The sequence below is a fragment of the Syngnathoides biaculeatus genome, chromosome 3 (assembly GCF_019802595.1).
Source record: "Syngnathoides biaculeatus isolate LvHL_M chromosome 3, ASM1980259v1, whole genome shotgun sequence".
In the NCBI taxonomy this organism is placed as follows: domain Eukaryota; kingdom Metazoa; phylum Chordata; class Actinopteri; order Syngnathiformes; family Syngnathidae; genus Syngnathoides; species Syngnathoides biaculeatus.
In genome coordinates, this window is record NC_084642.1 from 10,481,638 (window position 1) to 10,603,533 (window position 121,896).

At 41.1% G+C, this 121,896-nt stretch overlaps 2 protein-coding genes across 6 annotated transcripts; both read right to left on the minus strand.

The window, feature by feature from the left end:
* Positions 1-60,686: 60,686 nt before the first annotated feature.
* ppfibp2a (PPFIA binding protein 2a) lies at positions 60,687-88,402 on the minus strand. 5 transcript variants are annotated; one of them, XM_061814218.1, is made up of 22 exons: positions 84,930-86,144; positions 84,611-84,854; positions 82,286-82,372; positions 80,856-80,969; positions 79,201-79,332; positions 74,872-74,964; positions 73,165-73,276; positions 71,215-71,276; positions 70,507-70,585; positions 70,245-70,369; positions 70,086-70,150; positions 69,945-70,005; positions 68,126-68,237; positions 67,528-67,642; positions 67,023-67,151; positions 66,694-66,844; positions 66,359-66,470; positions 65,022-65,110; positions 64,821-64,943; positions 64,034-64,159; positions 63,750-63,938; positions 60,687-61,505 (listed from the first exon to the last, which is right to left on the minus strand). In XM_061814218.1, the coding sequence occupies exons 2-22, from the start codon at positions 84,656-84,658 to the stop codon at positions 61,281-61,283; spliced, it is 2,349 nt and encodes a 782-aa protein (XP_061670202.1). In that variant the 5' UTR covers positions 84,659-84,854; positions 84,930-86,144; the 3' UTR covers positions 60,687-61,280. The 5 variants fall into 5 exon arrangements, with proteins under 5 accessions (XP_061670202.1, XP_061670204.1, XP_061670201.1 ...); XM_061814220.1 differs by lacking the exons at positions 84,611-84,854; positions 84,930-86,144 and adding an exon at positions 88,206-88,402; XM_061814217.1 differs by having other exon boundaries at positions 84,611-86,144.
* A 9,630-nt stretch (positions 88,403-98,032) lies between these two features.
* On the minus strand, positions 98,033-120,658 carry syt9a (synaptotagmin IXa). Its single transcript, XM_061814222.1, has 7 exons — positions 120,209-120,658; positions 111,379-111,877; positions 110,618-111,173; positions 105,597-105,717; positions 105,325-105,496; positions 105,050-105,179; positions 98,033-100,538 (listed from the first exon to the last, which is right to left on the minus strand). Exons 1-7 carry the CDS (start codon positions 120,354-120,356, stop codon positions 100,470-100,472), a joined length of 1,695 nt encoding a protein of 564 aa, XP_061670206.1. The 5' UTR covers positions 120,357-120,658; the 3' UTR covers positions 98,033-100,469.
* Between the last annotated feature and the right edge of the window lie 1,238 nt (positions 120,659-121,896).

Below are 121,896 nucleotides of genomic sequence, written 5' to 3' on the forward strand. Positions count from 1 at the left end.
TAGCTGCACTTTTTGTGGTGATGGGCCATGACGCTAATTGCTTTCTAACTCTGTTACCAGTGCCATCAAATTACACTTGTCAATTAGAGTGAAGAGAAGTGTATGGAGGGTCTGAGAGCTTATCCACCGCTGTGCGTTTTACTTTTGTCTTTATTGCACACTGGGCACGGAGTCAGACAAGTTTAAAACCAAACTCCCTTTGAGGTTACCAATATATATCTTAATACCTCTTACCTAATTCAGCAACATTAAATTAAGGCATGCAATCATGAACCAATGAAGAACAGTTCTGGTCTGTGCATATTTCTATCACATAAATGCTAATACAGGTCATATTGAGTTAATGAAATAAGGTGAGTTGCAAGTAGATGGCAAAACAACAACTTTGTCAGTCGAAATAAACCTTTGTAATGTTTATGTACGGGGTAAAAGAAGTACACCAAAACTTCATCCAAAAATCAGTGACCCTGAATAGGGAGAAAAAATTTATTTACATCTTTTGAGTGCGTGCGTGTGTGTGTGTCTTTATGAGTGAGATGTTTGTGACATGTATGTATGGAATCGGCGGCATGGTGGCTCAGATGGTAAAGCGTTGGCCTCACAGTTCTGAGGTCCCGGGTACAATCCCTGACCTGCCTGTGTGGAGTTTGCATGTTCTCCCCATGCCTGCGTGGGTTTTCTCCAGACACTCCGGTTTCTTCCCACATCCCAAAAACATGCAACATTAATTGAACACTCTAAATTGCCCCTAGGTGTGATTGTGAGCGCATCTGCTTGTCTCGATGTGCCTTGCGATTGGCTGGCGACCAGTTCAGGGTGCACCCCACCTCATGCCCGTTGACAGCTGGGATAGGCTCCAGCACTCCCCGCGACCTTCGCGAGAATAAGTGGCAAAGAAAATGGATGTATGGAAGTACTCATACTTGTCACAAATTAGCCAACCATCCATCCATTTTCTTAGCTGCTTATCCTCACAAGGGGCACGGGAGTACTGGAGCCTATCCCAGCTGTCAATGTGTGGGAAAGTCTTGAAGTCATTTTTTTTTTTTTTTTTTTTTTTAATTGTTGTGCATTGTATAACTAACTTAATTGGGAGGCGCATCACGACCTGTGTAGATTGATGGCACCTTAACACACCTTCATGTTTCTTTACTGTAAGCGTGGGGCGTACCTTTCCAAGAAGAGCTGCCACATAATGGGGGGATGAGGAAAGAATAAAACTGGCAGACCAAACAGCTGTAGAAGAAGATGAGCGAGGCAAGTGGTGCTGTCAGGGTAGTAATTCCACCTGTAAAATGCTGCCTGCAGGTAGTAGCAGGGGGAGGCGATGTGTTAGACATTCTGTATGTCTAGAGGGAGGGATCACTGGCAATTTATCCAACTTTTGTATTGTTATCAATGGCATGGACAGGGAGGTGCCGCTCTCATTTTTTTGCATCAAGGGAATGCACTTTTGTTCTGTTGTGTAGCACGCTTCTGGCATTGTAGACTTCGCATAAACAAAAGGTCCCCTTCATATCATTGAGCAGCCACCTCTCAAATAGGCTACAAATCTGGCCCTTGTTATTCTGTGCTTTCAACAAACGTCCACTGCCTTTGGTTTATTATTTTGTCATATTTTCAGATCATATCTCAAGTATTACATTTTAAAACGGGCTACTTACAGGTAATACAATCTTAATCATGTATTAGGGTTACAAGAAAATGTACTATATGTATTGTGATTACAGGTCACTTAAATATACAGTGTAATGAAATGGGATGAGTAGAACAGCGGTGAGAGTGTGTGTCAGACGAATTTAAGGTGGAGGTGGGACTGGATCAAGGATCCGCACTGAGGCCCTTCCTGTTTACGGTAGTAATGGATAAACTGACAGATGAGGTTAAACCGGAGTCCCCTTGTACCCATGATGTTCGCAGATGATATTGTGATCTGGAATGAAAGCAGGGAGCAGCCGGAGGAACAATTAGTAAGATGGAGGCACGCACTGGAAAGGACAGGAATATGAAGATTAGCCGAAGTAAAACAGAATATATGTTCATGAATGTGAGGGGCGTAGGAGGAAGAGTGAAGTTCCAGGGAGAAGAGATAGCGAGGGTGGACGAATTCAAATACTTGGGGTCAACAATACAGAGCAATGGAGAGTGTGGTAAGGAAGTGAAGAAATGGGTACAAGGATGTGTTTGGTGTTCTATGTGACAGAAGAGTCTCTGCTAGGATGAAGGGAACAGTTTATAAAACAGTGGTGAGGCCCGCCGTGATGTACGGATTAGAGACGGTGGCACTGAAGAAAGAACAGGAAGCAGAACTGGAGGCGGCAGAAATGAAGATGTTGAGGTTCTTGCTCGGAGTGAGCAGGTTGGATAGGATTAGAAATGAGCTCATTTGAGGGACAACCAAAGTTGGATGTTTTGGAGACAAGGTTAGCAGACTTCGATAGTTTGGACATGTTCAGAGGCGAGAGAGTGAGTATATTGCTAGAAGGACTGCTGAGGATGGAGCTGCCAGGCAAAATAGCGAGAGGAAGACCAAAGAAAAGGTTGGATGTTGCGAGGGAGGACATGAGGACAGTGGGTGTTAGAGAGGAGGATGCACGAGATAGGCTCAGATCGAAAAAGATGACACGCTGTGGTGACCCCTAATGGGACAAGCCGAAAGAAAAATAAGTTTCCATCCATAAAAGTAGAGATGCACAATATATCACATCTATGATTAAAATGAAATCAGACATTTTCTTTTAGCTAAATAAAAAAAAAATCTATGGTTGTATTAACATGATGGATGGATTTGTACCTAATTCCTGTCTCATTACGACAGCCTTTTGGCTCTTTTGACTTGACAGCTCCAGCAACTACAAAAGTAGAGGCAACAAAACCAGTGAGGATTGATAGTGATGTTTTGCTTATGAGCCACTGTCATGTACAGGTATGGATATGTACTCACTCTCTTCACCTCTACTTGTTTCGGCATGTCCTCATCTGTGAATGCTACAAAGGCAGGACGTTGTTGCTTTAACCCTTTCTGTGATAGAGTGGAGAATACAGTACAGTTAATAACTTTTATATTGCACATGGTCAGCAGGAAAGAACAAAGGAAGCATTAAAGGATTGCTTCGTTTTGAGCATTAAAAAGACAAATGACTTTTATAAAGCTAAAATACAGAAATCCATAGTGTCTGACATTTGTAATTGTTTCAAACGCCGATGATGATTGTTAAACATGAGTCATGATAGTTCCAGCAATCCATTTCCTATACTCCTTATCCTCACTAGGTTTCTTCAAAATTATTCATCCTCCACTAATTGTCCTCCAAAATCGATATGGAATGTATTACCCCATGCCTGATCACAGTGCAATATCACTAAAGAGCTTACATTTCTTCTGAATCTACGCATTGACAGAATGAGAATATTTAGTGGGGTGGCTGAAATTTCAGTGAGTCACCTCGAGCACCAATCGCAAACCTAGGAGTGTATGCTGATGACACCTTTTTTACTCCCCCCCAACCCCCTTGAAAATCACTCTTCAATGGACCTTTCCGACTAGGGATCTTAAGCTCCGCCCCCATTAGCTACATTTGCCATGTCCCACAAGCTTCCTAAATGGGGACCGAACACAACAGGTTTGAAGGCGATTCTCTAACACGTATTCCAGATAATATAGCTGTATGTTTTTTGCCAAATGCGTCAAGACTTGTCCAAGAGAGTTCTACAGAGAGGTCTCAACTATTTAACGCAAAGATATATACACGGAATTAAGATTTTGGACGGAGCAGGACGCAATGTCAGGTTTACAGCGAAACGTTGGCGATCGATGCAAACAAGTTTGATACCTCACAAACTTCTTATTGAAATCCAGCAGGATGAAACAGTGGAATCGTACTGCACATTTCAAGCAGGGTGAGTACTTTTTACTTGGAAAGTTCATGAGTAGTATCATTGTAGTGTTTATAAGTGAGTTAGGTTTGATTTTCTACAAGTGCATTTAAACAATGGTGATTAATAACTGGGTGTTTTCATTTGACTTAACTCTTACTCGAGCCCAGTGTTCTGTCTTAAAAGTCTGATGTGATAGAAATAGGCAAATAGACATTTCTCTTTCATGACATCAGGCATTTATGTATCACTAACCCGACTCATCGGAATAAAACATTACACACTTCATTCAGCAGGTCAGTGATACGCTAACAAAGTGAAAGTTGTTCTCCTGCAATGTAAAAATTACTGACAATAATCAATCACTCTGAGAGACGATAATTGTCCCTCACTTACCTTGGAACATACAGCTTTGTGTTTGTTGATATTGTCTACATTTAGTTGTACGTGCGCTCTTCTGCAAGCCTTATTCCATCGTAGACACTTCGACAACTGTATTTTAGGCTTTGGAATATGAATACAACCGGGCCCCTTGTAACCTATCAGGATATCTTTCATCAGAATTGCACGTTTCCCAAGCGCATCTGAGGACCATTTTCTTAGTAACATTAACTTTTCCAAGCGCACGCTACTTGACAACCAGCATTGCTTGTGGGACAATATGGCAAGAGGGGCGTGTCAAGCCGAAGGTTAAGACAATGCGGCTATCTGATTGGCTATTATTGTACGAGTGATTGACAGGTCGGAAAGGTCCAGGGGGATTAGAGTTTGACGTGTGGATAAAACTTTTTCAGTTCTCCCTTGGTGTCTTGTGGCTCTTGAGAAAGAAAATGAAAATTTGTGGCAAAACACAGACAAGGGTTGTGGCCATCAGTATGGCCAACTGAGTTTCACCCTAAACTGGTCACCAGTTAGGGTACATATACATACAGAAAGAAACTCACACCCAATTTCACACTGTTACTGAGTGGAAACTGTACCCACGCTGCCTGTGCCAAAGTCAAGCAGATGCCATTTCTGAACCACATGCTAGCTCATTCTTGAGAAACCTACCGGTATCCCTGTTCCAAGCTGAAATAAAAACCCAATACTGAACTGTGAAATATGAAGGTCACTGCAGCAGTTTCCTTCACATATCATAGCCCCGTCGTTGTCTTTTTACTTAACAGAGCCCTTGGGTATAGGAAAATGGAAAAAAAATGCATACTTGAATGAGGGTCCAGTTACACATAAATACATGTTGAAAACTGTTATAAAATATAAATGTTATATTTATAAGTTGAATGCAACTGAACTGTGGTTAACAAATGTACTTTGGGCTACTCTAATATAGAACACACTTTGAATAAATTTTAATCAGGCGATTTTCTTTATCATTTTTCTTTTTGTCTCCAGCATTCCACTTGAGGGAGGCTGCTAGTGGTACTTGTACCACACTTGGAACGGCTGCCATAATTTATGTTCAACAACTCAATGTCAAAACTACCATACTTTAGACAATGGCGTGTCAATTCACATTTGCAGGAGAAACACGTAATTGTTACCCAGATACGAGTTAGCACCTTGTAGGCCTCCTGCTCACTGGAGCATCATGTTTAACCCTCCCAGAGAGAAGTGTGTCTAATTGAAGAAGACACAATGTTTGTCTTCACAATTTTGGGCCCAAGCCAAATGCTTAGCATAGGGGGCAGGGTCGCTCCAGGCCATGGGAGGCTGTAAGATTACCTCTGTGTGCTAGCCCGCATCTTCGCTCACTTTTCAGCTTCCCCCCTACCTCGCATCGTTTCTCTTTCACCGCATGAGGCCAATTTGTTGTGGCAGGCATGCGTCTCAAGGTCTAGATCTTGTTACACAAATTTGGCTTTGCTACAGGATTTTGAACCAAGTCCAGACCTGATAGACAAGGCTGTTGGCGTCTCTGAGGAGTGCCAGACTGGGATGACATGATCTGAGCTGTTATGTTTGATGGGAATTAATAAGGCACAGTGTACATACAGCCTAACTTGCGGCCTTTGAATGTAACAAATTACACAGTAGATATGTAAAGAATGCTGGATCCCTCTTTATGAAATAAAAATAAATAAAAAGCTGGGAATTGCACACACAACTTAGCTTGCGATCCAAATTACTAGTGATCCCAGCTGTCAGTATATCTTCCATTAATGTTAGCTCTTTGTATGACAGTCTCATAGTGGTCTTAGCCACAGAGTCAGGCTAATCCCACCAAGACCACAGAAGTAGGATTAGCTAAGCGAATACTCATCCTTTCCTGGATGAAATCCTGCTGCCATCTCTGCGACGGGAAGTGGTGGACATTGGTTTTTGTGCTTAGGAGGAAGAGGGGCTGCTGCCGGTTGACACAGTCCTGTTTTTATCTCCCCTTCTGTTGTTTTAGGGATTGTTCGGCTGATGAGACTATGAGCTATAGGGTCAGAGTGATGAGCAGAGATGTCCGGTTGTGATAACCGTATCAAGTCTGAGGCCATTGCATCATTCATTAGCCGTTGATGTTAACATCACTTTGATTTGATCTGATCTTTGTAACAATGGTGTGTAATACATGTTTGTTTTTAACATTATAAGAGGTCGATATACATGACACAGCTCATTGAAGATCACAGAAAATGTAATTAATAGATACCCATAAGTTTGTTTTATTGTTGTTATTTAGATGGGCCGGTACAAGTATTAAATATGGGAGTGTAGAGTTCTGAGTCCTTTAATGAGCTTGCAGTTGAACACAAGAGCATTTAAAACCGAGTTCTGGTATTTCTATTTTTATCTTGGAATACCTTTGGATGAATCCCATTACAGTTATTCAAGTTGAGTTGGAGGGGGTCGATGGGTCACTCACTAAATGTTTACTTGATACACTTGAGCCTGTGCACCCCCCCCCCCCCCCCCATACACACACACTCTGACACTAGATAATGTCCTAAAATGTGCACTAAATCCCTCGGGGAGTTTTACATGATCATTAAGTTTTTAATATTTGACATGGACTTTTGCTTTTAACAGCAGTTATTTTCAAGAAATTGGCATTATAACATTGATACACATTGAGTAGAAGACTACTACTACTGTTCTGTGTTCATTAAGCCAAATATCAGTGTCAGATTAGTGGCGTCATATTTTTTTTGTTTTAATAACATTAGTCCATCCATTCATCTAATATATACTGCTTTTCCGGGTCGGGTTGCGGGGTAAGTAGCTTCAGCAGGCATAGCCAGAGTTCCCTTTCCCCAGCCACTTCTTCCAGCTCTTCGGGAGGGATCCTGAGGCGTTCTCAAGCCAGCTGAGAGACATGGTCTCTCCAGTGTGTCCTGAGTCGTCCTCTGGGTCTCTTTCCGGTGGGACATGCCCGGAACACCTCACCAGGGAGGTGCCTAGGAGGCATCCGAATCAGATGCCCCAGCCACCTCATTTGGCTCCTCTCAATGTGGAGGAGTAGCGGCTCGACACTGAGCCCCTCTCGGATGACCGAGCTTCTCAGCCTATCTCTAAGGAAGACCCCGGACACCCTGCGGAGGAAGCTAATTTCGGCCGCTTGTATCCGGGATCTTGTTCTTTTGGTCATGACCTACAGCTCGTGCTCATAGATGAGGGTAGGAACGTAGATTGACTGGTATATTGAGAGCTTCGGCTTTCGACTTAGCTCCCTCTTTATCACAACGGACCAATACATAGTTCGCATCTCTGCAGATGCTGCACTGATCCGTCTGTCGATGTCCCGCTCCATTCTTCCCTCACTCGTGAACAAGACCCCAAGATACTTGAATTCCTCCACTTGGGGAAGGATCACATCCCTGACCTGGAGAGGGCACGCCACCCTTTTCCGACTGAGGACCATAGTCTCGGACTTGGAGGTGCTGATTCTAATCCCAGCCGCTTCACACTCTGCTGCGAATCTCTCCAATGAGAGCTGTAGAGGAGGGAATAACATTAGTCTTTAAACTTAATACTAGCAGGGCCCTAGAGGAGGGAATAACATTAGTCTTTAAACTTAATACTAGCAGGGCCCTAACACTCATCCGGCAAAGTCAGACATCGAACCTTAAATCGTAACGCAAACTTTTTCACAATAGCATCTCGGTCACTTCATCATGCTACATGCCACTTCCTCAAAATACACCGTCAATGTGGACATTCACATATTTGTGAACCTATTACAAGTCTCAATTCCTCTCCTACAGAGCAGTGGGTAGTGAGACTGAGAACAGAGGGCAGAAAAAAAAATCTTTGTGGAAAGTAAACAGTCAAAGAATTGAAGAAACAAGGAAGAGGGAGGCATCTGAAATATGTGGGAATGATGTGGACGTCACATCAGATGGACAAAGGGTAACTGTGATGGCTGCAAACTATGAAATGGGTCCCTCCTTGTTTGGGAGCACTTACAAGACTGACCCGAGTCATTTTCTCACAGACTGTAGGTGAAGCATTGTGAGGCCATTTCCATGAAAGTGCTCCTTTTATATCAAAAATAGGGTGTGTACTGCAGTCCAGACATCTGTCTGAATAGTTATAAATCATCAGTCCTAAAGTTTTTTAGTTGATGTTTATCCCATTTTTCACAAAGTAAACCAGATAAATAATCCAACTTTATCCAGAACTCTGTCAAAATAGTGAAAGTCTCGTGAAAATGTTACATACTGTATTGTGTGCAGTATGCTCTTAATTTTATCACCGTGGACTGTAATGCTATTAAAACACTGTCTGCCAAGCCAAGGATTTAAAGAGACCTGTATATATCTGCCAGATTCTTATACATCTCCTTTTCCATTAACATGAGACTGAGAGCAGCATGCGTCACAGACGGACATAAATCTCCTTTTTCTTTTCCAGCCTCCCTGGCCCCCACACAGTAGCCTCTCAGGGAACAGAATGTATTGCAACAGAAGCCTTGACTTAACACCACAGTATATGAAGACTTTACCCACAGTCGACATGTTTGCATTTCGCCACATTCAATTTAGTACACAAAAATCATACATTGACAAATCTGTGGCGAAAGAGAAAGTCCTCTTTCACCTCAGGGCGAGACAGAGCAAAACAGTCATTAGCCTCTCATCCCCCTGCAGAAGCGTTTCAAAAAAAGCAATGATGGATGACTTGGTCGTTTCTCCTGTGGCCTTCTGTCGTTCCATGGATCCTACCGCCTGTTGTCTCATACATTCCGCAGATGACAGAGGGAAAATCCTATTCGGAGGACTATCTTGTACTTTTCAATAAGCAACCAAGACTGACAAATGGTCATCCAGGGCATGTGTAATGGTTTTCTTGCCTTATGCTCCCTTGGGGGCACAAAGAGCAAGGAAACGGGATTCTGAAAGCTCTACTTAAGGAGTGCGCAAACACTGAATTTATGTTTCCATTTTAAACTGATCTTAACTGATTTTCTGAGAGTGAGATAAAGATTGTAAGCTGATACAGACATCGGCGAGTGATACCCCACCCGCGACCTTTTGGGAGTCACATATCACTCAATTGTTTCTCAGGGCAACTGCATGATATAAAATGTTGCAGAACAATGCTGTTCAATGGAGAATATTACATTGTTATGCCAAAATAAAAACAATCTCTCTCTCTCTCTCTTGCTCGCTCTCTTTAAATATATATATATATATAGCAAAGCAAATTTATTTGTATAGCACATTTCATACATGAGGTAACTCAATCTGCTTAACATGATTAAAGGCATTAGAAAACAAAAAGATAAAATTTAAAACAGAATAAAAACAATAAAAATGACAAAATATATTTAAAAAAAAAGTGTTAAAACAGTGCAAGTTTTATGATCAAAAAAGTTGATATATTCTAAAAAGCATGAGAAAAAAGAAGCGCGTTCAACCTTGATATATATAAATATATATATATATATATATATATATATATATATATATATACACACATTTACTGGCAACATAAACTCAGTTTCCACTTTATGGTAACCGGATTTCTCCAGTTTCTCTAGATCTGTAGAGGGCAAAAGTCCAGTGTCCAATGCTGTATGACAAAACATGGTCATGGATTCGATAGTTGTATTCTGTGTGTAAATGATGTGATTTTTTAAGCTTTTATATGTTTTATTCATTTTTTAACAATTTGGTAATTGCCATTCCATACATATGCATTGACCTAAATACACATGACTTGAACATTCAGCGTATTGTCGTTATTGCTTGATAGGTCTTGATTAGGGATGAGTTCACACAATCTATTTGATGGTTAGCTAGGGGGGCTCGTGGCGAACGGAAGCGGGAGAGCACCAGCCGGTCAATTATACTGAACCTTTTAGAATGGGTTCTGCTGAGGGGGTCACATTTGGACACTTTTGCCTCCCATTGCAGATTTGTTCCCTCCCACAGGCACAGACCCTTCACTCACTAACACCTACACTTCAACAATAATCTGTACTGTGGCAGAAAACAGTCAGTGTATGAGGTCAGAGAAGTCAGGAGTCATTAGAAACTACCCTGTAGATTTTTAGCTATACTTACATTACCCTGCAATGGAAGTTATTGTATTTTAACAGTCCTTTTTTTTTTTTTTTTCACCAAGCGGAACACTGCAGTTTGGATCAGTCCATGGTGTACAGTTCAAATGATAAATGTTAACCAGATATGTATTTGTACTACCGAAAGTGTCGGCCCGCAGGCTCTGTGAGCTACGACAAATGTTTGAAATATTAGCATCAGCAGCACAGTCTGTAACTTGCCAGTGAATTTAACAAAGCAGCAAAACATAATGTCCTTGCAGTACGGTACAGTACAGTACTTGGAAATAAGAAACACAAGTGTTGTAATTCAACTTCCGCTGTTTTATTGTATCAAAGGCTAGAACTCGCTCCATCACATTTATCTCATTTCTATTTTGAGATAATCAAATTTTAGTTCATATTCCGTTTATAAAATTCCTCTGTAGCATAGAAGCGACTTCTACTGTATATCAAGCGTTCAACAGAAAGTGGCATGTCTGCCTCCACCCTTCACAACTGTAACATTGGGGCCTGCACCGCAATGAAGTGATACTGAAAAGCCAGATGTTTTATGTTAATAATTTAAAACTACTAAATGATAACAACATAACAATGGAGCACTGCTTCATTCAGTCTAGTAATAGTTCTTGACTGCAGCCTTTCCCAGCCATCCACCTCCCTTGGAGAATTTTGTTATGAAAAGACCATCAAATAATAACACCAAAATGCTTTTTTGTTGCTATTGGCTTCCTTAACCGGGGATGCTTCAGTTCTCAGTCCTGCTGAAGTCTTCTTTTGCAAGATACTGAAACCGCAGTTGATCATCAGCGATTCATTGTGAATGGATGACATTTTTATCTGACACTTTGCTAGTATGCTGCTCCTTTCAAACCACATATTTCGTAGTATTTGTACACTTTGGAAGCTAAAGTTTCAAGATTATAATTTGGTACATTTCCTACCTGGCCGCATCAAATTATAACAAATTTTCAATGGACTGCATGTTATAAAACAACTTTTTACAACTTGTAGGTGGTTAAAAAAAAAAGAACCACATTGTAGGAAATACAATAAAATCAATTATGCATCGAACTCAGGTCCAAACTTATATGAGGTGTGAACGGAAACAAGACAGCCTCATAGTTGTGTTGTGAAAAAAGAGGTTTGGAAAATGTGCAGCTGACTCCAGTTTATCCCGACATGACACCAGACTTACACACAGTATTCTCCTCGCTCTGGACTGTACAGTAAATGAGTCTTGGGGCACAGCCAGTACGCATCGTCAAACACTTTAAACACTGGTCTGATTTAAGAACCACCGCACATTTGGCAGTAACTATACTTGTGGTTGTGCGTTTCTGCTGACTATCATGTAAAACCACTGACTTAAAATCAATGAAAGCGTTAAAATGTTGCAGAAAAGGGATCCGCGTTCAGGTGAGCGGGAGCACCAACGCAAATGATGTAGGAACAGGATGACGGTTGAGATGTATTCTCACTAAAATATCAAAATTCCATGATTGGCAAGACAAGCATCAGGTCGTCGTCAATGTCAAGCGGTAACATGATGAATAATGGACCGTGGAGATGAAGAGACGGAGAGAACATCAGTGCTAAGCTTAGGTCAAGAAACCTCTAAACCGCTATGTCCCTTGAGAAATTTGTCTTCACTATCCTCAGAAAGGCCATTAACCGTCTATTCCCATTTCGGCCACACACTGTGACATCCTTGGACAGTGTGGTAAGGGTGGCAGGAGCTCACGCCCGCCTGTATTTCTAAGATTATCAAATTGAGAGTAAGGAACGTCAAAGAACTGGGAGATTAGGCATTGACGTGGATCTAATGAATAACTCTATCCATGATTTTCAGTTTCAAACACAAATGTATTTTTCAGATGTCATACTATAGGTTTCCAAAGCTCAGTCATCCTCAAACATTTTTTATACGGTCTTCTTTTTTTTTTTTTTGCTCTAATTTGAAATTTTTGTGGAAGAGAGCATTGAAACTCCAATTCAGGATCTAATAACTAATCAGTGCTGCATATTCTTTAAACAGAAGGTAAATGATCACAAGCTTGGGAAGGATTTAACAAATTAATACATTAAACTGTCATCCGTTTTAAGTTATGGATAATATGAAAAATGAAATTTCCTGAAGTTGTTCCATGTCTCTTTATTTTTTCCAGCCATCTGTTTTCTATACTGCTGATCCTTCCTTCAGGCGCACGGGTGACGAGTGGTTGCCAGTCAATCGCAGACAGACAACTATTCCCACTCTCATTTACACGGTCACTGAATGGGAATTGAACCCACGGCGCATGTTTGAGAGTCAGTCAAATGAAACAGAACACTATCTGTGTCCTCGTATTATGTATTTGATAATATAAGAGACCATGTACATTTCTGTCTGCAAAATAAAGTACTTGTAAATTTACAGCCACTATCAATTCTCCAGATAGATATGATCGAAAAACGCACATGTTCTTCGAGTGGAGGACATGAGTAAGGTCTTGTCACTTTATTAATGGGGAGTACTCAGTACTGGTTCTTATAATAGTCCGCAGAGACGACACCACAAGTGGAAACAGGAAAAACCACAGCAAACGCTCCATTCCCATGCATTCGTTTATGCGTTCACGGTGCCATCACAAAGCCACAAATATGAAGGAAAATATGAAAATGTCGGTATCGTCTATTTATGAGGACAATTTTGAAACAGTTATGTTTCATTCATGGCAAGGAGGATTTTATTTGCCATCACATCTGCCATCATCTCTTTAAGTAGTTTTTTTCTGGTATTTTTATGGTTTTATTTTGTTCCCTCTGGTGTACAATTTACTAATGAGCTTTATCTATTATTGAAACAACCAGTCAAGGTTTTTCAGCATTTTTAATAAAATATGGACATTAAGACAAATGGCCAACCTTAGTTTGGCCCAACTGCCTGTCCAGTAAAATGTATTTTTTATCCAGCCGTCCATTTTACATACTGCTTAATCTCACGAGGGTTGTGGACGTGCTGGACCATTAACACGAGGGTAGACCCAAAACTGGTTGTCATAGGACACATAGAAAACCCACGCAAGGCACGGGGAGAACATGCAAACTTCACACCCATGAAGCCAGAGTTGAACCTGGTTCCCTAGAACTGTGAGGCAGATTTGCTAACCAGTCAGTCACCCTGTTTGACTTTAAAATGATGCTGTATAGTAAAATGAAAGTTTTTTTTAATTTTCATACGACAGTGCCTTTAAAATGCAGTATTGGTGTGGAAATCAATTAATGTGTCATGCTACAGCAGATAGCGGCAAAGTGTGTGTGTGGAACCCAGTGAAAAGGAACATTCTGTTGAAGGAGTGTCCAGCTGCTGGGTAAAGCTTATAAGTCATTCTTCCCCAGGAGGGTGTACAAGAGGACTGCTCCTTCTGTGACTCAAGGCCTAAAAGTCATTTCCGTACACCCAGAGGGTATGAGAGGCTCTGAAAATATGACAAATATGTTAGAAACACAGCACTTGAGTTGATTACTCGATCACAAGATGATTTCAAAATGAATAGCGAATGAAATTGAAATTGTTATTCTCCCAGTATTCGCACTGTCTTGTGATTTTTAGGCAGTCCTGGCACAACCAAAAGTGTCTCGTAGGAGCACCATTCAATTGCTTGGTTTGTGGCTCTGCATCCAATATACTGTACTGTATTACAGTAATCCCCTTTCCATCGCTGGGATCAGATTCCAAACCCACCCACGATAAGTGAAAAGCCACGATATAAAAATACCCTGTTAAATCCACTCTGTTTTTATAGCATTCATGGCTCTTAAAATTTTAAGGTCTTTAAGCACAGTTTTAAAAATACAAACACACATGGGGGAAGCAGTGCACCATCAGCACTGTGTATAGTGGGGATGGGACACTGCTGACTTCGACACAGGACGTTGTGAGTCGGTGGGAAGAATACTTTGAAGACCTCAATTGTACTTACATGCCTTCCCATGAGGAAGTCTGGTGTCTCTGAGGCAGGCTCTCCTATCTCTGGCTTGAGGTAACGGAGATGTTTAAGAAAGGCCCCCAGGAGTGAATAAGACTGGGGGTGCTGTGGTTCGCAGGAGCTGGTTGTGTTTTTTGAGCTTCTCCCAGATTGCATTCTTCTTGATCTTCGTCATAAGGTCATTGACTCAAAAAGGCCGCTGTGGACACCAGCTTGCGACCACAAACTAACATCATTCCCTTGGGCCAGTCGGACAGATTAGACCATAGGTGAATACACAGTTGTCAGTAACTTTGCCTCTGTATGTTTGTTTGTTTTTGTTTTTTTTTTGTTTTTTTGTCAGTAAAGCTTCTTTCCCTATTTGAATCTAAATCGAACAAAAACATTTCCAGTCATTTGACATTTTTCTCCTATTAATCCCTTCTGTGGATTACAGTGTGTGACTGAAGAAACTGGTCCAGGTGGGTTGGAACAGTTGGCGGAAGGTGTCTGGTGTTCTATGTGACAGAAGAGTATCCGCCAGGATGAAGAGCAAAGTTTATCAAACAGTGGTGAGGTCGGCCATTATGTATGGATTAGAGACGGAGGCCCTGAAGAAACAATAGAGACCAGAACTTGAGGTAGCAGAAATTAAGATACTGAGGTTCACGCTTGGTGTGATCAGGATGGATAGGATTAGAAATGACCTCATTAGAGGGACAGCCAAAGTTGGATGTTTTGGAGACAAGGTTCGAGAGAGCAGACTTTGATGGTTTGGACATGTCCAGAGGTGACAGAGTGAGTATATTGGTAGACGGGTGCTGAGGAGGGAGCTGCCAGGCAAAAGAGTGAGAAGAAGACCAAAGAAAAGGTTAATGGATGTTGTGAGGGAGGGCATGAGGACAGTGGGTGTTAGAGAGGAGTATGCATGAGATAGGCTCAGATGGAAAAAGATGACATGCTGTGGCGACCCCTAACGGGACAAGCCGAAAGAAAAAGAAGTGTGAGACTGATATGTGACCTCTTTTTTGACCCAGTCTGATTATATACGATCTCTTTCTGTCATCACTAGTCTAAATAGTATCCTCGGATGTCAAGATTACCTTGGCTAAGGTAAACCACTAGCGTAGGTAGTAATTTTATTGAATGAAAATGTATTTGAATAAAAGTTTATTTTACATATTACACGCTGGCTTTGCTGTGTCTGTGGCTTGAATGATGATAAATTCAGTGCAGGTGACAACCCGGTTCCGGTAGGTGAGGATTGATAGTCTGCAGAGACTGGCAATCCATCACCATCGCATCGGGATTTCACGAATCTGTTCCTGATCGCAGCCCACAGTGGGGGCCACGTGGTAACGACCCCTCTCAGTGTGACACCACAGGAAATCGATAACATGCACTCAAGGTCAATGTACTGTTGGAAAACTACTTAAAGCCTGACGGATGGAGGGTTTGTCTGCAGATGAGACAAGCCACTGACGTCTCATAAAGAGGAAAAAAAAAGAGCTGAAAATCTAACATACACAATGTTTAACTTAAAATGTGAATCAACCCATTTTGCATTGGTTACCATGTATGAAGTACACTTCTCCATCTTGAGTGTGCCTAAGTGGAAGTAACGTATGTTATTGGCCACTATACTTAACCCCTCTAAATTAGCAATTTAGCCAATATATTTTGCAAGGTTTCTTTTTGCTTTGAGTCTTTATTTATCAAATGAATGAAAGCAATTCAATACTAATTACACATGTGTAAAGTTGTATTTTCTGTTCCTATTGAAGGTCGGAATCACAAGTACAGGGGACATTTTTTTTAATGAATAATCTGAAAAGTTTCTGGGTTGACCAGTTGACCAATTGACATTTATTTTTGCGTATTTTCGATCCCTTGTAATAAATGCCCGTGTGTCTCTCTTTTCGTGTGCTTATGTGTGTTACAATGATCTGTTATAGATACCATGAATTAACAGACGAAAATGTGGGTGAATTACTGTGTTTGTCTCAGCATTGGCAGCTGCCAAGAAGCCACAAACCCAGAAGTGGAGTTGCAATCCTTTCTTTTTCCAACCCCCTCTTTAAGTTGCCCTCTTTTGCGTCACATTTGCATTAGATTTCCAGCCACTGGCATAAACACGACTCTATTACTGGGTCTGTATGTACAAAGATTGCCAGTGAGAAACCTGCTCTTCCGATAGTTCAGCCACATTTATCCATCTGGATCTAACATATCTCCATCTGCAAATTTAACATTCTGAATAGTCTTTCTGAAAACTGTGTATCGGAAGGATTACACAACTAAATAACTTATTATTTCTTTATTCCGAAACAGCCTGGTTGCCTTGCTTTACATTTGCACTTCTGATGCCAAATACTTCGATTTAGCCTGAGATGCTATATACTATATGTTGTAATTTCTACTCTATAATATATATATATATATATATATATATATATATATATATATACACTCTACTTTGTAATATTTTGAGGTCCATGTCGGCGCAATGGATGGGCTTCCGGGTCACTGCCCAATCGCACCAGTCCAACATAAAAAAAAATATCTATTTTTTTCCTACATATTTGCTAAATGATTGCTTACTTTCCACCGCAATGTGGTCTCTAGTTGGCTGCCTTTTTGATGTTTCAGTTAGAACTAATTTCTTATTGGATCTCTGCTCTGTGTTGCTACATAAAATAGCAAGTTAATTCATTTAACTCTTGTAGCTGCTATCAGCCTGCTAGCATACTTTATCCAACAAATTAATAGCCAGTGAAAAAGGAATTCCGGATGGACGATACACAATTAACCAATCACTTGATTCTTCTAATGATATGGACTACGAGAAGATTACTTGACTACATTTTTACATGCCGGGTCACAGCTGACATGGCACCCAGTCACAATGTACCCAGTAATACTAATATCCATCCATTTTCTTTGCTGCTTATCCTCGTGAGGGTTGCAGGGAGTGCTGGGGCCTATCCCAGCTGTCAACGGACAGGAGGTGGGGTACACCCTGAATTGGTTGCCAGCCAATCTCAGGGCACATAGAAACAAACACCCACAACTCACAATCACACAAAGGGGCAATTTTAGAGTGTCCAATTAATGTTGCATGTTTTTGGGATATGGGAGGAAACCGGAGTCCCCGGAGAAAACCCACTCATGCACGGAGAGAACATGCAAACTCCACACAGGCGGGTACGGGATTGAAGCCGGGACCTCAGAACTCTAAGGCCAACCCTTTACCAGCTGCTCCACCGTGCCGCCACCTTATACTAATATATTATTTAAAAAATAAAATAAAATCCATTATCACATGGACACAGCAGAATATTTGGGAGGAAAATAATTAATAAAATATGGATAATACTTAATGTTTTGAGCATATGATAGCAGCAAAGCAATGATGCATGTTATACATGGGTAAAGGATTTTTTTCTGATGTTTGGGGTCAATTTGGGGGAGAGTCCATTGTAATGAAGCACATATACATGAACCATGGTAATTGTTGCAAAGCAACTGACAACCATGTACTCTATCTACTATTACCCCTCTAAAGTCAAACGCACTCTGTTCCTGCATGCTGGTAGATCTTCAAATTGTTCAGATTTTGAAAAACCTTTTCACAGTCGAACATACCTGCTTTTCAAGAGTATAGAAATGTGGAATGACACATAACACACTTTTAGAAATATACCATGGAAGTAGCCGTTGAACAATTAAGAGACAGACACCTTCATACAAAAACCCTTGAGTAGCTGATTAAAGATGATTTGCTAAGTGTAACATCGATCAGTGGAAATCAAAGCTTAAGCCGTTACATCATTATTATCATGACGTCAACACCTGGTTTGGTCATCCACAAGGCAGGCCGTGATGGAAACAGGCTGAGATCCAGTTGCTTTTTAGTAATTTACTCATAAATGACTGAATATAGTGATTTAGTCTTCTTTGTATTTGCCTGTCAACTTTGGCGCCACATGTTCCCAAATCTTGTGTCTGCAGTCAGACATTTTGTTGGCATCTAGAAGTAAATTATGTTTCTTATTCACCCTCAGACATCTGTGTTCTTCCACTTCTGTCCCCGCTGCATAATATAAATGTCATCAACACATTAACTCGGCGATATGGAGTCAAATTCAAAAGATTTTCAACATGTAATTATTTGTTTTACTTGACTCTGCCATGTTCACGGTTTGCTATTCAAGGAAGCCATGTTGCAACTTGTTTTGTCACTCAGTCCAACTGAAAGGTCTTTTGTTTTTTTTCCTGCTCGAGTTTAACATCAGTGCACACCTATACCATATATAAGGTTCACACACACTGGTGGCTCAAGACAATTGTATTGCTTTCATCTGCATAACGGATTATGTGGGTTGGCAAATAGGTAGTCTATTTTTCTAACTCTTTCTCATCTGTGTGCCTTATTTTTTTTTTATATATATACCTCCAAATAAATTAGTCCATCTCAACAGGACCAAGACATCTGGGTGATCTATTTGTTCCTGCTAACCTACTTTATCCATTATATTGCAACGACTTTCAGATGCGCTGCTTTCCCAAACCAAATTTTCCCCTTTTCTTTGATTGCACCCACCACTTCAACTGATGCTATTGTATTTTGTCCTCCGACTATTTGGGATGGTGTTATAGAAATTCAGCATATAATGAAGACGTGAGACTGAAGACCAAACAGGAAATGAAAAAGACCTCAATGGACAGAACTACAGTGTGATCTGTGAGTTTGTGGTTGCCTCTGGTCTGAGGAAAATCTCCATAGCTGGTGTTGTTCTAAAGGGGACATGGCATGATCTGGGTAAAAACACTCAAGTAATTTCCCTCCGGGCTTCATATTACCTGGATTAAAGTGAACTGATGATTTTTCAAAGACAGAATCACATACATTTTGGATTTTGGATGACAATTGTTTGCTCATTGTTTTAGTGGTCATGTGTGTGGGGTAAGTTTGTAAATCTGTCAGTCACACACTTCTTGGTATAAACTGTGTTTGCTGTGCCATGTTTTATAAGCCCTTAAGGGCACAGCAAACCATACATTAGCCTCCGTCTGGGCCAAGGACTCAGTCGCCTGTTTGAACATGAAAAATTAGCCAGGCCCTCAGACACCAGTCATTATGTGGTTGCCACTCGGCTTTTCCACCATAGCCAGGCCAAATGGGACATGGGGACAGTCCAGTGAGCCAACCTTGGAAGCTGACTATTCATGGTAGTACCTCCCTCAGGAATGGTAACAGCACATTGAGAACCGTGCAATTAATGGAAGAAGAGGAAGGGTGGTGAAAGCAAGATGACTGAGAGAGGAGTGGAATGGAAAAAAGACATAAATGGAGATAACATCATTCAAGAGAAAAAGAATGTTAGATTTACAAATGTTAAATAGCGGGTGCTAAATTTCCTGTTCATTTTAACAGATTGCTTGTGCTTTTGGCAACAGGTGGAGAAAAGTGGTGGAGACCGCTGGATTTAAAAGAGGGTTTTGCTCTTTAGGTAGTGCTGATGGTTTTCAGCGTGGAACATTTACTAGAGCACAGCAAGCACACAATGAAGTTCAAAGTGATCTGACTCGATGTTTTAGTCGGAGCTCCAATATCGCGTTGGTTAATCGGTGATATGTCATTATAATTTCTTATTTATGACATTTCAAAATGTTTACGCAAGGGTGCTGGTTTGCACCTGTCTTTCAGTTGCGCTATGTAAAAATGCAAAATACAGTTTTTGCAATTTGTCCCAGGTTTGGTACATCACATCCCATGCCTCTATAGATTTAAACCATACCAAAATGTGCACAATGACCTGCACATGATTTTGCATATTTGGCAGACCCAATCCTGTTTGCAGCCAGTTAGTACATCAATTTCCACATTTGTTTGCTTGAGCAGTTATGTACAGCATGTGTTCATTTATATATGTGCAAATCTTTGGTCAGTCTTGCTCTAGGTACACATTGGTCTAATTCAATGAGATTTAAGGCACAATCTTTGACAAATATTCGCGATTGACACCATGAGTGAGATTGAAATATTAACACTACGTACCTGTCTGAAAAGTTTTGAGTCCAATGAGATGGATTCATAGTTATCAATCTGCCACACAGAACCCCCCAGCAAATTAGCACTCCCGTGACCCTTGTAAGGATAAGCGGCTTGGAAAATGAACATGGACAAATTAGTAGCAATACATGAACTCTCAATTTGTAGGATACATTGTGGCTGTTAACATCCTTGCTTTTCTAGTTAATGAGCTAATTTCTAATTTTGTCCAACCTGGTCACTCTGAGAGAAAGAACCTCAACGTCTTTATTTTCCCCACCACCAGCTCTGCTTCCTGTTGTTTTTCGGTGCGTCTGTCCCTAATCCATACACCATCTCTGGCCTCACGGCTGTCTGATAAACTTTGCCCTTTATCCTAGCAGAAACTTTTCTGTCACATACCACACTTGAAACCTGCTTGGATCTGTTTCGGCACTTCCTTACCGTACTCACTATTGCTCTGGACTGTTGACCCCAAGTATTTGAAGTCCTCCACCCTTGCTATCGCTTCCCCGGAGCCTCAGTCTTTCCCATCCATCCCTGAAATTCATGCACATATATTATGTTTTACTTTGGCTAATCTTTATTGCTCTACTTTCTGGTTGTCTCCACCTTTCTGTTCCTCCACCATCTCCTTCCTTTCACTAGAGATCACAATGTCATCTGCATACATCATATTCCTCAGGGTTTCCAGTCTAACCTCATCTGTCAGCCTATCCATCATCACTGCAAACAGGAAAGGGCTTAGGGCTGATCCCTGATGTAATCTCACCTCCACCCTAAACTCTTATGTCACACCAGCACTACACCTCACCACTGTTCTGCTGCCCTCATACATGTCCTGTACTATTCTAACATATTTCTCCGCCTCACTAGACTTACATATGCAGTACCACAGTTTCCTCTCTTGGTACTCTGTCATAGGCTTTCTCCACACAATGTAGCTCCTTCTGACTTTCTCTGTACTTTCCATCAACATTCTCAAGGCAAATAATGCATCTGTGGTAATCTTTCCAGGCATGAAACCATAGTGTTGCTCGCAAATACTTCTGTCCTGACTCTATCCTCCACTACTCTTTCCCATAAATTCATTTTGTGGCTCATCAACTTTATTCCTCTATAGTTCCCACAGCTCTGCATGTCATTTTTTTTTCTTAAAAATGGGCACCAGCACACTTTTCCTCCATACGTCAGGCATCTTATCATCCACTAGAATTCTGTTAAACAAGCTGGTGAAAAACTCCACAGCCACCTCTTTTGGACAATTCCTTACTTACACAGATATGTCATGAAGACCAACTGCCTTTTCATTTTCATCCTCTTTAATGTCTTGCTAACTTCCCCGTTACTAATAACTGCCACTTCCTGGTCCACCACACTTGCCTTTTCAACTAATCATTCTCTTTCATTCTGTTGCACATCGTTCCCCATTTCTAAACTTTTGTCTGGCCAACCTGTACATATCATTCTATTTCTTTAGTGTCCAACCTGGCATACATGTCATCATATGCCTCTTGTTTGACTTTTGCCACCTCTATCTTTGCACACATCGCATCTGAATATATTGCTATCTCCTTCCCTTGGTCCTCTTAATGCCTCACTTCTTCTTAGCTAACCCTTTCTTTGTATGATTTCCTGTACTTTGAGGTTCCACTACCGAGTCTCCACCCCTTTCCTGTGAAAAGATACACCAAGAAATCTCCTTCCTCTTTCCCTGATCAGTTAGGCTGCTTCCTTTTTCAGCTTCCACCACATGGTTTGCTGCTCTGTTTTTGTCTTCATAAGCGTCCTCCTCACCACCAGAGTCATCTTACACACCACCATTCTATGCTGTCTAGACACACTCTCCACTATCAGTACCTTGCAGTCAGTAACCTCGTTCAGATTGCATCGTCTGCACAAAATCTAATCCACCTGCGTGTTTCTACCTCCACTCTTGTAGATCACCCTGTTATTTCCTCTTCTGGAAAAAAAAAAAAGTGTTCACTACATCCACCTCAATTCTTTTTGCAAAGTGTACTATTGAGTTCCTTTTGTGGATGCCATACATACCCATTACTTCTTCATCACCGCTGTTTTCTTGACCAACATGTCCATTACATCTTGCACCTATCACACCTCTCTCTGTGTCTGAAATGCTCAGAACTACTTCATCAAACCCTGTCCACAATTTCTGTCACCTCTCGCTCACATGCTAGTTGTGGGGCATAGCTGCTAATCCCATTAAAGTATATATATAACATCCTCAATTTTAAGTTTTAGCCTCATCACTCTTTTCATCTCCAAGAAATTCTTAGCTCACTTTTCCTTTAAGATAGCCTCTCCTCAATTTCTCTTCCCATCTTACACCATGGTAAAAATATATTCAACTCCGCCCTGAACCTCTATCCTTACTGCCTTTGCACCTGCACTCTTAAACACACAATATATAAATCTTTCTCCTAATCATCGTGTGAAACAACTCCTCAGATTTTCCAGTCATAGTTCCAACATTCAAAGTCCCTATATTAAATTCTAAGCCCTGTGCTTTTCTCTTTTTGCCTACAAAGCCACTTTCCTCCTCGCCTTAGTGATCGAAGCTCAGTAGCTGAATCTCCACTGACTATAGGTTAATGGCCACAGTGGTGGACGTTTTTAACCCTGGCCACGACCAATCCAGCATGGAATTCTTGAGATGAATGCCCATATTTGTTTGCCAAACTTTTTAGCCAGATGATCTTCCTGGCGTAACCCTTTGCATTTATCTGAGCTTCGGACTGGCTTACAGTTTACACTGGTTTGTGCCCCCTATAGGGCTGTATTATTTATGGCACTTTGTATAAGAAAGCAAATGTGCTGTACTCTTTGAGATGTTTGAGATGATACTATTTCCATGTGCATGTAGGCAAGTTTGGTAACATCAGTCCCTTGATACACGACCACATAAAAACATACACGTAAACCCAAGACTAGTAATAACAAATTTAAGCATACTTTTGCTCCAGTCTGATTGAATCAGTGCATGCACTGGGACTATCTAGGGAGAGCTGACCTGCTCTGAAATGCAGAAGTAAAGACGTGTAGTACTCTCTAGAGTTGGTTTTGAAATTATTGCGACAACTGAAACTTATATGAGGTTTCAAATGTAATACTCATCAAAATAGCTAAGAATTGAACGTGTCTCTGGCTTTACGGTTCTAGTTAATATATCATTTATGGGCCACGTGATTGAAGTTGGGTGTGATGAAGTGATATTTGTTAGTCTCCCCTGCCATTGATGCTTCCTTGTTCTCTAACCATTGACATACAGTCCTCTCCAAAGATATTGGAATAGCAAGGCCATTTACTTTGTATTTCTTGGTTACTGGAAAAAAAAAAAAAGGGTTTTAGATCAAAAGATGAGACAGAATGTAATAATTCCTGCTTTTATTTTATGGTATATGAAGCTAGGTGTGTTAAACAACTCAGAACACTGCACCTTTTGTTTGAAGCGTTCACATTTCAAGTGAGCAAAATTATTGGAACAGACATGATTAAATTAACTTAATGTGAATATCATTTAAGATTTGGTGGTATTACCTTTACCTGCAATAGTTTTATCAAGCCTGAGACCCATTGACTTCACCAGACTGTTGCGTCGTTCATTAGAAATGCTTTTCTAGGCCTTTACTGCAGCCTCTTTCAGTTTTTGTCTGTTTCTGGGAGTTTCTCCCGTCTCTTCTTCATTTGGTAAAATGCATGCTCTATTGAATTAATGTCTGTAAATGACTCGGTCAGTCTAAGACCTTCCACTTTTTCCCCCTGATGAAGCCCATTGTTGTGTTTGAAGTGCGTTTAGGGTCATTATCTTGTTGCGTGATGAACCTTCTCCCAATTGTCCACGGAGTCAGTGCCACACCAACTCTTACATTTGAGAACAACAAAATGATACACAAACCCAACTGTTAAAATACTCACACACAGTTGCCGAGTGTCATTAGTATTTGTCTCTCATGTACTAATCGAGACGTGTATTAAAAACATGTTCATCTTAAAAATAGATTTACAAGAATTAACGGGTTTGTATTTTGTAATATTTAATTATGGTAAATGCACATTAAATAATTCTGTCTCCAAGTCTTCTCAAATCCTACCACACACACACACACGACACACACACACACACACGTGCAGACACAGCGAGGTTGTGTGGCTTGAGGCAATGAAGGCTGCTAATAGACCACAACACAGAAGGAACTACCTACCCCACAGCTTCACACACGAGGGCAAATTTTCTATCATTAACTCAAACCCTTTTAAAGTATCCTTTTCAATTCCCCGTGAACCCGCTGCATGAAGCCTCTCCTTTGTGTCTGCATGTAATAACAGCCTCTTAAAAGTTTTTATTGGAGACAGTTAAATATCAATAACTGATATCACCTGGAGGTTGGGCTGAGTTGTTGGCAGATAATAGGAGGCCCCCCACCGCCACCACCCCTCCCGCCCCATGTCTTATGAGCAAGCAGATGTTTGCAGGATCCAAATATTGAGCAGCAAAACGATACAAGTAGACAACATAGATTCGAGAAGTAAATCAGAATAAGGACACACACACACACATCATTCCGCCCACAAATTTGTGTGGTTCCTACAGCAAGACAGTCAATGTCTCTGTAACCATTCCCAAGCTACATCCTCCTTTAAAACATTATTGGTCAACAACAAGTTTTAAATCCTTCTGGTGTGATCCAAGCCTTCATGGACTCAGCCAATCAGTCCCAAGGAAGATATTTGGTCAATACCCAATATGTTACGTAACATAACAGTACAACATATTGCTCGCCAGTGTTAGAAGTCAACTGAAAATAACATGGTGCTTCGCTCAATGCTGACATTGCCTGTAAATAAGAATCACAAACACCTTAAGTCTTGTAAAATTTTGCCTTTTGAAAGAAAGGTCATGTTAAGAAAATGTATTCGTATGTTGTTTTGTTCCCATTTCATTCTTAAAATTCAACTAAAATATTAAAACATCCTTTCTGTTCTTTGTTCAACGGACGGCTGGTTGATTTCGCTCCACTCTGCTGACGTGTACTTGAGCAAACTTGGACTGGCACCCCAACGAAGGAGGTCCCAAGTGGCATTGTGTCCGAACTATTCACATTCAAAATGCCAAATCTTGAGCAGCCTGTGAACGAGTGGTTAGCACATCCTCACAGTTCTAAGGTTGAGGCTTTGAATTTGAGTTTTGGCCTTCATATGTGGTGTTTGCATGTTCTTCATGCGTTTACATTTCAAAACACATGCATGTTAGATGAACAGAAGACTCTAAATTCTCCTTGAGAATGTGAGTGTGAATGTTTGTTTGTCTTTGATTATAGATTTGACACCTGTGATTGACTGGTGTCCAGTCCACACCAGAAGTGAGCTGGGTTAGGCTCAAGCACACACCCCTGACCTTTATGTTTTCAAAATATTGATCTGTATTTTTTCAGCATTTTTATGTATTTTTCAGTGACTGAAACATTATTCAGGAATTGGTAGAGGAAAGTATTAGTGACGCTGAAGCATATCATACTTATTCAAATTTGGATCCTCTGCTCTTGATAAAGAGTTGTCCTGGACCGAATACTATTCGCCATATGGATTTTTCAAACGTACATGTTGTGTTTTTTTTCACTGACAGGTGAGGTAAACAGTCGGTATCAGTAGGTGACTTCTTACGAGGTCACTCACCTTGACTCAGAAACCGTGCTGATTGCTGGAGCCCCGCGGCGGACTCCATCTTCCGTGTTGTACTTCGGCATGACAAGCACACACAGCACTTCAGTCATAGCCCAACGGGCACATAAACGCAGGTCACTTCTCATATAGCATCAAAATCATAAAGCCGTGATTAAATAATTCAAACCGCAACGGTGGCAATAAATACGTTAAAACTGTCGAGTCAATATTTACCTCTAACTTTTGTCAGTGTGAAAGAAAAAAACTTGCTACGGACAATCAGAGCAAAAAAGTTAACAATCCCGACGACTTCAGCAACACGTTGGGATGGGAAAAGGGTTTCTCGTTGAACTATTTGAAAATGACGAGCACATGTACGATGGAAAGATAAAAAGGCTATGTTTACGCTCTTTGTAGATTCCAGGGAGATCTCTGATTTATCTCTCTCCTTAAACAGTGGTTCACCCTGCTGCTAAAAGCCAACCTCAGCAGTTTCTCTCCCTCTCCTTACCCTTTAATATTGATGATTCTCACAGGATAAAATAAGTTACGTGGAGATATGGTAATCCCTACTCTGCTTGCTGAACTCATTTGTTTACTCTGGGGTGACTCCGGTGATGTAGCTACGCCTTTCTAGTCGCATATAATTTCACGTTTAGCAAATGCCCCCCTCTTTAATGTGCCCACTATCAAGGTCATGAATAGCTAAATTTTCTTAGCTTCTAGAATTAATTATTCACAGATAAAAAGAAATGGACACCCCCCCCACCCTCCTCCCTCCAATCCCAGCCCTTATTTCTGGAACAAACCGCACTTATGTCTTTGTCCAGAATATATTTGACCACTTAGAAATGCAAAAGTATGGAATTAAATCTCCTTTAATTATTAATTTGGTTGTTTATTGTGACTATTTTATGACCATTTTTTATAAGCAACACACTAAGCCCAGGAAACTAACAAGGCGTGCAAATCGGAAATCCAATCTCCTTCTTCAGACAGCTGTTGAAGACAAAGTCTGAGTGAAGGCACAAATGGAACATAAAATTAGGAAATGCATTCATTTCATTCAGTTGCGTTCCTACTCAAGGTTACAGCAGAAATAGAGCAGGACATGTCTGTGGATCCTCTCTGACTAAACATTGGAAATGGCCTGTGAATTCTCATTGTGCAGCCTGTTTGATAAAGGATTAAGCTCGTGAAATCTGTTATTTCGTTTGGGACTCTTGTGTTTGAGGCATCATAACTTTTTCAACAGTTGTCAATTCCCACCTTCTCCCGTTCCCTCTATTTTATTATTTTTGGTGGGAGAGCAATTGGGGAACACACAACCACATGCATTGTGTTACATAATAACGTAATATTCAGATTATAGCAATGAAAGTACTTTATAAATCATTATCCTAGCCAGCCTGAAACAACATGTTCATACATACAAGCAGCTATTATAAAGTCCTCTGCCCAGTGTCATGTGTCACAAAATATCTTCACATGCTGTTTAAAATTGTTGAGCCATTAGCTTTTACAATGGTGTCTTCGAGCTACTGGCTACAAGGCTACAGTTCCCAGTTTGAAAACAAACCGGGCAGTCAAGAGATATTTAACTATTTAGGCTAAAGGTTCAATACCTCTTAAATTGCACATACTTGTGCCATGTTAGTTTGCCATTAGGTGAGGCATCAGTCCCATATTAAAACAATATTTTAGGCTACAAACCTTGTGGCAAATCATTTATAGGAAGGCAGCTACAGTTATCTGACAAGACTGATATGGTAAAGAGAGTAGCGCTACATACAATACTTATATGAGCTTTTGTACTTGCTCTGGACAGGACACATCATGTCTTTGCCAATGTTTCACTTCAGATTAGTGTGCACGGATCTTATAAAAGTTTCCTTTGACCAAGATAGTGATTTTTTTTTTTTTTTTTTAAATGCATGTTCCCTTACTATTTACTTGCAGTCAATTTTCATAGTGGCTTCAAAGTAGAGAGTCACCATTATACACTTTTTTTAGAAATCTAAGAAAAGTGCTGGTCAACCAGCACACAAGTTGTGTTCCAATATTGAGGTTCTAGTCTAAATTAAATTTATCACTTAAAGAGACAAAGTAGGATCAGAAATTGCCAGTGCTTCTGGGTACTACAAATTTAACCAGTGTGCACATCAAGTCCCATGAGACAAATATTCATTTGTTCAAGAAAATACACAGACAACTTCGGTCCCACAGATGTTATTCTCACAACTCATTGCTGAATATTGGAAAGATTTATTTCAACCAGCATTCTTAAAGGGGAAATCCAGTGCTTTGCATGAACAGTGTATCAATAGGGCATGTAATATGTACCCTATTTTGACAATGTGATGTTAAATCCTCTCTCATTTAAGAGTGTTTTAAGAAGATTTTTATCGACAATTACGAATTTTCAGGGGCACTGCCATTTTTACGACTCACATGATCTACGTGGGCGTATGTGACGTTTACCGTGCCACTCCAAACACTGGATTACATGGGACACCACTATGCCCAGTGCTGATTTCTTAGATTTATCCTCATCTGATGAAGAAATAACAGTGTCGGTTGATCGGGAAGACGGAGGAATACTTCCATACAGATTTGAACCTGTGGCTGTAGTTAATGTTGAATATTCGGATGGTTCTTCGGGCGGACTGACACTGAGTCTGACTACTCGGAGGCCTACGAACGACATAAGTGCGTAAACAAAGGTCCCCTGGATCTCCGGGTTGGCAGCCGCGGATGGTTCTTCGGACGGGAAATACGAACGAGCTCCGGCAGCGGCCACGAGCCGAGGTTCCAGGCGGCGGAGGCTGTTAGTCCCGGACGCCCAAGCTAGGCTAAAGGGCTCCGCCACCACCGAAGCTCGGGTAAAGGCCTCCGCCACCTGAAAGCTCAGCTTGTGGCTCGCCGCCAGAGCTCGCTCGTCGGACTATGTGTCATTCCCATCTGAAGAACTAACCACGGCTGCCGGCCCGGAGCTCCCGAGGCCCTTTGTTTACGCACTTATCTCACTGATAGGCCTCCGAGTAGTAAAATGCATAGCATAAATAGCATAAATGGTGTCCCATGCAATCGAGCGTTTGGAATGGCACAATACACGTCACATACGCCCACGTAGATCATGTGACCCGGAAAAATGGCAGCACCCGTGAACATTCGGAATTGTCGACAAAAATCTTCTCAAAACACTTAAATGAGAGAAGATTTAGCATCACATTGTCAAAATAGGGTACATATTACGTGACCTATTGGATACACTGTTAATGCAAGCACTAGGTTTCCCCTTTAATGAAGTTACATCTTTACTATGACATTTTCAGATTCACTCTGCGACCTCCTATTAGGATGAATTGCTTCCCGAGTTTAATTACGCAAGTCTTTTCCCCAAGCCAGCTCAGCACTACCCAACCCGCCCACGGTACCTCTTGCGGGCTCCATCATCAAACTAAGGAAGTCGATCCCCATTACCAATGCATGGTAGCTTTAACCAAGACTGATGAAAACGTTCAAGTCAAGCACTATAAATGGTATGGAGCTATCCGGTATTATGGACACACGAAGGAGGGAGCGAGGATGAACCTATGATGGCTTGAAGCGATTGACTTGTGTTGGATTAAACTCTGGATGCTGAGTCAGCCTGAACCTACTGTAGAGTTGGATATTTTCTGTTCTTGTGGTGGCTGCAAAAGGAGTGAGATAAATTCTACATTAATGTGATTGCAAAACTTGTTGTCGAACAAGAAATGTTTGACAGGTCGAGACTTGTGATGTCTCGTTCCCACTGACGCATTCAGTGGAGTTGGTTTTCTCAATTTCTCTGCACTATCGAGTAGGAACAAGGACAGCTGAGCCGGCCTGAAACTGTCCATTACAAAAGTGGCAGAACATGTGGGACATTCTAAGGAACAAAAATGTTGGGCACAAAATAAAAACTGCTGAAAACAGGAGTCTGACATTAACATACTGTAGGTCATTGATGTTTACAGTGAACTCTAGTTTATTGGCTGTTCGCTATTTTTTTCCTTTGTCTTTTCTGGCTCAAATATTCTCGCCTCTTTGCTGGGAAATTTGCCGACGTGTTTTTGTGTTCTTTCTGTTATGCCTTTGGTTGCCACAGGATGGTGCCAACCCTTAACTCGTAGGGAAGTAGTAATAAGTGTCAAGGAAGTATTGAAGTGATCCATATAGACTGAAAGAAAAAGTTTTAAGGGGAATGCATTTTAAGACATTTCGCTATATGTGGATGTGCAATTAGGGTGTTTTTTTTTTTTTAAACTAATCTCCAAGCCATTTGGTCAAAAGCAAAATGTTGCAAGTTTGAGAAAGATATTACAGGGGTTGATGACCAAAATATGTGGTCTTTTTATGGCTTAAAGTAGTAGTATAGGTACTTATCAGCATTTTGGATTGATGTCAAGCATGTTTTTATTTCACTATTAACATCCATCCATCCATCCATCCATCCATCCATCCATTTTCTGTCGATACATTCTACTTTCTCTTCACCGTGATGCGTCCGAATAAATGTTGGAAGCCGTTGGAACACTCAATCCTTTTTACTGACATCAAGCTGTCCCAACGTTCTTGTTGATATGTCACACTACATGGAAAATATCCATCCATCCATTTTCTTGCCGCTTGTCCTTACGAGGGTCACAGGGAGTGCTGGAGCCTATCCCAGCTGTCATTGGGCAGGAGGCAGGGTACACCCTGAACTGGTTGCCAGCCAATCGCAGGGCACATGGAGACAGACAGCCGCACTCACAGTCATACCTCGGGGGAATTTCGAGTGTCCAATTAATGTTGCATGTTTTGGAGATGTGAGAGGAAACCGGAATGCCTGGAGAAAACCCACACAGGCACAGGGAGAACATGCAAACTCCACACAGGTGGGGCCGGGGTCGAACCCAGGTCCTCAGAAGTGTGAGGCCAACGCTCTACTAGCTGAGCCACCGTGCCCACCACTAACATGTTTGCTCTATTTAAAAATATAGTTTAACAATAAGATCTGAAAATGAGTCTTGACTCACATAGCAGTTTTTCACGTGTATGCTCCAATTCCCCACGTAGGTAATGCAATTGGGAACATTTGGAGTGGTAGCATTACATAACAGCAAGCTCATGTTCCTCAAGCGCTCGAATGTTTGGGCCTCATATGCGTCCATCCTATTTGGGAGTGTCTCTCGGAGCTGCGGTCGTAGATTGAAAAGGAACACTTCTGCCCTGTGGCTCAGCGCTCACCGCAATGCCATTGCAGTCGCGCACCAACCAAAAATTGCTGTGCCCATTGGCAACTCTCAGCAATGCTCAGACTGGATTATGGATACAAATCTATACAGCCTACATCGCCCTTACCTAGCTCATTTCTTGTCTCACTGATTTTGTGTGGTGTCCGTGGGGGTAGATCTCGCTTTTAAGCAGTGAGTTCTGGGTCTGGAGGCCAACTCTATGGTGGGTAGCAATAAGTCACATCTGGGTTTAGCGCATTGCCTCGGCTGGCTGAGGTTTGCTGCGGAACCGCAGCCTAATTCGGCCGACACAGTGAGGAGACGGCCCGTCTACAGCCCAGAGCCATGCCCAAGTAGTGGCTTCACTCTGTGGCTACATGCCAAAGATATTATCCCCTTTTCCCTTCTTTTTGTGTCATTCTTTTTTTTTTTCCAGAGCTGGTGCGTGTTTGAATACTCTTCAAACGCATGTTTAGGTTGTTTTATTTTGATATACATAAACACACTTGCTTCATCATACAGTAGACTCATTGTCAATTTGCATTACACTTGCAACTTTGTATTCAATCTCCAGCAAAAATAAACAGTGTCCCGATAGAAAATGTCAAGAGAGATAGAAGAGCGTGGAACATTTTACTCATGTTTTACAAACACTTTGAAATGATAATGCTTGTCCCGCTAAAGAGGACGCGCAAGGTCAGAGAGTTTAGGGTTTAAACAGCATAATAATTTCCGCATACCTTCTCCCCAACATAGGCACAGACCCTCCCCAGCACTTATTAGAGATATGTGGATGTGATAACGGTGAGTAAATAGACCCGGGCAGCATGTTCCGCACACATACACGTGGCCCTTTCAAATCCCTGGTGCCGCCGCAGCTACTTTACAAATAATAGCCCCCATGTGTGTTCCGGGCTCCAAGGCTGTGTGAGGCAGGGCGACTGGGCACCGTGCCCAGTCTGAGACCCTGTCAGAATCACTATAAATTTCTCCTCGTTTTCAGCAGCTTTAATTTAACGGCCAGATGTGCAGGAGACTTGAGGACCTCGTCAGATACAGTATACTGCTTACTACATTTGTTTTCTCTATACTGTTGTTTTGCATGAAAACCCGTTTGCCTCACTTTGGTTTGAGAAAATTATAAAAAATGCCAAGAATACTGCGCATAATATTGAACGTCCGCTTATGTTGTAGTGATTGTGCAAATACATTATATCTTAAAGACTGGATTATTATTATTATTTACATTTTCTAAGCCGCTTATCCTCGCAAGGGTCATGGGAGTGCTGCCGCCTATCCCAGTTAACAACGGGCGAAAAGTGACGACACCCAAAAACTGGTCGCCAGTTATAATTTGTAGTATTATTTAATTAGAATTTTCTGCTTTTATGTAGTTGCATGCTGTGTTTGTGCTGTAATTGAAATTTATTCTGGTTGAAACCCCAGTCGAAAGTTCCTTTATCCATTTTCTTTACCTCTCATCCTCACTGGGGTCACGGGTGAGCGGGAGCCTCTCCCAGCTGACTTCGGGGCAAGATGTGAGGTCCACCATGCACAGACATATACAGTACAGTAAATACTTGAAAACAGCGAATAAATGATTATTCATGACCACAAGACATAAATCAAGTGTTCATGATTTTTATTGTGATGATTTGATTGTAGGCGATTAGTGTTAAGGCAAATGGAGTCCATACCTGGCTGCAAACAGTCAAGTGCACTTGACTGATTCTCACAAGAAGAATAAGACATTAATTAGTGGATTCTTACAGAAAGTAATTCACGTTAATCATTTTTTCATCACAGTTTCTTTGGAGTCTTATGAAACGTTTGCCCTAACTACTGTGAATTCTGGGAACCGAACACAGCAATTTTGGGATAGTTTCGGATAACGCGTCAGTGCCTTCTTGGTCCTGTGAGTCTGCCTGCGCGTTAGCTTGACTGCTGAACAGTTTACCATTTCAGGAAACAACCAATAAAGTATTGGTAACACTGGGAAATACAAGTAATTGTCTCCTTAATTGCATTTTGCTTGTTGCAAAATAACAAAAAAAAATAATAATAAGTGGAAACAAGTATTGCGACGTTGATTTTATGAATGGAAAAATGAGTAAAACATGCAAACAGCTCTTGGTTGCTGTTTTTCTCATACTAGCTATGATGGGGCATTGGAATAATAATACTATTTTGGATTAAATTTAGGGCTAAATGGAGGTTTGCGTCTACTCGGTGTCATTAAAGTGTTGGCCTCACAGTTCTGAGGACCTGGGTTAGATCCTAGCCCCGCCTGTGTGGAGTTTCCATGTTCTCCCCGTGCCTGTGTTGATTTTCTCCGGGCACTCCGGTTTCCTCCCACATCCCAAAAACATGCAACATTAATTGGACAGGACACTCTAAATTGTCCCTAGGTATGATTGTGAGTGTGGCTGTTTGTCTCGATGTGCCCTACGAATGGCTGGCAACCAGTTCAGGGTGTACCCCACCACCTGCCCGTTGACAACTGGGATAAGCTCCAGCTCCCCCCGCGACTATCGTGAGGATAAGCCGCAAACAAAATGGATGGATGGGATGGATTCCAGTTTTCTGTACATTACACATTGGATGTTGTTGTCACTGGTGACGCAACTTTTCGAGATGTAAAACAATCACAGTGGTCAACTAAACGTTATGTCATACAAGAAAAAAATAATATTCTCTCTGAAGTCCACACTAATTGGGAATATAATGGAGGATGAAGGCGTGCTGCTGGACTTCACGGGAGGCCCAATGAATGTGTGCGCACTAGAAATGTAGAGGTGACTCATTTTATTTTGGTACGGACAGGCGGCAATGCACTCAGGTCTTGTGTGAAAGGTCACTTCGTATCAGCTCTGTTTGAACCTTCTGTGTCTCGCAGTTTTACAAGCCATGGTGTGAGTGCATTTAGGGCATGTCAAAATCTCATTCACCTCAATTTCGGTTTAATTAAATTGTGATTAAAACGGAAGAGTCAGCACATTAGAAAGTCAAAAGGCTGTTTGTTGAACAACTTACATACAGTGGAACCTCAAAAGTTAAAACAAAAAAAAATGTGGTCTGATTTGGAAACTACCGAGCCCCTAAAGGACTCATTAAAATGAGAATTAAGTTAGTTTTGTTTTTTTTTAAATGTCCCTTTAGGGGATCCATAGGAAACAATTTGAATCCTCTAGCGGTAATCTGTTCAATGCCCAAACTGTTGCCATTGTAAAAGCTTTATGTTTGAAGTAACTTGTTAACATACTTAAGGGTAATTCCTGTGTAAAAAAAATAAATAAATAAAAAACTAACAATAAAAACTTTCTAACAATAAAACATTTAGGGCTCTATTTTAGATCAAAGTGGCTCCTCTCATTACCTTTAAATTGGGCGCCCTAGACTGCGCTGATAGTCTCTGGAGGGAAAAAAATGATTTGGTCAAGTCCGGGAGGTTGAAGTTGATACGGAACTGCGAGCAGACCTTTGCGGGTTGATATTGGAAAGGAGATCATAAATGGAGTATATGCACTGTGAAGTGGGCACTTGGAGACCACCCATCACCCCCGAATGTTCGCCATAATTTCAGTGAACTGATTTCTACACTTATTTCGAGACTTTAATGCTCCCTGATCATGTATTTATGAATGGATTACAACTTACACCCACCAAATATGTCAGTCGAAATCACATTAGATCAGTGACTATCTCTTGCAGCGATCTTAGACGGAGTACCAGCAGGTGTAAGTTTAGACTAAACTGCCTCCAAATTGTCACACCGGTGGGCACATGTCCGTCAGTGCGCCAAAACTGTGCCAAAACATGCTTTATCCTAAGTAGGCGACTATTGTAATGGTCTTCTGACTGGACTCCCCAAAACGAGCATTAAACAGCTGCACCTCATTCAGAACGCTGCGGCTCAGGTTCTGACCAGAATAAAGAGGTGAGAGCATATAACTCCAACTCTAAAGTCTTTACACTCGCTTCCTGTCAGCTTTAGAATCGATATTAAAGTTTTGCTTCTTGTCTATAAATCACTCAATGGTTTGCGTCCACATAGCCATAATGTGAGGAAAAATGTACCTTATCTCACATGAAAGCTAATGTCCTCCACAGACTAAAGCATTTTTTCTTCCATATGAGTATGCTGTAGATTGCATATTAGCCTTTAATAACTGCGCATGTGTGTGCACATCTTGTGAAAAAGGTCGCCGCGTTGGCCATGGCCACACATAGAGTAGCAGTAGGAGGTGGACACCCCTCCCGTTTTACAGGCCTTTGAGGAAGTGCAATCATTTTGGCCCTCCTCTTCATTTTGCTGCCTTCAGTACAAGCACTAATATTAGATCAGCTACGGTCACCGCTCGATAGAAAGCGTTTCATTCTAGATTGAATAATTGCTCTCGGTTTTCTTCCTCATAAAATCGCCCTTGTAATTGGACGGGAAATGTATCTTTTGAGACACTCGGGCCAAAGTGACGGAGGCAGTTTTAATTAGCCGCATTGAACCTCGGCAGAAGTGAATTGCGGCTCCTGCAAAGAGCTGTAATTGTACTAGTGATGTTCTGATTATTAATTGTGCTCCAGTTAAGGGAGTATGCAAGGGGGTGCGCTACACCCTCTTGAGGGGCGTTTTAAACATTCCGGTGCAACGGAGTTAATTCACTCAATATATGGATAATCATTTTAGTACGGCTTGCGGGTGAGCCACTATGGAAACATACCGTTAGACGCTCGCCTGCTGCGTTGTTTACAAAGGCCATGGAAGTAGTAGCCCTTCGTAAGAATTCCGCACAGGATTCCGCTGTGCCACAGGGCTGCTAGCGAGGGCGTTCACAGGCAGGACCCTACTGGTATAATCCCATAATCCTCCTGCACAGGGGTCTCACAACTCGGGTGGAAAGTAGGCTTGGATAGTGTGCTTTAATTAAGGTCTGAAAAGGGGGTAATAATGTTGTCAAACAAAGGAATGGAACTGGTGTTAGAAGTTATGTTGGACAGAAAATGTACTGTAGCCTTAATGTAGCACCGACAAAGTGAAACTGCGTTGATGAAGGATACTGTTGATCTAATAACCAAAGTCAATTGTAATCTTCGTGAAACAAGTTTTGTTAAGGGCTAACTCTTCTATATCAAGTCTTAATGTGATTTAATTTCTGTTTACTGCCGCTGTTGATTTTAGTGCTTTCATTTATTGGGGCATAAAAACTTGGGCGGCTCCTATCATTTGAATTTAGAGAAACCCACCTGGAAAAGCAAACAAATAAAGAGATGTTTAATCTTGTAATGTTAGTTTGTGAATCAAACGCAGCAGTTCAAAAAATACATTTATTTTCACCGGTACACAACCACACACCGCTATGTTATAAGTGCTGTCAAAAGCAGAACATTCATTTTTCAAAAATATCTTGGCGAAAAGGCATCACAGTGACGCAAATGTCAGTCTTACGTGGTTTCTCCGGTTTCCTCTGACATTCGAAATGCATGCATGTTGAGTTAATTCAAGAGTAAAAGTCGGCCATACATGTAAATGTTTGTGTGGATCGATGTTTTTTTTTCGAGATGTCCTCTGTGATTAACTGGCTCCCAGGCTAGGGTGTAGCCTGGCTCTTGCCCAAAGTCACTTGGGACAAGCTCCAGTTATGCAAGACCTTAATGTAGCCCAGCGGCATCGAAAAATTGCTGAATAGATAAATGACAACTGTTGTAATTGACAAAATACACACTCATTACCTGTGTACCCATTGTTTTGGAGTACATTATACAGCAGAGTTGTGTTCGTCATGGTTTCTCTGACTCTGCTGTCTTATATCAAATGAAGGATTCACCACTTTTTTTTTACATTAAGTACTTAAATTTGAGTATTCATGATAGTGAGTACCAATAATGGATAATTTCATTTTTAATACAATTGTGATCAAAATGGCTTTAATTCAATCAAGTAATCAAGTATTTTTCAAACACACATTTCCTCATCATGGCATATGTTTCCATTAGCTATAACAGTCTTTACTATAACAATGACTGATATTTTAAGAAAATCCAATGGCATGTTTTTCTAAATCTTATCATTCATTTCACTTAAATGGTAGAACGGTGGGTCAGAAACCGTAAACCGTTAGCCTCACAGTTCTGAGGACCCGGGTTTGATCCCAGCCCCTCCTATGTGGTGTTTGCATGTTCTCCCCGTGCCTGCGTGGGTTTTCTCTGGGCACTCCAGTTTCCGCCCACACCCCAAAAAACATGCAACATCAATTGGACACTCTAAATTGCCCCTAGTTGTGATTGTGAGTGTGGCTGTTTGTCTCCATGTGCCCTGCGATTGGCTGGCAACCAGTTCAGGGTGTACCTTGCCTCCTGCCCGTTGACAGCTGGGATAAACTCCAGCACTCCTCGTGAGGATAAGCGGCAAATGAAATGGACGGATGGATGGTTTCCAAGGCATTTAAGTTATGTGGCGTGTCAGTTTTTGTGTTTTTTGCAAACGCTCTGAGAGGCTCGCGCAGCCTAACTGTTTGACGTTCATATCCACTTAACCAACGTCACTATTTTACATGAACGTCACTATTTTAACAAGCCGGGAGCGTGACTGGAGTGAAGCGCACAGAAGTCCAAAGGTCGCATGTTCATTCATACCGAAATGCCTCTCTTATCAGGATATAATGCTGTAATCACATGACATATACAGGTGACCCCGACACAAAGTTTTTGTTTTTTTTTAACCGACAGATAACATCTAATTACATTTCAAAGGTTTATAAAGCAGGACCAACAAAGGGAAACACCCTTGTTCCCATCATGATAGTGCAACACGTGTTTGTGTCTTCCTCTATTGATGGTACAAAGATTACAGAGCCCTCTATTGCGGCGATCGCTTGCATTTATGATAACATTGGTTTAATAATAACTATTTGCTTCTTATATTAATAATGCATATGGGTATGCATAAAAGAGACGAGAGTTTACCTTACAATAGCAGCTTTTATTTAGGATCTTGACGGGTGGTAACATGTCCTCCAGATCCAGAATATTTTGGGGATATGTAGGAATGTAATAAAAAAATCCTCCAGAAGCACATCCCTTTACAACTTAATCTGATTGGTGGATCTATCTAAATTTACTAATCTTCTTCTTTTCCTTTCGGCTTGTCCCGTGAGGGGGTCGCCACTGTGTGTCATCATCTTAGATGAAAACATATTGTTCATCCATTCATAGTTTGCCATAGTTTTACGCCGGATGACCTTCCTGACGCAAACCCGTCCGCATTTAGCCGGGGAGAGAAGCTTACAGCACCTGGTATTCCCAGGTGGTCTCCCATCCAAATACTAACCAGGGCCGAACCCACTCAGCTTCCGAGATCTCAGGGTACCATGGCCGTAAGCCTGTCGAAACATACTAATATACTATGTTAAATACAAGTATGAATTTATGGTTTGAAGCAGGTTAAATGTGTTTTTAAAACGTACGACAACATCTGAGCTTGCATGCAGATGACGACAAATTGAATCATCAAATATTTAGGAAATAAGTGTTAATGGTACTGTTGTGGTCCACAACCAGACTTCAATTCAAACTCCATTGATGACCAATGGAGCAGGTTCCCATAAAGTTGCATGTGATGAGCTCTCCTAAATAAAATGGATGTATAGACAATTAGAAGCCCCTTTTCGTTTTGATAAGATGGCTGAGGTCAAAGGGCAGTTTTTTTTCCAAAAAACATTGAAAAGTCAAAAGAACAAGACTAGTGTTAAGACCTAAAATGGTCAGACCATGTCTGATTTATGACATTGTGTGAACCTAGGGACAAATTCTGTTAGTACATGTTCAATTTTTTTTTTTTTTTTTTGGTGCAGTTTACATTTAATATCGTTTAAAAGCATTTCACTTCAAAACAACAGGGGGCAACCTCGAGCAAAAGCATAGCGTGCCATTTTCCTTTCTCTGCTTTAAAAAAAATGATGTCATTCGCGAGTATTAAAACCCACAGTAAAATGCGAATCCCATGTTAATGTTACAGTTATTATAATAATAATAATATAATGTTATAATGTTATGCGTTTAGCCCTCCTTGGTGGGTTGGAGGTCAAATGAAATGAAAAAATATTTGAACATAACCACACTTTTGCCCAAAGAAAATATAAGAGACTTAATAATAAATAAACTTGTTTGACCTGCGACTTTGTAAAGATCCTTGTGGTGAATCAAAAAAAACAAAAAGAAACACTCATTTGACTTTGCCAGGAACCCTTGTAATGAGGTGTATTGCTACAAAGGCGTATTCTAATCCAAAACTACGAGACGACTTCTTCTAAAGTCTTCGCAAACCCACAACAAAACGGATAATAGCTTGGCCTTAGACTGAAACATAGCTGAGCCACGGAATAAAAGATATTTAGTCCGATTGCTCTGCTGAATACAGAAACTGAGTCGCATCGGTGTAAATGAAGAGACTGCTTAATTACACCGACTGCGAGCGCAAACCCCCGTTAATAAGAGCAATTTGAAGAGTAGATGATTCCTGGATAAGCAGGCTGGATTACCTCTGTAAGCTCTTCTGTCACATTTCGTGATGCCCCAAATCTCCCTTTGCTCTGAGCGTTCAAGCCGTCAAATGAAATGAAAGAGACTTAACGAACAACTCGCTCCCACTCGTGGAGTCGCTTTTTAAGATGGGCCCCGTTCCTTCGTGGTAGTTGTACGCTAAAGCTGGGAGATCAGAGCCCCGCTGAAGTGCAGGCTGCCCTTAATTCCCGTATTCCTTTGGAGGAAAGGAAATTTGAACTCTTTTGGCTGTCGTACATCGCCCGTTTACATAAGTCACATCAACGGCATCATAATCTGGATGTAAAATTGTCATTGGAACAAATTTATTTGGGGTAATGCAATTATATAGCTATGTATTACATTGAAGTCAAGTTTATTAAGAACTATAAAAATATAATAGTAGCGATATGTTAATATTCCTATTCCCACTTGGAGTTGCGGCCCCTCTTCTCTTATGCATTATCATAAATCATAGCAGGCCTATTTAGACATTCAATACCACACTGTCCCCCAGGACCGTAATCTGTTTACAGGAGCACTGCAGCTTTGCATAGTACTCTCAAATCCATACCAAATGCATTTTTAATTGGTAAATAAATGCAAAACGCATGCTAACAGGCAATCGCGACAATGCTCCTGAATACTTAAATGTGGTTCCGAGCATGATGTTGGCATTATGGATTTTGCATCAGCGTGTGTTTCCAAGGTGATTTATAATCAGCCAAGCGTCCAGTCTCTGTTGTGGCATAATGGAAGGTCCCGAACTTAGCTCGTCCTGAACTTAGCTATGACTTCATCACATTTCAACATGAATATTGAAGATTCCACAGGAAGCCTTCACAGAGAGGGTGGGGGGTGGGGGGTGGAGGCTGGGGGTTGGCTCATTCCCATTTCCATCAGCAATCATCATAGGTCAGCACCATTCTTGATCACACCAGATGGCTAGAACAAAAAAACACGAGAAGCCGCTTCGACTGTTAGCTAATAAGGCTGTTTTGTATGCGAAAAACATTACTGTCACAGGAAACTGACATATTTCGGGCATTGCGGCCGAACCTCTGAGGTCAAACATCGAAAAAAAAAATGTTGATGCCTCAATTATGAAAATAAAATCTAATATTTTATTACTTTCCAATACAGTTAATCCTTGAAATTCTCACTCAGCCGAAGTCTCGTGAGAATTGCTGACCTCTCATGAATTTATGCATGACTAAGGTCACATGTTTATAAATCCTATTGTCATAAAAAACTAAATTCCAAATTGTATGACGACAGACGCATTTGAATCATGTGGTGCCTTCAGACACAAGTTTTTTTTTTTTTTTTCCATCAGTACACTCATATCTTAAATCATAATTTCCCATTGAATTTAATTAATTAAATTAATTAATTAATTAATTTTATTTAATAAGTTGTTCATCTGTTCCACCCAAACCCAAAAACAAGAAAACATTTTTTGATTCGGACAAGGATAACCTTTTGTGTCTCTAATGTCACTCCAGTGATCATAATAAATAAATAGACTGTAAAGAATCAAACATCCAAGATGAATAATTTATTGTAGATCTTTCTGTTCTGATTTACCCTTCATGTGAACTCATGCAGTCATGCAGACAAACTCACAAGAGTTTCACTCCACTACCATGAGGAGCATATTTTTTTTTTTTTTTTTTGTAGAATAATGAATGTATGTATGTAAGGATTGTTGTATCGTCTGTCTAAATTTCTTACTGGACCTTTAGTGTATAAATATCCATTGCTTGAGTTGTTCTCCCACCAAATAGATGCTATTTGTTAGCCAATCTATGGCATTTCATATGATGCATCAACATTAATCTAGTGAATGTCAATTCAAAGTTATGAGGTTGTTTTAAACATTACATTTTTGATTCCTTTAGTTTTATTTTTAGTTTGACAGTCACCTTCAACTGGGATTGGGATTAAACACTGAATACTGTAATATATAACTATACACAATATATTTTTCTAAGTCTGCTAAATTGCATCTTAAGTTGAGTTCACTCCACTCAGCGCAAATTTTTACTTTCCAAAGCAAAAGTGTGGAGTTAGTTGTGTTTTTGTTTTGAATATTGGAAAACCCCCTGAATCGACTCAATTGTATCTCAAGGACCCGCTGTATTTGACCTTCAATTTTAGAAAAAAAAAAGAATTTGACCATAAACCATCTACCATAAACCTTGCACATTCAGAGTGTGGAGAAATATGATGTTATAGCTAAATAAATTGTTTGCAATGAGAGTTTTGCAGATTTTCAAAATTACTGTTATATTTAAAGTGATTTTGGTTGATTGTTTTCACAGTTCTGAGGACAGAGGTTCAATTCCTAGCCCCACCTGTGTGGAGTGTTTGCATGTTCTCCCCGTGGCTGCCAGGGTTCCCACCTCCCCAAAACATGCATTAATTTGGGACTCGAAATTGCTCCTAGACGTGATTGTGAGTGCGACTGTTGTCTGTCTTCATGTGCCCTGTAATCGGCTGGCAACCAGTTCAGGGTGTACCCCGCCTCCTGCCCGGAGAAAAATGGGATAGGCTGCAGCGCTCCTGCGACCCTCGTGAGGACAAGTGGCTCAGATAATGGATGGATGCATGTTTTTCGCACGTCCGTGACTGAGTATGCTGTGAAATGTGACTGCTGTTACTGAGTCACTCGGGGATCAAAGGCCAAGGCACAACACCATGTGTAGAAACACATGACTCTGTCGGTTCAGGGCGTCAAGAACATCTGTTTGATTGCACAACACTTGTTATCACAACCACTGCGATGCTCCGAGGTGTTTCGTCGAGAAGAAAAACAAGGCAGACACCACAGCTGTGCAGGAGGTATTAGAATATTTACAGAAATAATATACCATTATCATCATTATCATAACCATTTATCAAGGCCGCTTATCCTCACAAGGAACGTGGGAGTGCTGGCGTCTTTCCCAGCTATCTTCGGGCAGGAGCCGGGGGTCCACCCTGAACCGGTTGCCAGCCAATTACAGTTAAAAAATAAGAATTAAATATACCTAAATCTGAAAAAGATGCAAACTATATAATATTTTTAAAGCTAAATATAAATATAGAGGAACAACCAATTATAATAATTAGCACCACTGCCACAAAAATCTTTACTGAGAAAGGATGCACTTGTGTCAATTGGGTCCAAAGTTAAAGTGTTGTCTTTTATGAGTTTAATTAGGGGGAAATGACGATAGAGATTTGTAGCAATATAAACTCTGAAGATAACAGGAAGAAAAGCATTCTGGAATATCGAATGAATTTCAAACTTGCAGGGATGTAATTCACTTTTATTAGAACGTAAAAGTAGCCTCAAGATGTTTTTTTGTGTTTTGTTCGATTCTCTTTAGTCAGGTAGTACGTTCAACCATGGTTTCACTGGACCATAACACATCTTCCCACATGCTTGGTAAATACATTTTTTACAGTCTGATAAAAACAAGGTTGAACTTTTTGGCCATAATTCTAAAACGTATGTTGGTGCAAACACAACACTGCTCATCACCAAAAGAACACTAACCCTACAGTGAAACAAGATGGTGGCCGCATCTCGGTTTGGGGCTCTTTTTCGTCAGCTGACACTGGGGCCTTATATATGTTGGACAAGGTGGAAAGAATTATGAACAGTTCAAAATTGCAAAAAAAATAAAAAACAGGAAAAAACCTTGAGGTTTCTGCTAAAAAGCATAAAAATGTTTAGGAAAGGGTTACTAGAACATTTCGACTTTATTTGTGATTTATCGTTTTGTGATGGCAGGTGTGTGACGTTGCTTATTTAGTCTGAGTTCAAATTTGGTTAATTCTGACTACAGCCTCATTCCAATTATAAGGGGGTGTCTACACTTTTGCAGTTGCATTATATAAATTTGTTTTTACCTTCTGTACTTAAAAGATTGAAAACAATTAAAAACAGGAACAACAAAATATGTTGTTATAAGTCACATTATTGATGGCAAAATGTTTTTAAATGATTGATTTTGGTTTCATTTTTTTTTCAAATAGAAAATGTGGAATTTGATCTGCTGTTGTTCGTGCACTTTAATATGCAGACAGTAGAGACAAAAATTCACACTCATATTTACACCATCTCTACACTTAATTACATTTGGTTTCAAAAGAAAAAGTGTGTCCAAGGCTTTACATTGTCTAGGTTTTAGGCTATGCAGACAAAAACAAAAGATAATAAAAAAAATCTATATATGAATTTAATCTTTTTTGTAGTCTTTTGTCGACCGGCAAATGTTTTTAACGCTCTGAAAACAGCATTTTTTTTTTTTACCTTCCCTTCTTGAACATCATTCCAATTTTGTGTCCTCATAAATGTTCATGTATTTAATATAATCTGTATTTTATATGATTTTTTTCCTATTCATTTACATTGGATTATGATGTTTTATCTCATGTACTGTATGCCTCAACAATAACAACAACAGATTACCCACAGCATAATGTTCTCACCTAATGTCAACCAATTTAATTTTAAGGTGAGGTTACATACCAGACACGAGTGCTTATTTAAGATGTTTAGCATTTGTACACATGAATATAATAAACCTTATCTTTTGCTATAATGAGGTGCAGCGTCAGAATGAACAACCATTGTTCCCTTCGCAGGCTTCTGGTCAGCTAAATGACACTTGCGTAGTACCAAATGCAATATTTTGTTAAAATACCATTATGACTCACCCGTGGAGGACATATGCAATTTTTTTTTTTTTTTAAACTACCGCCGAATTACTTCAGTTAGCCAAGAATAAAAGGTGGCGGTGGTCGTGGTGATGTTCCCCAATTTTTACTCACAGCAGTAAACCAATACATGCAAAGATTTAAGATAGTGAGTGGCCTTATCATGTTTTATTCCATCCTTATCAAACTCCCCCCAACGGGTGAGCAGACATTCGTACTGCTACTGAAGCAAACACAAGGGCGTCCTGTGTTCGAAAATTCTTTAGCGAAACAAATTATCGCGTCGCTATAATCCATTTGTTCATCAGTTGCCACAGTATTGTTCAAATGTCTTATTATTATCAATGAAATTAGCTGCCTCGAGTTTTTCATTGTAGGTTTCTAAAATGCCAGGGCTAGTCTTGGATCATGGAACATGGGCGTACTTGATGACATTCTTATCTTTGGTTCTTATCTCTCGCAGTGTAAAGTCGGTGTCAAACATCAGGAGCCTGAGGTAAATGATCAACGGCAGGGACGTGACACCACGTTTATATTTTTAAATACCCATACAAACGAGTGTTTTTACTGTATTTATTTAATTTTCGGTGAGAGGAATATGTCTTGGCAAAGGACATGCCAATATTGGAAAAGCGACATTTCATTTTCTGGGCTTCTCTAATGTATTTGCGCCACCCTAAAACCCATTTTATCATAAAAATTAGTTTTTATGACCGTCACACCAATCTAAAAAGAAATCTCATTCACAAGATGAGGACATTATTGCCATTTCACCCTGACCTGGCTGCATAAAACTTGAGTTTATATCACTACCCATGTTTTACATTTGTAGATTTAAAGGTGAGGTGTACTTTACTATTTTCTACAGTATCGTATATAAGTTTTGGAGAGCCCCACCAATATGGCATTTTTTTGCGCCAATATTGATATTGGAGGATTTAAAAAAATCCGGTATATCGGCCAGCCTCCAATATTTTGGCCCATAACAATATATTGGTCAACATATTAAAAAAAAAGAAATCGCACGATATATATACTGTACATAATCACAAATTCTTATAGTTTCCAAGAAATTATGGAAGACAAAAAAATCACAACACTACTAATCAACATGTAACATTTTTGTAATTGGTCATATTTGCTAGCTATTGAAAATTTCCATCTGCACCTGTGAGCATTTGCTAACATCTCAACAGTAAAAATGAAATTACAACTATTGTAACCTTTTCTGAATTATACTAATGAGACAATCTGTGAAATATGAGGCCCATTAAATCATATATGATAATATTAAGTGAAGTGGAATGTTGTATGTCTGACAAAACCTGGTATTGCACTCTCAAAATGGCATTGGAAAAAAAAAAAGTAGTTTTCTTTGACATACCCTAACAGTGCGTTGCCATGAGGATGTTATTGTCATGGGGCCCTAAAGTGTCGTGTTATATTACTTTGCAAAGTTACTCCTTATCATAGAGTTTTAAAAAAAAATCTCTTGCTGTTTTTTTCACTTTTTTGCACTAACCGACACTAAATGAAACTCAGCGTAGCAAAAACAACAACACGTCCTTTACATTTTGACCGATATGGCGTATAAATGGCCCACCAAGAAATTGGTCGGGCTCTAGAGTTTTGAATATAAGCATCACTTAAATTTCATGTTGCTCACTATAGTACAGTTTCTGATTCCGAAAAGTTGCACAGAAGATCATGGCGTCTGTGTGTGTGTGTGTGTGTGTGTGTGGTGTGTGTGTGTGTGTGTGTGTGTGTGTGTGAGAGAGAGAGAGAGAGAGAGAGAGAGAAGGGACGGTGGAACATGTGTAAAGTGTTGGCCTCACAGTTCTGAGGTCCCGGGTTCGATCCCGGCTCCGCCTGTGTGGAGTTTGCATGTTCTCCCTGTGCCTGCGTGGGTTTCCTCCAGGCACTCTGGTTTCTTCCCACATCCCCAAAACATGCAACATGAATTGGACACTCTAAATTGCCCCTGGGTGTGATTGTGAGTCCGGTTGTTTGTCTCAATGTGGCCTGCGATTGGCTGGCAACCACTTCAGGGTGGACCACGCCTCTTGCCCGTTAACAGCTGGGAGATAAACAACTAACAAGGTGTCATTCATTGTGTGCATGCTCACAGTGCGCACAACTCCACCGCCTAGTAAAAAATAAAAGCTAAAAATGGCAACATATGGTGTTAGATTAACACTCCATTAAAAATAAGGTTTTTGAAAATTGGACTCCCCTTTAGGTTTCACTATCATGGCATTTTCACTTTGGTATGGTTTATATATATATATATATTATATATATATATATATATAATTAGAAAATATAAACTGTGTCCCAAAACAGAGGTTTTTTTTTTTCCTCCCCCAGTCCCATTATTTGGAATAAAGTTGCCCGAGCATAATCGCACTGCCATTCAATTTCAGTCAAGTTTTAAAATTCTCTATTTAACTTGAATATGCGATTTTACACTTCCAAACATAGTTAAACATATTCGACAGTGTGTGTTTGCATGTACTTTTTCTTGTGCCCGTGTGTGTGTGCGTGTTCATGTGTGTGCGCGATATGCTGCTAGACCTAACAGCATATCACCACATCTGTCAATCAAACAACAGGGAAGGTGAAGGGTAAGGGGGAGACAGACACGCTGGCTAATCATTTTGTAATCAGGCGTCAAAACAAAACAAAAACTATTTATCTGATCAGAACAGGCGGTTGCCAGGGCTGACATGGATGTTCCTTTCCCCCTGTGTCATTGTGTCAGGGCTAATGGACTGTGGTGAGTAGGGGAGTGAATTTCATTTGACCACATTCCCTACTAATTTCCTATTTATGTGGAGAAGTGATCCAATCAATGTTCCATCTAATTTTTTACCTGTCTGAGCACACATACTAACGCCGTGAGCGATCCTTTTGACCACTGTGAGCAACATCCGACCTATGCACTGTGGTCAATCAGTGTCATACATGGCTCATTAAAAGGTTCAGATCACGTTCCCATCAGAACATTTTTAAGAGCAATTTTGTTTTTGCAAACTTACAGTGAAAATGTCAACAAACAAAAAAATACATTACAATACAAATACGTACCAAACCAACAGTTAACTACAAATTTGAAATGTCGCCTCCAACTTTGTTTCTTTTTTTTTTTTTTTAACCCACAATATCTCTGTCTGTTTTTCTTGGTGTACAACTGAATTATTGCTTGCAGAATATATTTCGCAATCCATGTTGAAAGCTCAATGATGCTCCCAAACAGTTTTAGCATTAATATTATGTTGCCTCCTATATTTAAAATACAAAATTAGCTTTTTAGACAATGTATCGTCTGTGCTTTCATCCTCAGTCAGCCTGTGCCAAAGTCGAATTTTATCATTATACAGTATCTCATCCTGTACCTTCTACTTTGGCTTCAGACCAGACCTTTTTTTACTCAAAAAAGACAAAATATCGTCCAGTTTCACCACTTTTTCTTCCATTATTCATATACCCCAGTGTTTGGAATTATGAGTGTACCCCTTTAAAATGGAGGGAGGCGGTGTCAGGTGGCCGAGCAGCAGCTCTTTGTGAGTAGCAGTGTGCTGCCGTGTTTGTAATTTGTTTTTTAAAAAAAAACACGTCAGGCTGTAGTTCACTGCGCTCGATCTGTTTTCCTCTGTGCTGAGACTGTGCGACAAGTGCGCAAATGCACAGTTGCGCAGTTTAGCGGGAACCTTGGATTAAATACTGTCTTTTGACATTTTCTTGAATGTCATGCAGGGATGTCATAATTATTCATCCTTTATATAGGTATAGGGCTGCAAAATGAAGAAATTGGGGAAGGGGGGCTGGAAAAAAAAAGAATTATGCCTGCCAACCACCACATGCCCACAAACCACATCATCTGTCTGCTTGTGCCCCAGTCAGATTCTCCAAAACCGCATGAGACCAGAGGACTGCCCGCCGCACTGGACTTTGACGTGGTCACAGCACACACGTTTCGACCAACTTTCAGCCATCAAATAGTCACTGCACCGGCTGCACGTCAGAAGACACCCCCTCGGTGTGCCGGCACACCCAGTTTGTCGCAGATGAGTCTGCCAAATTGCTAAACACGTTCTTGCACGAAAATTAAGGTATGCAAGTTTTTGGTCTTATGTACCATCTACAAAAATGAATGATTACTGAAATACATCTGACACTGAACCATTTTACATTTTGTGTACAGTATGTTATCCTGAAAGTAGCAATCAAACTACTTAATACAAGGATTGGAGATGTTATACAGTGGCTTTTCTGGCGGCTGAAATATGTGGAAGGAGCAAAAGCTAAAATGGGACGTTTTAATTTTGCCCATCAATCTGATTGGGATCTGCAGACACGGGTGGAAGAAGGTAATAACTCATTTTAAAAGGGGCTCGGCCGGTCTACAGGAGCCCTAAGGGGTGGAGATGGGTCTTCACCCTGTGATTGAGATCCTAAATGTGAAGCTGTTTTATGGGGCTCTTAATTTCGAGAGGCAGACTCCGCCGTAGAAGACGTGTCAGGGTGTTGACCTCCAAGGGCGACGGCGATTGACCACAAGTTGAATAATGTCAACCTTCTGTGCATGGATGTGAATTAATGGGTGAAAATTTTACACGAGAACATTCAGGATAATGGAAAATGATGTATGAGACGCTTGTAGGCATATTTGTGGTATTATATTGGCTATTGTTTGTGATGTACTTGCTATTGGGTGAGAATATTGTGACATCTAGATGACTTGTCGGCAATGTATAACAGTGTACAACACAGACACGTCCCAAGTGTCTCTGTACAGGATGTAAAATCAATCACTTCAACCAAAGACTGAAAAAGTGCGCTTTTGTTGAAAGAACATTCATTTAACAGTACTACCAAAAAAAAGTGTGTCCACTAGGGGTTGATTATTTCACCGATGCCTCTGAAATCAAAAGATTGATAAGCGTTTAAGCACGAGAACAGTCAGTCAGGAAGACAAATCTTCCGCGTCGCTCTGAGCTCTTGTGCTTATTCTGTTGCGAGACAGCCATTCTCCCCGCACGCCGACGAGCTTCCCAATTTGTCAGGCACACAATAGCGCCCCATTTGCATTACTGTGTGAACAACAGATGTGATTGATCGAATTATTGATTATTGTTTGTTGAAGGAGAGCGATGTCTCCGGAGAGCAGTTGAACAATCAGATTACGCATTCATCTTCTCTGAGAGGTTTTTTTTCTTCTTCCTAAAGATAGTCAGTGGGTGGGAAGCAGAGAATAAATCAAGGGATATAAAGAAGCAATGAGTTCACGCACCAAAAAAATAAGTGAGCTAATTACAGTCAAGTTTCAATCACGTGAACATTTTATCATTTCATTTTTACCCCTCAGTGTTATGATATTGAGAAAGTAAAGTAGATATATTCTGTCAAATAAGTTTGATTATCAACAAATCACACAAAAAAAAAAACCCTCTTGACGACATCCTCAGTTCACGAGGTGTTCGGCAAATATTTGTTCCAGACTATTCTGACTGAACTCAACCATGTGCAGAATCTTTTCCAAGTATTGATATTGAGCATAATCTATTGTTGATGGGCCAAAGAAGCCAAAATGGCACAACTGATTACAATGAGCTGTTATAGTTCTCATTTTATTGACCGCTTAACTCATCCATCCATCCATTCATTTTCTTAGCTGCTTAACCAATGCAGACTAATTGATGCAGACTGAAGAAAACACGACTCATGGTCACATGGTCAATATTTAAAACTATGGCGGATTAATTGAGTAATTGCTGGTTTGCTTGTATCTGGTGGCTGAACTGCTAATGCTATGTAGCATCAATATCCATCCATCCATACATCAGTCCACCCATGCATCCATCCATCCATTTCCCTCGCTGCTTATCCTCGCAAGGGTCACGGGAGTGGTGGAGCCTATCCCTGTTGTCAATGGGCAGGAGGCAGGGTACACCCTGAACTGGTTGTCAGCCAATTGGAGTGCACATAGCCACACTCACAATCTCACCTAGGGGCAATTTAGAGTGTCCAATTAATGTTGCATGTTTTTAGGATGTGAGAGGAAACCTGAGTACCCGGAGAAAACCCACACAGGCACGGGGGAGACCATGCAAACTCCACACAGGCGGGTCTGGGATTGAACCCAGGACCTCAGAACTTTCAAGTCAACCCTTTACCAGCTGCTCCTCCGTTGCACCACTTAACTCATATGATTATTATTATTATTATTATTATTATTATTGGCCAATTGTCATAGAATCTCTGCAGTTGAACATTCACTTCTATGGAGATCATCAAACTCAAATGAGAATTTGAAATGATTTCCCTACCTGAATTAAAAATAAACAGCAGCAATAAAACAGTATTGTGGAACTTCACATCTGGGCAGAAACCTTATGCCCAAATATGGTCAATTTGTCAATTTTGTCACAAAACCATACAAATGATCTGTTCAAACATGGTATGGCATACAAACTCCAGACAGGCTGATCCCCAGTCATCAGAACTCTGAGGCGGACGCTCTAACCAGTCTCCCCACTGTGTTTTTTTTTTTACATTTGATACCATTAAATATAAAGTACAGATGTCTTCACAAAAGTAAAAAAAAAAAAAAAAAAAAAAAACACCTGCGTTTTTATCTTATCATGCAAGCAGTAAACCAACAAGGAAACATTTGCATCATGTAATATTATTACCAGTGTAATGATGGCGAGCTGCACATGGAGACTACTTAACGTTTAATCCACGACAAAACAATTACCACAGCTTCTCCCATCAGTCGGACCTTTTCATTCCGAAGACGAATGGAATGACCTTGATATATGAATCATACAGGTAATTGCAATTACAAGAGTATTTGTGTGTTTTTGATTGGTACTGCGGTGGGGTATCACAGTCATGGGAGATGTGCGTCTAACTGCAACAGTTGCGTATTATTAACGCACAAAACCGGGGCCAATGGATCATTAGTGCATCAATAAGTAGTTTGCATAAAATTATATCCTTTAAATGGTCTGCGTTTGAGGTGACACAGGGTTGGCTCATCAATAATGTAAATGAGCCATTAAGCCCTTTAAGGGGCTGTCTCGGGGAATGACATACCACCCAGTGTCAGTGAGTTAATATCCAATACACCCCATCACCAGCACGCCCCCAGAAACATCGCTGTCATATTAATATGGCCCATTTTCTAACCCATCTAATTTTTTTTTTTTAATTCGCAAATGGGCAGTTTCCCTTTTTTGTTTAGACGATCTCAGCATCTGCCATTCCTCACTCAGGTGCCTGACACTTTGTTTCAAAAGTGATTAGCAGTGCTTCTAAATGCCACCTACTCCTGAGGAGAATTCCCGATGATGCAGTCGCGGCTCGTCTCTGATCTTGCCCTTTGCCTCGATCCATAACCGCTCCTGGCCAACACCTGCAACCTTGAGATCCGCCCCGTCTCGCCCGTGCCTTCCCTCCGCTCCCCGGGCCCGCCGATAGCGAGTAGTCCGATTAACTGGCGTCAAGAGGAAATGTTCAACATGGTCGTCTCATCTTTGCTTTGCGGAGAGCGCTGGTTTATCGGTGTTTCGATTGCTACGGGATAAAAGATGCAAATTGATCCGCTGAAGGTTACTTTCACTGTATAGAAGTCGGGCTTGTGTGCAGCACATTGCTTTTCTAATGATAGATGGTTAAACATCGGGTCGGACTGGTGTTGTGATAGTTCTTGCAATATATTTGGGTATGTTTTGTGTGACTAAAAGTGCTTATTTGTATTACTTGGCCTTATCTTTGCCTGCCACACTTCCCAGATCCCTTTCTCTTCCATCTTCCCTCTGAATGCCAGCGCATAAGAAGGATGGCAGCTCACTAGTGTAAAGGTGACAGGCACATGATAATAGCCCAATTATCCCAAAATGCCAAATTTTACTCCAAAGGAAAAGTAGTGTGTGGTGATTAATGGTGAACACTTAAGGGGAAGAGTTAGACAACGCTGTTGGAGAGGAGAAAATATGTATCAGACTTGCCGCTGCTACAGATGCTTCCTCCCTCCTGACAAGTGCAATTCATTTGAGAAGCTATTAACATGCATAATTATGCTAATCAAGCAGTAATTAAGTGCCTATTCATTAGAGACCTTTTTTTGTCTGTTAATTTCCTCAAGCATCGCCTTTGGGGTTTGTTTTCCTGCACATTTCTTTATGTATTATTTTGCCAGATAAGGCGCTCGCGTATCACTAAAAAGGCCTCTTTCCTGGATATTTTTGAGCTTCACACGTACACACACCCACACTAAGTTTGATGACCAAGTGTGGATATTACACTATTGTACTGCCACTGTACTTCATGTGCCGTCAAACTAGAGTTGCTTGTACAAAGGAAGAACTGGTACCAAGCCGTTGTTAGTCACTCTGGCTTGAGCAGATTCTGCGTGTACTGTGGGACTTCGAAATTTGAAAGCTATTTGGTTGTACAGGTGGGAATTGGGCCAAAATCTGGAGGATAAGTAGAGGACTTAAGTCATTAATTGTGCATCTGTTTTTGTTCTTTTGGGGGCTGTATTTGTTCTTTTGGGGGAGGGGGTGTCGCAACTCTAATGGTAAAGGAAGGGTTAGACTCAACAAGAGGCGTGTTAATAGAAGATTTTTGAGAAGAAAGAAATAAAATACAGAGAGTCCTCGGGTTAAGACGGTCTCGACCCAAGATGTTTGGACTTCACACGCCATTTTGTCTAATGCTAATGCTTGTCCATGTTTGTGCGCCAGGAGTATCTTCACAGTTTTAGCTTTCTTTTAGCAATGCTTCTGCAGCCAAAAGAAAATCCATTACCGTGGAAATGAAGCTCAAGATCATGAAAAGGTGGGAGAAAGGAGAGATACCAACATCACCAAGGCTTCAATCGGTTGGCCGTGGTGACAATGATTAAAGACAAAGCCCGTATTTTAGCGCATGTGAAGGGTTCCGTTTCAAAGTCGGATACAATGATCACAAAATGAGGTTCTTTGATACTTGTCGAGATGGAGAGGCTTGTGGACCAGGTTCCTTCGCAGTAGCTAAGCACAGCCTCCCCTTCTTCTTCTCCATCCACCTCTTAGCAGTAATGCTAAGTACATAATTTTGTTTATCTCAATGTATTTATTTTTTTAATGTAAATTCTGATTTTAATGGTGGAATCCGACTTAAATTCGAGTTAAGTCCCAACTGTAGGAACGGGTCTCAGTCGTAGACGGAGGACTCCCTGTACAAAGAATGCTGCCAAGTTGCTGGAGATGTTAGAGTGAAAATCCGCACCTCCAAGTCTGAGGCCATGGTCCTCAGTTGGAAAGGGTGGAGTACCCTCCCCAGGTCAGGGGTGAGATCTTTTCCCAAGGGGAGGTGTTCGAGAATCTTGGGATCTTGTTCACAAGTGACATAATACTGGGGTACGAAATAAGTTGGGAATGGTCGTGTATCTTCATATTTTGTCCAAAGACAATGCTTGCCGGCATGTTTGCTCATTTTGAGGAATCAGTCTGTGTCAAGGTGGGTGTAGCGGTCGATGGAGTTTGCATCCTTTGACAGGCGCCCGCAGCATGTGACAGACTTGCTGACTGAAAGTCTGTCTAAACTTAAGCCTCGGAGTTTTGGTGCGACGTTGACAGCTGGTCTAACATGATTTTAGTGGAGTTGATGGAACGGTGTGCATCAAAACCTCTGAATTATTGTGGAAATCAATTCATTTAATGCATTATTATTATTATTATTATTATATTATTTTATATTGCCCACGGAGGACATAAAGTAATTAAGTCAAGTTTTTTTTTTTTTTTTCACAAACTCATTTTGTATTTATTAAGGATATAACATTTTGGTCAATGTTCCAGCTATGCACAGATTGCTGCATCTTTTTCCGCATGTTGCGATGTCTCCATGCGAGACTATTGCACCACTTTTAAAGGGAATGAAAGAAGCACTTTGATTGGACAGCATTGAAGGTGGTTGTTGTTCTGCCCACATCTGCGTAGGTGTCCCATTTAAAAAAAAAAAAAAAAAATTGAAATTCCAGAAATTTATCAAAACCAACTCTAGCCCACCAAGTGCAGCACTAGATTTTTTTTAGTAGTCAGAAAAATTGAGGGAGAAAATTATATATATATATCATCATCAGGTTTTTATAAAGGAAGCAGTTTCATCCTGGAAATTGTTATTAGCACACAGATAGTACACAATTTTGGAGGTTCTGCTGAATGGACTATAGAATAAATCACTGACACGTGCTTCAATGGATTTGGGGGGACAAGTTTCCTACACACAAAATGTTATTTAAACTGAACTGGTCTCATAAAAGTACATCTACAGTATACTTTACTGAGATGAGGAAAATAATCTTTACACTACATTCATGTGGCTGTAATGCAATACGTCCATCACTGGTGTTGGCCTATTGGTTAATCTGAAGGTCCTCTTGCACAGATACTGGTGTTGTTTTTCATTTCGCCGACAGACACATCAAACCCTCCATTGTCATTCTTCAACAACCAGAGCAAGCGTTTTCTCCAGCATAGCCATCAGTTCCGTAGACTTCCACAATGTCACCCCAAGATCCCCTACAAAAGGACGATCCACACACTTTTCCCACCACCTTCGGTCTATCTACTTTGTCATTAGTAGCCCGGAAGGCATTCAGAACGCAATTGCTCAAACCTGAAACACCAACAGGCACTGCAATGGGGGCGAAAACAGTAAGACTGGCTACGATCCAGCATGTTCTGGTTGTACTCCAAGTGTTGCCATTAGTGTGATTTGTGAAGGTTCAGTGTGGGACTGAGATTCCCCTCAAGCAGAATCAGCTGGGGGCAACATAGCCCACGTCTGTGTTTACATTTCTGGGATCTTTTCCCACTAAAACAAAACACCCACACTTCAGGTACCGACTACACTTAGCTCGAATTATTTAATTTCCATAACATTATCTCCAATAATGGCCAAATAAAACTTTCATATAGAGTGGCAAAGCTCAGTTAAAATGCAAATGAGAGCTCGTGTTCTGTGTAATTTATTGTGTTTCAGCATTAACAGTCACAATAAAACCTTTAGTTTTCATAAGTTTTATATTACCACTGCGAAAAAATCCCAAGCTTTTGTAAAATTATTTATTCCTGCTGAGTTTGAAACCAGGTATTGCATATGGCATTTAAACAGGGATTTTACTTTTTACTCTTGGAGCGCATTTTACTTTTTTGCATGTTCAAGTGTACATGTTGTTTGCATTTTTTTTTTAAATTGATGGCATCCTTTACAAGCGTAGCAGTGTAATAAGTCAGAAAACTGAGGACTACATGAACAGTTTACAAATCCTGACTGAGGCAAATTTATTGTGCTAGGATCGCCTTTCTACTTACATATTATGGCCCCAACTGCACTGACTGGCACATTCAGCATCTCAGATATGCATCTGTAACCATCTATCCATTTTCTTAGCCGCTTATCCTCAGCTGTAACCAATTCAATCATTATGTTAAGCAATAATTAGTTTGCATGAACCATCTAATGTTCATTTGTATTAACAAAAGGCCGGATTTTTGTTTGATTATTGATATATTTTACAATCGGTCTTGTCTTGGCTTTCCATGCCTTTTTGCATCCGATACTTTCTTCCCCCGTGTGCCATTTCACCTCTTTTCACGCAACTTAATTTCTGACCTTATTTGTTCTGCTTTCTTTGTATGTATGGACTACTTGACTTGTTCCGAACAGCTGATGAAATTTTCAGGTCGCACTATTGGAAGCATATTTAGTGAGCATACTACACACCTACACACACAGTATATACATGTGTGACGACATTGCAATGGCGTTCACCTGCAAATCCAAACAAGCTGCACTGAATGCCAACCCCGCAGACTGCGTGACAGATAAGTCACGTTCGGCCGCCTTGCCCGGTGAGTTTTAAATTAAGTTAATTGCAGCATCATCCTGGTTGATACAGACCTTCCTAATCCTTCCTGTTAAATCAAACTGACCCATGTTACAAATGACCTTTTTCTTTCTTTTTCCCCAATATTTTTTTAACTTAGATATTCAATCTATTGACAAAACTACAGCGTGGGCAGAATTAATTCATTAATTACTACAGTAGTAATGTTTAATAATTCCTAACATATACAGTATTTCGTGTGCCAAAGAAATATTTACAACATGACGATTGAGTCAGTGTCATTGCTCAGACGTGGAACCACTGAACTTTATGAGCACACATTTTGTGAAGCTTCATTGACCTCCATTTAAAAACAAAAACTCTCCATAAATATTTTCAGTATTTTTACAAGTGTATAATCTGCACTCCCACTGTGCCTACTCAGGCTTTGTCGTGCATGTGAAGCGTTATGTGGAATGGCATGCCTGTGTGTCCACTTTCACAGAGCCGGACAGGTGCTCTCATTGGACGTGAAAGCCTCTGGTGATGTATGTCAGTCTTGATCAAGCGTGATGATGCCCCCAGGAAACCAAATAGCTTCCTTTCATTTGACATCCAAACTGTTTTGTGTTTCAGCACTTTTCTGATAGTTTTGGCAGCTGGAGCAACCATTTGGACGGTTGAGACTTGCGCTGTGCGTGTTTTATATCCCCAAATGCTTTTAGCGCGTTACCGTTTTGGGCGTATTTTCAGTTTCATCAGGGGGAGAGTCGATGCTATACGATGAAGTCCAAAGTGAAAAGAATAAATACATTACTACTATGCGATATAAAGTAAAAAAAAAAAAAAAACATTATATCCAATTCTAATTTTACAAAGAAAACACATTTATTTAAAAGAATATGAATGAAATATCTATAGTTATATATATATATATATATGCAGCACGGTGGATCAGCTGGTGAAGCGTTGGCCTCACAGTTCTGTGGACCCGGGTGTGGAGTTTGCATGTTCTCCCCGTGCCTGCGTGGGTTTTCTCCGGGCACTCCGGTTTCCTCCCACATCCCAAAAGCATGCAACATTAATTGGACACTCTAAATTGCCCCGAGGTATGATTGTGAGTGTAGCTGTTTGTCTCAATGTGCCCTGCGATTGGCTGGCAACCATTTCAGGGTTTACCCCACCTCCTGCCCGTTGACAGCTGGCTCCAGGACTCCACACGACCCTCGTGAGGATAAGCGGCACAGAAAATGGATGTATATATATATATATAGTTTTGTTTTTTTTTTACGTGACATTTCTATTCACACTATGCTGTGACAGTAAAAATTCTTTCACATATAGTTGACTTAATTCTGTTACATAAGTGTTTACTCTCATCTTCCAACACATCAACAAAAGTGTCGGGGTACCCCTAAATTGTGGGGCTCCTCAAACTTGTGAGTAGCCCTCATCACTTAGCAAGGGCATACTTTGAGCGCAAAGCTCATTTATTTCAATTACATTTTAGTCCCTTAATTATTGATTACCAATTAAAACTCAACATCTGATCCATACACATCGGAGCATTAAAGATGGCCGGCCTGAGTCTCAACAGTGCAGAAAAAGGCCCGCACTGACGTCCGGCTGCTCCTTTTGACGGCGGGTCTGGGGCAGCTCGCACGCTGCTAGGCCGCGTCAGGATGACTGCTGTCATCAATGTGGCGGGCCTGTCAGAACAAACTGGTGTGCTGGGGAAGAGATTCAGCTTTAGTGTCTGGATGGGGAGTACGCAGCACATGCGCCGCCCTTCCGCGGAATATGTTCCTCAAAGTGGCAAGCTGGTGGCAAGTTAAAGACAAGAACAAGTTATGACATCATAGAAAAGCATGATTAGGATCCACTTAAGACATCTGAGTAAGTAAGTCCATAGATAATGCAGGTGGGTGCTGCCCCAAAGGTGCAACACATTCACAAGTGATGCTTTAAAGCCCAAGTGTCATCCCTATAAATTTTGTAAAATAGATATTGTAATGAAAAATACACAAAACATTATTCACTTCAATGTCTACACGAAAAAATAAATATGAGCGGAGAGCGCGTCATCCATGCGCATAGTAGTGCAAGTGTCAAGTGATCGTCATATTTGCTGCATCTACTACCCGTGATGTCACCCCGGACATTCGCCATTGAAAACACGCTGTGGCCCCTACTATGGGAGACGAACACGCCCCTTTCTGACACAGAAGCTCTTTTCGAAGAAGAGAACATCTCACAACCGAGTGAAGTGATCGGGGCAATATTACCCAATCGTTTAGAGCCATATTTAGATGATATACGGATCACGGCCAAACCACCTTCCCCGCCCGATCCACCTCCGCGAGGCGGTGATAAAAACTACGCCGTCTACCCACGAGCGACGATGACGCCGCGGCCAAACTGCCCCCCCCCCCGTCCGATCCACTTCCACGACGGCGATGAGCCACCGCGCCCCGGTGCCCCAACGAGCCACCCCGGCCAAAGCCGTGTCCACAAGGCCGGGGGCTGGCTTGGCCTTGTCAACAAGGCCGGTGTCGATTCACAAGGCCGGCTCGGCCTTGTCGACAAAACCGGTGGTATCCACAAAGCCTGCGGAGGCAGTCCTTCAGCGCCTGCTGTATGGAAGCCTTCCTTTGCGCACATCAACACATTTAGCACCCCTACTTACGGATTGCGTCCTCCCCTGAACTATTATTTTTTTTTAGTAGCTGTATACACACCTACCTGTCATTTGGAACCCACGAAGCTCTTGTCCTTTGTACCTGTGCAATCCATTTTTCACGACGAACCAGATCTTTTGGAAACGTATGAAAAGTGAATCCATCCTCTCGAGTTTTCGAGCAATATCCAGCAATACAACAAGCCGGCATTTTGGCTAACACGAAGGAACAATGAGCTACCTTCCCGCAGGTAAAACTAGTATAAACAGACAAAACCGCTTGAGTGCCTTACTGCCCCGTACGTCACTTCCTGCTTCTTCTCGAAAACAAATTCCTCGAGAGGATTTTCATGGTGGGAGTTACAAAAAGCCATATACGTCAAAATCATGTTTTGTGGTGGAAAAAAGCTCTGGATTCATACCGGCTGCTGTTTTTTCATGAATAACATTCTAAAAATCATGCATTTCACTTTAATATTACTGTTTTGCTACCACCTTCATTTTAACTTAGCGCAAAAGTGATATTGCATAAATAAACAGTTGGCTCGGACGTGACAGGGATTTTATTTGTTATATATCCCAATAGATTGACAGTCACACCGGAGGCTAATGTGTAATCATGAGCAAATGCTTTGTAAAATATTTATGTATTGTAAACCATGATGATTTACGCGCCACTCCCCCCCCCACGCTGCCATTAGTAAGTGCCTTAGAAAACAATAAATGCCACAATCGCTTTCACTTAATTAAGACAATAGATATCATACTGCAAGGTAAAATGTCACTCATCGCGCTGTCTCTTGCGTGCAGGAATTTACTGCTAAGTGTTATGAGAGAGGGTGACACAAATAATAGCTGTTAAGCTGTCAGCTTGCGGAGGCTGAGTCACATTAGTGAAATTAGCCGAGATACACTTTTATAAACAACGCCACCTTTTCTCAACACAGGCATAGTATACGTGCAAATGAATGCATCAGTGACTGGATGCCGCAATAATTATGCATTTGTAATATAGATTCATAAGGATGTGGAAAGTACAGTTTTTGCAATAAACTTTAATGACATTTAGTCTCATGAAACAAAATCGAAATGAATAGGAGTGATTCAATATCCTCTCATACTAACACAGTAGTTGTAGTTTCCTGATTCAAAGTGGCAAACAACACAATAGTTTTTTCCCGACCCAGGGGTGACAGATTTTCAACTTAAATGAAAATATCACTTGTGATACAGTATTTGATTATGTTATATTTTTATTATTTGCGCGCTCCTTAGCTGAACGAATGAAGGGAAATTCATGGGCAACACTGACATCTGCTGGTCATAGATTTTTCACACTTTTTTTTTTTTTTATCTAAAACTTTCTAAAGATAACGTTTTCCTTTTGTACCAGGCAGGTACACCTCAATCATACTCAAAGATAGCAACTTATTCCATAAAACACCGTTTAGGGCTGAAGTATATGGTCATTAAAATAAGATGATGGCAATAACGGCAAATCATGGCTATCAAGTCAAGCTTTTTTGACAAGCTCAAGCTTTGAAATACTTTGCAGATCCTGATTTATGTAACATCTCTAAAAACTTTGTAAAACGTAAATATCAATTTATTTCACATAGTCATATTATTTACCTTTGTTGTATATTATTTTAACAGATATGCTGCTGGTGTTTGGCAATGCATAAAATGGTTATAACAAAAAACATCAGTCATTGTGTGTTTTCATTATTCTACATCACTCTGTCTATTTACAGACATGCATAATGCTAATATTAATCTAAGGAGGACGAAAAACGGCCCTGACACTACTTTGGAGACTTCATCACTGTCTTTGGCTTTGTGTGTGTCCGACTGTAGAAGCCAAGTTCGTAAATGTCCAATGCAAAAGTGCACAGTGAATCCAGATGTAGAATATGAATAAAGCATGGTAACTAGACATTTCGATGTAACACATTATACACCTTCAAAGACCTTAAAGTGTATGGAATATTTGGAACAGCTGTAAAAGGAATGCAGGAGCAGCTTTCACTTAACATTTCACGCATTCATTTCAGAGAAAAGATGTTCAAGCGTCATGTGATTCATAAATACACGCGTTTCAATTCACACTGTCCAGCAATGCGCATCTTTGGATTTCATGAGCTCAAAGTGTGAAGCTGAGCACTTTTGCTTTTCTTAGCAGTTGTTTGTGTTAGTCCTCCATAACCTGCCCTCGCTATGCTTCTGCTTATTTGGCTGACTGTCCAAGGTGGGGCTGATCCCCCTGAGTGCTGCGGAGGGCATCCTTGAAATCCCGTTCGCAGTCAGCGATCCGCCCTCCATGGGGCAAATGTAGTCTGCGGATTCGTCAGGTTTCCTCTTCCGAAGGTGACTAAATTGGGTAAAGCCCAGCTTCTTTGGCTGTAACACACACAAGCCAAACACATGAAAGATACAGTATCTATACAGTACCTTGTGAAAGTATTTGGCCCCCTTGAACTTTTCAACCTTGCGCCACATTTCATGCTTTAAACATGAAGATATAAAATTACATTTTTTTGTCAAGAATCAAAAAAAAGTGGGGCACAATTGTGAAGTGTAATGAAATTTATTGGATATTTTAAACTTTTTTTTTAACAAATAAATCCTGAAAAGTGGGTTGTGCAATATCATTCGGCTCCTTTGCAATAATACTTTGTCCATTGTAGATTTGGCTTTATGTTTTGGATCATTGTCCCGTTGGAAGATAAACTTCCGTCCCAGTCTCAGGTCTTTTGCAGACTCCAACAGGTTTTCTTCCAGAATGTTCCTGCATTTGGCTCCATTCATCTTCCCATCAATTTGAACCATCTCCATGTCCCTTCTGAAGAAAATCAGACCCAAACCACGAGGCTCCCACCACCATGTGTGGTGTGTTCAGGGTGATGAGGTGTGTTGCTTTTACGCCAAACCTATCGTTTTGCATTGTGGCCAAAAAGTTTAATTTTGGTTTCATCTGACCAGAGCACCTTCTTCCACATGTTTGGTGTGTCTCCCAGGTGGCTTCTGGCAAACTTTAAACGAGACTTTTTATGAATATCTTTGAGAAATGGCTTTCCTCTTGCCACTCTTCCATAAAGCCCAGATTTGTGCAGTGTACGACTGATTGTTGTCCTATGGACAGAATCTCCCAACTCAGCTGTAGATCTGTGCAGTTTATCCAGAGTGATCATGGGCCTCTTGGCTGCATCTCTGATCAGTCTTCTCCTTGTTCGAGGTGAAAGTTTAGAGGGACGGCCGGGTCTTGGTAGATTTGCAGTGGCCTGATACTCCTTCCGTTTCAATATGATTGCTTTCAAAGTGCTCCTTGTGATGTTTAAAGCTTGACAAACCTTTTTGTATCCAAATCTGGCTTTAAACTTCTCCACAACAGTATCTCGGACCTGCCTGTTGTGTTCCTTGATCTTCATGATGCTCTCTGGACTTTAAACAGAACCCTGAGACTATCACAGAGCAGGTGCATTTATACGGAGACTTGTTCACACACAGGTAGATTATATTTATCCTCATCAGTCAACATTGCATCATTCAGAGATCCTCACTGAACTTCTGGAGTGAGTTTGCTGCATTGAAAGTAAAAGAACTGAATAATATTGCACGCCCCACTTTTCAGGTTTTTATTTGTTAAAAAAGTACAAAATATCCAATAAATTTTGTTCCACTTCACGATTGTGTCCCACTTGTTGTTGATTCTTGACATTTTTTTATATATAGCTTTATGTTTAATGCCTGAAATGTGGCAAAAGGTTTAAAAGTTCAAAGGGGCCGAAAATCCTTGCCAAGGCAATGTATGTATATCATATACATATGTGCCCTGTGATTGGCTGAGAACCAATTCAGAGTGTGTCCCTAACCTAACCCGAAGAGAGCAGGGATTGTCTCGAGCACTCCCGCAACCCTTGTGAGGATAAGCCGCTAACAAAATGGATGGATAGGTTTATCCTTTGGATTCTGTGATGTGTTACAAAAGAGTATTGTGATCACACTTTCAAGAAAATGTGTAAATATGCAAAAGAAACAAAATGTTTTCCCTTTGGTTAATTTAATTCCTGTAACATCATTTTATTTTATTTTTTTTTAATAATGAGATAATTACTTCTTATTTTTCCTGTCTAAATCTATTTTCCATTTTTTTACAGTTGAGTTGGACTTAAGCCTGTAACAGGATCTCTTAAAAAGAAATAAAAATAAATAAATAAATGATAGTCTTAAGTCACAAACGTGTTGCCCTTCCAACTCCAAGGATACGGTCGTACCAAACTAATTCCTACAATTATTTTTCAAATGAATGTCCTAAAATGTAAGCTTGCACATAAATTTCTTCAGCAAGCCTCTTCCAGTTGTGTGCCAAATACTGACTTTTTCTGCTGACTTCATTTGAGTGAGTTAAACCGTCGCCCCTGCTAATGCGAACGCTAGTAGGTCCGGAGGTGACGAGGAAATATGCCTCGTACTACTATCCATAATAATCCTGAAATCCCAAACATCCCAAAATGAATTTAAGTAGTGTACGGATGAAAACAGTCTACTCAGACAAATTCCCTACTTTGAGTCTTCAATGTCCTCATCCATTACTAATATATGTATTCATTCGTTCAGTCATTGCTTGTAGTTTTTGGAGAATACCTTGACTTTGGATGTAGTTGTGAGGGGCACGTGGCCTGTGGCGTTGCCGTACTCTCTCTTCTCCTGGGTGGCCTGAGCCCCCACCAGAGCTGAGAAGGCTGTGGCCAGGTGACGACGGAGCAACGTTTTCTGCGGGGGAATATTTAGGAGCAGGGCCAAAGTCTCTGCACTGAAGCGGGGCTCGAGGATCTATAGAGGTGGATATTGACAATTGCGATTACTATACAATACTATGTTAGGGCCTGCACGGCTGTATGGTAAGCATCCGTGAATATTGGAATTACAATTAGTCCACCGTGGACACCGCTGCCCCTCAGATTAGGTGCGTACTCTGCAAGATCGACCGCTCGGAGCCATTCCATCACACGGTGGTTTGACCACTGCACCACTTCAGAGGGGGAAGGCTGTTTCTGAAGGATGATAAAAAGGTTTTACGATCCATATTCCTTTTTTGTCAAATGCTGTTAATACAAAATATAAAAAAAAAGACATTAGGAGGAAACTGAGAATTATATGTAAAATAGACAAAAAGGAATATGAAAAACAGCCGCTTCCACTCCTAGGAATATTTTTTAAAATATGTTGAAGCACATCTGTTTTTTTTTTTAACTTCTGTTCATCTTAAAGAAATATTGTATGGCAAAAGTTCACGAAATCTGTCTTATTTCTTTGCTGAGATCACACAAAAATGCATTTATGGCCCTTGCTTTGTACATTAGGAAAATATAACATCTCACCCCCCAAAAGAGTTCCAACAAAAGTCTTGGTCGGTGGAAGAATTAAGATTAAGGGAGGACTGAGAGCCATCATCAAACCCAAGGTTGGTTAAGTGAATGAATACCATCAAGTCTTACTGATGTAAATATACGTACTGTAGACAAGGTAGCATTGATAGAAATGTATTTGTCTCCATCTTGTGGACACATGCTATAATGTCGTCTGGGATGTTGGAAGCAATGATATTGGACTGTTCTCGTTTTTTTACCAAAAAAAAAAAAAAGTGATTTAAACATGCAAATGTGTTAACATCGAATGTAGTAGTAGCACAATCCACAGTTTGAACTTTCTTGCCTCATCCCCAGGCCTGCGACGTAGGCAGTGGGGATTGAATTTGTTAGCGTGGAGGACGTGGATGGCACATTTAATGCTGAGATGATGGAGTTGACTGGTCACCTTTAAGCTTAAGAGGTCATTCTAGAAAAAAAATGGAAAATGCAGTTTGAGTTTCATTTAAATGTGTAAATGCGGAATTGCATATGCGCCGCGACTTACCACCGTGAGGTATTGGATCATGCGGCCGTCCACACGGGCTTCATGGAACTGGTCTTTATACTGAGGTAAACCAATATCATCCAGCCATCCTATGAGAATTAGGTGCATCAGATACAGTGGCTGAAATAAGGATTTAAAAAGTCACCTTTTTTCTCACTAAATATACTTCCGAAGGTGCCAGACATTGGAAACAACCCAAATAATTGACACGTACAAATGAAGTAGAACAAATAAGTTCATAAATTGTGTAAAAATGTGAAATTACAAGGAAATGTATTGAACACATGTAGAAAGTGTGCACCAAGAGCCAAGACAACAACTAAAATCGATCAATTATCACACAGCATTCAAACCCCTTGTCAATGCAAATGAATATCAGATTATTCAGTCCTAATTGATAGTGCGAGACCATTAGAAATTAATTGTTGTCAAAGATAACAAAGACATTTGTTGTAGGTGGATATCTAAGCTTCCGAACATTCCTGTCAGTACAGTTAGGGCCATACTGTAATACGCAAGTGGAAAGCCAATCGTACCACCATAATTTGATCTTGATCAGGACCTCAGAAGATTTCTGACAGAAGAGTACAAAGAATAATCAGAAGAGTTGTCCGAGAGCCAAGGAAGCACTTCAAAAAGACCTGGAATTTGCAGATACTGTTGTCACATGGAAAGTAATGTACACACACCGCTCCCATGGCCTGTGTGACCTGATTGGTGAAAAAAGGTATGTCAAAATGTCTTTAAAGTTTGCTGAACAACATTTTGAACAACCCAGTTGAATACTGGGAGAATTTATTCTCGTCACATGAGAGCAAAATCAAACTATTTGGATGGAGAGTAAATGGGACTGCCTATCACCCTGAAAACACCGTACAATCAATGAAGTTTGGAGATGGGAACCTGATGTGGGGCTGCTTTTCACCAAATGCAATTGGTAAAGTTCACATTATTGAAGGAAGGATGAATGGACAAGTATACTGACACATTATTCACAAAAATATGCTGCCATCTAAGAAGATGTTGAAAATGAAACAGGAGTGGACATTTTATCAGAAGGGGCCGAAGGGTGGGGTGGGGGGTGGGGAGCTGCCAGAATGTCTCAGCCAATCACATGACTTGAATACAATTGAAAATCTGTGGAAAGACTGAAACTCAAGGTCCACTTGACATTATTAGACACAACCTAATTTCTTATTTGTTGTATTTTCTTTGGATGAATGGCTATTTGGATTCTTTCCAACATCTGGATATCATTTTCAGGTCAAAAGCACCTTTGGAAATAAATTAACTGAGAAAAACCACTGTAAAATTCCCTTATTGGGTTGGACTCGTACGGGTAACCCAGATGTGGTCCAGTTCAGCTGACTTTTCCGTCATTTTACTGGTGAACGCCTTCAACGCCAACTGCAGTTTCTTCCTGTGCAGAGGGTGTTTCATGCCCATCTCCTGAAGTTACAAAGAACGCTCGATCTCAGTATTTGTATCTACTTGTTTGTAATTGATTTTCTAAATTTAGTAACTGCTTAATTACTGGATATCAATAATTGCAGTCCTCACAATCTGACTTGTACTTGATCAATATCTACCTCATGAGCATGACAGTTGTGCCTTTTTTGAATTGGAACTTATTCCCATGTTATTGCGGTCCTGGCTATTGCTGTTCTCTAACCTTTTCAAGGTCCTGAGGCGTGGCGGAAAGTAGCGTCTGGCCACATTCAACCCACTGCCTTGTGAGGTTGACATAGTGGCCGAGACCGTAATCCTCCAACCAGCCACACACTTGCTCCTTGGTCCACTGACTGAATGGAAGATTCATGTCACTGGCAGGAAAAAAAGCAAATGAGCACATCATCAGTATTTAAAATATTGGATTATGACACTGACAGTATAAATTTTACTTCATTCAGAAAATGAGACAACGTTCGACACCAAAAGTGTAGGAGAATAATATTCACTCGCGGCTGAGTGTAGCCCAATCTGTATGACGCGTACTCTTACCGTACAGAATCAGGAGATTCTGGGGCGCGGGTCAGTCGAGGTCCTGCTGTTGCACGGAACCCCCCTCTTCTAAACGGACCTGTTTCTGGGTCACCTACATTGCCTCCTCCAGAATTTGTTCTTCGAAGTCTGGGTAGAGGAGAGTGAGTTCACTTTGAGCGTTGTAGGCTAATTCTATACTCCGAGTGAGCATCTTGATGCACTGTGTGGGGGGTAATCTTACTTTTGACCCTACTAATATATTGCCATGAATTGAAAATACCATTTCCCATGTCTTGGGGCCTTTTGTAGTCATTATCATGTCAAACCCATATGCGCATAATGAATCATTATTTTCTTAATGCTTGATTTTTACCCTGAAATTTGTCTCATTGCCTGTGGAGTTAAATATCCGCTAAAGAAGGCTATTTCTAGGCATTGATGGGGAAAAATCTTTTCTTCACCAGAATATCAAACTGATCCATCGTGCATTATTTCCCTTACGCAACGTGTTTCCCACACTCACTTTCCCCAAAGTCTCTTGAGGCTCCGGTTTGTCTTCATGTATTCTGGCGAGCCCACATTTCTCTGGCCTGGGGGGCTGTTTGTCCCTGTGCAGCTTTTCACTTTCTCCAGCTTGCCTGAAACGAGTTACAAAACAAATACACAAAGACTGTTATAGCATCGCTGTTTGAGTGGTAATGATGGCTACAAGTTTGTACAACAGCATGTCCTTCTTCTTTCTTTCTTGATAGCTTAAAAAGTTATTAACTTTGTCCATGTAGTATTACAGAGTACTGCTTAACTCAGAACTGTGTGTGCAAGCGTGTGCGTAAATGCTATAAGGTTCAAACTTTAAATTGCATGATTTATTTCTGTAGGCGGCAATATAAATTGGGGTGAGTTATAATGGTCGGTGGTGGGTGGAGCTGGGCTGTGTGCGGCCATCAGAGAAGAGGAAAGGGTGTGTTTGGTTCGGGGGGGGGGAGAAAAAAAGTAACATCCATCCCCTGATCCGTCCTAGTCTGAAGTCCCTGCAATTACTCGAGATCAAAAGTACAGCGGTTAGCTCTGAATAGAAGTTCTGCCTGGTAATATAATATTGTTAATATCTGCGTATTTACTTTGGATCGAGTCTCCGTCTTCGCTGTCGTCATGCGATCGTTCACTGTGGAGCTCAGTGCTGCTCTCTGTGGGAGACGACCGGACAGGCAGCGTCGGACTCCTCGTCTCCCTCTGGTTTGAGGCCACAGAGAAACAAACAAATGATTGGACGGATAAGCACATTTTTTTTTTTTTTTTGGTGCACATGCTAAGTGGTCATGCGCAGTAAACAGAAAAACAGCAATGCATTAATGGATTATATTTTTTCGATCATTCAAATTTATTTTTGAGGGCAACATTGTAAGTTGTTTAAAATAAACTGATTTGCGGTTGAATATTTTGGTATATTTACAGTTTGAACTACTGTATTCATACAGGCAATTATAAACATGTTTCGGAGCACATGCTGTAATATCTTCTGAAATGTAATGAAGATGTTGCACTATTCAGTTTATTTATTTATATCAGTTTATGTGTAGCTCAATGTATCAACAGCAACTAGAGGAAGTGATCATGAGGAAAAAAAATAGCATCTAGTATGTTGAATTTTTTTTTCCACCCAGAACAACATTAGTGGTGTCAGAGGTCGCTGAGGATCTGGCTCAGAGTCCCGAGTTTGTTTGATGGTGTCTCATTCTAATAATATAGTGGAACAGCAGATGTTTGAGGACTGACGCAGGCTGGCAGATGTGAAAGTGGGTCTACAACCCGGGGCCGCACGTTGTGGGACGAGTTTATGCAAATAGATCAATTTAGCGCATCCAAATTGCGATGACTGATTTTTTTGCATCTCTAAATAGCGCATCTGAATGGCAGGTGCAAACGGCAGTGTTGTGTTTACAATGATGAGGAGGCGAAGGTAAAATGAGAGGCAGTGGGGAGACCCTTACTTTTATGCATTTTTTTAAATGCCCTCCAAAAAATAAATACTGCAACAGATCACCCATTCAGCTATGCAATTTTGGAGCTTCTAAGTGATCTATGGCCTGCGCCAACCACAAGAAGGAGTCATGTTATATCACTTATGACAAAAGCACCTCTCTCAATGCAGCAATTTGGGATGGAAAAGCCACAAACCACTTCCTTGAAGTCTAATGACATTTAGCCTAGTTAGGTACCTTTACAAATGTGTTTAATGGAAAGAAATGTACATTTCGAGGCAAAAATTGACTGATGCTGGAACAGAAAAGGTTGTTCCCTCTGCGATATGAATGATGTAGTAAACCTAAAGTGGGGTTGTCACGAACCTCCGGTATGGGGGCAGACCCAAATGCAGGAGTTCGAGGCAGAGGCATAATGTTCAGTGTAGTTTATTCCGGAAACTGGGTCATACACGGTGTAGCCGTCCGACAAGGCAGAGTTACCGAAACGCTAGGCTAGACGGGATCCAAAAGACATGCAGCAAGGTCTGATGACTATGGGTCAAACAAAAAGGCACAGAATCACTGTGACTTCGTTTACGTCAACTAACGCATAGAGTGGAGAGTCCCACAGGCGGTGAATGCACCTCACTGACAAAAAGCAATGAACTGGCAAGTGCCAGTGAAAAAAAATCCAACTTAAATGCCTGTCTAATTGCAGTCCCAATGTGAAACAGCTGAGTGGTGACAGGTGTCACTGCCCAGAGCAGTGGCGTTGCCACGCGCCTCTTGGCAGTGGCCAAGTCTTGTTCATGACAGGGGTTTTGCTAATGTAGTAGTTTACTTAGTTGACTGTTTCTCACATTTACCCTCCAATTCTCTTGCAGCCAGTACAGGGTAAAGGCCATAGAACTTAACTGATAGACCGAACCCTTGAGGAGTTAAGTCTCTGTGTGAATGAGAACTAAAATAGAAATACCTTTTGAATCTGGACCGTTGTTAGGTCAGTCAAGCTACCAGATGACGTCTGTGTATCCGACCTGAAGAGAAACGGGCATAATTATGAGTGGCAATTTAATTGTCAACGATCATGTCATTGGGGCGACAGGGCTCGAAATACCTGCAATCACTGTCCTTTTGAGACAAAATTGATGTTTGCTGAGAGGAGGCACTGTTTATGGAAACCTGAATTGTGAAGGGGGAAAAAACATAATTAGCATTCTAAGAAAAGAATATCAAAATAAAATTTGAGTCAGGCAGCACTTTAGTTGTCACCCACATCAGATTTTGGATCCTCAGACTTGGCACTGGCAGAATCAGCATTCTTCCTCAGACCTTGCTCCTCCTCTTCACTGCCACTGGAAGTCGCCCTACCGTTCGACAGTGGACGATCAGCAGGTGGCGCTACAGTAACAAAGGCAAATTGGAATGATTTTGTTCTTCTTGACATTTCCTTATCTCCAATGGTTGCCTTTGATGATAGGGTGAGGAAAAATGATAGAGGGCGATGGGGAGGATCCGGGAGACAAATGCTTCATTACCTTGCCTTGTGTTGTGTGTCAGATCTCTGAATTGCTTGCACTGGTTTAAGAGCAGCGAGAGCTCTTCGATGCGCCGGTCCTCCAGAAATGGGAATGAGAGGGCGTTCAAGGTCAAGAAAAGCCATTAAGATTTTTATCTGAGCTTAAGAAACACACAGATGCCGCTTCCTGTTTTCCTGACCACGAGAGCCACACCAATGTCCCTCTCACCATATGGTCTACATGAAAAGACCATCTGGGGAGGGGATCGACATCGGCCCTACTTGAAAACCCAGTTGTGGTGACCAGCTGAAGAGAATGTGTCTTTTTTTTTTCTTTTTTTTTTTTTTTTTGAAGTAGCGCCCAAGCCTTGGTTCATCGTGGCTCTCTTATACTGCAACTCACTCCCAAATTAGGCCTGGCAGATCGAGGCCTACTTAAGTGTGGCTTTCCTGAATTGGTTCGCTTTGGGGCGTGGACATGTGTTCACCACCCCTGCCACATGTAGACCCACGCCTGCAACTCTTTAAAGTCCAAGAGTCCCCGCGACAAAGAATACAAAACCAAGGCTGTACTATAATTGGATGGAGGGCAGCGCGTGAGAGCGATGACAACATCGAGAAAGTGCACGCTTCCATGTTTCCTGGTGATGCCTCGTCTATATGTACTCTAATGACCACAATCTGTTTATTTTAATGGTACACAGATGTATAAGGAAAAGAGACTTACCTTTTCATCATTGGCCGCTTCCAGTGATTTAATGTTACTTTTAAATCTTTGCAGCTCCTGGTCTGTGTTGAAGAGAAATACATTTTAAATCATCATCATGAAAGTTTAACTTTGTCATTCAAGGTGATGGTTCAACTTCCTTTTAACTTTTTAGACATATTTCATATTTCCATTCGAAGACTCATACATTTCTGTGCATCCTTGTAAACACAGTTTCACACGAGTCACTTAAGCCATTTTTCAAAAGTGAGGTTGCCATGTCAGGCATTCAGCCGAGTAACACTTGTAGGCAAGCGACGAAAAATGCAGTTTGGGAAGTGATTGGCATTATCTGAAGTGCTCCAGAAATGATTGACAGATTTAATTAAATTAAAAAAAAAAAACAGCAGCTTGTGATTTAGAAGTCAGGAAGACGTCAGTGACGGCTGTGAGTGGATGTTCATGTAAGTTATATTGGATTGACGTTGCCAAAGTTTGTTCATTTAATGCTCTATTGACGAGCTTAAAATGCATTGTCTCACATCTATCTTCATGAATCCATCCATCCATTTTCTTTGCCGCTTATCCTCACGAGGGTTGCGGGAGTGCTGGAGCCTATGCCAGCTGTCAACGGGCAGGCGGTGGGGTACACCTTGAAGTGGTTGCCAGCCAATCACAGGGCACATCAAGACAAAGAGTCGCACTCACAATCACACCTATGGCCAATTTAGAATGTCCAATTAATGCCGCATGTTTTTGGGATGAGGGAGGAAACCGGAGTGCCCGGAGGAAACCCATGCAGGCGCGGGGAGAATATGCAAACTCCACACAGGCGGGTTCGAGATCGAACCCGGGACCTCAGAACTGTGGTGCTGATCCACCATTCCGCCGTGCTTAAACGATGTCATCCCTAATTTGAAGTTCCTCTATAGCTGTCATTTGTTATATTCCAATCCAATCCAACTTTATTTGTTAAGCACTTTAAAAGCGCGGAGGGTGCACTAAAGTGTTGTACAGAGCAATAAAATACCTGGACGGACTAGTAGAGGTTCAAATAAAATAGGATAAAATACAAAAATGGGTAAGAAAATAAAATTAAGACAACTATCTGTCATTTAGAAAAAGCAATAAAGTTGGAAAAAAAAAAAATAAAGTTAAAAGAGTCAACCTCTCACTGAGTACCAGTGAGAAGAAATCAGTTTTGGATCGTGATTAATAAAAAAGGGAAGAAGAAGTTTCGCCATTGTACAGATTCAGTTTGTTCCATAGCTTTGGACCGGTGACAGAAGGGGCTCGCTGCCCCTCTGAGCCGAGAGAGCGAGGGGGCTCGTAAGGGTAAAGAAGCTTCGTGAGGTACGGTGGGTGGAGCGTTTAATGATTAAAAAAAAAAAACAAATAATTTAAGAAAGGCAGCACGGTGGAGCAGCTGGTAAAGTGTTGGCCTCACAGTTCTGAGGACCTGGGTTAGATCCTAGCCCCGCCTGTGTGGAGTTTCCATGTTCTCCCCGTGCCTGTGTTGATTTTCTCCGGGCACTCCGGTTTCCTCCCACATCCCAAAAACATGCAACATTAATTGGACACTCTAAATTGTCCCTAGGTGTGAGTGCGGCTGTTTGTCTCCATGTGCCCTGCGATTGGCTGGCAACCAGTTCAGGGTCTACCCCGCCTCCTGCCCATTGACAGCTGGGATAGGCTCCAGTACTCCTTGCGACCCATGAGGATAAGCGGCAAAGAAAATGGATGGATGGATAATTTCAGAAAGAATCCTGACGTGCACTGGCAGCCAATGCAATGAGGCCAAAATACAAGAAATGCGTTCAAATGTACCTGTCGCAGTTAAAAACATTCTGTACCATCTGCAGAAGACTAACGGCCGACGCGCTGATTCCCAAATTAAGTCCGTTACAGTAGTCCAGCCGGATGGCGACATCGGCGTTGGACTACTGTTGTTCAGATAACCGCGTTGCTTACCTTTCTCAGAGGTCTCAGTCGCGAGTGGAGGTCTGGTCAGCAGCTGAGTGTGCAAGCTCTCAATCTCAGCGTTCTTACTGAGGAGAAGCTGCTGAAGGCTGCTGATCTCCACCTGCGATTACAGCAGAAAAAAATTCAGTTCTTAAGCTTTGCTCATGTTCTGCATTTTTTTTTTTTCGCCACACAGCAAGTCGTTCTCTGCTTAAACATATCAGTGCATTTTTAAGCAGGAACACTGCTGATTCACTTACTTTGTCCCAATCAAACACAATATCAAATGTAAACATAATTATCAGATTTATAATTGCACACTGGTGCAGTTTGTGCACAGGAAATACTGTCAGTCAGTTTTGGGTCTGTGTATTTGTTGCGGTACTTAATGTGAAGAGTGAAAAATCCTGCGGTAACACACTAAACGGGCATAACACACATTGTGAGCTTCAAAGTCCTTTTCTAGAATTTCAAAGCCTTTATGTTTATTTGTGAAAAATAATCTGTCTTGGCCTGCTGAAAATCGTCCTTCTGATGTTTAGGCCATGAAATACTTTGCAAGCAGCAAAAACAAAAACAACAGATAAACAAATCTAAAAGTGTACAAAGGGTAAGAATGAAGAAAAATGCAGCTGTGATGTAGTTGTTGCACATTAAGGAACATTTTATTTTCCTTCTTTTTGCACCATATTATAAATAGTTTCTGAGAAAGCATAAGTACGTTTCTGAGTGTACATAAAAATCAACGTGACTCACTTAACATCTAAGTGGTCGGATAGCATTGAGGAAAGTTGAGTCAGTCGTTAGCAATGGGATTTGGACACCGATACTGTACGGTCTCGAGTCTACACCAGGGGTTCTCAACTGTTGTTTCCATGGTAACCACAGTTTCCTATTGTTGCAAACTTGTGATCCTCCCCGTGGAGGTTAAGAACAATCAGGAAAATGTTTTGTCCAGAAATTGCTTTTGAGAAAGTATGATTTTTCCATAACTACACTGTGGTTACACGCTCAAAACCGCCTTTCGGAGCACCTTATTAAGAAACTACAGATTGACTTGCCAACGCCACGTGCATCAATGAATATATGAAAATAAATACAACGGTTGGACAAAATAGTGCTCCAAATTTTTATGTTGTGTCTTTGGACTGATCTCCTTAATAGAAAAGTCTTCAGTTTCCACTCTTACAGTTTGTACTTAAGTCAAAATGTGTTTTACTCCATCATTAACCTCATCATAATTTCAGTAATTTATAATTACATAAATACAGTGCAGTGTTTTCTTGCAATATTGTGGTTCAACTATTGCATATTATGTGCATTACAGATGTTTTATCATATTCGTATCGCATATAATTTGCCATGCAGCGAGATTTTAAGGGTATCGTGTAACGTTTTTATTTGATAAAATTAAAAAAGCATGATAGCATCCCATAAAAAGAGAAAATTTAATCAAAACACATTTTACAAGGAATAAAATGTAAGTGTTTAAAAACTTTAAAAGGGGTGAGTCTGAAAATTATTTACAAGAGTGTCGGAAAGGTTAATAGGAGTGTGTGGAATTCTGTGGCGGTTCATACGGCTGTAATCATAAATATATTTGTGGTCACTACTTCCCGGATTTCGCCAATTGCGGCCGCGGTCCACAAAGCACTTTTGACTTTTGACAACGAGCCAGTTGAGAATCACTGGTCTGGACTCGACTGCCACTTTTACCTTGCTTTCTTTGAGTGCTCTCTCGCACTCTGACTTCTCATCTTCCAAGTGTTCCACTTTGTCTTTCAGAATCTTGAGCTCCCGCACCAAACTCTGCAAAATATATTTCTCACGTTGATAATACAGCAAATGAATATTCCTGGCAACCAATCCCCCCTGTGAATGGTGCACTTTTTTTTTTTTTGTCTTTCCACACACTGTACATGCTTGTGCATCTCAGAACAAAGAGCACAACTGATTTAAAACAATGTCAATGAGTTTTTTAATGCAAATTGTGTCTTACTACTGTTGTTTTTGTGAGTGTACGTTTGATCCCGTCGATACACACACGTCAAAGTGAGATAAAGCATGCCGTGCACAAGGTCACAAGTCATGCATCACACTGCGTACGCTCTCTCCTCCATTGTGTCGCAGCTGCTCTGCGTCTGAGCTACTCTCATCGACTCCGTCTGCTTCCGCCTCCTCTAGTTCGGGCTTCACCTCTGCGGCCGTGTTACACGCGGGGTCGGCGTTCGAGTCCTCGGGGGACGTGCAGGGGGCGGGGCAAGGCGCCGGCGAGCCGCTGTCAGCTGGGGTCTCGGAGGCTTTTTTCTCCTGGATCTTGCTATTGATCTCCTTCTGAAATCTACACATCTGCTCCTGGAGCTCACTAATGAAATTCACAACGCTCTGCCGGATGCAGTGTGGGAGAGAGAACAATTGAAAAAAATGTTTTAGGGGAAAAAAAGCGCTGAAGAGGAGATGCAGTTATCATTATGTATGTTCATATCTGTGTTTGAATGACACATTGTTTCCAGGGAGACAAGGTCAAAACGTCGAGGTACAATAACTGACTCATATGAAAAACATCCTTATCTGCTCTGGATAACAACGTTATGTTGCAATTTTCTTTCAAACTTGTTCTTATGCTTTGTCATTTATTTAAATCCATGCGGACTGCCTCGAATGCAGTAGTTGACATCCGCTCTGTTCAGTTTGAGCAGCCATGTATTTTATCATTAACTATTATCTTAATTAATTTAACAAGTCAACAGGTATGCATGTTTGTCTCACAGTCGGCATGTTTTGGGATTAATCCTGTAAAGGAGTGTAGATGTTTTTCCCCCGTGCTTACATTGATTTTCAACGGGTACTGCTGCTGCCTCCCACATCGGAAAAAAAATGTGAATGTGAGGTGCATTGAACCCTATGAAACCTCGTTGGGTAAGAGTGCTAGTGTGAACTGTTGTTTTTCTATGTGTGTCCTTCAAATGACTTGCGTCTAGTCCACGATTTATTCCGCTTTTTGCCAAAAGTCATTTGGTCGAGTGCTCCAGTTACCCTTGACCCTAATGAGAACACCTGCTGCAGAAGATGGATGGAGCTCAATCAGCCAATGTTTCATCGAGCAGTTTACCATTAACTCCAATGGAAGTGTCAAAAGTAGTCTTATTTAAAACAATCAAATGTGAGCTCTACCTGAACTTAAAGATGAGTCAACATAGACATCCTGCATTACAACTTCTTTTTCTTTCAGCTTGTCCCGTTAGGTGTCGCAATAGCATGTCATATTTTTCCATCAAAGCCTATCTTGTGCATCTTCCTCTCTAACACCCACGTTCCTCATGTCCTCCCTCACAACATCCATCAACCTTTTCTTTGGTCTTCCTCTCACTCTTTTGCCTGGCAGATCTATCCTCAGCAGCTTTCTACCAATACAAACTTTGCCCTTCATCCTAGCGGATACTTTTCTGTCACATAGAACACCAGACACCTTCCGCCAACAGTTCCATCCCGCTTGGACCCGTTTCTTCACTTCCTGACCACACTCTCAATTGCTCTCTATTGTTGACCGCAAGTATTTGAAGTTGTCCACCCTCGCTATCTCTTGCTCCTGGAACCTCACTCTTCCTCCTCTGCCCCTCTCATTCATGCACATATATTCTGTTTCACTTCGGCTAATCTTCATTCCTCTCCTTTCCAGTGCGTACCTCCATCTTTCTAATTGTTCCTCCGCCTGCTCCCTGCTTTCAATGCACATCATGATATTATCTGCGAACATCATGATCCAAGGGGATTCCAGTCTAACCTCATCTGACAGCCTATCCATGCCTATCGCAAACAGGAAGGGGCCCAGAGCCGATCTCTGATGCAGTCCCTCCTTCATCTTAAATTCTTCTGACACACCTACGGCACATCTCACTGTTGTTCTCCTGCCCTCATACATGTCCTGTACTATTTTAACATACTTCTCTGGCACACCGGACCTGCGCATGCAGTACCACAGTTCCTCTCTTGGTACTCTGTCGTAGGCTTTCTCTAGGTCTACAAAGACACAATGTAGCTCCTTCTGACCTCTCTGCACTTTTCCACGAGCATCCCCAAGGCAAATAATGCATCTGTGGCCCTCTTTCTAGGCATGAAACCATACTGTTCCTCGCATATGCTTACTTCCGTCCTGAGTCTAGCCTCCACTACTCTTTCCCATATATTCATTGTGTGGCTCATCATCTTTATTCCTCTGTATTTTCCACAGTTCTGAACATCACCTTTGTTCTTAAAAATGGGGACTAGCAGACCTTTCCCCCATTCTTCTGGCATCTTCTCTCCCGCTAGTATTGTATTGAATAAGTTGGCCACCTCACCAAATTGCTTCCATATTTACTTCCACTGGGAAGTATGGAACTCTAATTCCACTACATAAACACTAAATACAGCTCACTTATACCATATAATATTAACCGGTTTGGAGAGGGGCCCATCTACCACATTCCTGTCCCAATACATTCCATTCCAGTTGTAACATTGTGATCAGAATTTACCCCACTGCCATCGCTGGTGTTCTTTTCCATGACTGCATCACAACAAAACCACCAAAGCCTAAAGAGAAATCAAAAAATATACTTGCGCCTCCCTCACATATCTGCTGAGCTGAGATATGGTGGCTGTATCGCATAAGGTTTTTGTTTGAATTCAAAAAGCATTTTTATAAAACAAAGAAAGAAAAACAGCCAACTAAATTCATGGACCACTGAACCTGCTTTCGAAGTTTCACTATACACAGTTCGGGTTGGTCAATGCAGCACGGGTTGAATAGTTTGTACCTGTTTTGAGGGAAATCGATGCCAGTGTTCCTCGTCAGAGGGGTTGTAAACAGTGCCCAAGTTATGCTGGGACTGTAGACGGAGGAAGTCTCATATGGGGTCCAGTACTGAGGATATGACAGATGATATGAAGGCCCTCCATGGCTAATTTTAACCCTGAGCTTACTGGTTCAAAAGGGAGTGGGGCCTTCAACATGTTGTGTTTGTGTAGTGAAAAGCACACGAGAGGCCTCGCACGTGTTCAAAGAAGGGTTTTTTTTTTTTCTCTCTCGCTCGCTCTCTCTCGTCTTAAATCCAAACAGATGTTACAGCGAAACGTGGATACGATGAAGGTGAATTGACACGTAGTGCGGCCGTCTGCTGTCGTTATATCAACAATGCAATTTCTTTCAGCTCCCACGTCAAGCACACTTTTGTTCACATGCTTTTGAACAAATTGGGCTCCCCTCCCTTTTCATTCCCCAAGAGCTTCCTCTCTTCGTAATGACTTTGTGAATCCTTGCCAGCCTCCAGGAACAAAATCTTCTAGGCTGTGAAATCTCACGTGGTCCTCCATCCACCGTGCCAGCCCTACTACGCCTGAACTCTTTTCACCTGAGGACACAAAGGCTCTTTGACTGGCCATGTTTTGACAGTAATATTGAAGCATTCTGTCTGGCTCTAGTTGTACTTCTCGGTTTCATACCAGCCACCAAATGACCAGATCTTCCCCAAGTAATCTGACACAACAATCTTAAGCAAATGCCCAATTAAATCGGAAATGATAACCAAAATTGAAACTAAAGGATATTTATTTTCCCTCTCCTAAGCATCAAACATTTGCCAGAGTTTTTGTGAATGTTCTTCCCCATCTGTCCAAAGAGTTGTTTATTGACTTCCATAAAATCAGCAGCTGAGTTGAAATCCACAGTGTGGCACAGGTTTCCGTGTGTTCCCTTGTCATTCTTGGCAGTCTTGCGTGAACATTTCCAAAGGTCTCCAAACAGAAGGATCCCCGGAGATTAAAGCTAAATTTGCCTTTCCTTGAAAGTATGCCTCAATGAGAGAGAAAGAGAGGAAAAAAAGAAAGGCTCTCACTTTCACGACCAAAAATGTCTAAAGTCAAAAAGTTCCCAAAACCCAATGACCTGGTTTAGATTGAATACCAAGAAACCACAATGCCACTTATCCTCATTAGCGTAACTTTTCTTGCCAGTGGAAATATTGTCCTTTCATTCAGTCTGTGGCATGTTAGGTTAGGCCCTACCTCTGCTTTGTGCTGCCTCTCTCCTCCGTGGCCCTGTTTCTCCTCCATGTCTGTCAGCTTCAGCTTCAGGTAGGACACCTCCCCCTTAAGACTCAGCTTCTGCTTCTCCAGCGTCGTCCTATGCAGGAGCTCCTGTGATACGACGCGAAAAAACAAAGGACATGCTGCAAAGACGAGGACAGAACGCAGACGCCGCGATGCAACACTTACAAAGGCGACATTAGGAATGAGGCACAGCGAGCTGCACAAGGTCTGTAATAACAGTCTCCTTGGACAAACCCACTGCTTTCGGGGGGCTAAATATACACAACGCATGACCACTATTTATAATGCCTATTTCACAGCTCGCTCTAAGTTCACAGCAGGACCGGTTGGGAGAAAGAGGGACGGGGCAAAGGGGGACATGCAAAACATTCTGAAAAATAAAAAAAAAAAGTCAAATGACTCAAACAGGTACCATAATTAGCCAGTCAGTTTGAAATGCTGCCAGTCAAAGGCAGAGCTGTGAGCGACTGGAGAAAATTCTCAACGTTGAGGGTTCACAGGCAGATTTGGTGTTAATTTAGGTTTTTTTCCAAGCAGGTGCTAAATCATTCAAAGCCCAGAAATGAGCATCTTAAGCAGGCCAACGTGGACACGCTTATTTGAAACACTGACTTTGGAAAATATCTGGCCTTCCCTTCTCAAGGGCATGTGGAAAATATTAGAGCTTTGTCACCAGGAAGGGATTTACGGCTCAGTTCCAAAGCCTCATAATGACCAAGTCTCAAGCAAACCGGTCCTGAGTGCCCTTTGATACGCTGCACCTACACAGCTCGAAACCGCCAACAATGAAACTCCGTCCCAGGAAATTGTATTACGAGGCAAGATCATAGGTTGGATGATACGTGAATATTGAAGTGGAAAAGAGGAACATTCAAATAAAAAGTGTTTATGCGGGGAATTACCTTGTACTTTAGGGTTTGGCTGAAATTACGCAAAGCGAGCCTCCCGCATGGCAGTGCACAGTTCCCAGGCTCATGAAGCTTTCCATGTCATATATCCTTTTTCCATGGTGCGTTAAACGGAGTTTAGAAGTTGCAGTTTAACTCAAGAGTAAATAACTAAGTAGAAGATTCTTTCTCTTCAAAAAAAGCACAACTCCTACCCGGTCCCCCGCCCACCTCGGCACCTTTTCAGCAGGCATTACTCAGTCTTGCCTTTCCCTTCTGCCTCCCTCGTCTTTGTATTAGTGCAAAAGCGTGCACTGACTAAGTTGTGGTTAAAGGTTATGGGTGTGGCTATTCCAGCTCTAATCACCTGCCTAGACAGACAAGTCGAGCCCGGCATAAACCAGGCAAAGACGCTCAGACGCCGTCCTGGAATGAGTCTGGGCATCCTAAATATTTTGGTTTCCAAGGTAATCTCGGGCTCCATAGAGTGGAATTTAAAAAAAAAAAAAAAAAATGGGAATTCCTTCCCAGGGAGCAAAATAGATTACCACAGACAAAATCTGCCGAATGAATCTGTTGTGAATGATTGACCTGGTTGGGTTCTCTTGAAGCTCGTTCATGAGGAGAATAATGGTGATATAAAATAATGTCTTCTGGTAAAACATTTATTTCCTCTGATTGAAGCAATAAGTCAAAAGAAATAGAAGATAAGCTCAATTGTACCTGCTGCAGCATCTCTTCGGTGGCGTTGAGTTTGCGCCGATGCGCCACCACCGAACTTTGCAGGTCGCTGATTTTTACTTCTTGAGCTTCCACCTGGTCAGTGAGCACACCCACCTGTGTGTGCAGGTGGTAATAAAGAAACAAAAGTTTTCAGCACTGCAATAGGAAAAAAATGAGGTTGATTGTTTTGGAATTAAAACACATTTTCTGGTGAAATCTGAGTTTTCATCAGTTAGCAATGCCTCCCCACCCCATTTCTCCCCTCCGCCCTTTTGGCTAGCAGTGCCTTTTTTTTTTTAATAATGCTTCTTACAAAAGCATAGCTAGACTGAAGGATGGATGAACTTTCCACGACTTACTTTTTTGCTTTGTTTTAAATGCTTTAGAAGGGTGGTGGGGGTCATTGCCAAATATGGAAAAAATGGATGGAAAACTGGGTCAAACAGAGGTTGCTGTCAGAGGGGCCTTTTCTGAACACACGTTTGACAAAACCAAAATGTTTTTTTAAAATGAAATTCACACTTTTATACTAATTCAATGTTAGTCACTATAGACACTTACATAAATAGCCAAACGACAGGATCTTTAAGGTTACGATTGTTTTATTGCTTTTACGCATGACTCAGCGCAGTAGTTAACGTGATTTACGACACTTAAGATAGGAATGACCTGTTAGAATGTTAATGACGTCCATTTGTTTATTTAGTTTCACCGTTAATTTCAATTTACATTATTTCCTATTTCAAAGGGAAGACCTCGCTCATGATAAACTCTCATTTTTCACATTCCTGTTTGTATAATGAGTCTTCATTTGTTTTGAAATGTCACACTCTTCATTACATGTAGTGACACATGTAGTACCCCAAGCATAGGCTTCCCAGAACTCATTGGCCTGAGCGTTATTACAATAGTTTATGCAAGATGAATGTAAAACTGCAAAGAGGATAGAAAGGTCACGTAACAGCATCATGTAAGCTACAACACGTGTAATGTTCAGTTGGAGCCAATTTCCCTGATTAGATTTTTTTTTTTTTTTAATCTGAGAACTAAATCAACAAATACGGCATCTGTTCTCACACACACACATCTACAACATGTTTTTGTGTACTAGCCTTAACCTGTCAGAGGTATGCACTTGTTGAGCAGTTCCTGAAACTCCATTTTACAATCTTTGCACAACACTCTGGTGTTGTAATAGCATTAAACCTACACTAGTGCTTTGTTCCTGCTGCTGCGAGTGAAACGCAGCAGTTACGCAACAATTGTAGCATGACACACTGAAATCTGCTACCTTTTGATCTGCTTTGAGTCAATTATAAAAGGTTGTTTCAGTTTTACTATGACTGCAGGAAATATAAGATGCACTGTACGATTGAAACTAAAAATAACTTAAAAAAAAAAAAAAAAAAGCACATCGGGATTCATCTCACCTGCAAAATGAGAGATTCTTTGTCTCCTTCCAGACGTGATAGACGCTGCTGGTAGGACTCACTGTTGTCTGATAACTGGTGGTTTGCCTTAGGAATATGCAGGTCAAATATTAAGATTAGTGACTGCACGAGTGAGACAGAAAAGTTCCCCCCTAGGTTAAACCTGGCATTCTTCAGATGAGGCTGTAGCAAAAATGTACTTGGCGAGCGCCTCATTGCCTCCGCCTGTAAGAGGTTTACTCCTCCTAATCCTGTATTCAAATTGTACAATATGTTTTATTCCATCTGATTAGTGGGGACTTGGATGAATCCTCTGGGCTCCCTGTGCATTTAGGGATATTTTAGTATGATCAATGGCCAAGGGATGTATGATTGCAGCTCAATATGCTACATTTACTCGGAAATCTTCACAAAACCACACTGGTGGAAACATTATGTAGTTCAGCCTCAAGCCCTGGCCAAAAGTTCCAAGTGGTTTGCAATAGTTTTGTTTAAAACCCCAAAAAGGTCTTCAATGGACTCTCTTTCTAAGAGACATGACAACAAAATTCATGTATTTTATTTTTGTATTTTGCAGCATAACAAGGATCATTTTAGTCCATTTTATGCAAAGCTTTTCGAAGCCAAAGGCTGTCTAATTCCCAAATGTAAACATGTTGTCTCGCTTAGTTGCGAGATTTATTATATCATTCTTTACTTTGGAATCCTGTACACTCTTTAAACTCTTGTTTGGCACTTCAAAACTGCTTGTGAACAGGAAACAATATTGTCCCATCTCATGCACAGTACAGTTAATCCACACTGTCAATATTTACACTCCAAATATCCAATCTCCAAGTCCCAATGCCCTTTAAATAGTAAAATTAGGACAATTTTCTCCCACAGTAAAAGTCTCATAATGCTTCAGATGTCATACGGATCTCAAAAGGTTAAACTCCGCTCGTGTTTTTTACTTTATCTAACAGGAGAAAAGGTATCTATCAATAAAGATCCTCATATTTTCTCTTTTATTTTTATTTATGTATTTATTTATCTAGTTATTTATGTATTGATTTATTATTTTACTTATTTTCTACCTTTCTTTATCATTTAATGTTTCCTTCTTATCATGGTAACCCTTTTAGAACTGTATACAGGATTTTGGGGAAAATATCGCCACTTGCTGTTGTCTTGCACCTGTGAATGAGTAGCTTGATTGGAAAAGCGTTGCTTCGGTTTCTCTTTCTGCCTTTTATTCATTTTTTTTGTTGTTGTTGTTAAACCATTTGCGCTATTACAGCATTTATATAGGAGGATGTCATCGCCGTCGGACTTTCGATGTGTGTTACGATGCAACAATCGCGAGGTACTTCGACAGTTGATAGATCAAATGACTGCAGTTGTTTGTTTACATTCAAAATCCAGCATGCACCCAACGAGTGACGTCAGCGTGATTGCAGTATTCCAATTTCAGGTTTCTGGCGCTCACTGGAGACTTCTTTCATGTTATTCTCTCTCATCTGCAAACATCCTTGCAGAACCTGGACTGTGGAACGACATGAAATAGAACTCTGCACCTCCGGTATTCCATTGGCAAACACGTATGTTCTAATTAGAAAATATTAGTTTGTTTTATGTTCAGTTTTGTATTCAGTACTTTGGCAAAGCTGTGGTTGTTGTTAACGTGCTCTATATATTGACTTAGGTTTAGGCAACTAGTGATGGGAAAGTGTACAAGTATGGTGATAACCATAAATAAATTTATCTGCAGCGCGATTGAATCCGATTCCTATTCATGCATGTCACATCATCACATGATGTGAAGTATACAACTGATTGCCTTGAACATTTTATACACAGCAGATATTTTAAAGCATTCCTTATCCTATCATAAAATTTGACCCCTGGGAAAGATTTCTACTTCCACAAATTACAAATCTTACATCAACTGGGTTTGGAGAATCAGTATATCTTGAGGAAATCACATTGTAATGTTTTTTTTAATTTTTTAGTGAAAGCTTTCCATTGCAACTGCAAATGAATGTGAACGAGTGTTTGTGTGAAAATTTGACTTCTGTGGCTTACATTCTGTATAATTATAACCTAATGAATACAGCCGGATGACTGATGAGTCCCTAATGGCATCATGATGGTGTGCTGTTTTGACTATGTAACTTTTGAGTCGCTGGGAATGATTGAATGTCACATGCACTTACATTCTTTTTTACGTGTGTCTGAGTGTGTGGTTCTGTGTGTGTGCATGACATCATGGCAACGAAGGAAGAAAAAAGCGAGTTTGTGAATAATGCAAGGGAAGCAAGGACATACGCGCGGAGCGTGTCTTACCTTTCTAAGCCAAGCAAAGTGTTTGTAGAAGTCAATATCATAGTCCATTCTGCAGGCCCATTGTGTCTCGATGTTGGAATACGACTAAAAGAATTTAGTTGGAGTGCTGCAGAGAGCCAGGAAGCATCGAAGAGTCCAGTGTCATAAGTGAGCGATAAATCCTCTCACTTCTGGACTCGTGTGCTCCTCTTGCAGACCGTCCACAGCGCCGAAAATACCAAGAGGCCCTCGGTGCTTTTTGAGTCTGGACAGAGTTTTAGAGCTGAGCTGAATAACTGAAATGATGCCAACTGGCTCGACTCCCTTTTTATTTTCCTACCTCTTTTCTACCTCCTTTGCTGAGTTTTTTTCTTTTTCTCTCTTTCTCAAAACGACTCAAACCGCCTCTTCATGCCCATAAACGTCGCTTTTACTGGTCTCATCATCTCCCGTCTTTCTTGCGGTTCTGCACTCCATGTCACTCCAGCCCAAGTATCTCCAGGTCTTAAACCAAAGGGGTTCGGGGGGAGGGTGGTGGGGGGGTTTGCTGCAGCACATGCTCCTCATATGTGTTGTCGAAAGAGGGGGTTCGTAAAGTAAGAAAAGGAGGAGGAAGGAGGAAGGTCAGGGAGTGCCGAGTTCATTGCAGTTCAAAGCTGAAAATATGGCTACAACTGTGAAGTGAGGCCAATTTGGGAAATGCAGGTATAAGCATGAAAGGGGGTAAAAAAAAAAAAAAAAAAAAGGTTTTGCTTGTATTTGAACAGGAACTCTGGTTCTCATTAGGGCCATCATCCCCTTGACTCCCTCAGGACACGCTGGGCCAGATGTCGGTAAGCAGAATCAAAGGATGAGACATGAAGACGACAATTGCAGTCAGTGGTGGTCGTGATTTCATTTGATTTGCTACTGTAGTGGATGATGCGTGAGTGCATGCCTGCGTGTGTGAATATTCATTTCGACTCCATGCAGTTGTGTTAATATGGTATGGCCTGCACTCCCTTAGTGAAAACATGTTCTTCATCACCCCCCCTCGATCTCTTTTAGTGCCCCCAAAATGGCGGTCAAATAAAGAGCCTTTAAAAGGCGGACTTTATTTGTGCTGGAGGGGTCTGAGCGTTTAATGAGATCAGGGTGCTATGGAGCCTTTCTTCTTCTATTTTACCTGAAGTAAAGGACGAGTGGGGGCGGGCAGGGGTGCAACATGATAGTTCCTTTTCCCTGCATCAATACTGAGTTTTGTCAGTACTGCATTATACTCATAATTAGGCACAGCTGCAAAATATATTGGTGTTCCATACTAGCACATCATTAAAATAATAATAATAATAACTTGACAATCATCACAAATACTCATTTTTGATTGACAGTCAGAGACTTATTGCTACTTTCTTGTTGTACTTTCATCATCAAACTGAAAGTTGTTACTAGTATGTTAATTACCTTTGTAGTTATATAATAGAATACTGCAATAGACATCCATTCATCCATTTTCTTTGCCACTTATCCTCACAAGGGTCGAGGGGAGTGCTGGAGCCTATCCCAGCTGCCAAGGGGCATGAGGCGTGGTACACCCTGAACTGGTTGCCAGCCAATCGCAGGGCACATGGAGGCAACAGTCACACTCACAATCACACTTTGGGGCAATTTAGACTGTCCAATTAATGTTGTGTGTTTTTGGGATGTGGGAGGAAACCGATATGCCCGGAGGAAACCCACGCAGGCACAGGGAGAACATGCAAACTCCACACAAGCGGGTCCGGGATCGAACCTGGGACCTCAGAACTGTGAGGCCAACGCTTTACCAGCTGAACCACCGTGCCGCCCTGCAATAGGCAATATGTGCTAAATACGCATCTCTACTGATTCCATCATGTCCTGTTGCTCAATTTGATCCATCTGAAAGCAATAGAATTATTATTAGACATATTTTTGTACAATCGGATTTAAATGTATCATACTCATAGCTGTTCTTAATATTCATACTACAAAAAGAAACTATGTGTAATGCGCTCTCTATTTCTGGACTACAGCCAGGGTAAAAAAAAACAAAGCCTAATAATTAACTTGGCAATGAATACTGTGTTGTCACAGTGTTGAAAATAGACTAAGTATTGTTGTTTTTGTACATGCAGATCTTGATATTTTTATTTCATATTTAAATGCATTGGTGGCACAGTGGTTCAGCTGGAATGCGTTGGCCTCACTGTTCTGAGGACCCGGGTTCAATCCCGGACCCGCCTGTGTGGAGTTTGCATGTTCTCCCCAAGCCTGTGTGGGTTTTCTCCGGGCACTCCGGTTTCCTCCCACATCCCAAAAACATGCGACATTAATTGGACACTCTAAATTGGCCATAGGTGTGATTGTAAGTGCGACTCTTTGTCTTGATGTGCCCTGTGATTGGCTGGCAACCACTTCAGGGTGTACCCCGCCTCCTGCCCGTCAACATAGGCTCCAAAACTCCCCGCGACCCTTGTGAGGATAAGCGGCTACGAAAATGTATGGATTTAAATGCATTGCTCTGCTATGATTAATGTGGGAACGTGTACCTAATGCTGTGGCCCTTGTTAGGAGCAGCTCCCGAGGTTTCCTGCTGGGGGCAATATTGCACAAGATTGCGGCTTTTACTCGCTTTCGTGCAAAGTAAATGAGATCCCAATGTTTGGAGTGCAGTTCACTCCCATCTTACGCACCCTCAAATTCCACGTCTAATTTGTGTGCCCCCCTGTAATAACACCGTCTGAGCGGGGAAGCGCTTTCGCCGCTCCAATCTATAAATTAAATCAAACACACGAGGAAGAAGGATGAGACTTTTCTCCAATGTAAGTCTTTCTATCTTGAAGTGATAACCTGCAATCAGGCGCGTTGGGGTCTCAGCAGTGTGCAAATGGCCGGGCTGCCGCTTCTATTAATAGAAGTGTCTCTTCTGACTCTCGGTGCAGGGGAGGATTCAGAATAGCAGCCGGCCGGCCCAAAAATCTATCACCTCTCTGTCAAAGGAGGGTAAAAGGGACCAACTGTACATCTTCACGCACAGTCAGAGGTACACGAACCGGCCACAAAATTATGAACAGCAGTGCAGAACTTTGCCATTGTAAAAATAATGACGCTCTATTTCAGATAAGTATTAATTGAGCGATATGTGTATTAATGTGATTGTGGTTGCTGTGGTGTAAAACATATTGAGAGGCGTTCCCGGTTTTGGTTACCTCATCCAGCTGCACGGGAAAATCAAATTATTAGAAACAGCTCGAGCATGATGCAGTGCGGCAAAATCAGGCAAATCAGATTATTTAACTACCCGACGTTTAGAAGTGAAAAATATTTGACACGGTTTCTCTACTGGATCTCATTAGATTGTGGATGTTGTATTTTAATAAGTTTGTAGAGGAAATATCAATACATAGGCCTTACAAGTCAATCAGATAAATAAAAGTTGGTATTCGGCAGAATACTCCCTACTTATGGAAAAATATGAATCTATAAACTTTGATGAGTATTTTTTTCATTCTTGACATGTTTTTTTTTAAAAAAAAACACATCAGTGTCACATTTTAAATAACTATTTGAAAGGTGTGAGATTACAAAGCATGTATAATAAAATGTAAATTCTTACCTGCAATGTCATGCAGTTGCTCTAAAGCAGCCTCCGACGTGTTGCAGGCATCTGACGCCATGGCAACCGGGTGACAGCGAAAGCGGCACTATTAGCTCCTCGTTTAGTGGCGTTAAGCGGTCACTTTGAGCTGGAGGAAGCGTTCCTCTTAAGACAACTTCACGTCTGAGCTCCAAAAGCTGTTGAGGCATCTGACCAACTTCCTCACTTGAAAATAACAGCCTGACTCTCACTTTGGCTTCTCACACTCCTCCCAAACTTTCAGCCCTCTGTCAGAGTTCTTCACCAAATGCCAAACCACTTGTCATATTTAGAATTTTGTTCCCGCGTTTTCTTTGTTTGCGTTGATTTACGTTGACATCTTCCTTCATTGCAGTATATAAATGGTGCGCAATGAACTTGGCAGCAAAATGGCGTAACAGTTGCTCCCGTGACTTGTCGTGATCACCCTGTCATAAATCTGTCCAAATTTTCGAATGTCCCCCCCCCCTTTCCCCTTCAGATTTACGGTATTATATACACTGCGTGTGTTTGTACAATGACAATTACAGTATTACAGGCATATAATGTGTTTTTACAATGAGTTTGGCATCTGAGTTGTTACAGATGAAACATTTAACATTTATAATCTGTATTGATAAACCATATATATATTTCTCAAACTGGTGGCCTACGGGCCATTTGTAGCCCACGAGACGATATTTTGTGGCCCCACCTTAATGGAACTTTCCGACTGATGACGATCTTAAGCTCCTCACCCTTTACCTACCGTTGCCATTCCACACAAGCTTCCAAAATGGCGACTGAACAGAACAGGTCCAAAGTCGGTTCTCTCTCGTGTATTCCAGATAATATTGTGGTATGTTTTTTGCCAAATGCGTCAGACTTGTCCAAGAGAGTTCTACAGACAGGTCTCAACTGTTTCACGCAAGGATATGTACACGGAATTAAGATTTTGGACGGAGCGGGACGCAATGTCAGAGTTTGAGTGAAATGTTGGCAATCGATGCAAAAATGTTTGACGCCTCACAAACTTTATATTGAAATCCGACTGGATAAAATAAGTGGAATCGTACTACACATGTAAAGCAGGGTGAGTACTTTTTACTTGGAAAGATCATGAGTAATATCATTATAGTCTTCATAAGTAAGTTAGGTTTGATTTTCTACAATTGCATTTAAACAATGATGATTAACTCAGTCAGCATCATAGTCACTAGATAAAAAAGTTCGACTTGGCTCGTAATAGAACCCAGTGCTCTGTCTTAAAATCTGATGTGATACAAATCGGCCAATAGACATTTCTCTTGCATAACATCGCGCATTTATGCATCACTAACACGACGCTTTGGCATGAAACATGACACACTTCATTCAGCAGGTTAGTAATAAGTGACAAAGTAAAAGTTGTTCTCCTACAATGTATAAACCACTGATAATAATTCAATCAAATTCACTTCTCCCTCACTTCCCTTCGAACATACAGCCCTGTGTTTGGTGATATTGTCCACATTTAATTGTACGTGCGAGCCTTAATCCATCATAGACACTTCGTCAACTGTGTTTTAGGCTTTAGAAAATGAATCAACTGGCCCCCTTGTAATCTAGCCGGATATCTATCATCAGAATTGCACGTTGCCCAAGCGCATCTGAGGACCGTTTTCTTTGTAACATTAATTTTTCCGAGCGCACGCTACTGACAACCAGTATTGCTTGTGGGACATGACGGCGAGAGGGGTGTGTCAAGCCGGGGGTTAACACAACGCGGCTATCTGATTGGCTATTATTGTACGAGTGATTGACAGGCCAGAAAAGGTCCATTGGGATGTTTAATGTTAGTGCGACCCTCAAGTTTTATACGAATGGCACTTTTACAGCGTTGTCTGCGGAGCTGATGAACCTACCAATCACGGCGGGATATGTGGCTCTCGGTGGTGTGACATCGACCGGGCTTGTTGCAAGCAGAGAAACATTTTTCAAAGACCAGTGGCGTTGCCATGGAGAGTTTTGTTTGTAGCTTTGCACAACACTTTACACCAGCACTGTTGATCTTATTTTGTGTTAAAATATAAAAAAGACATTTGAGATCATTAGAATTTCGTGTGTGTGCATGTGCGCCGAGGCCGCGGCCCAGCCTTCACCACACTCTGCATACAGTGACCCCAAGGTCAGTTTGAGCCCCCTGGTATATACTGTATATGTACACTGGTAATGGACTGTATATTGTGCTGCCTTGAGATATGCGTTTAATTCAGTCCATGACCGTGATTTTTTTTTCCCCCCATTGAAATTAGTGGAAATGCCTCTAATCCATTCCAGCCTCCTAAAAATTACAAAAATAACATAGCACTCTACAATATTAGACTTGAGGGGGAAATTATCACATAACTGAATAGAATGTAAAGAGAATTTCATTTCCATAGACATGTCGCCCGTGTTAAGCCTCCCTCTTCACACTTCAGCCGTCAAGGATAAGTTGGACTCAAATCCTTATGGACCACTTGTGGAGGGGAAACAATAGACAGAGTCAGCAAAGCCATGTAATGCCTGTTGTGGTTATAACAACAATGCAGGAAAGCTCTCAATGGAATATAGAGCAAATTGGTCTTATTTAATATTCAGACTATAATAAAATCATGGGTAGCAGCATATGACGACCGTGTAATGGTATGTGGCTGAGACGCCAAAGCAACTCGTCTTCCCGTGACCCATTTGGCATTCACACAATATTTGCTTTCACATGTGACCGTGTTACTTGCGTAAAGCTCAACTGTCATAAAATGGATGATTTTTAGTATATTATTAATGAAAAACCCACAGTCAATATGGTCCATGTGCCCATGTATTTTTTTCACCACAAAACATGATTTTGACGTATACAGCTTTTTGTAACTCCCGCCATGAAAATCCTCTCAGGGATTTGTTTTCGAGAAGAAGCAGGAAGTGACGTACATGACAGAGGCGCCCCCTAGTGGACTCTTTTGTTTCCATTAGTTATATCTCCGAGAAGGTAGCTGGTTGTTCCTTCGTGTTCGCCAAAATGCCGGCTCATTGCATTGCTGGACATTGCTTGAACACTCGGGAGAATGGAATTACCCTTCATAAGTTTGAAAGACACCCTGTTCGTTGTGAAAAATGTATTGCACGGGTGCAGAGGACGAGAGCTTCGTGGGTTCCAAATAACAGGTAGGTGTGTATACAGCTACTAAAAAAAATAATAGTTTGGGGCGGACCACGTAATCGGTCTCTCTCATAACGTAACAAAAGATCCGCGTATGAAATGTGTCGATGTGCACGTCGCCCAGCCAACAATGTCTCACTCAGCCTGCAACATAGGTCGGCTCCACCCCCTCCTTACATAGCACGTCGGGCCGAAACTCAGCCACACCGGCTGAGGCGCCGCGTTCAGCAGTCACATCTTCCGCGAAGGCTTCGCGTCGGGCTTTGCGACAGGGGCGGCTCTGAAGAACCCAGCCGAGAATGTGTTACTCAGTCGCGTGCGAGCATGAAGCACGCCGGCTCAACTGTGAACACAAAGCAGCACCGCTCGACTACGTCATAAGCCACACCGGCCGTGTGGATCGGACAGGATGCGGTTTGGCCGTGACGGCATATAATCTGTATATGGCTCGAAACAATAGTGTAATATTGCCCTTGTAACTTCACTCGGTTGTGTGGTGTTGTCCTTTTCGAAAAGAGCCTCCGTGTCAGAAGTGGCGTTGGAAAAATCTGAATATCTCTGTTGTTCGGCTTCCATAGTTGCAGGCACTACGCGTTTTCAACGATGACGTCAAGGACAGATAACGCGACTAATATGGCGACCACTCGGATGTCGAAGGACACTCAATTGCGCAACTTTATGCATGGATGACGCGCTCTCCGCTCACTTTTTTTTTTTTCATATAGACATTGAAGTGAATACTGTTATATGCATTTTTCATTACAATATCTATTTTAGAACGTTTATAGGGATGTCACCCCCACTTTAAAGTTACTTGTAATCTTGCAGAATACGCCCATGTACCACACATCCTTCTGTGAAACATTTTAAAAAAACTTCACACAAATGGTCCAATTTTGTAAAATAAATGTTGGCTTCCATTTAGTTTTTTATAAGAGGCCCAATCAGCAAGGAAGACGGTCCACTGTCTGATGGCATGACTAAATATGTTGCTCAGTGCTTTACATCAAGCATGTTCCAGGAAAATGATGTTTCCATGATTAAATTCTTTCGCATTTACATAATTGCTTGAGGAACATGCAGCTCACATTTCTAGTGTGTATAAAGTGGATTTTTTAGACCATCACGTGTTCTCTCACGCATTGGGAGATTTTGTGGCAGTCTATAAAACAAAGGTTGAACATGGCAATAATTCCAATAGACATACACTGCTTATCACTAAATTATTTATGTGTGTGTGTGTGTGTGTGTGTGGTGTGTGTGTGTGTGTGTGTGGTGTGTGTGTGTGTGATATATAAAATAATTATCAGTTTTAGCATGAAACCTTCAAGTGGCAGTGGCACACTGGAGCATCTGGTTAGATCGTTGACCTCAGAGTTGTGAGGACCTGGGTTCAAATTCTGGTCCGCCTGTGTGCAATTTGAATGTTCTCCCAGTTCCTGCCTGGCCTTTCTCTGGGCACTCCGGTTTCCTCCCACATCCCAAAAAGATGCAACATTAATTGGACACTCTAAATTGTCCCGAGGTGTGATTGTGAGTGCGACTGTTGTCTGTCTCCATGTGCCCTGCATTTGGGTGGCAACCAGTTCAGGTTGTACCCCGCCTCCTCCTGGGATAGGCTCCAGCACTCCCACGACCCATGTGAGGATAAGCGACTCAGAAAATGGATGTCTCAATGGACCTTTAGAAAAAGGTTAGGAAGAGCACAGTAGAGCATCTGAACTTTATTTGGTGTTAGTCCGAGGCAGTTGGAATGGTGTCAGGCGTGCGCTTAATTCAATTTTATTTGGATCCGAGTGTGATTGGTTAATTCTGAACACAGCCGGATCCCAGTATTGATCGTGTTGTTTTCGTTTTTAGTTGTACAGGTTATAAGTGACACCAAGGGTGGAAAAAGATTTGAAAAGATGTAACTTTCTCATTTTCTTTTAATTCCACAAAAACATGTTTGAACAGGGGTGTGTAGACTTTTTATATCCAACTTATGTACATGGGACAAGCAACAACTACTGTTCAAAGTTTTTTCATTACCATCACTAAGTAGTCCAGTACAGATTGACAATTAGACTTTATCATGTTGTGGGGTTGTCCTTTAATATTACACTGTAGGATCATTTTTTTTTTAAACTTGTTTTAATTTAATGAACCAGCCGTGGCGCATGAAAACAACATTTCTGTAGATCAAAACCTCTTTGACAATTAGTGTTGCAGATAAACATGAGAGAGCAAATGAGGGAAATAGAAGACGTCAACTGCAACATAGACCCAAAAGGGAAAATGAGGCCGTGCGAGTTTAAACCACAAGCAGAATTGTTTGATCGCAACTTTGAGTGAGGCAAGAAAAGTACAGTAAGAAATTGTCACGTGCTTATTTGGGGCCTCATCTATGACATCTCAACAATGACTACATCATTGGGTGTAAATTTAGCTTGACATAACAGTGTCTCCTCTTAAATGCTGTTCACTGGAAGGGAAACATACCAAAGCCTCTATCCCATTTTCTCATCTGTTTAACGACTAGATAATTGATGGTTGTATTAGAATGAAAACGTTTATCAGAAATTTTGCAAAGTCACTTTTATTTAGACTTTCTTCTTGTGTCAGGCAGTTATGCAATAGAGCTCGTGCACCTATGTCATAAAATCACGTGACTTTTGTTTACCTCACCATATTGCCGGTCAAGCTAAGCGTTGTTCAATGCTAAGTCAGTTGGAGATGACACGGATATATTGTATGTCTTGTAGCACAACGCCCAGAGTCTTGCCTGATGCCACCAAACATTTAGAAGGTGAAAATAAACGATGGTACGTGGAAAAATTAGATAAACTCGGCAGAGAGGACTCGCATTTAATCCGGACATCGATGTTTTCGCCGTTAAGAAATTGGACTTTATTTGCTTCCGCTTGTCTAGGACAACTGGATATAAACATGGATCTGGTGAGTAAGTTGTCGAGATTTACATGGAAAGGTTTGAGAGCGTAGAAAAGTCTGGACGCACACGAATGCTTTGTTGCTGGATCTGTTCTCATCTGGAACAAATCTCACATAGTGACAGTTTTGACAGCTTGTGAACGCGGAAGCGTGTTTGGCGACACGTTAACCTTTGCCAGAATCCATCAATTTTTTTCAGCTCGTATTCAATATAATTACCAGTATTTAAATAAATGACCCCTGGTTTTAGGCAAACTCACATTCATTACCTATGATTGGGGAAAAAAAAAGAGGACGGATTCGTCTCCATGGAACGTACACGGAAGCGATTGCGGCCACACTTAACCTCTGTAAACCTCTGCGACGTACAGTTTTTTTTTTTTTTTTAATATGCATTGTTCTCAAATGAGCCAATTTGCCATTATACATACTTTTTGTTAATATGAGATTGAGAAGAATAATTTCTACCTGAAATGAAATGATCGCTACACAGGTGTGTGTGTGTAGTTTGGTTGGGCACCATCCAGCATTTTTAATTGCCGAAATCCATCGATATTTTCTGGTCTTTTCAGCTGGTATTCCATTGAATGATCTCTTTGAATATCTGCCTCGTCTGTTGTGACAACCAACAGCACAACAGCTCCGGTTCAATGTCTTCCACAATGTCGAGCAGCTCTGTTTGACCGGCAATATGGCGCCGTGAAAATGGTGACGTCACGTGCACGAGCTCGAAACAGATGTCCCAAAAGAGCGTCAAATATGTATTTCCCGACTGTGAGGCTCTTATACTAATGACTCGGTGAACATCTATCATTAAATCCACAAGTGTGCAATGGACAAAGAAGAGTTCTTAGCTTCCGGTTCATTAGAACGAGGTCATGATAAACTGCTGTGGTATGAAATGTTTTTTAAATGAAGTGCCTCAAGAGTGACAGCTGCCCTTGTGCATGAGATAAGATGTCGCTTGTGAGGATGTACGGAAACTCCATGTTGAGTAAATGAGTTGTTTCCTCATTCTCGTAGCCACCACGTCCAGTGTGTTTATTTCCAGGACATCACGCCCTTGATGGCAGGATCTGCAAGTGTATTGCCTTTTCTTTGAATTTTTATTTTTTTTGTGTGTGTATATGCCACCAAAAAAAGGGTGTCTCTGATGAAAACGACGGAAAATGTGACGATAACCACAGAACCGTACATTGAACTTCTTTCAGGGATAGGAGGTCAGCGCAACCACAAGCAGGCATAATACGCACACGTTATTAATATTTGGCACAATGGATAGGTCGTGCTGACTTCTTTTTCGCTGTAGTGTTTGACTACACGGAGTAAATGTCAGATAATTAGAACACCAAGAAAAGATGTTCTAGTAAAGAGTGCTCTCACCCCTGTTGCCTTCATCCTGGCTGGCTACCAGTCAAAGCAGACGGGTGTCATAAGCAGCACCCACTAATGAGACGCTAACAATCAGCCCACACGGCTCTTGTGGCGAAAAAAAATAATGAAACGTCCACCCTATTTCTTTCCGTTCTGTTCTTTTTTTCCCTCCCCTAATAAAAACACGGGCAAAGGCCTAATCAGAAGCAGAATGTGTGGACGAGGTCATGGTTATTAAAAAAAGCTGGTGCGCACGCATGAAGGCCAGATGTGTCCACGGCATAAGGAGACCCTTGACTTTCATAACAGGGACGTGCATTATTCATGTGGAAATGTCACACACCAAAGAAGCTAGCGAAAGATGCCATCATGGAGAACGGGTTCTCGTAATTAAAATCAATGAGAAGAAAAGATGAAACAAATCCGTCACTAATTGAACTCACATGTGCCATCAATTTTGCAACGTGCAGTTGCTTTAAAATAAGGACTATCGAGGCTCTTGAGATTTTGTTCTCAAAAGATTTTGATGTTATCATCGTAATATAAGGACTATTGTGGACTTTATGCCTCTGAAATACATATATGGTTTGCCTGCTTGACAGATTTATAATAATGTACATGGGGCTCAATTGCCAGAGTGACCAAAGGGTTGGCAGGTTGTAATCCCAGCTCCCGCTGTCTGCTGTCAAATTGTCCTTGGGCAAGACACTGAACCCCAGATCACTCCCAGTGGGCCTGGAGGTAACTGACATGGCAACTTCTGCACATTAATGTATGAGCGTGTGCGTGAATGAGTGAACATTAACCTCTTTGAAGCATTTTGTGAACTGTGATGGGGTAAACAAAGTGCTATATAAGAGATATTATCAAAACAATATGTTATTGACACGCCTCTGCAGCATTGCAAGGTCATCGGAGAAAGTACCTCTGAAGTGGCAGACCAGGGTGGGGGGAAGGGTTTCCATTTTTAAAAAGTCTTGGCTTCTCTGCTTCAGGTGTTCTTACCAGGACCCAACCACATATAAAAGGAAAATTATCTATCTGCAGCAGGGGTGCCCTTTGACTTTTTTACCTCAAGATCTACTTTTCAAGCAGCCAGCCTCTCGACAGGGGGGCTGATGTCTTTTTTTTTTTTTTTTTTTTAGAACGACTAATAATGAAATAAAATTACCAAGTCACAAAGATCAACCCACTAAAAACATTCAAAACATATTTATTTTAAAGCATATTGAGGATTCTTTATGTGGAAATGTATGTTTGTGTGCCTTGCATAACCGCATGAGCCAATCTTGCACAACACAACATAGTGAACCATAAACATTTTTTTTTAACTATCTGAGTTACTGTTGAGGATCACTAAACACCATACAAATGAAAATGTATACCTGGGCACTGTCACTCACGTCACTGGATTGGTCCAACTGCAGTGACACACTCACAATTTCAGATGTCCTGGCATCACAGTGCCATGTAACTGTACTCCTTTACCAAGCAGAGATTTTGCTGTGCGGCCAATTGGGATTTTAGTTCACTTTTCTCATTCTCAGCTTGCTTTTCGGTGGAATGTCGGTGTCGTATTTTCCATAAACAGTTCGAAAATGCCATTCCACATTTCACTACACTGGCAGATGATGCAAACCTTCTTCGAAAATGACATTGTTTGAAAGTTGTCCGCCTCCCATTCCAGATGAAAGTGAAACATATTTGTCTTCTTTACTGCACTATCCATACTTATTTTTGATAAGATTTATTAAGCGAAGGCTTAATATAGGAGGGAACTCGCCGACTAGCATGTTTTCCTGTACTGTCATTGTTTGCACGGTCAGAAAAAAACGTGTTTTGTTTTTTTTTTCTCATGGCACGCCGTTGCGGTCGACCAAAACTGCTCCCAATCAACGCATTGTGCACCCCTGACCTCCAATCTAATTTTGACTTGCAGAAGAATTTTCTTTGTCCTTAGTGTGATTTTAGAATGTGTGCCTGATTCAGCATACACTAACATGTTCTGAGAATATGAAAAGCTCCATCATCGCATCCTTGCCCTGGTCTCTGTTTTTTGTTATTTTTAGCAGTGGAATGTGAACTCCTTTCACCTTGGACTAAATGTATGGATAAGCATGTCTTTTTCTCATCGCAATCCCTTCTTTGACTTGTTGATATTTTAAATGTAAACCTTTGGATTTACATTAGTGATGCTGTACGTTTTCTATAGATTTTCCTCGTTTTTGACCTGATAAAGCAAATGGATGGCCCCAAAATTATGAACTGTGGGTCAAATTTTGTTGATATGGCATTTTACTGTCCTAAAATAAATCTGTGTATCTCTCCCTTCCCTGTTACTTGCAATCAGAGGAGTACTCTGTAAATAGAAATGCATTCAAGGTGTGATTGCAGTTACAAAGCTTTATTGCAACCGCTCACTGTTAAACAGGGAAAACAGAACAGCACTAGCCTAAAAGTAACATCCACATAGGCACGGTACAGAGACGTGGCAATCCCAAAACATTTTAAGTAAATTAAAGAACATTTGTTAGGCCACATGACTAGAAACTGGGGAAAAAAATGGAATGTTTGATGTCATCCTTGAACTGATTACAATGGAAAAAAATCTGCTATTATTTTCCAGGCCTACAACAGGATCACCTTCAAACATTTCATGATTGCATGCAAAAGAGAATCATAACACAAAGTCCTTCATAAGCTAGTCATTTAAGAGTTTGACAAAATCTTGATGAATTATGACTAACGCATTTGATTGCTTCTGCCAGGGCTGAAATCCATCTGATGCCGCGCAGCAAGGGAATGCTTTATAAGTGTGTATTGTGTGATATGTTTCCAGGTTTTTGTTATTAAATAAATCTTGGAAATTCACTATACAAGCAGCTGTCCAATTGGAGAAAGCTTCTATTATTTCATATCCAGTGAAACCTTAATAGAACAGAGAGCAGATAAAAAGGAGAGTTGGGGGTCGCTCGATACAGCCAATTGTCCATAACATTGAGGCATGCATCCATTTTTTAAGGCCATATCCACCCACATTACTGTACAGTACTTTTTTTTTTCATGGCCTGAAATACCTAATGAGTTATTTAAAATAAATATTTTAAAAGCCTCAAAATGTTTGAAAAGTTCACCTTTATTCCAAATTTACTATGCAGGTGTGCTTGGGCATGGTGAGATTGTGGATGCAGAGAACTCATCGTAGATGAGTCACTTTTATGAACTGCGAAGAATTGGTGTGCTTCCTAGTTCTAAATCTGTTATCAAAGATGAATGGCTTGGCAAAAAAGAAATGTTACCATACCAAAAAATAGACTCCAGAGACTTGTGTTTTGTATTCCTCAGAGTTCACATTCCTGCCAAGCCACTCTCTCGCTCTCTTCTTTTGGAAATGGAACTTTATTTTTTTTTCATTTTTATTTTTTATTGTAAAGATGTGACCCAGAAATACATCAGTCCCATTTTTTTTGTCATCTGTCAATTGCAATTTAAATGCCAAACAGAAAATATTTTTTGGACATATTGTTCAGTCCCGACAGTCCGTTTTATCCGATATGCGTGATGTCGGGGTCCCTTTTATCAAGGTTTCACTGTACACACATGGATTCTAAACAGTCGTATGTGCTGCTACTGAAAATGGCTATACTTGTGATGGATTGGTTTTCAATGCCTTTTCTAATGGTTAATCTCCATTTTTTTATTCCTACTTTCTGCCATGCCGGTGGGGAATATATATATATAAATTTGTTTTAATTTATATATTTACTTGTTTATTTATTTTCCATTCATTTCATTCCCCAACAAACCTAAAAATAACAGTCTGAAACCAGCAGCAACTGACGCTCACCACAGAGACCCAACACATATCAGTTTCTGTTTCTGTTATGACTAACAGGTTTTTGACAAAACATTCTCCGAAGTCTTAATGAAGATTCGTGTCCATTTTCCAAGTCGCTTATCCTCAAGGGTTGTGGGAGTGCTGGAGCTGGAACTTTTTTCATCATCAAAATAACAACTTTGTCATTTGTTGACATTTTTTTTCTTCCCCCTTTTGTGTCACTGCTTATTTTTCTTTTACCGTGGGTCTAATACTCCTTTGCATTCTTCAAAGATTATCAAAGGGAAGAATAAGTACATTTGGCTCTTAGCTTGTCAACGAATGAAAAGTACAAATGTATTTGTTTTAAAATAGGACAACTCTGCTGGTGAAATCGGCTCAACAATTGCTATTTTTTTCTTTTATTCAACCCTATTTGTTGACATTATTTTTTTGTTTTGTTTTGTTTTTTTCTTCACTGACAAACACTTTCTCGAAAAATCAACTTTCACTGCACTTCAACAATCAGAACAACACATCAATAGACCCCAAAGTAGAGGGAAACAAATAAAGGCGAGATATCACAACGAGCAAGACCTCATGCACCAATCGCCACCAAATGAAAGTGAAAGGCAGTTTGACTGGTTGTAAAGTACATTGTGCAATTACAGACGCACCTCAGATAAAGACGAGTAACGAGACAATGTAAAAACGGTGAATCACGTGTTAACCCAAGACGACGGACGTCGCGTGTCTGCGCACTCCTCTCGTTTTACTCATGGAAAAGAAAAAGCTCCATCAATGTGATCATTCGACATGCAACTGATCCAGTTGTTTCTCTCCATCCTGAAATATCTTGGATGGCTGCGCTATTCACTTCATTGTGCGTGCGCAGTAATCCGCAGCAGCGCAAGGCTGAGCCAAGGGCCTGTCGAGATGTTATATAAAATGTTATTCTGGGTTATGGAGAGGGAGGTGCCTTCAGAGAGTTACACGATCCTCCCTGGCTACTACCTGTGGTCCCCTGGTACTGCAAAGAAGCACAGGATGAAAACGTCAATAAAATAAGAGTTGCGGTATTCACAGACACGCATATTGACTTGCCCAAGATAATACTGTACATGACTTTGAATAAAACAAATCTCCAAGCAAAAATCCCAACCAGCGGGGTACAATATAGAGTTCTCGATTCACCCGAGAGATGTTTTTTAAGAGCAGAGAACATATCTTTATTTTATTTAGATCATGTTCAACTACTGTGTTTGTAACAGTACTTGAGATTTTAACGTGACCCAAAAATGGTCTTTCATTCTTTAATAATCTTGAAGTCTCGCCCCCCCCACCTTAGATTCATTTTCGGTCAAAGGACACCTAACACTTTCATATGTCCTGACTTCATTTCTGGAGAGCAACAGGTGCAATATGTCACATTTACATCTACAAATCATAAACATTTGGACAGTAGGTTACATGCATCGACAATTTAAGACATTACAGTGTTTTAATGAAATTTTGTGGCCAAAATTAAGTGCAAGTATACATGTAAATGAATGAAATAATTAATAGTGGTATCTTATCCTAACATTTTCCAAGCCGCTTATCCTCACAAGGGTCACATTTTCTCTCTCTCTCTCTCTCTCTCTCTCTCTCTATATATATATATATATATATATATATATATATATACACTTGTATAGATAACTGTGTTGCTGTGGAGCTTGTTTAAATCTGTGTCATACAGCTATTTAGTTATTTGACATCATCATTACATCATGTCAGAGGTACTGTTCTCTAGAGATTTTTTTTTACTTACATTTATTAGCATCTGTCATTAGGAAAAGGGCTAACCCGCAAAGGTAAGCCTCAAACAACATGGTGACGTGGGGTTCTTCATAAATTTATCGTGAGGAAAAATTGGATTAGAAAATTTCCGCTACAATTTATTTTAACGTAGGATAGGATGACAGAAGCGCTTGAATGTTTTGTTGTCCCACCCGTAGGTCGCCCCCTGGCTTCAGTGTATACTTTACATGTTTACTACTGTGATAGGTTACATGCAGTTACGTTCTGGTAATATTCATGTAAAAATGTGAATTTGATTAAGATTATGATTCATATGTTATTTTTTTTTTGCTATTTTGATTACAGCTGACCCGGGGTTACTGCAGGTCTTTTCATGACATCATTATTGAACATCACAGAAGGCAGCCATTAGCTGGGCCACAGTTGAGGTCAACGTAATTGAAGTCAAAAGATCATTACTGCTGCCTGGTGGTTGTTTGCCATATTACTTCAAAACCTTGCGCTCCTTCCATTTGGGTGGGGGCGAAGCCTTTTGAAATTAAGGTTTTATTTTTTCATCCATCCATCCATCCTCTGTACTGCTCACCCCCACTAAATCCAAGCAAACATGGTGTGACTCTGTTGGCAATTGCACGTCATCATCTTTCTTTTCTATGAACAGCCACATGACCCCACCAGTAGAAAGTTGATTTGTTTTTCCCGTGGAAGAAAATCCATCTCGTCTTCGCCTTCGGCCAAATCATGACAAGGCTTTGTCTTCTCCTTTCCCTCTCGTTAGTATCCCACCGCGCTGTTTAAATAGGAACACTGATAACAATTTAAGATGACGTAACTGGCACAAGCCGAGAAAACAGGGAGCGCTTTGATCGGGACACGACATGAGAAGATTTTAACGATGTTGAGTGCTCGGTTCCAAGTAGTTTCTCTTTGCTCTTTGCATCAGCAAAACTGTCTTTTTACTCATCTCTTTCCCTGTTGGCTTCTTTTGCCCGACCATGTTTACAGGTGCATCTCACTAAAATAAAATACATACTGTAAGAGAGGTCTTTGTATTCATCATCGCTGTTCCAAAAGTGGAACTCAGAAATTATACAAATTCTTCCAACACAAGAAAATACTTTTCAGAATTTCAATTCCAACCTCATTGTTTCTTATGTAACATTCTAATTTCTTGGCGATGATAAAATGTGTTTGTTAGCGATAAAATAAAATCATCACAATAACTACAGATAAATAAAATAGTTTACACTTTGTAAGGATACTCATTTGGTTTCTTTTATTTAACTATAGAAATACACCAAATTTTCCAATTAAAATTTATGCACCTTTATTTTTTTTCTTGTTGGTTTATACTTTGTTTCGAGTCCTCACTCCATTTTTTTTTTATCTGAATGAATGCTACTATACTAGCATTCAATTGAATGCTGCTATGTATTAGTCAGTCTTCATATAATGAAACATATTTTTGCTTCTGATTTTACTGCTCTTTTTTAATTATCTGGTTTAAAAAAGAAGAGGATCCCAGTGTCACCTCTCAAGGACTCAAGCTCAATCAAATGTGTCTCTTTGAGATGGGTGAAGCATTACTTTTCTCAACCTTGACACTTACTGTTTCTGGAGGATATATCTATTGATCCAAATAATGTAATAATGTGGCAATGATATCATGCCATCGCCTCGTATTACTCATGCCACGTTCAAGACTGCTGGGGAGTCAGAAATACAATAGAACCTCAGAAGCTGAATGCCCCCGAAGTTATCCGATTTCAAATTTGAACACGATATACAGGGGAAAAAAATGCCTCTAAAAGTCAAGGAGTCGTCCCGCTTTGTACTATACGATAAGACCCCCATTATTTACGATTAGAAATATTCACTCAGAATCTAAACAAGTCAGCCGATTTCCGGGAAGTAAGTGTATTCAACCTTAGGATATCCCTCGTATATGAACTGTCCATTCAAATCGCTATCTTATGATGTGGCATAACAATCATAATTGTCGTAACTGTTTTGTGTGTTGGGCATTTTCAGCTAAGTCAAAGTATCAGGAGTTGAAATTTCTAGTAAAGAAATGAAGTACATGCCTGTTTTTTTTTTTTGGGGGTCCACTTGCCACCATTCACGGTGAAAATAGAATCTGACCAGCAGTGGGCCCTTTCTCATTAAGAAAGTTAATGAGGTGATGAATTCTCTTAATGCCCTCTTTCCCTTCTGACAAAAGACTTCCTAGATTTTGCAGATAATTAATTCAAAGGCATGGTCTGTGGAATTAAAGCCAAGCCTGGCAGAGACCTTTTTTCTCTCGGTCTACTTGAAGCTGTCTCCCCAGAGCCAAAAACACTTGAACCTGCTTTCCCCGAGGTTAGACTCCAAAAGACGACCACCGAGGCCGAGCTCCAATTTATTTTACTTGGACCTTTTCGGCGCATTGCCAATATAGACTCAATGGCTGCTACATTAGGTGCGCCACTCCAGTGGAATAAGATACCAAAATTGAACTTTACAAAGACGGAAAGACCCCACGTCCTGTATTCAGCATCTGGTCTGCAATCCTCTATCCACATACATCTAGTTTATTATTAAGCCCAGACTTTAATACAGTATTAAGATAACTGACTGACATTATATTTGAATCCATAATTACAAGTAAAAATAACAATTAAGATTTTTATCAATGGATATGGCGTTGTCATTAATGACCGAATGACAAACATAGACAACCATATGGAATACAGCACATGTTGACTATCATAACTATGCAGATGACGATAAGACAATAATGTTATTGTGTCACTGTCTAAAACATAAATAGCTAGATGAGGAAAAAAAAATGTCTTCAAATAAACCGCAACAAAACAAACAGGGTTGCTATTAGTAAATACCTGGAATCACTGTCTTTCAAAATCAAAGACCAAGTCAGAAACCTAGTTGTACTGATAGATTCTGACCTGACTTTCAATAGTCATATTAAATAACTTGCCCAAACACCCTTGTACCATCAGAAGAGCATATCCAGAGTGAAGGTTAGCATGTGTCAAGCACACCAGGAGAAGCTCATCCATGCTTTTATCTCAAGTAGACTTGACTATTGTAATGGTCTTCTTACTGGGCTCTCCTAAAAGGGCATTAAACAGCTGCAGCTCATTCAGAATATTGCAGCTCAGGTTCTGAGCGGAACAAAGGTCAGAATATATTTCACCAATGCTCAAGTCTGTTTACTTGTCTCTACACTCAGATCTACAGTCTCGGGTCAAATCGTGGCGCACCAAAGTCCAAAGGACGCATTGTGAAGCAGAGTTTAGCCGTTTTGCTGTACACAAATGGGATAAGTTGCCAAACTGACCTAAGCCCCAAGTATGAATGTTTTTAATTCCAGGTTTTAAATATTTTATGTAATGCACGTTGAGTTACCTTGTGTATGAAATGTGCTGTATGCGTGCATTTGCTTTGTTTGCTTTGCTTTAGCTGGAGTGTTTTGAGTCATTGTCCTACTTGATGAATGGATTGCAACTCTAAGCACTTGCATATCCTTCCTTAACAGTCTAAGCCCTTTCAAGAGGTACATTTGTGAATTATATCCTTTGATTACTGCAAGTATTTTGTTCAGGTTGTACAACCTGTAGGCCATTTGCATTTTGAGGTTTCATTGTAGCATTTTGAAGTATTCGACAAACAATAGGTTAAAAACGTTGGTCCTAATAGTTGCAGAGTACAAACACATCTTTTAAAAGTAATCACCTCCACAAGAGGATGCCAGTGCGCGACAGGTTTTCGGGGGTACGTGAGCATTTCACTCCAGTGGTCCCGACCGAGGTTGTCTGCATCATTGCCAACCCGGCACACTCCAATGACTTCATTATGACCGACTCTGCACACAGGGGGAAAGAGAAGACATATGGTCACCAAGTACTCTGCCAATGTTGAGAGGGATTTCCAAAAAAAGGTCAACATGTTGCATGAATGCCAAAATTTGTTTGAAACTGGAACAAGAATTATTGAGGAAGGCTTCTAACCGGTCATAATCCATCACTGCAATCAAAAGGCTGATTTGCTCTATGTTTTCAGGGGGGACATCGAAAACAATGGCCTCGTTGTAGACGGGATTCAAAGTGTTCCTCTTTGTGGAGGTCTTTCGCTTCTTCAGTCTGCGACCGTCACACATGAGCGAAACCTTTACATATGGGTCTGGAGGGATGGAGGGGGAAAAAAAACAAGCAATAATGAAACAGATTCAAGACAGAGATAAAGCTTCATAACTCCTAAAGAAAATTGGACTTTGAATTACCTGATGCACCTGTGATGTCCATGGCCTTCAGATTTCGAGCCTTTATCATTGTTATGGTCAGTCTCCCGGCAGTTGGTAAGTAACACAGAGAAAACATGAGATCACCCAGGTCCACGTTATCCTAAAAGATGATAAATCACATTTAATCACTCGTAGCGTTCGTATGAAATACGGGCAAATGGACATTCCTTTTTCAGCGCTGATTATATGGCATGGGTTAAATGTGTAAGGCGATGGCTAAAAATGTGCTTTAATTAAGGCGTGCTCTTGTTTCCCCACAGATGGAGACTTACAGTATGTTCGAATGGAGAAAGGCAGAAGCACACTTATCACTTGCTCTTAAAATAGCTCTATAGAAAAAGTGAGAAGCAGCACACACATACAGTACGTCTGGCGAAGAACTCTTGTCTGATTTGCTTTGAGCTGCTTTGCGTAATCGTTGCTGTTAGATGTGACCAGACAGAACATTTAGAAAGCGGAATTTCAGGGCGAGTTATTTCTAAGAATCGTCTCTTTGCCTGCTGTGCGAGTGGCCATTTCAAGGGGGCTGTACGGAAACACAGACTTGGCAAATGAGGATGCCAGCTGAGCGAAGCGTGGTCAGCTGTTTGAGGCTGTGCCAAAGAATAACTCTGGTTACTCATCTGGCCACTCGACCTGCCTAAAACAGAGGAGGCAAGAAAATGAAGGACATCCTCTTCGTAAAGATGGAAATAGGAGAAGCACGACAAGAATACCGATGACTGCTGCAGGAATTTTCCGGATTTAATAACCCTTCATTATTTATAAACCTTTGTTAAATAAAACCACAAAATTATTGCGGTACTTACCTTTTTTTTCCCCAAGTTCAATCACTGTATTGTGTAAAACTAATCTATATCAGTATAACATCTTTCATTGTATTTGGTTATCTCCCTTTCATTAATATTTTAAGATTTCTCAACTGATTGTGAGCCTTGCTTTTCGGTCTACATTTTGCAGCCAGCTGCCTAGATTCTGGAATGACTGAAAATAGCTCAGCTGAGTCAAAAACGATACATAACCTGGCCAGATTTTGAATTAAAACGGGTGCTTTTATTTGTCGAATAGATTCCTGAAAATAGCCATCACCAGCAAAGTAGCAAAAAGCTTTAAAAACGTATCTTGAAACTCTTTCATGTCATTGTCTCCGGAAAAGAGAACATTTTATTTTCTGAATAACTTGACTCTATGTAGTCTCCATTCATGCTGCAATAGCAGAACGTAAAACCTGGCAAAGAAACAACAATATGGCAAGCCTCACAGCAAATACTGATGCAATTATCGTCTAATTTCTCTCCTTCCAAAAAAATTGGCCAAAACTAGCGACGGCTGCAGCATATTCCAAATCGTTCAGATGGACTGTATTTACAGAGACTGTTGGCTTTTAGGGACCAAGCAAACTGTGCACTGTATGCAACAGTATGCGCGCTCTGCTTGTGTTTGTGTGTGGTGCGGCTCAGCTCACAGGACGGGAAAAGAAAACAGATCAACATATGATTGGAGCGCACCAGATTGCTAGTAATATTCGTTCTGCTACAATCGATACGGGGAAACGACAACACGCAAAAAAAAAACCATCAATAGGGACTTACAAATACAAATCAATATTGACAAAATCAATACCCCCTAACGTCTCTTTGAGATGCGCTGTCAAAACAACATCTCATCTCGCTACTTTATCCCCCCCCCAATCGGGAGGATCTATTATTAATCTTCCAACAAACAATAGGCAATAGGTTAATGCAAATCAAATATGAGATATGAGGTCCCACTTGTGATGAAAGTCAACACAGGCACTACAAAGTACAATTCAAGGCTCGACGATGATCCATCTGTGCTTGCGCTATTATTTCATCTTACTCATGCTGCCTCTCCGTATTGTTGCATTGTTATTTCATGTTTGGTCTAAATTAAAGCACACTCAAACAATTGACAGACGGTGTGCAGGTTAGGTGCGGAGACACTAATAAAGAGAGTATTTTTAGAAGTTAGCTGTGCTGGTGTGGCTTATGGTGTTTGGATGTATGTGGAATGAAATCAACTGCTTTTACTCACAAAACTTGATATTAGCATCAACAGCCTAAATTGTTAGAAAATGCTTGCATAAAATTGCAGTGAGCGCATGCTCAGTTTTGGACTGTTCGCCATTATGTTGCAAATGATCCTAAGGAAAAAAAAAATAAAGGCCAATGTTTCTGTGTGCACTACGAGTTCACGGTGTACCCTGCCATCTGCCCAAAGATAGATGGGATAGGCTCCAGTACACTCGTGACCCTTGTGAGGATAAGCAGCTCAGTGGACAAATGTATCACAATGATTGCATGCCATCATCACAGGATTACGCTTGTAACTGTAGAAAGCAATGGGTTGGGGGGGGGGGGGGGGGGATTACTTGGATCTTGCACCAGTTGTGCTTACTAATATTGGTCTGGCCCAATTAAGTAGGAAATATTATTTGGTTGGCGCATCCGAACAAGGAGCAGTTCCCTGTGTGAATACAAAATGTATTCAATATCTTGTTGAGACATTAAATTCAACGCCACAGTGTAGTCTGATTGCCATTGCTAAAGGTTATAATTTCAATTAATGAGATTTTGTGCAATTACACGGGGCGGCTTTTGTTCCTTTTGCTTCCAGTGAGAAAAAGGGAGAAGGCGTGTTTAAGTGGCTCCTTATTGTTTAAAGAATCCAATTTCTATGGTGGTGGAGGTTCCATTTGTATTAAAAAAAAAATCTTAATGCATAAATATTAAATTGATTTGTCAGTGTTTCTAATGCTTTGTGGTGATAAGAGCATGCCCCAGTGGCGTTGCTCGGGCTAATTTGGAACGGGCTGAAGACCCCCTTTTCTTACCTCCCTAAAATAAATTGAGGTTACCACAAAATGCCCCAAGGTCGACGAAAAGTAGCATTCACTACATTTGAGATAATCCATCCATCCATCCATCCATTTTCTTTGCTGCTTATCCTCACAAGGGTTGCGGGGAGTGCTGGAGCCTATCCCAGATATCAACAGCCAGGAGGCAGGGCACACCCTGAACAGGTCGCCAGCCAATCACAGGGCACATAGAGACAAACAGCCGCACTCACAATCACACCTAGGGGCAATTTAGAGTGTCCACTTAATGTTGCATGTTTTTGGGATGTGGGAGGAAACTGAAGTGCCTGGAGAAAACCCACACAGGCACGGGGAGAACATGCAAACTCCATACAAGGCAGGTCAAGGTTTGAACCCGGGACCTCAGAACTGTGAGGCCAACGCTTAACCAGCTGCTCCACCGTGCTGCCTATTTAAGTTAATAAACTAGAAATAAAATACCGCTTTTCACATTTGATAATGGTTTTTGGCTTGGAACAAAAAAAAACAAAAAACTTTGATCCTCCCACACCACCTGACCCCCCCCCCCAAAAAAAAATGGAGGGGCCCAAAGGTTAAAACCTAGCGATACCCCTGGTCTGTCTTATCAATTATATAGTTACACATTTCCAACAAATATGAAAAATGCTTTTTAACTCCCTACCACATAAGGTTAACCACATTAACACACTTAAATAACGTAAAATAGCTGTATCTATACAAATTTAATAATGCATGATTTTGATTGATACCAACAGAGTGGTATTAATTTAACAATATTTTATTCTTGTTGCTGTAGCTTGCAGTGGTTTAGAACTGCACAGCATCAGCTATTTTGAGCCACTTGTGCATGTTGTAATTGATCTAGCCAAAACAAATACACAAAGCTTTTTCTACAGTATATTACAGTGCAAACGTGTACTGAAGCAAATAATAAACACAAACAAGATCGACACAAAAGACACAGACATGCTATTCCTCATGATGACACAAAGTTAAAAACCTATCCATCCATCCATTTTCTGTATCACTTATCCTCACTAGGGTTGTGGGCATGCTGGAGCCTGTCCCAGCTACTTTGGGCGAGAGGCAGGGTCCACCCTCAATTCGTCATCAGTCAAGTCCAAGGCATGTATAAACAAACAACCATTTGCACACATATTCGCACCTATGGGCAATTTATAGTGGCCAATTAATCTAGCACACATGTTTTTTGGATATGGGAGGAAACTGAAGTACACCGGAGAAAACCCACGCAGGCATGGGGAGACAATGCAAAGCCCACACAGGTGAGGCCGGGATTTGAACCTCCGTCCTCAAAACTGTGCTGACCAGTTGCCACCCCGGGTTAATTATATGTAATTGCAAATGAAAACAGTCAAAGCTAAAGTGGTATGGCCTCTATCATTAATCACTTCCAGGTTGCTGTCTTTGATTTGCGTGCAGCTAAGGGCTACAAAAGTTGATCCATTTTATTTATTTGTTTATTATTTGGACAACTGTTCCTCATTGATTGTGTACTATAGAGTGCTTATTTGTGGTAATTAACTAAAACTTGTTTTTTTTTTAGGGTACTTTAATAATCGTTCCTTTCAATCCCTTTTACCTGGTGTGTTGAATACTTTATTCTTTACGCTCAGAAAAAAGGAAGTATTGTTGGATTTTATGAAATCACTTCAAACAGAAATGATGTGATATACTGTAGCTTCATAAAAATTTCCATGCAGGACAGTTTGTGATGAAAAAATAATCGTGATATCAAGAACAAGCAATAATTACAAATAAAACCTGTATGGATTGTATTTATCTATAAATTAAGGTTTTACATTCACATTGTGTGACGTCATTGTTGTTTACATCTCATTTGAGTTGCAGTACATAAATTTTCCCATACTTTACAAGTCAGAAATTGAAATTTTAGACACAGAAATATGACAGTTTTGACAAACTGGAAATCCCCCAAAATAATTTCACAGCTGAGATTATTTTTCATAGCTCCATTTACTGAATATTTTCCTGAGAAGTCTCAGGAGCTGGCGCTGTATATAAAAGATGTTTTTTTTTGTGGTCGTATAGATCATGATTCTAATTTTTAGCTCTCAACTAAAGGATTTTCTCAATTTGAAAGGCTTTAATTACTCACCGTGGACACATATTTGATTTCCCGGCAGAGTTTCGTCTCTCGGGGGAAATCTGCCAGATCCAGGAAGTTGTCCACAACCACTTGGCCGATAATGTCATGGCGTGAAAATCGGTCAAAGTCATAGACGCTGAAGTGCAGCTTACGCATGGGAAGCTCTGAGTAGGCCACAGGAAACAGGAAAACCTCATCAAACACAGGGTTTAAGGTTTTGCGGTGCACCTTGGTCTGATGCTTGGTCATCCGATCAGGTAGCAGGTAGATCTTGACGTAAGGGTCAGAGGTTCCAGAGAAATCCTTGGCTGGGAGGTCCTCTGCTCTGTGGATCTTTACAATCAGCTGCTCCAGATCACAGTCAAACTTCAGGATGAAGTGGAGGCACCCACATCCGCCGCCTCTGTAACTTCCATCTTCCCCTTCCAGCGAACGTTGCTTGTAGAGCTCGGGTTTGAGGCGTCCGAGGCCCAGTCCCATTCCAGTGAGCGAATCCTGCCTTTGGAACTGAGCCACGTTAAAGTCGGGATTCGACAGGTTCATATGCCGGCGTATCGAGCTCTGTCTGTGGACAAAGAATAGAAAGAATCTCACCCTCATAAAAACTATACCTAATTGTACGGATGCCTGAGTTTTATTCAAACAAATTCCAGAGGACTTTTAATGTATTCCATTATCTGTATTGTCCAACAGTGAGAACTCGTGACACAAGGGTTGTTATATTTACAGTTGCAGTTATGTTTACAAAGAAAAAAAAAGAAAACGCTCACCCAATTTCTGACATGGAGTGCCCAGAGGGTGAGGGTTCCGTTGTCTGTCTCTGAATCCGAGGGTTTGTATGAACCCCATTTTCCCGACTTTTTTCCTGGGCGTCGAGCGGAATGTCTGGAGACGTGTGACTGATCTTCATGGCTGCCTCCGGTGGCGCCAGGGCGACAGGAGGGGGGGATACAGGAGTTACCGGTGCCTCCACTGATACAACCGAGGCCATAGGAGTTGGCTCCTTGGCTATTGAGCAGTGGGACGACTCACGGCGGGTGTGGGCCGGGGGGTCCACGGCCGTGTAAACTGGCTGCCTCTGGACTGGTTGTGAGGGCAAAGGGCTCATGGCCGGGTTGAGGTGCCCGCCGTGGGGCTCCTTGGTTGTGGGGGAGAGACCGCGCTCCCTCCATGGGATCCAGCAGAGCTTCCATGACACAAAGAGGGAGACCCCAAACAGAGCCAAACCGCAGGCTGTCACGACTAGTGACAGCAGACTCACCGACACATCTGGAGAATGCAAACAAGAGTGACAGGAAATTGAACAACAGTCAGCACTTTCTCTTTTTCTGTTATACAGTAATAACTCTGCGTTAGGGGTAGGAGGCCACTGTCCAACCCGATCCAGTAGGCCCTAGCATGTGTTTCTGACTTCTGTCCAGTCATGTTTGCTGCCACAACAATTTGTTTTCATTCATTTTCTGAGCCGCTTATCCTCACGAGCGTCGCAGGACTGCTGGAACCTATCTCAGCAGGAGGTGGGGTACGCCCTGAACCGGTTGCCAGTAAATCGCAGGGAACATAGAGACAGCCAACAGTCACACGCGCAATCACGCCTTGGGGCAATTTAGAGTCTTCAATTAATGCATGTTTTTGGGATGTGGGAGGAAAGCCGCGCAGGCACGCGGAGAACGTGCAAACTCAGCACAGGCAGGGACAGGATTTGAACGCCGGTCCTCAGAACTGTGATACCGACACAATAAACAGTTGTGCACGGTGCCACCTCCACCTGCTTATCTACAGTCATAACCTTTTATAATTATTCTACAAATGAAATTTCAGTAATTCCTCAATAAGATTAACACAGATTAGCAAGTCATTTAATTATCCTCTGCCGTGTAACATCTCTGTAAATTGAAGTTACTATATCCTGTAATTCATAATGCTTTACCAAACAATAAGGGACGTTTTCACAGCATTGTTTCCTGCAAGTGGTATTTATTTAATATGACGTAGAAAAGCCTTTGCTTTCAAGACCCCTCCTGGATGGAGGAAATGGTTCAGTGGGCTCCTTTTTATGGATTGGTGTTTGATTATTAATCGATTTTTGGTGTTGTCTTGGTGTTCCGTGCCTTTTTGCACCTCCCTTTCTTCACGTGTTTCCTACTTCCTCCATGTGTCATTTGACATTTTTAAACCCAACTTTTTTATCGTACTTGTTCTGTCTTTGAATGTATGCATTATTTCGAAATTTTTTTGAGACATTTTCAGATGAATATCACCCCTCGGATGTATATTTACCATTTTAGAAAAAATGGTGACGCGTTAAAAACTTATTTCAGACGCTGTATATTTTTCTACATAAAAGTGCAATTGCAAATTCAAAATGGCTACCTCCATATGTCGCATCACAAGCGATAAAGCACATTCATGTACATAAAATCACATTGTGTGCATATTTTCATGAAAACCTGGGGTTAGTATGTTTTTATTCACCATAGGATGATGCCTGCTATTTATTTGCATATTTATATTCACTGGTGAGAAAAATGTAGCCAACTGACTTGGAATGCACGCGCAGTGTATATTTTGTAGACAAATAAAAGTCACAATAAAGTCACATACACAGTATAACACCTCCATTACATGTACTGACGTGATGTGGTTTTCCATGGATGCTGATATATATTATTTGAAATCCATCGGGGTGTTGTATAAAGGCAAAATTATAAAATACCTCTGGATCTATGCTACAATGTCAATAATAGGGCAAGCTTTCCACTGTGTCTTCATTTCTTGGTTAATATTCTTTTTTTGTCTGTGCAAAGATAGTCTCTGGGACTTACAAGCACTGTTATTTCATTGTTTTTGTATGAAATAAATAAGGCTTTTCTCATTGTTTTATTGCAATTTTAATCTGCATGTGCGTGACTCCACTGTTGCCCGGCAACGACTGTTGGGAAGCAGGAGGGGGAAACTAGCGTGTACATATGCGAGGATGGCTCCCATTTCTAATGATGAGGAAAAACGATCAGTTGTGAGGAATCTGTAAGTGACCTTTGCGTTTCCCTTGGAGCTGAGCCCATGCTCACACATATGCTCCTGTGCGCTGCTGTAATAAAACCAGTCTGCTGTGTCATTCTGACAGTACCTATTATTGGCTGGTTTCGCCTCGTTCCGTGGGAGGGCAGTGAGGTTGACTTGAACTCGGGTCATGTCTTGACTCTACTGCGTGCTATCGGGTAATAAAGCCCGTACATGTTAGAGACTTATAGTTTTGGAACAGATTTCTATGGGGTCTTCAATGCGCCCAACAGCAACTCAAAAGGACAATTAATCATAACGACTGCAGTAAAATTCATTACCGCGGATAAGATAACAAAGCATTCGTTAACTTTTTCTATATTATTTGGCCCCCTGTGTCAAATTAGCAGCAGCCTTTTGACAAGTCAAGTTGATCTGGATAACCATTATCATGATAATGAGCATCGATGCATCCATATTCTTACCCGGTTATCCTCGCAAGGGCCGCGGGAGTGCTGAAGCCTATCACAGCTGTCAACGGGCAGGAGGCGGGATACACCCTGAACTGGTTGTCAGCCAATCGCAGGGAACATGGAGACACACTACAATCGCACTCGCAATCACACTGAGGAGCAATTTACAGTGTCCAATTAATGTTACAAGTTTTTGGGCTGTCGGGGGAAACCAGAGTGCCCGGAGAAAAGCTACACAGGCATGGGGAGAAGATGCAAACTCCACATAGGCAGGGCCAGGATTGAACCCGGGTCCTCAGAACTGTGAGGTAAACGCTTTCCAGCCGGTCCACCGTGCCACCCATTATGAGCATTATTTCATTTTATTTTTCTGTCATGAATACAAATGTCGGTCAAGAAAAAAACTACAGCGGGCCTATACCAAATTGTCAATATTTGTAGAAATGCATCACCTGTGTTTTCCTGACTTTTGTCCCTCATATTTATGTATTACTCACAAATATATAGGGAGAGTGAGAAAGCTGTACACTCACCTCCAAAAGTTGTTAAACTGCAAAGCCAATGGCTTTATGTTTGCTATTGAAAAAATGTTTGACATCAAGAGATTAATATGAAGCAATGGATCAATGTCATCTAAGGAGATAACAGATTTAGTTTGAGCTCACCCATTTTTCACTTTAGCAAAAGTAATGGAATACTGTATGTGTGTTTTCTTTCCCATTATTGCTATTAATTTATTATATAGATAGATAGATAGATAGATAGATAGATAGATAGATAGATAGATAGATAGATAGATAGATAGATAGATAGATAGATAGATAGATAGATAGATAGATAGATAGATAGATAGATAGATATCGTCCTGAATGTCTGGCTACAGATTGAATTAGTGGTTCTGCCTGTAAAGACTACATTTATACAAAGAGGTGTAAAAATGTGCAAATAGAGAGCTTTCTATGAGTGAAAAACAAAAGTAAATAGACAAGCCAATGAAATCCATTGCACATATATTGGCTATAGACAGTACAGCAACATTTTGGGTGTGCTCCATTTCTAATTGTCACTGATGTAATACATGGAGGGGGGGGGCAAGCACTGTAAAATTTTTGACTGGCCAAGGTTGTCAACCAGTCATCAACCTCAAAATGCATTCATTTTACTGGTTAAAGAAGGGACTGAAGGCACAAACACCTCAGAAAAGATGGAAAACTGAAAGAGGGAGAGGTGAAAGACTGCAAAAGCGTGACCAAAGAAGAAGGTAAATCATTTGGTGACGTCCAGAGGTCACAGGTTCGATAATTATCGTACTGCAAGCGAAGAATTTGCAACTAAATATAAAGTCATATAGTAGCGATACCTCTCTTCACCTAAACATTTGATGTTGTTTCATATCAGGCTGTCTTCTAGGATGCATATCGGATCCCTCGGTAAAAAAAAAAATGGAGATCAAAGCTGAAATGTGGATCTTTTGTCATTTTCATGCTTTTATCTAGTAGTGATTCCCAACCTCTGTGTCGCGCATTAGTGCGCCATCAGAGACCATCAGGTATGGTGTTAGAAATTATTGTGTTTCACGTTAACGCTCCAAAAATCCCGACTTATTTACTGCAAGTATTGTGACGTCTATGCCAATGAAGTACTGTATTGTGACGTTTTTTTTTTCGTCTAAAATATGTGTCTTGGCAAAATAAAGGTTGGGAAAACACGAAAAGATTTGATCAAGTTTACTGCAAAAATAAGGGAATGGACCTCACCTTTGGAGGTGGGTGTATATGATCTGTGCTAAAGTCAGCTGGGATGGACTGCACCCCACCTGTAACCTTGAACTGCATAGGCAGCAAAAAAAAGGATGGTTGGAGGAGGCATTTTACAGGGAAAAAAATCATTTTTATATACCACTTATCCTTTTTAGGATCACATTGAGGCTAGTCTATCAAAATTGACTATGGGCAAAAAAAAAATTTACATTTAAATGAAAGCTGTTATTTTATCTGAGTATGCACATAAATATCCATTGTTCTCCCTTGAGACAAGACATATCTAAGGATATCCACTTTTCTCTACCTTTATGCGACTCTTCCAATCTCTCTGTGATCTGTTCCAACCAGCTTGTGACACTCTGTAACATTCAAAGCTCGGTGGTCTCTGCCCACTGAGAAGCCTTACAAAGGAGAGCTACTGTTAATACATTTTTAGGTGTCATCTTCTTAAGTTGAAAAAATTTGAAAGGCATGATGAGGTGGATTCTTTGAATGCCAGTTCTAAATTGAACTGGAAACGCATCCATCCACTATCTGAGACGTTCATCCTCACAAGGGTCGCGGGAGGGCTGGAGCCTCTCCCAGTTATCATTGGGCTGGAGGGGGGTACACCCTGAACTGGTTGCCAGCCAATCGCAGGACACATGGACACAAACAACTTTTCGCACTGGCGGGCAATTTAGTGTCTTCAATTAACCTACGATCATCTTTTGGGGATGTGGGAGGAAACCAGAGTGCCTCGGGAAAACCCACACAGGGTTGGGGAAACTCCATTTTGGACATTTTGTTGTTTTATTGAAAATTAAAGTGGTGCTAAGTTTGGATGAACTCCCATGATATATGTATATATGTATGTATATATATATATATATATATGGCGGCACGGTGGTGCAACTGGTCAGAGCAATGACCTCACAGTTCTGAGGATCAGGATTCAAATCGCGGCCCCGTCTATGTGGAATTTGCAAGTTCTCACCGTCCCTGCGTGAGTTTTCTCCGGGCACTCCGGTTTGCTCCAACATCTCAAAAACATGCATTCATTGGAGACTCTAAGTTGTCCTCAGGTGTGATAGTGAGTGCAGCTGTTGTGAATGCAGTTGTTTTCTGTCTGTATGCCCTGTGATTGGGTGGCAACCAGCTCGATGTGTAACCCCCCACCCAATGATAAGTGGGATAGGCTACAGCACTCCCACAACTGCTCGTGAGGATAAGTGGCTCAGAAAATGAATATGTATATTGTGAGAGAGAGAGAGAGATGAGAGGAAAAATCATATATAGATAGATTAGATGGATAGCGATTATTATTGCCCAGGGACTCTGAACTATGTATGTTTCAAAAGCTTTTTTTCTTTCTTTCTGTCAAATGGCTGTCTATTGTCGTCGTAGAGTGTATCCAACTACCGGAGACAAATTCACTGTGTGTTTTTGACAAACTTGGCAAGTAAGGAGGATTTTTATGCTTTTGGGAACTCGATACCTTCAGATAAAATTTTCCCAGGCTGCCTCTCTCCATCGTGTGTAGCTCTCCTTTTCTCATCATGTTTTCTACCGCAGGCATTTTGTATGTTTTTATTTCAGTTTGACAGTTACATCCCTTTTTTTTTTACTATATGTAGTGTTACATTAATTTGTTTATTGATGGAAAAATACATAAAGGTCCTTTCCTAACTTATTCCCAATAGATTAAAAAAGTGCAGCATCCAGTATTAAGATAAATCATTGGCATGTACAGGTTATTGAATAGAAATAAAATTATTTGCGTCGTCATGATAAAGTATAAGGTCGGTGGATCCATCTAAATCATAGCAAATATGGAACAAGACTACGTGTGTGTGTGTAGGCACCGTCAGAATGCTTCGCACACACTGATTGTAAAAGAGTCCACTCTGCTCTCAGAGATCCTGTGAATACTAAACAGAGTGTGTGAGATTTGGGAGCGGAAAGTAGACAAATGGAGGGACCTGCCACATGAAGAAGTCATTTAAGCAGGCTGCCAGAGGGCAGCATGAGAAAAATCTATCGGCATCTGGAAGGATTCAGAAGACCCTATGACAACAAAGAGAGTGAAGCATTTTTTCGATTATTGGGCCTTTAAAGATGCAGCAGTGTAGGAGGGAACCAAGAGCTGAAAAGGCAATCTATGAACAAACGCCTCCCTCTTGAGGTCTTCTTATTTGGCTGATGATTCCTTCTGTGGGATTTCTGTCCATGTTTCCCACGATAAAAACTCAACAAAACTGGACGTGAGTGCTGGCTCGTGTCATGCAGTGATCTGTTTTCTGGATGAATCGAGCAGCATCCAAACTGTTTGCTTTTGTAAGTATCAAGACTGAACCTTGTGAGGCTGCTCGGTGGACGAGAACACAGGGTTCTAATTTCCAAAATTCATTTTAACAAGCTTCCAATGTACTGTACATCTAAATGTTGGTTCAGTTGGATAGAGGTGAAACCCAAAAATGTGTTTTTCACTATTTGACTATTTGATATCCATGGGAGCTCCAACCCATTGGTTTATCTTATACTAACTAGGACGTACTCTGCTAAGATAACTAACAGATGGTCAAACAAACACAAGTAAGCCACATCATCATTTTTGGGGCCTTGTGGGAGCTGTTGCCATCAACTCTGAACCTGGCGGAAGGTGTCTGGTGTTCTATGTGACAGAAGAGTCTCCGCCAGGATGAAGGGCAAAATTTATAAAACAGTGGTAATGTACGGATTAGAGACAGTGGCACTGAAGAAACAACAGGAAGCAGAACTGAAGGTAGCAGAAATGAAGATGGTGAGGTTCTCGCTTGGTGTGAACAGGTTGGATAGGATTGGAAATGAGCTCATTAGAGGGACAGGCAAAGTTGAATGTTTTGGAGACAAGGTTAGAGATTTTCATGGTTTGGACATGTTCACGGGCGAGAAAGTGAGTATATTCGTAAAAGGGTGCTGAGGATGGAGCTGCCAGGCAAAAGAGCGAGACCAAAGAAAAGGTTGATGGATGTTGTGAGGGAAGACATGAGGACAGCGGGTGTTAGAAAAGAAGATGCATGAGATAGGCTTAGATGGAAAAAGATGACACGCTGTGGCGACCCCTAACAGGACAAACCGAAAGAAGAAGAAGACGATTTTTGTTTACTAAAGACTTATTTTTCATCCACAGCTGATCCAAGACACAGATAGACAAGATAAAATCTAACAGTCATTGAATGAAATACTGAAACAATTAATAGGGTTAGGGCACATATATCTTCCCAGCCTGTATTAAGCCAAATATCTATTATTACCAATTTTCTCATAATCGTCGATCCAACCATACCATCATTACCGCTTACGAGGGTTCTCGGGTTACTGGCTCAGCTGACTTCGGGCGAGAGGCAGGGTACGCCCTGAACTGGCCGCCGGCAAATCGCAGGCCTACTCATAATCGATTAATCAATTATCATCATTAGTACCAGAGAAGTAATATTGCCCTAGTTGAAAACCATTTCACCCCTAGATGATTGAATGGTATACTTTTTCTTCAGCGTATCTGCAAATATGGCACCATTCCTCTTAGCTGTAATTGCTTCCTGATCCTTTGAATCTGTCATCCTTGTGGCGCTTTCTCGTTTTACCTCACAGGCTTTAAAGTGTGAGAAAGTGGAGGATGTCCAAAGAAAGATTTCAAATACGTATAAATGAGCTCATATAGTGAATGATGAAAAACAAACATTTTTCAGAATTCAAAGCCAACAATGATGATTAAATAGAGTTTTTAAAAATGTCCACTTACACTGCTATTTACATAAAATATCTCTATAAGTCTCCATTGATTCTAAACATACTAGCTTGGGTGCTGCTCGGGGTTGCGGGGTGGAGGGGGGGGTTCAATTTTCCACATGACTGAATGTGTAAGTCAATTTGGAGAAAATGCACACCACCTTTTTCCCCATTTGACCGAGTTCATTAAGGTCGAGTAATAAACTGATTTTAATCAACACACAAAAAAAACAAAAAATAAAAATCTATATGCAACTTCCATAGCCTATCATTAGAGTGGCTTTATTGCACTCGCAGCATCATGCAAGCAGGATAATGCACAGTAACATTGAAATCTGAGTCTCGCTTACGTGTCCAGTTGTAAGTCACACCTTGTACTAAAAAGATTATAAATAGCTCATTACAGCGCAATGAAAATCCAAACCAATAGTTAGAAAACACGTATGTGTAGTCTGCAACAGAATCATCAATTCTTTCAGCTCACGTGTGGAAAGAGAGTGGAGTGAAATGACAAAATCGGGGTGAAAATGTGCACATTGTAATCAGTGGGGTTTTACTTCCAATTCATTTGGTGTTTTTTTTTTTTTTTTTTAACGGAGCTCGGTCCTCACCTGAGTCCGTGTAGCGTGGCCTGGCCAGATCGCGGAAATAGTATATGAAATCCAGGCAGTTCTCGCTCTGCACTTCCCCTTTGGAACAAAGATCGGAGAGGAGTTCAAGTGCCTTTTGACAAATCTCGTCATCTCTGTCTCCAGGCATTTCCCCACAGCATCCTTAAAATCACGGAGGCTCTCTCGCAGGCACCGGCAGCGCCACCACAGCGGTCCGCTCGCCTCACGCTCCGCTCGGTCGAGCGCTCATCCGGCGGCACGCCTACCCACGCGATGGAGGATCGCAAAAGCCTAGAACAAAAAAGTGAGCCGAAAAGCGACTGGCGTGTCCCACGTGGGCAATAAATGCATGTCGCGCCCCTCCACGCCGCGCACCGGGAAGCCACCGGTTGAACCCGCGCATTTGCCACTGCGGCGTGTGGAGCGCTCGCTGTCCACCGTGCTGGAACGTGCGCGCGCCTCCGCGGGATACGGTGCAGCACCAAAGCGCGTGGTGCGTTCACGTGTTCGGGAAAGTAGAGCAGTGGGTCGATATGCTCCCACGAGGACCGCGTCGTGTGACATAACATTCATGACTTCGGATCTATACATCTTTTTGTGTGTGTGTGTGTGTGTGTGTGTGTGTGTGTGTTCCACACACTTAGTGGACCTGAGCACCTCTGAGAACTGCAGTGTCAAAATCATTTAAAAAATAATGATGCTGAGTTTTGATTGAAATTACTCGACAATATGTATCATGTGTCGTGTTATTGCAATATTCTTTTTTTCTCCCTTCTTGTTGTTTGTCGTTTGCAATGCCATTAAATTGCAGGGCATCGCTCTGAGAACTTTTTCAACTAAACAGCCAAAAATCCATCCGGTTATTTTCTTTTGCCGCTTATCCTCACAAGGGTTGTGGGAGTGCTGAAGCCTATCTCAGCTGTCAACGGGCAGGAGGCGAGGGACACCCTGAACTGGTTCACAGCCAATCGCAGGGCACATAGATACAAACAGCCACACTCACAATCACACCTAGGGGCAATTTAGAGTGTCCAATTAATGTTGCATGTTTTTGGGATGTGGGAGTGCCCAGAGGAAACCCACAGAGGCACGGGGAGAACATGTAAACTCCTCACAGATGGGGCCGGGATCGAACCCGGGTCCTCAGAACTGTGAGGCCAACGCTTTAGCAGCTGAGCAGATATTAACACCATCACTGAGCGGGAATCGATCCCACGCTGCCTGCACTAAAGTCAGGCGTGTGTACCACTAGACCATCAGTGACCTACAGCCAAAAATATGAACCGTAATATTGGAAAAAATGATCTCCAAGTGTTTGTATTGCAAACTAAAACAGCCTTTATTTCATATACACATTTATCACATATTTTGCCCTCCTATTTTTTTCCAGCTTTGCAAGGAGTCGAGGCAAATCTCAGCGGACTTTGTGTGAAAGGCGGACTCCACACTCAAGTGCTCGCCAATGAATCACAGAGCACATATGAAGATTGACAACATTTCAAACCATCACCAAGTCAGAACTGAACCACTGCACTATCATATCATACAGAAAAGGTAGGAATACTATATGATATCTGATGGCATGCAATTGCATCTAATGTTATTAACAAAAGCATTAAATAGATGGCAACTTGATTAACAACAAGCAAATAATGTTTGCACTTGATATTGAATAATTTGGTTATTCA

What these genes read in the sequence shown, in the direction of transcription:
- ppfibp2a (XM_061814216.1), bottom strand. Translation starts at nt 82,501, where the DNA reads ATGAGGCGCTCGCCAAGTACATTTTTGCTACAGCCTCATCTGAAGAAT. An exon ending in GACACACAACACAAGGCAAG is followed by an intron (nt 70,370 to 70,506) that starts GTAATGAAGCAT and finishes TTGTTACTGTAG; the next exon opens with CGCCACCTGCTGATCGTCCA. An exon ending in CAACTACATCCAAAGTCAAG is followed by an intron (nt 61,506 to 63,749) that starts GTATTCTCCAAA and finishes TGTGTGTTACAG; the next exon opens with CCAAAGAAGCTGGGCTTTAC.
- syt9a (XM_061814222.1), bottom strand. Translation starts at nt 120,356, where the DNA reads ATGCCTGGAGACAGAGATGACGAGATTTGTCAAAAGGCACTTGAACTC. An exon ending in CACTCCATGTCAGAAATTGG is followed by an intron (nt 111,174 to 111,378) that starts GTGAGCGTTTTC and finishes CTTTGTCCACAG; the next exon opens with ACAGAGCTCGATACGCCGGC. An exon ending in ACTGGCATCCTCTTGTGGAG is followed by an intron (nt 100,539 to 105,049) that starts GTGATTACTTTT and finishes GCTTCTTTGCAG; the next exon opens with TACCAGGGGACCACAGGTAG.